The sequence below is a fragment of the Podarcis gaigeae genome (genome assembly GCF_964106915.1).
Source record: "Podarcis gaigeae genome assembly, chromosome: 14".
In the NCBI taxonomy this organism is placed as follows: Eukaryota; Metazoa; Chordata; class Lepidosauria; order Squamata; family Lacertidae; genus Podarcis; species Podarcis gaigeae.
The window spans coordinates 23155914-23300092 of record NC_139690.1 but is presented as its reverse complement, the minus strand read 5'-3'; the positions used below and the strand labels follow the sequence as shown (position 1 = coordinate 23300092).

Below are 144179 nucleotides of genomic sequence, written 5' to 3'. Positions count from 1 at the left end.
ATGGTCCTCATAGACCTGAGCAGGGCAGGGGCTGGGCTGGGGGGCAGGGGCGAAGACCCACCAGCTCCAAGTCAGTAGCCCTCCTGACAGATGACGCGTTCCTGCTCATCTGTGACCGGGACTCAACATGGGGGCTTTAAATGCTATGCTTAGGTCAAGGGCAATGGCAGCAGCAACTGTTAGAGGAGAACTGGGAGCCAATGACGTGGCCAGAATGTTAGGGAAAGGCAGTAAAAGGTTGTGTGTAGCCATGGAAACGTTCTGTGGGTTTTACCGAACCATTTTAGTGGCTCAACCGGATGCTCCCAGTGAATTTGCTGAGGAATGATGCTGGATTTTGCATCTTTACCAGGGAAGAAGTCTAAAGAGGGGGTGCCAAATTCTGCCCAAATTCTAAAATTTGAGCTAAGTTTGCACTTTATTTCATGTGAATCTTGACACTCAGAAATTGGGAGTCAGTTTTGCAGAAGGGGGGGTTGAAATGAAATCTTTTTTTTCCCTTACCAATTCAAGTTGTTTCTTGATTGTTTAAATTGATTAGTGAATGACATTAACATTTGCAAAAACAAAAACAAATCTGCATGTCAATTGTTCAATACTGGATGCTATTGCATGTTGACAGTCAGATAGTCAAGTTGACAGCTGCATGTCAGTTGCTGTCAAAAACTGACTGAATGGCTGCAGAGAATAAAAGTGAATCTCTCTTTAGTGGCCTAGAAACAATTTCAGAGAATGGTTATCCTGAATCAAAAGTATGATTACTTTATCACCTTGCAAGTATCCTAACACCATCTGATTTCATTCCAAATATTTTATGAAAAACAACTCTCCTCCTATTAATAGCTACCTTTAAGAATGGATATAATATCCAGATTTTACACACACATAAATCCAAGTGAGTTGTCCAACCAGAATGTACTCAAATACATGATGAATTTTGATTGCATAATTCTTTCTCTCTCCTAAGATAATTTGGAATTTTTTGACTACTAAATATTTGTGATCTCTGGAAGCTTTGAAGGAAGCTTCAGTCAAGTGCCTAATTACATTAATTACTATTAGTTACTTATTACTAACTAATTACATCAATTACTAGTAGTAATAGCAGCAGCAGCAACATAGTAGCAGTAGCAACATTTATGGTATTTATAGTAATAATAAGAATAATAATTTTCTTATTTATACCTAGCCCATTTGGCTGTAGTAGCAATAGCAGATGTATTTATTATGGTGGTAATAGTAATAATAGTAGCAGCAGCACAGTACTAGCAGTGGTAGGTATTTATTATGTTACTGAAGTACCAGGAATCCAGAGCCGTATTTGGCACAAGGGAAATGGATTTCCACATGGTTATTATCAACCTTATCCAGGATTGAGTTCCAGCCGCTTGAAGGGAAACTTGAGTCTTACATGTATGTCCCTGATTTATGCCTGATCCAGGATAATTCTTGGATTATTGTCCAGCAGAGAAAGAGAAAGAGAAAGAGAAAGAGAAAGAGAAAGAGAGAGACTTTATGGCGATAGAACAGTGCCAAGTTAAAAGGCTATTCTTGCCATTGACTCCCGTTACCCAAGGAATTGTGCTCATGGAGCAAACCACACTATTTGTGTTCAGTTTTAGAGCATGAAAAAAGAGGAGGAGAAACAAAAGACACAATGTGCACATACCATCCCCATGTGCATGACCTACCTCTTGGGTGGGGTAGAGGGAAGTAAGCTGTGGGGCTTTGTAGCAATGAGCAGTGGCCCCCTATAGCTAGACATGCCAGAAAATGACACATGCCATTTTTCAGGAAATATCTGCAGGCTTGCCCTTGTTTGCAGCTGGGCTATTTTATGTTCCTGTGTGACCTTTAATGGCACGAGGGCGCTCATAGGCTTTCTAGCAATGTAAACACACTCAAGGATGGAAAAGTCCCTGGTGTTCTCATGATTGGAGATCAGCAGCACATTGGTTCCCACAAGCCTGTGTAATAATAATAATAATAATAATAATAATAATAATAATAATAATACTTAACGAGTGACTCTGGCTGTTTGTGTTTTGCACAGTCCTCTGCTCCTCTGACCCAGGAAACAGAGAGCGACCCACCACAGCTGATCCCTCCAGGCCACCAGCCTTCAAGTAAAGTAAGAGAAAAAAAGCCATTCCTTTCATTATGCAGCTGACATTTTACAGGTCAGAAGCAAATGTTGCTCTCAGAATCGTGTCTCTTTTGCTTGGGTCTGGGCTGTGGCTCCAGGTTCCCACATGCCTATTGGTTGTTTTGGGCCAAGAGGAGTGTGGGTGATTTGCTTGACAGCTGAGAACAGCTGGAATCAGAGCGGGGGAGCTGCACTAGGCAGAAGTAGGAACGGATGAATCTGTCAATTTCAGTTTCTCTCTCTTTTTTCCCCAGTCTTAAATTCAGCTCTCCATATTTGCACATCAGTTTGTGATTATTTTTATGTCCTCATGAAAATTCATCGCTGTGTTAACATTCATTCAAAATACACATTTTTTGCATGCAACTTTGCCTAATATACAAAATGTTGCAAAGCAATTTTCTGTAATATAATGCATTTTGTACACTATGTTCACTAGTAACTGCAATTTCATATATATATATATATATGGTATATATATATACCATAGTATATGTGATTTTGTACACATAACATGGCTGGACAACTGCATTGTAAAATTCAGAGAACTTCAAATTTTGAAGGGTGGCTCTGTTAAATTTTGCATATTGTTTTGGTGAATTAAATGCAAACGTCTCCCCTGAGGATTTAAGCCCAAACATGAGGGTGTCATTTACTTCCAGGACCAGATGCAGCTACAGTAGAGGCTGCAGCATTTCTGAAATAATGTCAGTTTCAACAAATAGGAATGTGAAAGGATTTCAATCCAGGCCAGATCCCACCCTGTATTCATCCTGACAAACCAGGTCTGAAAATAACGGACTGCAGGTAGGTGAAACTAGCACAGTTCAGTCCCTGTAGCCCATCTTGAGTTGGGTCCAGACTCCTGTGTGCCTTGACCAGTTCAAGACCCACCCCTTTGACCCTCCCTCATGTTCTCCATTTGGTCCATTGACTGACAGCTTTGGGGCCTAATGGGGCAACTTCCTCATTTTCAGGGCATTCTCTTTTTCCTCCATCGCTTTCTCAGTGTCACTCTCTAGGAGAGTTTAATGAAAGTCAATGGGCATGTTCGTCATGGTCCTTTGCTTTGCTATTGATCCCCTTACTCCTGCCCCCGCTGGCTCAGTGGGCAGGAATAGCTGAGTGGTCTTCATTTTATCTCAATTACACTCAGAAAGGAACGAGGCATTTTCTTGTTGACTTGTGGAAACTCTGCATTTAAAAAAAAAAAAAAAGTTTAAAAATTCTCCCGGCTTTGTAAGCAGTACCACTAACCTGCACTCACTTGAAAGCCTCTGCAACTTCCTGATACCTAATGGATGTGTGTAGGAGTGTGTTTGTGTTCCAGTGACACCATTGTGCTTATTTACCGAGTCAATTAACAAAAGATAACCTTCCATTGTGCAATCACCAATAAATCAATTGTGTTAATACTATCTTGAAATGTTCACCATTATTTAGCTGAATATTGTTGACTCTCGCCACTTGAGAGAGGCAGAGTCCTCAGTCATCGAGCTTGATTGAGAGCAAATGGATTTTTGTAGTTGCGGTTAATAAATATCAGTTGCTTTTTGGAGAAAGGTTTAAGCTGAACAGAGCTTAGTCGCCTTTTTTTTTTAATAAAAGAGGGGAATGTGTCCTTGAATTACTCTGCATGAATGTGTGTTACTGCATGAACTTGTTTATATATTCTTGCAATAGCATATAAGGGCCCCAATCCAGAGACAGGAAGCTGCAATTCAGTGTCACTGAAATCAGTGAAACAATTTAGCCAACTTGTTTGGGATCCAATAGTCATAGCTGTCAACTTTTCCCTTTTTTTAAGGGAAATTCCCTTATTCTGAATAGGATTCCTCGCAAGAAAAGGGAAAAGTTGACAGCTATGCCAATAGTGTGGCTTATTTCTGAGTAAACAAACCTCCTCAGGATCCCAACCAGTGAAGTAAAAACTTTCTGAGTTACACTGTAAGATGGATAATCATGTTTAGGTTCCAGGAAAGACAAATTTCTAGAGTGGGGATGGAGAGTCTCAGGCCCAAGGTTGAAATGTGGTCCCTAGACCTCTCTACCTAGCCCTTGAGGTGCTCCTTAGGGCACACCACTGCCCAGGTCATGTTCTGCCCCTGCTTTTCACCCTCAGTGAGTAGTTTTGCCTGATTGGAATGAGTCCTGCAATGCTGATGATGACTCCTGCTTGCCTGGATAGAGGACTGAGCTGGTGTGTAGAATCCAGTCTGGTGTACAAAGGTAAAATTCACATTCACTGTTCCATCCACGTTTGCCTCTAGTCCTGCCATTTGGACCCTGGAAGATTGTCCTGAGCTGAAAAGTTTCCCTGCCTCTGCTTTGCAGAGAAAACCACTAACATCATAATCATTATGAAAAGCGAGGCGGTGTGCCCACAATACATTTAAAGCACAAAAAGGCTGCCCCCCAAAAAAGACTGGGGAACTGTAGTTTGTTAAGGGTGCTGAAAGTTGTTTGAAAGGTCCACTACCTCTCAGAGAGCTGCTCTCCCAGAGTGCTTGAACAAACAATCTCTCTTTACAGGGAACTCCAGGAATAGCAGCTCTGTGAGAGAAATAAAGGTAAAAAGGTAAAGGTACCCCTGCCCGTACGGGCCAATCTTGACAGACTCTGGGGTTGTGCGCCCATCTCACTTAAGAGGCCAGGGGCCAGCGCTGTCCGGAGACACTTCCGGGTCACGTGGCCAGCATGACATCGCTGCTCTGGCGAGCCAGAGCTGCACACGGAAACGCCGTTTACCTTCCCGCTAGTAAGCGGTCCCTATTTATCTACTTGCACCCGGGGGTGCTTTCGAACTGCTAGGTTGGCAGGCGCTGGGACCGAGCAACGGGAGCGCACCCCGCCGCGGGGATTCGAACCGCCGACCTTTCGATCGGCAAGCCCTAGGCGCTGAGGCTTTTACCCACAGCGCCACCCGCGTCCGTGAGAGAAATAGGGTTCTCCTAATAGCTCTCAGCACCCTTAACACATGTCAGCTCCCCAAATTATTTGGGGAAAGACTATTTAAAGTGGCATCACAGCGCCTTAAATGAATGCAGTGAAGGTGGGCTTAGTAGTGTAAGTTGTGTTTGGATTACCTATATTTTTATTTTGAAAAACCACACGCAAAAGTTCCCTTAAAGTCCAGGAATCCTGTGCACCATTTGCTTTTCTACCTCAGGCAACAAAACATCTTTAACTGGCCTTGCTCTTATGATACCATGTGCTTTGGACTTTGGCCTGTGAGGCTTAGGTTGAAATCCATCTTAGGAATGTTTTTGTTGGATCATCACCTTGTGGAAACTGCACACACTCTCTCTATCTGTCTCTCTCTCGGCATCAGTTAACTAAGGGAGACACACTTCAGAGGTCGCCAACATTTTTGAATGCGTTTACAGCCTTTCATGGGCAACATACACACAAATATACTGCAACCAAGCATGCACCACAACCTAGGGGAGGACCCTAGCTCTGGGATAGAACAGTGCCCTTCTTTACTGCCACTCGTTGGTATCATTGCTCATTCCTCTGATCATAAGAATATAAGAAGAGCCTGCTGGATCAGGCCAGTGGCCCATCTAGTCCAACATCTTGTTCTCACAGTGGCCAAACAGATGTGTATGGGAAACCAGCAAGCAGGATTCAAGCCCAAGAACACTCTCCCCTCCTGTGGCTTCCAGAAATGGGTAGAGCAATCTGTTTAAGGAATGAGTAGTGACAGAAGCAAAGAAAAGACGCAGCAGCCTTTGACTTGTGTTGGTGTGAAGTGGGTGCAGAGGGAGGTGGAATAGGCAGTAGCAACAGCAATGTGGAGTGGGGGGGGTTACTCTGGGACTGTATTGTTGATAGTTCCAGGTTTTGGAGAGGCCTTGGTCAAGACATCTTCTGTGGGTTCTCCTCCCTCAGTGAGTCCTCCTCACTGCCGTTGGTTTGTATCCAATTCAAGTCCTGATAACAGTCAACCCGTTGAAATTATTGAACTTGACTAACTTAGGTGCATTAAATTCAGTGTGTCTACTCTGAGTTGTTGGATATATTATCAAGCCAATGAGCAATGAGAGGCAATGAGATGATCAAGGAAGCAGGTTGCAACAGTGAACAGCGGCCTTAGTCTATCTGGCCCAGTAATGCCTACTCTGGGGTAGCCAACCTGGTGCCTTCCCTACATTGTGGACTGCAGTTCCCATCAGCCCCAGGCAGCAAGGCCAAGGGCCTGACATGGTGACCTCTCAGTGTTGTAGACTACAATTCCCAATCGCCTCAGCCAGCAGAGCCAACGGTCAGGGATAATGAGAGTTTGAACCCCAAATATCTGAAGGGCATTATGTTGGATACCACTGCCTTAGAAAACTGAGGGTCCCAAAACTAGCCAATAGGAAGTCTGTATGTTCTTAGGCTCCTTGCAAGTAGCAGTTTGAAGCACATGGAAGTCATGGGCAGGTCCAATGAAGGTGACCCAGATCACCTCCAACCACACATCCATTCGTATCCAAATGAAAGCATATGAAGTGCTTTCAACAACCCTTAAGAATAGAGAGGCAAGCTCCTTGTCAGCGATCCCAGCTTCAGACTCTATCATTCCAAAGCCAAGTTGACTTTGAGGTAGGAAATCAATTCCTGCTCTTATCCTCCTCTTGCTTCCAAAGTCAGCAGCCTTGACCGTAAATTGAATATTACACCGCTGTGGAGAGCTTCTTCCTTGTCAGGCCTGTAGTTGCATTCTTCCATTGATGATGATTGGTGGCTTTAAAACTCACATGACTGCCAGATAATAAATGAGAACTGTCATTGCTCGTGGACTGTTGTTGGCTAGATATTCTTCTTTGTATTTTGCTCTGACCTCAACGTGATGTATGGTTTACTTCAGGGTGTTTTCAAAATAGTGAGGGAAACAGACAAGGACTTTTAAAGAAAAAAAAAAGAGGGAGAAAGAGAGAGGGAGGGAGGGAGAGACCTCTAATTGGATATCTCTCTCAGACTCTCCACTGACCCTGTGAGGATGGACTTTAATGGATGAATTCATCATACAAGATGGTACAAGTCAGGGCCAAATTTCCCCCTTCCACGGGGAATGGAGCAGCTTTCATTCACAGACGTTCTCACGAAGTACGTTTTTCCTCTTGGTCATCATAGTTTTGGTAGTGTCAGAAGTAGAGATTTGGCGGGAGGGTTCCATTCTGTTCGCATTTAAAGATTAACAGACTTAATCATTCCAAAACAATATGAAGACCAAAATGCAGGCATGGTTCAAAATTTGTATTTCTCTGAATTTTGCTATGCCGTTCTCAAACCAAGTACTCTAATGTCTACAAAAATGCATATAGCAACATAAAGTGTGCATAAGAAAAAATATAAACAAAAATCCATTATGTTAGGGGGAAATGCTGTTATACATGTGTGTATTAGGCAAAATTGCATACAAATGTGCCATTTGGAAAAAAATAGAATAAATTCACTGATGAATTTTCGTAAGAACTCCCCCCCCCCCAATTGCATATTGATGTGGCAATATGGAGAGCTGAGCTTAAGTATGGAATAATGGGAAACTGTGAGAAACTGAAATTAATAGATTTGCCCATCCCTAGTCATGAGCCATGGGATCCAAACTTTGAGCCTTTGTGCATCAGCCGCCATTATTTTCTATTCTGCTGGACAGTGGATGGAGCTACAGTCACTGTTAATTATTTGTTTTTGTGGCAGTCACTATTTCTCCCAATCCAACTCCCACTTGTAAACTCCCCTAGTTTGGAGCTAGGGTGGTTGCCAGGCCACTGAGAGGGGAGTCGTGTTGCACAAGAATCATTTTCTTTACCAGTGTTTTCTTTCAGATTTTTAAAGATAAACCATAGGCCTGGGTAATAGGAATGTTTTTGCCTGGTGCCTAAAGACATGTAATGATGATGGTGCCAGACGGCATTTCACAATTGAGGATCCACCACAGAAAAGGCCTGTTCTCTTGTTGCCACCCTCCAGACCTATCTGGGAGAGGAGACATAGAGAAGGGCCTCAGATGACTAGCACAAAGTCTGGATCAGTTCATAAGGGGAGAGGTGATCCTTAAAGAATTTAGGTCCTGAGCTGTGTAAGGCTTTATAGGTCAACCCAGAAACTAATTGGCAGCCAGTGCAGTTTTGCCAGGATTAGTGTTATAATCTCAAACTGTCTTGTTCTGGTGAGCGATCTGGCCATTGCATTTTGCAGCAGCTGAAGCTTCCAAATTGTCTTCAGAGGCAGCCCATCATATAATGCATTGCAGTAATCCAACCTAGAAGTCACCAGAGCATAGGCCACAGAAGTTAGGCTTTCCCTGTCCTGGTAGGGGCATAGCTTGGACTACTGCAATGCACTCTACGTGGGGCTACCTTTGAAGGTGACTCGGAAACTACAACTAATCCAGAATGCGGCAGCTAGACTGGTGACTGGGGGCGGCCGCCGAGACCATATAACAGCGGTCTTGAAAGACCTACATTGGCTCCCAGTACATTTCCGAGCACAATTCAAAGTGTTGGTGCTGACCTTTAAAGCCCTAAACGGCCTCGGTCCAGTATACCTGAAGGAGCGTCTCCACCCCATCATTCTGCCCGGACGCTGAGGTCCAGTGCCAAGGGCCTTCTGGCGGTTCCCTCATTGCGAGAAGCAAAGCTACAGGGAATCAGGCAGAGGGCCTTCTCGGTAGTGGCGCCCGCCCTGTGGAATGCCCTTCCAGCAGATGTCAAAGCGATAAACAACTACCTGACATTCAGAAGACATCTTAAGGCAGCCCTGTTCAGGGAAGTTTTTAACGTGTGATTTTACTGTATTTTTTGTTTTTATGGAAGCCGCCCAGAGTGGCTGGGGAGGCCCAGCCAGATGGGCGGGGTATAAATAATAAATTATTATTATTAGTAGTAGTATTATAGCTGGGCCACCAGCTAAAGCTGGCAGAAGGCACCCCATGCCACCAGGTTAAGGGTGCTGCAAATAATAATGATGATAATAATAATAATAATAATAATAATAATAATAATAATAATAATAATAATAATAATTTATTTATACCCCGCCCATCTGGCTGGGTTTCCCCAGCCACTCTGGACTGCTTCCAACAAAACACTAAAATACAGTAACCTATTAAACATTAAAAGCTTCCCTAAACAGGGCTGCCTTCAGATGTCTTCTAAAAGTTTGGTAGTTATGGATTTTTGTGTGTGGAATAACACAGAAATGACTGCTCAAAATGCACCACATACCATTAGTTTTCCAGAAATGGCTTTTATATTGTGTTAAGGCTAAAATATATTGCAGACAGTTAGGGAATCGTCAGGGTAATAGAATAACCTGCCACGTGAATGCGGCCTAAGCCAAGTTAGGGAACAAGATCAGGAGAGTTCTATTGTTCCTCATGCCTTGTTTATAGGCCTCTCAGAGGCATTGGATTTGATACAGTGGGAAAGAGGATGCTGAACTTGATGGTGAGATCCAACAGGGCTCTTCTGATGTGCAGGTGTCAGAAAACCGTGTCGCCCCACATGAATCGGCACAATTGGGCCCAGGCCTGGGGAAGCCTGCCCCATTACATTCCATTGAAATTAATGGGATAGGTGGTTAGCTTGGATCGTAGTGCATGGGAAATGAATTGAAGGGACCACCAGCATAAGTGGAGTGAGTGGTGTAGTGGAAAATGGAACATGAATTCCAACACCTTAGAGGGCAGTTATTCCAGAAAGTTTGTAAATCCATATTAACCTACTCTAGCCTCTCGCTTCCTCATCTTTCTACTGAAACTCCAGTATACATGCCGCTGAGTACATTTTTTTTAATCTTTCACAGAGCTTTGCCTTGAGGTCAGAGTGTCAGCCGTAGCTTTTGTCGGCTTTTCTCATGTTTCATCATGGCGTTATTTAAACATAGGTCTCTGCATTTAATTTGACAATCTTTATGTAGCGGCTGGCATGGTAATTCAGCTGACTTGTCTTTTCCGGGACACCAGGAGTGTCCCTCTCCTAGTCTAAGAATTCTATTTATTACTTCACTCACTGAGGAAGACAAGTTGAGTTATCATTCAGTACGCAGAACCCGAAAGGCATATATATGCTTGGAGTAGTGTATAACTATCCCGTATAGCAATGCCGCTTATCAGGAAATGTGCTACAGCATGGACAAATTCCTCTGTAGGAATATCAAGCCCAGCTGACTCCTCCATGGGGAGTAGAGATCTGAAAGCAAACTGCCCAATCTGGAGGAAATGTTGTTTCATATGTGGCTGTCTTGTAAAAGGGTAAAAAAGTATTGGGAAATGATCCATAATGAATTGGAAAAAAATGTTTAAAAGTACTCCCCCCCAAAAAAACAAAAAACAAAAACTGGAGTCCTTTCTGTTGGGGAGAATTCAGACTGAAATTCCCAGATGTCAAAAAGGGCTATTTATGTATGCTACAACTGCGGCCCGTGTTTTGTTAGCCCAAAAATGGAAATGAGCAAGGTCCCAACCAAAGAAGAATGGCAACTTAAGTTGACAGAATATGCACAACTTGCAGACTTAACATACAGAATAAGAGAACAAGAAGAACATACGTTTAAAGAAGATTGGAAAACGTTTATTGATATATGGGAAATAATTGTGTACAGCTGAAAACACAGGCAGCATTACTGTATGTTCTGACGACTTTTTAATCCAGGAAAATCTTCTCAAAAGTCGGGGGTCGTCTTATACGCCGGGTATGGTTGTGGTGATGCAGAGCCACCTGTTGGGAAGGAGGAGAGGCAGCCAGTGAGCGCAGCTCGCTGCTTTGCTGGACAGCCAATCGGGGCTCGCTCGCCTCACCTCGGGCTGCTGCTGCTGCTGCGATAGCAGAGGCAGTGGAGGGGTGCGCGCTCTGCCCCTGGTGGCATTCAACAGTGTAAATAAGTTTTGATGGATGCAATAATGGAATACTTTATTCCATCTGGCAGTGCCGGATTTATGTATAGGCTAAGTAGGCTGAAGCCTAGGGCCTCTAAATCTAGGGGGCCTCGCCAGCTCACCCGCTCCCCAGCAGGCAGTCTCCCCTCTCCCAAACTTGCAAACCCAAGACTTCATGAGAGGGCAGGGCAACTCAAGCCTCTAAATCTAGGGGGCCTCAGCAGCCTGCCCTCTCCCCAATGCTGCAATCTCCACTCTCCCAAAATTGCAAACCCAAGACTTCATGCAAGGGCAGGGCAACTCAGGCCCAGCAACTATGAGACTCAGGGCAAAATCTTATAGATATAAATAAAATCCATCTAGATTGCCCTGGTGTGGGGGGGGCCTTAGGAGTGGCACGCGGGGCCCAATTTGGCCAAATTGCTCCAATTGCCTTAAGGTCAGCCCTAATGAGACTGTGCAGGGGTTGGACTGACAAGCCCTGCACCTTCTGGGTCCCTGGTGTCACTATTCAGAGTACAGACTATCATATCTCCTCTCCGTTTCCTCTTTACCAAGTTAAGCATACCCAACGCCCTCAAACATTCCTCATAAGGCTTGGTTTCAAGACCCTTGGTCATCTTGTCCACCCTCCTCTGCACTTGTTCTACCTTGTCAATATCCTTCTTAAATTGTGTTGCTTAGAACCGGACACAGTACTACAGGTGTGGTTCCAAGCACTCTCCCAAGACTGCAATGAAAACTGCTAATCATAGTGAAGTTGCAGCTCAACAAATGAGAAAATGCAATGGGATGTTTAGAATGGCATAAGGCCATAAGAAAAGTCCTGCTGGATCAGCCCATCTAGTCTCACAGTGGCCTACCAGATTTCCATAGGAAGCCTCTAAGCAGGGCCTGAGCAGTCTCCCCAGTTGTGAAACCAAGCAACTGGTATTCAGAAGCTTGCTGCCTCCAACCGCGGAGGCAGAACATGGTTATTGTCACTAGTAGCCATCAATAGCCTCGTCTTCCCTGCATTTGTCTAATCCTCTTTTGAAGCCATCCAAGTTAGTGGTAAATTCCATGGTTGGACTAATGTGTGAAGAAGGCCTGCCCTGATTCTCCAAACACTTAGCTTCATTGGATAACCCAAGGAGTGAAGGAGAAAAATCAGAACACTGGCAGGAAAATAAAAAATGCATCATGTTTGTATTAGTACAGATGACAGGCAATCTCATGGTAGGGAATCTTACCATGTGGTAAGATTATTGCCTGTGTTCATCCACTTCCACCACTAAATAACAAATCATTTCCAGGATTGGCTAAAGTCAGCTTTTTGAAACATCGACAGTCGCAGTGCCTAATATTTAGCCAAGAGAAGCATGGATCCAATAGGCACAGTGGGCATTAGGGCTAATGGAGAATGATTAGCTAATATGAGAGAAATCCTCCAGACTTCTGGAATTGCATGACACTGGCATTTTGAGAAAACGTGTTTTATTCCACAGCCCTCTTCTTATTTTAAAAAGACAAAAAGGGAGCAAGAACTTTAGAGAAAGATTCCTTCAAGTAAATGCCCCCCTCCTGTTTTTAACTGGCTACTTTTGTCTTCCCTGCTTCCCCCTCCCCCGCCCCTCCCCAAAAAAATCAAAATTGTAGTCTTTGGCAAGCAAATGGCACTTTATCTGAGCTTTCTCTTTTCGAGATGGAAATCTTGCAGGGGCTGATTAGACAGTCAGAACGTGCAGGGAGCATTTTAACTATTTAAAAAATGTTTGACATTTACAGGCCAAGAGCCTGGTACTCCATTGCAAAGGTCATCATTGTGTAAACAGATATTAATGGTTAGCTGGGTAATGGGTACATAAACAGGTCACATTAATAATTAACACAAGCGGGAAGCTGGCAATTTGGACGAAGCGTGAGGAAATAATGATAGACGCCCTTTCTGGAAAAGGGCAAGGACTACAATTAAACAGGCACCTTAGGAATCAAACCTACTCTGGGGTGGTTTCGAAGGAGCGATTTCTCGCTCTCCCCCATCTTGCCAACAGAAATGTGGTTCCAAAATGTGGGAAGTGTTTGGGCAAGGGTCATAACTCCGTGGTGCAGCATCTGTTTTGCATGCAGAGGGTCCCAGATTCAATCCCCAGCATCTCCCAGGTAGGGCTGGGAATGTTCCCAGTCTGGAATCCTGGAGACCCACTGCTAGTCACTGTATACAGTGCTGAGCTAGATGGACCAATGTGGAAGCCATGTGGAAAAGATCACTGGATCTTGAAGGAAATGAGATCCACACATGCTGGACTCCATGATATCATCTGGTTTGCCATGTTGGCAAAGGTGGAAGATGAAAAGGAAATATTTTGCCACCTTAGTGGGATTTGTTTTAAATCAACATGCATAGGATTGCATTGGTGGTGTGTACAATATAGGTCTGAGATTAGATTTGCAACTGCTTAAATGCTTCTGTTCAGAAATGGGTATAGTAGTCAGAACTTGATTTTAGTTTCTAGTCCCCAAGATTGTTATTAATTGGCTTGAAAGGATCTGTGCAATGCCTCACGAAATCTATGAAGCCAGGTCTCTGGAACAGGTTTCTCAGTGGAGATGGGGGAGGAGTTCAGCATAACCCCATCTCCCTTCCCATGGTCGAAAGAAACAGAATGATGGAGGGAAAATAATCCCATACATATGGAACTGCATGATGTTTACAGGTAACAGAATCAAGGTGTTGTCTGTGCTGAATTTTGACCCTTTTTAAAAACACAGAATAAGCACTGATTATATTCAATGCATAACACACTGATTTCCAAGGTGTTTAGGAAGGAAAGCAAATTTCAGCAGAGATACACAAATGAATGGGCATATAAAATGGCCAGTAAATCCATGAGCTAAACATGGAAAAAGACATTTAAAAGCTTTTTCCCCCTCTCCTTCCCCTCCCTGCTTCTCAAATAGGTCTGCTATTATGGGATCCTTAATGCACAAGGATAGTGTTCTTGAATAAATCTTTAAGTAATTCAAAAACAAGGCTCTTCAGTAAATAGTTGAAATTAAAGAGGGAGTCGGAGTCATCTGGTTTCCATTAGGATGATAAAATAGTTCACTTGAAACCTTTTACAAGATGCTTTGTTACTGGGAGGTGTCTGCATGGCTCACTCCATCACTAGCTGGTTGACACAACATAAAAAGTCTTCAAAAGGCAGGCGAGGCCTCTTAATCAAAAACTAATTGTAATAGATATTGGGGAGTGTTAACACAGTGACCGCTCGGTTGTATGTCTGGTACGTAAGCAGGAGCGAACATTAAACACAACCCTCGTTTGATAGGGCTTATCGGCATCTGAGAGTTAAGTGCTAAGCACTGTAGGCCAGTATCACCAAGCGATTGCTTTGTACCACTTTTGGAGTTAATTGCACCCTCGGACTTCACCTTCCCCACAAAATTTATGGGGTTGTCAAAGAACATGGAAACATGCTGGAGATACCATCATGGTGCCCAAGTATTCATCAAAACTACAGAGAGTTCAAGACAGGAGAGAAAAGTTTTTTGTTGTTTTTTTAAAAGAGTCTTCGGAATGCACTTCATCCCTAATGAAGTGTTTTTCAAACTTTCTGTCTTGAGGGAGGCTTTTCTGCACATAAGTGGCTGTGCTCCTGAGCCCCTTGTGTGTTGCAGAAGTTCCTGGGCCATATTAAATTCACATGGGGACTGGCTGAGACTGTGGCTGGGCCCTGCAACAGCCTTAGACAAACTAAGGGTGTACCCTAAAGGTAAAGGGACCCCTGACCATTAGGTCCAGTCGTGACCAACTCTGAGGTTGCGGTGCTCATCTCGCTTTATTGGCCGAGGGAGGCGGCGTACAGCTTCCAGGTCATGTGGCCAGCATGACTAAGCTGCTTCTGGCGCCCCAGAGCAGTGCATGGAAATGCTGTTTACCTTCCCACCGGGAGTACCTATTTATCTACTTGCACTTTGATGTGCTTTCAAACTGCTAGGTTGGCAGAAGCAGGGACCGAGCAACGGGAGCTCACCCTGTCGCGGGGAATCGAACCGCCAACCTTCTGATCGGCAAGTCCTAGGGTCTGTGGTTTAACCCACACCGCCACCCGCGTCCCTAGATGACACCAAACAGGCTCCTAGGAGAAGGATAATGGCTAAGCTGTCAGAAAGAAAAGGTTGCTCTCTCGGGGTCCTGTTGGAACATCTTTCCCCACCAAGGACAGGTACTAGTTGGGGAGGCATAATATGTTGCTCTGCACATTATTTCTGCTGGGGTGGCCTCTTGCGACTTTTGTGTGATGACCGTGGGGCCAGATTCCCCTTCTTCAGAGGATGAGATTGAGGACCCACCACACCAAATGTTTTTTACCTGTCCTACAATGTGTCCTTGAACTCTGATAATGCCACTTGCTTGCCTGGATAGGGGACAGAGACAGATGTGTATGTTTTGAAACTATGGTACAAATGTCACATGGACTTTTTTTGCTCCACACACATATATCTCTGGTCCCACCTGCAGCTGGAATGTGAACCATGGAAGGTTGCCCAGAGGGGAATGCAGCCCTTGGATGGAAAGAGCTCCCCACCCCTCAGGGCCTACATGGATAGAAATGCTTCCCCAATACAGAAGTTATCCTTCAACATGTGAGGGACTGGAAGAACTCATGTGACCTTGGGAGGGGGGACCTCAATAAATGGTCCCTGCATTCGTTTCTTTTTTTACATTTCTGCTTTGCAGGAACTAACTCATGAAGAAAGCTGTGGACTTTTGTGGTTTCATGCCCAACCATAATTTTGAATATTTTTGGGTGGGGGAGGTGAAAGTATTGTTACATACCACCCCAATCTTTGAGTGGTGGGGTTTTCCAGGGGTTCTAGCCCTTGCTCACAGTTTGGTTTTCTTGGAATGAAAGATAGTGGAGACCATAGTGCCTTTGGAATATAAGGTTTCGTATACACATACATACCACTTGATCATAGGATAGAGGGGCTCACAGCATTGACACCCCCGGAGATCTTGCTTCTCCATTAGTCACAGCCTTGAATCCAGCACAGAGCAAGCATGTCTCTGTATATCCAGCTTCCAGACAACTTCCAGTTAGCTCACACATACCACTCTATTGTTCTCCTACCAAGCACTAGGTGAGGTGGCGGTGGGAAGAAGGCTCACCCATTTGTTCTATGGCACAGAGCAGCTTCTTTGTTTATGCTAATCCTGGTGCTTAACTAGTCAGTCAAAGTTCCTTAATGAAGGAACTAGTTTGGCAAGCTTGCTCTCATACATTCTACCCCTACAGATACAGGATCCTAAGAATTAGAAAGGATGCAGACTACCCTCCCATAACATTGTGTTTCAGCCCCATCCATATTATTTATTTCAGCCCTCTCCAAATGTAATGAACTATAATTGATTGCATTACTTATAGATCTGATCCACGGTCAAAGCATCCTTCATTCTGCCTGGATAGCTCAGTTGGGTAGAGCATGGTGCCGGTAACACCAAGGTTGCAGGTTCAGTCCCCGTATGGGACAACTGCATATTCCTGCTTTGCAAGGGGTTGGACTGATGATCCTCAGGCTTCCTTACAATTCTATGATTCTGTCTAAACAGCCTGTTAAGAAAAGTCTACTGGATCAGGCCAATGGTCTATCTAGTCTAGCATGCTTTCCTTAAAGTGTCCAGTCAGATGTCCTTGTGAAGCCCAAGTGCAGAACCTGAGCTCAATAACACTCTTCCCACTTGTGATTTTCAGCAACTGGCATTTAGAGGTATACTGCCTCTGACTGTGGAGGTACAACACAGACATTGTAACTAGGGGCCATTCTCCTCCTGACTTCTCATGGGAACCAGCTCCATAGTTTAAGTCTGCTCTGTGTGAAGAAGTGCTTTCTTTTGTCTGTCCTGAATCTTCTTGTTATTCCACCCTAAATGTAGTAGTACAACTTCCAGACAGCTGTTCCTTCCTAGCCCACTTTTGCTCCTGTTTCAAGCAATATAATTAAAAAAGGATTCGTTGTAATGGAGACATGTTCCCCCCCCCCCCATTTACTCTGGAATGCTGGTACTATCAAATGTTAGCTAGTCTGTAAATACCAGATTATGATCTGCAAAGGGGTGTGTGTTGCAGATGGGGGGGGAGCTCTTCTTCTATAAAAGAACATTCAGAAGGGGAGAGTGAGGAAAACTCAACCTTTTCTTGCAGATGAATAAGCTGTATTTGTTAAAAACCCGTAATTATCTTTAATGTTCCAAGAGAGGCTGCGAGAGCGATGCGTTGAGATGGACCGCAAGGCCACATTTTTGCGCACTTAAATGGGGGCTGACGAGAAAGGACGGCCTTTTCTCCTATTAGTTTACTATATAAATGGGAAGACATTACATAGTTTGAAATTTAATTAAAGTAATTGACTGGATTACGTTTTGTAGTCGTTACTGTCATTAGCTGCCCTGACCCTTCTGTCAAAAAGACGTGCATGAGATTATTTCTAAGGGGGTATTTATTAGGAATATTAACCTCTTCGGTAAATGCTATCAACAGATTAAAATTCATTTTAAGCATTATATGGCAGGCAATAATGCCCCACCAATTGCTAAGATACAAGGAACTTGTTCAGGGCCAGATCAGCTGTTGCACTAACCACTCCACAGAGCAGGGTTCCAGCCAAACACATGCTGTCACCTGGATAGTCTGGAATTTCTCAGTGCAGAAACATACCTTTGATGTTTATTTTCCTCCCAGGTATCCACAGCAGCTGCTGATCTATCAAAGACAAGGGAACCGTGGCCATTTTCCAGATGTAAATACAGGTTGTAAAATATTTGACCAGCAGGAAAAGTAAGATGTTTAATTGACCCTACTTTGTGTGTGTATGTCAGTAGAACAGACAATGTGCAGCTGGCTCAAACCCGATTAATGCATTTTACTGGCATGTAGGATACTTATGTATAGAAACAGGCATGGTGTCAGGCTTCTGGTACTGTTCCAGTGCTACATCCGCATCACTGTGCTACTCCCAAATTTGTCAAGTGGAGCTCAGAGGTTTGAAAATGGAAAACCTTGTGTGATCGATAGTTCACGCATAGGGATGGCGAAGAAATTAAATTCAGTTGTCATTTAAAGGTGAATTTAGCTGATCGGTACTTTCCAAAAGAATGTGCAAATTGGAATCCTTCCTTGGAAATTCATCCTTCTCTGACTTTTGCAATGCAGATCTCCAGCCAGGTAATGTGGTGAAGAAAAAGCATATACTAGCGTAAGTTGTGCTTAGAAGTGCCTATATTAGTGAAAATAATATATAGACATGCACTATATTGGAGGAAATTGCTTTGCAAAAATATGCAGATTACGCAAAATCACATACAAAAATATTAAGAGAAATTCACACTCAATGGTGATGAATTTTCACAAGGACTTTTGGCACTAGTTTGATGTTGAATGCCACCCATTGTTTTTAACTAGACAGTGGATTTTAGCTGTGGTCTTCTTCTATTTTATTTGTAAACCATTAGGAGTATTTCCTGATCACGTGGTTTATACATATTCTAAATAATATTAATAAATAAGAATGGTTTCACTATCTATCCCTCTTCCAGGAGAACTCTGGGGATTGTAGCTCTGTGGGGGGAATAGTGGGGTCTCCTAACAACTCTCAATACCCTTAACAGACTACAGTTCCCAGAATTATTTGGGGGAAGCCATGAAGGTGGCATCATATTACTTTAAATGTATGGTGTAAATGTGGTGTAAGTCTCATCAGTACCTGGAAAACTAATGACAGTTACAGACTCAGTTACAGACACCCAAAGATGGTTTCATTTCAGTCCTCCCCACACCAGCCTCTGGCCAAAGCAGTTTCCATATAAATTCATGAAGAGGGGCTGCTAAACAAAGTCATTTGGAGTGCTCCCAAATGAATCCTTACCTCACCTCAAGCCCCACACAAGCTGCCACGAATTATAAAAGTACTATATTTGAATATGTATTACTGGTTCATTAGCTTAAACAAAATAAAAAAATTCCTTCCAGTAGCACCTTAAAGACCAACTAAGTTAGTTCTTGGTATGAGCTTTCATGTGCATGCACACTTCTTCAGATACACATTCATTAGCTTGTAAGGGTCGTTGGGCAATCAACTGCACTGAAGCACAAATTTGGAGAATTTTGCCACGTATCTTCATGAGAAGCTGGAGACTTTTTTCCCTATGCATTCATTGCCTTTTGCAGACTTCTTGGGAAAGAGTGTAATTGTATAACTAGAGTCAGCCACCATCGTGTACAAAGGATCCGGTTTGCAGGTGTTCGTCTCCCTTGTGCTACTTGTATACCCACAACAAACAATCCAGCTCTGGCATCTGATACCCTAAGTTTTATCAGTCACACACCTGTCTGAAGGGGAGCAGGAAAGGAGAGGGAAACACACCTTTTCATTACTTTTTCCAAGGTGCATGAGAACCTGTGTTGAATTACTTCATTCTCTGTGATGTAATGGAAGCTTGTGACATGATTGTGGGTGGTTCCCCCCTCCCTCTTCGGAACAGACATTTTTCTCACTGTGTTAAATAACAACATCAGGATGAAGTATGGAGATGAGAGAGGGTGGGGAGAGTGGAGACAGAGACCTGGGGAAGGAGTGGGGAAGACAAAGAGGGAGACTGGAAGTCTTTCAATCTCTCTACGTTATAATTTGACCCAATATAAGTCTGTTGCTTCTTCCATAAACCTGTAAGATTACTGAAGACATCATAAGAACATAAGAATAATGCTCCTGGGTCAGACCAAAGGCCCACCCAGTCCTGCATATTGTTCTCACAGTGCCCAACCAGATGCCCATGGGAATCCAGTAAACTGAATCTGAGCACAACAGCAACCTCTCTACCTGCAGTTCCCCGTAACTGGCATTCAGAAGCATACTGCCTTTGACAGTCAAGGTAGAACATAGCCATCATGACTAGTAGCCATAGATTGGATAGCCTTATCCTCCATGAATTTGTCTACTCCTATTTCAAAGCCATTCAAGTTGGTGGCCAGCACTGCCTCTTGGGGAGTGAGTTCCACAGTTTAACTATGTGCTGCATGAAGAAGTCCTTTCCTTTGTCCTCGATCTACCAGCATTATGATGTTAGCATGGGAGTAGAATCCCATTGGACGCGGGTGGCGCTGTGGGTTAAACCACAGAGCCTAGGACTTGCCGATCAGAAGGGCGGCAGTTTGAATCCCTGCGATGGGGTGAGCTCCCATTGCTCGGTCCCTGCTCCTGCCAACCTAGCAGTTCGAAAGCACATAAAAGTGAAAGTAGATAAATAGGTACTGCTCTGGTGGGAAGGTAAACAGCATTTCCGTGCACTGCTCTGGTTCGCCAGAAGTGGCTTAGTCATGCTGGCCACATGACCCGGAAGCTGTACGCCGGCTCCCTCGGCCAATAAAGCAAGATGAGCGCCGCAACCCCAGAGTCGGTCATGACTGGACCTAATGGTCAGGGGTCCCTTTACCTTTACTTTTACCTAGAATCCCATTGACGAAGGTTGGGGAACTGCTTTCAACCTGAGGTCCACATTTTCTCATGGGCAAATGGGTGTGGCCAGAGTCTTTTGCAAAGTAGGCCATATCCCAACAACTCAAAGGTCAGATATTTATACACCCCCAGCTGTCCAATCACCAGCTGGATAAGCAAGAAGCATAGTCATGATTCAAAGACACACTCCTGCCAGGCAAAAGCACTTGGCGAGGGTGTGGAGTAGGGCTGGGGAGGGGTGTGGTCTGGGGAGAGTCCTGAGGGCAAGATAGGCCTTTGGTGTGCATGCATGAAGTTCTCTACCCCTGCCAATGACCTTCATCACAGCATACAAATAAAATCCATGGACCAAAACCAGACATGACACAAAACATCCATGATCAGGCCATCTAATGTTTTGGGATACACACACACACACAGTATTATTATGAAGTATTGTTGGCTTGAATCACTTGAATATATTGATAAAATTTCAATAAATATGTATTGCAGGGTTGGAGAACCAGGTGAACTCCAACTCCCATCATTCCTGACCACAGAACATGCTAGTTAGGGCTGGTCGGAGTTGAAGTCCAGAAACATCTGGAAGGCCACAGTTGCCCCACCCTGTGTAATTCTACTATTAACATGGGAGGTAAAATATTGATCATAGATCTGGTCTTTCCATTTTGCCTCATGCACAGTTTCAAATATTCCACTCAAGAAGAGGACTGCCCAACGTCTAATCCACCAAGCCACATGTGGCCCAGTGACCAACTTCCTCAATTTATGCAATCTCAAAAAAACAGCAAGGGATTTTTCAAGCTCTGGTGGATCATCATGCATTCACAGTTCACAAGCAAAATCTGGAAAAAACATTTTCACAGGCAATCCTGTAACATAGTGAATGGACTGGTTCTTTTGCTTCAAAGCGACTAAGTCAGGACACAGAAGATAGCATTATTTCATGCAAGACCAAAACCCACCTCCTTTCAAAAATCCCATTTACAATTCTTAAGAAAACCTCCCCAAATTGTCTGGCAGTTTTGCTGGAGCAGCAAAACGCAGCTGTCATGGGAGGTCATGATAAATGGCTCCACTGTGACCCTTTTAGAACGTATATGTTCATATTACATTCCCAGAACCTTTGTGATCAATAGTCAACTCAAATATTATTTTTAAAGAGAAAGAAAGAGAAGGCCTGGGAATTATTCTGAAAGTGGGTAAAGATGTTTCAATAGCTGTCTGCCTTCTGGAACATAAAGTGGTGGCATCTCCAGAGCCACTGAGGTGGCAGTCAGCAATCCGGTGTGTTGTGTTTGCTTTATAATGAAAAGATTGTTAGTTAAAAAGAAGAAGTACAAACAACCGCTTCTCATTATGGGAGGCAGAAGAGCTTCAAAACAAGTGGCATGTGATACTTGCCATATTGCTCTTTACTTTTTGCTCGGTGCAGGATGCCAGCTTGTTCCCTCAAATTAAGACAATATGCTTATAGGGATGGTCCTTATTGGCTATCCATCTTCCTTTTTTGTAATCTGGCTCCCATCAAGCTGAAATGAAGCCATTTCTTCTGACTGTGGCTGATTAAACACAGAGTAAACCTAGATCTCTAAGGAGGCTGTAATGATTCTCTGCAGACGTAATGTCACTCCTGCACCTGCAGCTTGCAGCTCTCCCCATTTCCATCATAAAAAGAAGCATCTGTTACGGAGAAGTGTTATCTCTCTCTCTTCCCCCCACCTCCCTCTCTCTCTTTTATCATCAATGGTTATCTTTCTGTTTGAATACACCTACTCCATTTGGGATAAATTACAGGTCATTGGGAAGGTAATGAATGGCCACTCCGGAAGCACTCAATTCTGGCAGTGTGTGTGAGAGAGAGGAGGCCAGAACGCCTTCTAGGAGAGTGTTATTTATCTCGGTGAAAGTTGAACACTTGGTGGCCTGTGGAAAACCTTTCCACAGACAACAGATAGGAGTAGAGAGACATCAAAGTTGGGCGCTGGCAAGATACTGACAGAGTTCACTCCCCTCTCTCTCGGCTTCCTGATCAAGTGTTCGGCCGTCACTCATTAGGTTACTTAAAATGGAGAGGAACGAGGAGGCACAGGCATTCCTTCAGTCCAGCCTGAGTTTCTAGACAGTAAATAAAAGCAATGGGTGTCTTGGGAGAGGAACTTTCAAAACTTCCAAAACAATAGAATCCACCATCCAAGCTTGCAACAAGCATGATCTGAGTCCAAGTCCTCATTCCAGCAAACCAAAAGCATTCAAAGCAGGCCCAGTAGGTGGGATGACTGGAGAGTGTGTGTGACATGGGGGGGAGTCCCATGGGTTGGAGAGAGGTGTCTGGAGAACCACAATTGGATGTATATCATAGAAGAAATGGAAGCTTCCATTGGATCAAAGGGTCTTAGCAGGACACCAGGACTTGTATGGTTATTTACTGTATATACCGTATGCTTGAAGCTGGTTATGTCATTTCATCCTTATAAATAGCACTATGAGGTAGGATGAAAGGGGGTGATTGACCCAACATCACCTAGTGAGCTTCAAAGGCTGAGCAGGGGTTTGAAAGCTTGTCTTCCTGCTCCAAGATGGACACTTTGTCCACCATACCATACTTGAATCAACTCAAGTTGGCATCATTGAGTCAAGTAGGGGGTAAAAATGTCCATGTGAATGCAGGATGTCTGCTTATGCAGGATAACTTCCCCTCCTTCTTCTTCCTCTGTATTCTTCCAACACCACCCCCTTATCTGCTTCAAAGGCATGGGGGTTAACTTAGAGCTGATATGAGGAAAATTGGGGGAAGGAGAGAGAAAGGAAGTTCTGTAACATCTGCTGCATGAACTGTTACATTCAATCTTAGTTGGATACACAATATACAAGCTTGTGGATACCATAACCATACTCAATACCTACAATTTGTGGCAGCTGCCTCATTCTGACTAATGGTAGGGCCAGTCCTAACATTGATCTGATCACCCTACTTCCAAGTAGAACCCTATGTTCTCTGCCAACAATAAAGTTGCTGTCTCAATAGGTTATCTTCAAGGATCATAATTCATTGTCTATCTAACACATCACCCTCTGTAAGTTCTACTCTTATTTAATACAGTTTCTGCTTGCCCAAAGTCTTAACACTTTCTAGATTACTTGGAGTATTGCAGTAGTACTGTCTTCTCACATTACCTTTCTTGGATGCATTTCTATGCCAATGGGTTTTGTTCAAGCTCTTTCTATATTTGATACTTTCTTAGACTTTTGAGGCTTCATTCATAGATTAAAGCTGGTTGGGATTGGTCACAGTTTTTTGACGAATCATTGCACATCACTGTGAAGCAGTGCCCAGAAGTGTCTGACAGAGAGAGAGAGAGAATGAGAGAGAGAGAGAGCTGACACCAGCCAGCATCACTGCATCTTACCAAATGTCAATAGCATAAATGTATGAAAAATGTTTTGCTATCACTTGAGAGGCAAGGACTTCACCACAAAAATTGATCTTTCATCATCATATCTGTTTGCCGCATCAACAGAAATGCATTTGCACAATACATCATCAGCGTTATTGATTTTTTCCCATTTAGAGGCCTTTTCACCAAATGACCACATAGTGAACAAAAATTCTTCTGAACTATCACATTGGGAATGGTCGATTACATATATGATGATGCGGAGTGGATAGAAGGTAATAAAAGTCACAAAAGGTGTGAACCGCCAATTGTAAAGTGTTCACTTTGATTCATACATACAATGTATCTTATGTTGTGGCCTTTGTGGTTTTCTGTGAGTTGGAGATGACAAGGAGGGTGTAAACATTTGTGAGACCCTCATCCTGCTCCACCCTGCCCACCAGCGCGCAGTGGCAGGATCCCTTTATGACAGTCCCTGTGACAGCCATGCCCCTTCTAAGATTATACAATAATCTTATATTTATATAATAATAGTAGTAGTAGTAGTAGTAGTAGTAGTAGTAATACAGTGGTACCTCTGGTTACGAACTTAATTTGTTCCGGAGGACCATTCTTAACCTGAAACCGTTCTTAACCTGAGGTACCACTTTAACTAATGGGGCCTCTCACTGCCGCCACGCCACCAGCGCGCAATTTCTGTTCTCATCCTGAGGTAGAGTTCTTAACCCGAGATACTACTTCTGGGTTAGTGGAGTCTGTAACCCGAAGTGTTTGAAACCCAAGGTGTTTGTAACCCAAGGTACCACTGTAATTAGGAATGTATTACAACAATCAATGCAGGTCTCCGTATGTTACCTTTCATCTAGATCTACTCTTCTACTGTACATGGGCAAATGATTCCAAGTGCTCTGATACCATGTTTCAGAATGACTTAATCTGTGTTTTCCATGAAGTTCCACTGTACTTAACAGAACTTGCACACCATTCTCTTGAAACTGAAGCATCTTGTGTTTTCAGTTTTCCTAAACACTTAGCTTTGCCTCATACAGTGACTAAAAAAACTCTGTTTTAATGCTAATTGGGTGGCAATGGGCCTCAGGAGACAGCAACCCTGCTTCAGAAATAGTAATGGGTCTTTGACCCCCTGTGACCCCAAATTGCTAACCATTGTTGCTCCTCAGAGCCAAGACCAAGAGCATGCAGAGGTCTCCATCATCAGCTAGCTCCATGGGCAGCATGGTTGGGAAACTCAGCTCCATAAGCCAAATGCAGCCCTCACAACTTCTTTAACTGGCCCTCATTTCTCCTCCAAGCCCTGAATCTACATGCCCTCATCAAAGGCTTTTATCTGGTTGGAATGTATGTTTGAACTATTGCTTGCCTGGAAGAAGGATGGATATAAACCTCTGATTTGAATATAGCCTATTATAGAAAGATAAGAGTCAGAACCATTGCTCCACCCACTTTTGCCTCTGTTCCAATCCACCTTTTGTCTCTGACCTTGCCTACCCCTGGTTTATGGCCCCCAGAAGGTTAACAATGAAGGAATGTGGCCCTTAGGCTGGGAAAGGTTCCCCATCCCTGATATAAAGTACCAGAGAAACCAGCAGATGTCCAGCCTCTTCTGGGTCCATGCTTCCTCCCCCTGTAAACTCCTGCAGGATAGACCTAGGAGCTTTGCCCAGTAGCCAGTTGCTACCTGCCTTTCCGAACTGTAAAGATGTGAACTGAAAGCCAGGACTTTGGATTACTTTGGCAACAACCTTTCACAAATGATCTTCAAAATGTTGTGAAAACCAAGACAAGGCCCATATGTGGTGACTGCCAAGTAAATAGACATGAGCAGATGTGGACTCATTGTTCTATTTATACAAGATTTGTCTGAGATTACTGGCATTCAGCCACTTTGATGGCTTTAAAGAAGGATTCGACAAATCCATGGAAGATAAAGCTACTAGCCAAAATGGCTAAGTTCTATTCCACTGGCAGCGGTGGCTTGCCTCTGAATACCAGATGATGGGCTTCCCATTGAGGCATGTGGTTGGCCACCATGCAAACAAAATGCAGAACTACATCAGACTTTGACCTGATCAAGCAAGGCTATTCTTACATTTTTATGAGTGTCAACTTTTCAGCTCACTATTGTGGTCTGCTCAACGTAGCTTGCCTCAAATCATCTTGTACATGACCGGTAATATTGGTAAGCTATGCAATGGCTTCCATTGCCATAGTGCTAAGAGCTAGATCTGTGCAGCAGCTATGGCCAAATCCCAGATTCCGAACTGAATTGGATAGATTCTGGTCAAGCTGGGATCTGGGACTCTTAAAAGGGGGGTGGTTGGGCAGTGAGAAGAATGGGGGGGGAGACACAGCTCAGACTACCTGCGTGTGTCATTACTTGCCCTCTCAGTCACCCCAATTAAAGACTATGCAAGGGCCCTGATTCATCTGGGTTGTGTTGTTTCAGATTGTCCCTGGTCAGATTAGGGCCCCACATTGGATGGGTGGGGGAGTGCAAAAATAAGTCCCTATAAATCTGTCTCCCACACAAAGCCACAGCCTTTGACTTCTTTACACTTGACAACTTTACTCATGAGGATTGTCAGCTGAATGTGCAAATTGTGGGACATTCTAAAACTCCTTCATCTTTTTCATCAGATCTGTGATAATGTGATACTGCATTCACACGTGTGTAAATGGAGGGTGATGATAAAAATATTACTGTTTTCCCCCCAAAAAAGTTCCTCCAAACCAACCAGTTCATGATTTTATGGGTGTCTAAGGATGGCATTGCCCCTTGAGCTAACCGTCATCAACTATCAAATCCATATGAGTGAATTCAACTCTAAATTAACTAGTGACCAGCTTTCATTTTAATGGATTTTCCTCCTTCTTTTAGTTGTGGTTGGAGAAAAGCAATGGGTGGGGGACCAACAACCCTGGGTCTAAACTAGACTAAATGCCTCCGTGAAACAAAGTATCGGTTAAGCTTTTCAGCAAAGCACTGAAACGTTCAAAGAGCAAAATTCTTTTGACATCCGTGCAATCCCATTGACTTCAATGAAGCAAGAAACAAACATACACACAGAGAAGAGATTTCAGTCTGTGTTGTTGTCGACGTTCTTTATTTGGTGAATAATGTGCAGAAGCCAATTTTTTAAAATATATACTTTTTTTAGTGTTGTTGTGCTTCATGGATTTAAGAAAACACCGAGTTCCGTGTTCTCTTTAAAGTGTTCTGGCAATGCATAGTGGGGCTTAAATGGGATCAGGCTTTCTCGTGATGGCGCACAGTAGGTTGGCTAATAGTTTAGTTCCACTCCACAATTTCAAAGGCCTCTGTCAACTCTTTTTTTCCAAGAGAAACTTCCTCGCTTTATTTTTAGAAAACATTGATCAAAGTGCTTTTGAAGACAATATTTCTCAATTCATCAAGAGGAAGAAAGAGTCAAAGAGAAAATAAAATGTGGACCGTTAGCAACAGGAACTTAAATAAGACATCACGAAAGGGTTGCCTGGTTGGATCAGTTGGAGGTCTTAATGGGCCAGTGTTGGGCTGGAAGGCAGCTGTGCCTGGTGTCCATTGGGACTGGCAAGGTGGAAGACAAGAAGCCCAAGGTGGTGTCAAGGCCAATGACAGGCAGAGCCAACTGAGACTATCTTTGTCCCCATCCTTCTTCCTGCTGAGTTCTACAAGGAAGACAACATTGAGACTAAGGGGGAAAAGAAAATTGACACTTAGCATCACACTCTGTACTGGTTGTAAATAAGAAGGGAAGAAGATTGGGGTTGGTTGAGGTTTAGAGGGCAGTTTCCCTAATAGTGCTCCCCAAATGGGGGGGGCAGGACATTCTAAGGGGGCCACAGGAGGAAAATGCATTAATGAGAGGCCACAGCAAGAGTCTGGGGACCACAGAGGGAAGTGATAAGTGAAGGGAAAAAATCCTGATTGACTGGCTATCCACTGGGCCAATCACAAGCGGGTAAGGGGGCAGCCCACCAGGGCCTAGCGCTCCTTTTTGCCATGTGCATTTTGTTGGAGCAGTCCTGGTTTGTTTCTGGTGGGAGAGGGTGGTCGTTGAGGCTCCCATTTTGACCAGTAAAGCCTGTGATCCAGAACCCACAGGTCAAGTAAGTGCAGTGGTGAGGTGGCAATGGGGAGGGCTGGGCGAGCTACAGCTGCTTGTTGCTGCCACCAGTGCGGGGCCCATTGGCAACCTCGGCCTGACTCTGCAAGGTGCAGGGTGCGATCCACCCCAGCCTTTGGATGTTGCTGGGCCTGTCAGCAGTGATGGCCCAGCTATTTTGTTTCTTTGCTAGCTACTATAGCTGGTAAAGGGCCAATCTGCTCCCTGGAAATGTACATAATCCTGTTGAAATATACTACAATGATTCATTAATTTCCTGTATCCAAATCCATCACAACTGGAAAGGGATGCAAAATTTGGATTTGTTGCTTTTTTCCTAGCAGAACACTCCCTGCTTCATGTATAGCCTTCTCTCCTTTCACCGCCACTCTTCTCATTCAACGCCTCTTCTATCTTCCCTGTCCACCCAACTTCTTTGCCTCATGCTTATCAAAAGAAATTTCTCTAAAGAGTCCATTTGCTATCTTACTTCCGAATCATGCCATTGTCAGCATTAAACCAGCAAAGCTCAATAGGTTACAATATAATCCATTTATAGTGGGGCATTATCATGCAAATAATTCAAGGTGTCTAACAATCAACTAAAAGGGGGATGGATGGATAACACCCCCCCATTGGAACCACATAGAAAAGAAACCTTGAAATTTACTTTTCAAATCAGTAATGCAGCTTTTCTGCTCTTTTGAGACACAGAGATGGTTGTGGGTTGAGGATCCACAGAAGTAACACACTCTAGCAATGCTATGGTGGCTGAACAGGGATGCGGGGAAGAATTGGATTCCATTTACACTGAAAGGTGAAAATTCATATTTTCCCAAAACAATACACAAACTGAAAAACAGTTATCCTCCGAAATGCACAGTCTTCTAGATTGTGCAATGCAGTTCTCTAGCCATGTTATGCGTACAAAAATCCATCTAGAGAAATGTGTGTGTAAAATGCATATATTAGTGAAAATGGCCTGCAAAAATGAAACATATTAAGTCAAAATTGCTGTGCAAAAATGTATGTATTATGAAACTTTGCATGAAAATATGTATACCTTATGAGAAACTTATACCAATTTATTTTTAAAAAAAAAAACATAAAGTGATGTGGAAGTGTGGACAAATAAGTGTGGAAGACTAGAAAAAATGAGAAACTGAAGACACATTCACACCATACATTTAAAGCACTATAGCACCACTTTAAACAGCAAAGGCTTGCCCCAGAGAATCCTGGGAACTATGGTCTGTTAAAGGTGCTAGGAGTTGTTAGGCGATCCCTATTCCCCTCACAGAGACACAATTCCATTAGTTCCCCTTAAATATGGATTGATTGTTAAGCCACTCTGAGAACTGTTGCTCTGTGAGAGGACTAGGGGTCACCTAACAACTTTCAGCACTCTTAGCAAACTACAGTTCCCAGAATGTGGACTCAGTCATATGCGCTTTTAATTGCAGTCTGATCCAGTGCTATGACAGAAACTAAAATTGACATCTTCACCCAACCTTAAGCCCAAGCATCTTTTAAAGCAAGGAGCTCCTGAGGCAAAGGACAAGATGGTGACCTCCTAATTTCAGATGAAGAAGCTGACTGGACTGGCAGCTGAATCTTACTTCAGTGCAGTTGAGTGCAGCGAGGCAGTTTAGCGAGTATATAACAGGCCTGTGGTGCATATAGCGAGGCAGTTTAGCGAGTTTAGCGAGTATATAACAGGCAGTTTAGCAGTTTAGCGAGTATATAACAGGCCTGTGGTGCATATAGCTTTGGTCTCCAACAGAAAGTGTTTCCTAGGAGGCTCAGGAGGATCAGATGTAATGAACATTGCCACCCGAGGCAATTGCTTCACTATGCCTAATGATAGGCCCGGCCCTGTTAGGACACATTCCCAGCCAACCTGATTAGCTGGACTTTTATATATGGAGTAATCAGAATATGCAGTAATAATGGGATATTAAAAGGAACCAAGGAAGCAGTGGGAAGGGAAGTTGATGTTCAATGTATTGTTTAATTGGCTAATGTATAAATGTGGAAAATGTGTAATAGAAAATTTTAATAAAAAATGATTAGCCAGACTTTTAGTACTCAAGCTTAAACCAGAAAAAGAAAGTGGGGATGTTTTGACCTTTTTTAGATTGGATGAAATTTGATTGTGTTTTGATGGGGGTGGCTGGCTCGACTGCTTTTCTTCCACACACATACGCATACACAGCATCAAACCTACGAGCTGAAGGAAAGCACATCTATAAACAAGAAAAGCTAATTTTACAAGCTAGATGGGTCCGTGTGTATCTCACCTGCCTCCCCCACCCGCCTCTGAATCCCGTCTTCCTTGCTGAGCTGCAACTTGGAGAGAGTTTTTTTTACGGCGGAGTTGTAAAAACCTGGAAAACAGGAGAGTTTATGGTGGAACCACTAGCAGACCTTTAACTATAGCAGTATTCATGGTTACCACTACAAGGAAGGTATTATGTTGGGAGGGTAGTAAAGTTAAACCTGCCCTCGGGGCATTCTGAAATGTTAACGGCTCGTGCATACACTTAGGTTTTCAGAGCACAGGTGTGTGTCGTGGAAGAGGAGGGTGCCCAGAACAAAGCCGCCACCAGATTATTTTTTGTTGTGTTTTTAATGTTTTGCTCTGCGCTGGTGGAAACATTTCTCTACTTGTGAACAACTACATTTGATTAAAAGCTGTCAGATTTATCTACTTAGGAAGAGGGAAGAAATATGTGCTTCCCCCTAGAAAGGAAATCAATGTGTCTCTTTGATAGATGCCGACTTGGAAAGCAGGGTGAGTGTCCCTTTAAATGGCCAAGGAAGCGAGCTGGCCAGACACTACCATTAGCCAGGGACATAATTGTAGTGGAGGAAAGCTGGTCTTTATATCGCATAATCCATGTTTACAGAATTGCTTTCTGAGGGCAAGGCAATGAGACTATTCCAAAGGAAGGAATTGGTGATGGGAGGAGGCAGGATAGAGGGACCAATCGGGGAGGTGCATGTGCAGAATGAACCTTCTGAGGAAAACTTCCAATTGGCTGATCCAGGTTCCATTAGGGCCTTCCCATAGGGGATGGATTGTTCAGCAGCCTGTAATTTACTGATCTAACCAGTAAAACTAGAGTTCTTGTATGTAGCCAGCATCAATGTACCGGCAGCCAGTAAACTCTGCCTTGCTCCATTATTCCATTGATCAGTTTTTAGCAGGAGAGGTTATCAAATCCACAGGCTGCCTTGCATCTCCCATACCCACCCAGCTTCCTCTGTACCAGTATTCCCATGTATGGTGTACTGATCATTTGCACCTTGACCCAATCTAGAAAAGAAATACAAAATCTTTTGAAATAAAGAATGCTGTAATAATGTCAGGGCCTTATTTAATTCGATGGTTTTTGTCTTCTAGGGCACAGTGCTACAACACCCCCTCCCCACCTCCAAAACCCTCTGTTCCATCATGAGGACTTGAAACTTCCTTGAGGAGTGCTATCACTACAAATTTGAACATGGCTGTACCAGTTAATTTAAATGACATGACAGAAAGGCTCAGCAACCTTCCAGAAAGTGAAAAAGTTATCAAGTATCTCCATTTCTATTAATAGCCTGCCCATCTCTTTATGCAGAATGCAGCAGCTAGACTGGTGGCCGCCGAGACCACATAACACTGGTCCTGCAAGGCCTACATTGACTCCCAGTACATTTCTGAGCACAATTCAAAGTGTGGGTGCTGACCTTTAAAGCCCTAAATGGCATCTTCACCCCCATCTTTCAGCCTGGACACTGAGGTCCAGCTCCGAGGGTCTTCTGGCAGTTCCCTCCCTGCAAGAAAGAAGTAAGGTTACAGGGAAGCAGGCAGAGGGCCTTCTCGGTAGTGGCACCAGGAATGCCCTCCCATCAGATGTCAAGGAAATAAACAACTATCTGACTTTTAGAAGACATCTGAAGGCAGCCCTGTTTAGGGAAGTTTTTAATGTTTGATGTTTTATCGTATTTTTAATATTCTGTTGGGAGCCACCCAGAGTGGCTGGGGAAACCCAGCCAGATGGGCGGGAAATAAATAAATTATTATTATTATTATTATTATTATTATTATTATTATTATTATTCAGTGACAGATAGAAATCAAGCACAGCTGTCCTACTGCATTTATGCCCTCATTGCCCATTGCCCCTGATGCCACACATATTACATACTGAAATACTTTTCTTCTTATTTCGCTTGTGCACCATCACAGATAGTGTCGGCTTTTTGATTAGAAGAAGGTACAAGCAATCTTATTTATGAGAATTAATCTCTCCGACATCATAAAAGCCACGAATACACTATATGTATTATAATGAAATTGGGCTTTAAAAAAGAAAAAAGAAAAGAAACTTTCTAGCCCTAGCTCAGGAAGTCAACATTGTGTTAACATTTCTTGCAATACATAAATGGTGCCAAAACCTATTACAGTTGTAGTAAATTTTGATTACTGGAGTTGTTTGTGACTTTATGTCTAGAAGATAAAGATAATATTGAGAATCGCCTCCTTCTTTTTCATATATAAATTACTTCCATAAAATACTATGTTTTGAAAACAGAGAGAGAGAGATGGTTTTATTGCTAGGCTGGAGTAGACTTGACAGTAAAGTTACAATCCTTAGAGTAAGCCAGCTGAACACAGACAGGTTTACTTCTGAGTAAACATGCACAGAATTGCATTTTAATGCTACAGTCCTAAGCACACTTAATGTGAGTAAGCCCTACTAAACCAACAATTCCGAGTAAATCTAGTTTCTCTGTCCTTTCCCCCTTCAGATCATCTAGCTCAGCCTTCACCAACCAGGTGTCTTCCATAAGTTTTTGATTCCATCAGTGCCAACCAGCATGGTGGGAGTTGTAGTCCAAAGCATCTAGAGGGCACTAGGATAGGGAACGCTCATCTAGTACGATTTGCCGCATGCTTTTCACATTTCTCCAACTCTGCTCAAAGCCATTAGCTGGTGGGTGCGGGGTGGGTGGCATGAAAAGGGGCAGAGACAGAGAAATAAGGGTCACTGTGACCAGGATCCATGCATAATAATGAAGTGATCACAATCCTGAGCAGGCTTTTTAAAAGGACTAACCAAATTCAGAAAAGATAAGCTCTCCCAATGGCTCTTCGCTAATCTGAAGCTACATGAGCCTATACTACCAAGGAACACGTTAGGCACAAACATCCAGTGGTCAGCGTGTGGCTCTTCGCATTTGTCAAACATTCTACTATTATGGGAGCCCAGATCTCTGGAGCCATGTGGTAAAAGGTAAAGGTACCCCTGACCATTAAGTCCAGTCACAGACGACTCTGGGGTTGCACGCTCATCTCGCTCTATACGCTGAGGGAGCCAGTGTTTGTCCGCAGACAGCTTCCGGGTCATGTGGCCAGCATGACTAAGCTACTTCTGGCGAACCAGAGCAGTACACGGAAATGCTGTTTACCTTCCCGCTGGAGCTGTACCTATTTATCTACTTGCACTTTGACGTGCTTTCGAACTGCTAGGTTGGCAGGAGCCAGGACTGAGCAATGGGAGCTCACCCCATTGTGGGGATTCGAAGCACCAACCTTCCGATTGGCAAGCCCTAGGCTTAGTTTAGCCACCCATGCGGAAAAGGTTAAATAAAGAATAAAATAAAGAATGAATGAATGAATGGATGGATGAATACATCATAATAAAGAATAAGAGCCATTTTTGCACACGGTGTAAATAACAAATAAATAAGGCCTCTGCTCTTACCAATAGATTACCTCTGAGGGAATGCAGCTCTCAACAGAAATTTCCCCCTCCCTTGCCCTTGATTTAAGTCAGGATCATGGAGCCTGGCGTGGAAACTTTCTGCATGTGAAAAGTATGTTCTGTCTTTGGGATATGGCCCCTTCCTAATTTTGGCACCCTGACAGAGCTACCAAGATCACCTATATATGTTTGAGCCATTGTGGTTACTTTAGGAATTGCTCCTCTGTGCAATGTCAGGAGGTCATTCTAGGCTAGGAGGGTTTAATAAATAACTATGGCGCTGCGCTGCTCTCTGCAAATGTTCAAAATTCTTCCTCCCTGCACCCTCCCTGGAAACTTGTTCACAGTTTCCAAAAACATGGGATTCTTGAAGCTGGCAATGAATGGCAAACTAAGTTGGCCCTCAGAAGTTTCCTGATGCGCTGCAAGAGTCTGCATCCGTCCTCAATTGTTCCAGCTTTTTCGTATATCTGGAAAGCACGACAACAGCATTTCTGCAGGATGGCGGGGTGGGGGAATAAAAGGAAGATTGATAAAGCAAAGCAATTGGAGTTATTTCCTATGCATGAAATTGATTAAATGCTTCACTAAATGGCTTATAAATTTGCCTCTCATATTTCTGTCACCCACTGAAAAAGATTACAGTGAGCCCGTCGATGACCGTGTTGTATACAATACCAAATTACAAAGGGTTGTAAAAACTAATGTTTTGTTTAAAGTTTTGAGCAGGACCATATGCCTTCAGTGACCTTGAGTAAGCTATTCTAATTCAAAACATTTTATCCACAAAAAGTGGATAAAAGGGAGGGGTGAAAAACAGAAGAGTGCAGAATCCATCTGCATAATAAACCCCAAACCCGTGTGGTTTAGTCACCGCATAGAACTTTTCTGAACTTCTACAGAGGAAGGAATGTTGGGCATTTATACATTTATTGCATATCATGGAGACAGAACTTGAGAGCTATGTGGAAGGGCCATAGTTCAGTGGCAGGGCATCTGTTATGCATGAAGGTCTTCACAACTCAGGTAGAGCTGGGAGTGTCCCCATAAAAAGCTTCCTATCTGCCTAAATTTTCTGCAAGGAAGGGCCATCCCTTCCAGCCCATCTTCCAACTCAGTTCAAAGTGAGATTCCCCACCTGGAGCACTGTGTCCAGTTCTGGGCACCACAGTTTAATAAAGGTGGTGGTGGTGATTGACAAGCTGGAACGTGTGCAGAGGAGGGCAACCAAGATGGACAAGGGTCTAGAAACCAAGCCTTATGAGGAGTGGTTGAGGGAATTAGGTATCTTTGATCTAGAGAAGACCTAGAGGTGATACGATAGGCATCTTCTTATATCTGAAGGGCTGTCACAAGGGCTTCTTTCCTGTTACTTAAGAGGATAGGATTATTATTATTATTATTAGTTTATACCCGCCCATCTGTCTGGGTTTCCCCAGGCCAGAACCAATGATAAGAAGGAGACTCTGAGTAAACATTAGGAAGAACTTTTTGGTGGCAAGAGCTGTTCAACAGTGGAATGGACTAACTTGGAAGGTGACAGACACTCCTTCATTGGAGGTTTTTAAACAGAGGTTTAATTGCCATCTGTCAGGGATTCTTTAGCTGTGGTTCCTGCATTGCAAGACGTTTGACTAGATGACCTTGGTGTCTCTTCCCACTCTACAATTCTATTGCTCTACATTAAGGATTGTCTCTTCCTATGTATACTTACCTGGACTAGAGATCATCCTCCAAGGCCCTTATTGGGTGCACCTAGCAAGCAAAATGTGAGGGGTAACTATTGGAGAAAGTCCTTTCAGTGTTGGCTCCCTGGCTGTGAAATATTCTCCCTGTCACCCACTTTGTGGTCTTTTCAGTACCAGGTTGAATACCCGTTGTTTTGTTTATTTCTCAGGGTCTTTTAAACTCTTCATCTTCCAAACATTGTTTAATGCAGGTCTTCGTTTGGCTGAATTAACTCACCATGAGTGCCTAGGCTCCGTATTTGCCTGTTCCTTTAAGGGTGGAGCCTCAAAGTTACTTTATATCAGAGAAGGGGACCCTCAGGCTCTGAGGCCAAATGGGGTCCCTGAAAGCCTTTATGTCTGACCATTGGAACTCCCTACAGCTCCTTTCCATAAGCCACACTCCTCAGCAGGGATGGGGGAGAAAATCAATTCAGTTCACATTTAAAGGAGAAACTACCAAATGCATTGAAACTAAATGCAATACCGAAACAATATCCTGCACTATTCAAAGTTCACTGAATTTTGCGAGGCAGCTCTCCAATCATGTGCATAAGTGGTGGGGGGGAGAGATTGCTTGCAGAAATGTGTCTGTAAGTCAAAAGTGCATACAAAATCTGAAGGTTAGGAAAAATTCTCTCTAAAATGCTGACAAATTTTCATTTTCATGGGGAGAGAGTCTCCCAGAAAATGGCCACCATAGACCCACGGCAACAGGGGCCCATAGAGACTGTTGGAGTGGGAGGCAGGGAGCCCAAAAGTAGGTGGAGCCAGAGCTGATGACAGGCAGAGCCAACTAATTCTAGTTTTGTCCTCATCCTCCTGCCTGCTGAGTTCTACAAGAGACAATACTAAGACAGAGGAGGAACCTGTCTGACAGCACTATCCTCTGTCCTGATTGTAATTAGGAAGGCAGGCAGGTGGGGGCAGGGCTGAGAACAAGCTTAGGTTAGTGGGCAGTGCCCCATTTGCTATACTGGGCCACCCTCCACTGCCAGGAGGGTCTTGTTCCACAAGTTGGGAGTGGTACTGCCTTTTCCCAATCTTGCTTTTAGCTGCTTTTCCTGCATCCAGATCTGTTCTGCAAGCAATCTCTCCCCCCTCCCCCCATTTATGCACATGGTTGGAGATCTGCCTCGCAAAATTCAGTGAACTTTGAATAGTGCAGGATGGCTGTGTGGTAGACCAGGTACATCTATTCTACTGTTCTCCTCTGCATATACTCTCTGTCTGAGAAGGAGGGCAGTGTCCCAGGATGAGGCCAGGTGCTGCTTCTTCAGGGGTCAGTTTCAGACACTTCCACCCACAACAATCTGGCCCTCGGGTATCTAATACAATATCCTTCTAAGTCCCATTTTATATATGCCCTATATGGTGTCAATACAAGAAAATGACTTTTTCCAGTTACCACCCTATGCAGGGTGCAGTGCCAAATCCAACTGATCCCAGTGTTCTTCCCTGGTTTCCCCAGTTGTGGAATGCCCTCCCCAGTGAGGTGTGCCTGTCTCCATCATCATTAACTTTCAGGAGGAATTTGAAAACATTCCTGTTCACACTTGCACTTGGTGACTGTTCTGGCCAGCCCCGTGACCACTGCATGGAATAATGTGGGGTTTTTTTAAATGGAAACTGCTTTTAAGGTAAAGGTAAAGGTACCCCTGTCCATATGGGCCAGTCTTGCCAGACTCTAGGGTTGTGCGCTCATCTCACTCTATAGGCCGGGAGCCAGCGTGACAAGCAGCATGACAAGCTGCATCTGGCGAGCCAGCGCAGCACACGGAACGCCGTTTACCTTCCCGCTGGTAAGCGGTCCCTATTTATCTACTTGCACCCAGAGGTGCTTTCGAACTGCTAGGTTGGCAGGCGCTGGGACCGAACAACGGGAGCGCACCCCGCTGCGGGGATTCGAACCGCCGACCATACAATCAGCAAGTCCTAGGCGCTGAGGTTTTACCCACAGCGCCACCCGTGTCCCTGAAACTGCTTTTAGATGCTTTTAATTGCAATAGTTTTTTGAATGTTTTAAATGTTTTAGAATGTTTTTGCTTTTTTGTTGTTTTTAACTTTTGTTTCTGTTTGCTGCCCTGGGCTCTCTGTGGAGGAAGAGATGGGTATTAAATAAATAAATAAATGAGATCTACACGGGGCAGGAGGTCTTTCAGAGTCCTTTGACATTAAGCAGGCAGCCTCACTAAGTGGTTTTAGATGCAAGCCAACCCAGAACATATAATTCAGTTACCTATTTTGGTTCTAAAAGTTTTACTGATTTTATCTGTGCTTTAATTATAATTGTCTTACTTATATTTGTTTTTTTAATAGTTTTGTGGCTTTTAGCTGTGTCTTATCTGCAGTTTTATTGTGTACACAGCTTAGAGAGCTGTTTGATTAGGGAGTTTATAAATCTTTCTAAATCAGAATAAATAAATAAAGCATAGCCTGTTACATGCACAAACAAAAAAAAATCAGATGCGGTCCAAAGGGGCCCAGATTCTGCATTCAAATAAGCAATGTGTAGATCTAACACAGTACAGAAAATAACCCCCCACTTCAACCAATAACATCCACAAGTCTTAAGAACATGTGCAGCTGAAGGTAACATGATACCCATCACGAATCGCGACTAAATTCTCTCCCCCGCCTCCTTAGAAGAATTCCACATTTGCTGTCCATATTCCAGCAGGCTCTTGGGTTCAGGAACAGAAAGGGGGATTCTCTTCTTCCCTCCCCCGCCCCCAATGACTACTTTTGTTTTCTTTGAGATGGAGCTGTAAGCAGGAGAATTTAAGAGATGCCAGTCATCAGGATGTGACACCGACTCAACGACTTCAAGTGTTTTAACTGACATAATTAATATTTTTAAGGGAGCCACTGACATCATAAGCTCTGTACACAGTCTTTACCTTTTCAACAGGCACAGTTAATGCTCTGTGACAAAGTATATTATTTCTTGCCTGTAATCCATTCATGAAAAGGTCAATCTCTTACCATTATTTTGTCAACGGAGAAGTGTTACCTTTAGGCAACAAGTTAATTTTCAAATTAAAGAAGAAGGAGTTCTTAAACTGTTGGATTTAAAAAAAAAAAAAGCAACCACCCACAACCCTGCTTGTTATTTAATGAACAGTCCTAGGTCGGTGCAGGATTTATGTTTAAGGAAAGCATGTGTTAGGAATATGCAAGAGAAATACACTTTTAAATGCTCAGATGATTTTTAAAAATCTATGGGTGTGGGGAGAAAGCCTTTGAATAAGTCTCTTAGCTCTAAAGCAAACAGCCTTTATTTAAAATTCCTACTGAGCATCCCCCCATCCCACCTCCCACCTCCCACCCCGGGTTCTTTGATTATTCAGACCTTGGCCACACTGATATTATTACTAGTTTTAGTTGTTTTACTTTTATTTATATCAAAGGTGAGGAACATTTTTCAGCCTAGGGGCCACATTCCCTTGCTGACAATCTTTCAGGAGCCACATGCCAGTGGTGTGCAGAATAAAAGGCAAAAATGGGTGGGGCAGAGGAAAAGTGACAATTGTGACTCTTAGCTTTGTATAGTAGGATACACACACACATATTCCCACCTTCATCCAGGTAGAACTGGGATATGTCTGGGGAGGACCCCAAGAGAGAAACAGAGAGACCTGGAGGGCCATATTTGACCCCCTGGGGCTGAGGTTTACCAACTCTGGTTTATACAACTAACACAGCCCTAACCTAACAATGACTCCCTTAAACCAGTAACCTCTATAAGTCTGTAGAACATGTGCAGCAGGAAGTAACATGACACCCAATGTCATGAGTCAACATGCATTGGTTTTGTTCATTTTCAATCAACAGGGGTGTCAGAAACAAAATCCCCTTAGGTTCTCCTTGGCAGAGAGTGAGATCATAGACTTACCTTATAGCCTGGTAATTTCTGGGGGAGTCGCCGTCTCCCCAAGAGCGTTTGCCAACAGTGCATATATGATGGCCGCACCTCATTACAAATCTCTGTGTACAGCCATAAGGGCTATAAGAGTGACCAGGAGGGAGGGAGGCACTAAATTCTGCAGCATCAATCTTCGTGCAGTGATAGAACACAGGAAACAATATTTCAGAATCTACAAACCACGTCTCATGATACGGACATATGTCTGCGTAGCCAATACTGAGCTAAATGGAGCAATGGTCTTGACTTGGTAGAAGGTAACTTCCTAAATTACTAGGTTTATTTTATTTGTTCAAATATTTATCAACTGCATTTTCATAGGAAATACAAGAAGGCAGTGTATTAAAAAAATTCCACAAAACTGCAATAATATCAGTAAGAACTGGTTGGTAAAGAAAAGAAGAAAAACTGGATGGTAAAGAAAAGAAGAAAAACTGGTTGGTAAAGAAAAGATCATGGGTCAAAGGCCAGTCTGAAAAAATACAGATTTTTAAAGAAAGCAGGGATGACTCCTGCTAACTTTCTATTGACAAGGAGTTCCAAAGGCACACTAAAGGATCAGCTCTTGGTAAAGGTCAACTAACCCTCAGGGACATGGGGGACCGCCCAAAGTGCCCCTTCAGAGAGTCTCAGCAATTGAGGTGGAGCATAAAGAATCAGGTGGTCCTTAAGCTAATTTGGTCCCAAGTTGTTCAGGGCTCTGTGAATTAACACAGCAACCTTGAGCCTGTCCTGGTCCCTAATCCCCAAGAGTTGCAGCTATATTCAGACTTGGACACCACAAGTTACACAGTGCTGGATCAACACCCAACACTTCCGGGCAATGCCATGTCCATCATTTCCCCTTGCTGCCACTGTGACCTATAGGGTTAGACATTCATCTAGGTGCTTGAAGAGTTAAGCCCTCCTCTTGTGGTGAGCTGGACCGCCCCAGATCCCACGTTCAAAGTGCCCCAGAAGCCTTGCGCCATCTTCATCCAATAACTTGTCTTGTAATTGCTTTACTGATTGCTCATGTCATCGTGTTTTAGTATATATAGCTCACCCCTCCTCACCCTCCCCTTGCGCTCTCACACAGCCGCCAACAAGCCAGGGGAGCCATTCTTTATTCATTGTAACTCCCCAACTGCCCTGTGTCAGGTTGCGCTCCAGGCCCCTCTGATAAACATCAGCAGATGATTGGACACACACATTCTTAACATGGCTGACCCATGGCATCTTAGGAGGCAACAGGGAACCTGTCATTATGTGTACAATGCTCTTCTTTCTTTCTAGCCTTATCTTTCCGCAGATGAGGCCGAGATTCTTATTAACTCATTAATGACTGAAGATGTCAGTAAAGACAGCGGTGGCAGAGAAGGCAAAGAGGGCTTGCCTTCCTTGCTTATTTTAAGTCGGGTTGTAATTAGCAAAGTGTTAACTTCTCTCAAATTGGACAGCTGAAATCATTTGAATTTATTTTTTTTTAAGAGCAGCTTGCAAGGAGCCAGTGTGGAGCAAACAGGGATATAATTTGCCTGCTCCATCCTGTTTGTTAAAGAAAAGGGGAAAACAAAATATGCCAGGGGAGATTGCAACCTTTTTTAGGGGGTGAGGAAAGAGAGAACACTAGCATATCAAGCTGTGCATAGCTAACTGGCAAGTTTTACCAGAAGGATATTGAGACTAAATTCTTTCTTTATCTTACTGTCCCAGGAATCTAAAATCTAACATTCTATAGCAAATTGTTTGCTCTAAACCTCTTCCGTTTGCTTCCAAGCCTGAAGTTGGAATGTCCCATGGACAGTTTCTTGTTTACTTCCTCTCTCTTCTTCTTCTTATTTATGTGTTTAGTTTTCTTTTCTCTGATCAACACCTTGGAGTTGCCAATGGAGCAACCCTGGAGAAAAGTAGTAGGAAAGCAGCTCCCATCTTAAAGCTGCCATTTCATAAATTATTACTACTTGCCATAGATCCTATTAGGCTGCAATCCTAACCACTGGCCAGCACTGGCAGGGCTTTGATGGCAAATGCCATAATTTCACTGTGCACTATATCAAGAAGTCCTTTTTGTCAGGCCTGAATTTCCCACCATCCAACTTCACTGCTGGATTCTAGTGCTCTCCCCTCAGTGTTCTATCATTCTTCAGAATGACGCTGGGCACCAGTCCTCAGTGGCTGACTCACCTCCTTTCACTCTGATTGGCTCCAATCAGCACAAAGGGTGAGAAGACTTATTCTCAGTCGCTAAAAGCCTCTCCTTTCATGCTGATTGGGCAGCCCTAGCATGCTTGAGACAAGGACCCTGCTGCAGAAATAGTAATGGGTCTTTGACCCACCCTGCCACAACTCCAGACAAGCACACCTCTCTTCCTGACCCAGAGACCACCTGTTCCATGAGTTCTACCATTGTGGAAGCATCTTGCTGACCTTGTATGTATTTTTATATAAGCATTCACTGTTTAAGGAGAACTAGGAGCCCATAATCAAGTCAACGGTACAAGAGCAGAGGGAGAATTCTGATGTCAACGTGAAGAAAGGTACAGAAGCTACTGGAAGATACAGTAAAGAAGCCCATGACAAGTCATGATAAATGGGTCGTTATAAAATTCATGTTTAGGCCGCACCGGTCTGGGGATAATGCCATTCGTCATGGCAACACAAGGGCACTAATGAGCCCTCATTGCATATTCATGGCTGTGGAGTCTGTGTGTGTGTGTGTGACTCTCTGTTCCCCCCTCCCCATCCTAAACCAATGCCTAGTAAATATCCTCTACCTCTAAGCTGAAACTCGGCGTTGACTCTCTCTTATTTGTGATGTTGCAGCAATTATACTGTAAAAGTGCTGCCCAAGATTGATTGCTTGGATCTGTGGTTCAATTGTAAATTAGAAATACACATCCTCCCTGGGGATCCACAGCCCCCTATTTGTGATTAAGAAAAAAGCCCCATAATAGACTAATAGCCAAAGTTCCCTCTCTTTTACTTTCAGGCAATTAGCTTGATGAAATGGCCTCTTTCTGTGCGCGCTAGAAGTGTAAACCGATATCATAATGAAGTATATGATGTTTATTCTATTATTTTCACCTTCTTGTGTATGGGGAACAAGGCGATGTGGGGGGGGACAGGGAGAGAGAATGCATAAGTAATGGGCTGCTTTGTGTGGTGACTTTACTAAGAGTAAAGCAAAGATCTTCCTGAAAGAGGCAGGGAGCCTTGCTGTGGGTCTTTAAATTAAGCCAGTGAGGGTGTAGGTTTCCACTCAGAGACCCTATGCTCTGCTCCAGGAATCCTGTTCTTTTATTTTTGGAGGAAAGGGTTGAAGGGGGACCTGGAAGTTGAAAACACATCCTTCAAAGAACTTTGCATTAGCTAAACTGGCAGTTCTTCCCGCATGAGATGGACCTCCAAGAGAAAACCCTAGAGGGGGGAGAAGGGATCCAGATTTGAGAGGGCCCGGGACAATGCATCATCTGGCAGCGCTCATCATAACAATGTCAAAAGAGTCTGCTGGATCAGGCTAGTAGCTCATCTAGTCCAACATCCTGTTCTCACAGTGGCCAACCAGATGTCTTTAGGAAATCCACAAGCAGGAACTGAGCATGAGAGCACAGCCGCCATCCCTCCTGTAGTTTCCAGAAACTCGGCTGAGGTTGTCAGTGGGTCTGGTTTGGCTTACCTGGCTCAAAGCAGTGCTGAGTGGCCAGCAATAGGCACACAGGTTCAGGAAATTATAAGGGTGGCTAAATCTGGCCACATGGTACATCTTCCTGGTCAGGGGGTGGGGCAATTGAGGAAAAGGCAAGACAAGCCTTGTCAGGGGCCTGACTGCTGGGACCTGGAAATTACCAGAAGATGCTGGTTGCTGGCACCAGCCTTGCTAGGAAGTTCTGAAGAGTGGTGAGATGTAGAGGAGAATCTTCCATTGTCTGCACTGAGCAGACAAGGACAGCAAATTAAAATGCACATGGCAACTGTTTGTTAAGGGTTGTTATGGGTTGTTAGGAGACCCTTATTCCCCACACAAAGCTACAGTTTTCAGAGTGGGTTAAAAATCAACCCTTCTCCCCTGTGAACCCAGAGAATTGTAGTTCTGTGAGGGGAATAGGCATCTCTAAACAACTCTTAACAAACTACAAGTCACAGGATTCTCCATGGTTGTTCAGGTGGTATAATAGTGCTTTAAACGTATGGTGAGGTTCTGACCCTATAAAGGTGTTTTCACATATGAAGTCACCTTTTCTTGAAGTGTTGTTTCACACAGAAGGAAAAGCAAAGAGACTGGCTATTTGTAACACAAATAAACATTTTAACCAATGCCGTCTTCGTTTTTAAGTTTTGCATTGCAAACTCCACAGAAGCAGGAGCCTCACTTGTGAAAACTCTCCTTGCTGCATGCCATATTTTTGTGTGTGCGTGTTTTGTATAAACTTGTACATCATTGTCTTTTTGCCTGACAGTCGCAGCATTTAAAATATGTTGGGGGTGACACCATCCTTTCACCTAGTCCAGACATATATTACACAGAGGATGTTCTCATAAACAAGGCGCTGCAGGCTCTGATCTTATCACTTGCCTCTTCCTTCTTTTCAGCTCCATTCAATGACATGCATTTCTGCTAAACTTTGCTCCAGTTTCTGCTCAGGGGGCAGGAAGGGGGAGGAAATCACGCTAGGAGCAGCAAGCTATGCTGCAAATCAGGACGGGCAAGTCAGGTGCTGGAGGAGGCCAGCAGGGCAGCAGGCTTTGCAATGTAGTTTTCTTGCTGGTCCGAGCTAAATAAATAAATGAGGCCTTTTTGTAGGATGTGTGATCTTAGGAAGCAGACATACTATATCTGCCCATTGTTCCATCTACCTTAAGGACAGGGAACCTTATGACCAGAGACTGAATGTGGCCCTCCAGACCTCTCTCCCTGGCCCCCAAGAATCTCCCCAGGCCACACCCCTTTCTACCCCAACACTCTTCTTGAGCATTTTTGGCTTAGCTGGAATGTGCCACTGAAGTCTAATCAGGCCTCTTGCTTGCATGGACGGAGGGCAGTGTGAGACTGTGTGTGTAGAAATTAATTTGCTGAACAGATATACCAGATACACCTGTTATTCCCCTCGCATTTGTTTCTGGCCCCAACTACCCACCCCCCGGTTAAAAAATAATAATAATAAGTTTGCCTAGAAGTGAAAATGGCCCCCAGGCTGGGAAAGGTTCTGGATGCTTGATCGAGCATTAGTGCAGCACTTCTAAGGCTTCAAAGCACTTCCTATGCATGGTCTTCTTGCAATCCTTGCCTCTTCAGACAGTGATAAGGAACCAGTCACCCTGCAGGAGCATAATTGGGTTAGACTGATGGGAGTTGGAGTCCACTCAATATCTGGAGGCCCAGAGGCACCCAAACACTGTCACATGTAAAGTCTGTATTATCTCCCTCCAGCACACATTACAAATGGTGGGGGGGTGTCAGAGACCAGGGGAGAGGAGCTTCTGAGAGGGTTTGTGCAGAGGCAAGACTTGAATCAGGGTCTTCCTCTTTCATAACCCAGCTTCCAGCTTCTTAGTCACCACACTGTAGTGACTCGATGTTATGCCAGCTCAACATTGTCTTTGCTGACTCCAGGGAATGTTACCTGTGCCATCTGGAAACTTAACCTGGGGTATTTTGAGTGAAAAACATGTGTGCTACCACTGAGCTATGGCCCCTTCTCTGTAGGTTGCAGTTTTGCAGAAATAATCTATTGAAAGTTAGTGGTCCCAGTGCTTAATCAAAGGACACATGCCAAGCTATGACTCTGGATTTAGTTCTTTCACACTGATTGGCTGAAAAGCTGTGATGTCACAGAAGCCATTGGCATGTTTGCAGATCAGCTGCAGTGAGAGAGGAGGTGAGGCTGAATTTTACAGACTGATTTGGTCTAACCAGCTAGTTTTTTTGGTTGGAGTTCAACTATATTTTTAAAAGCGATATATGTGTGAGGGAAGTGGCACATTCTTACTTTTTTATTCAGGCAATTTGCACAATGCTTTTCATTTTCTCCAGCAATATAACAGTTTTTAAAAGCAGATGTTAGCAACCTTTTTTTCCTCCTAGTGGCAGCAACCAAGCTTTGCCAAAAGTTAATTCCTTACAATGAAATTAATCCCAGAGGTGTAAATATCTTCAAGATCTGCCAGGTCTTTTAAGATGTGCCAATGGCAAGATCAGGCAATTAGAACCATTCTCCATAAGTGCTGGAGCCTTACAACATTAATAGATCATTTTAATGGGGGCAATTTTTAAAATTTGTATTTAATTTGCATGATTACGATGCTGAGTGTGCTGCGGACAGCTGAGTCAGAGGGAGAGTTATTGCAGCTATAGTCATTGTGCGTTGGATTCAAGGATCTGGGACTGAAGTCTAAAACTGGGCACTCTTGCATCTTCTTGGCTATATGAACATTTTAAAGAAAGTACTTTCCAAGTAATGTATGACTGAAATCAGGGATGCCAAAAGTTATCCCTTACATGGAACTGTCCTGGTCCATCTCGGCCAATAGTTTGTTGAGCAGCTGCAGCTGTCCAGGATTTCAAGCAGAGAGAGATCTTCCTCAACTCTACCACTTGAGACTCTTTAAAAGTGGGAGAAGCCAGAGATCTAGTCTTGGGACTGTCTGCATGATTTGCCACTGATGTTTGGACCCTCCCCTTGTCTAGAGCCAACAGATCAGATTCCTCACCGGCCATCCTTCAGTGAACACCACTTGATTCCATCTCTTTCTGACCTCTCAGTACCACTGCAATGCCCACTCTAAGTGCTTTCCAGCTCCAATCGAACTGCCAGTGAATATCCACACAATCACTTGCGTGATGGATTTTGTTATCCGATCAGTTAATTGCCAAGTATGTTGTGTGTTTGTAGTACTAAAAGTGTGCTGAATATTCTACGGTTTCTACACAATGATTTTGTATTCTATACAATTATTTTGCAGACGTACTATGATGCCTTTCCCCCCAAAAAAGAAGCCACATTTTTTTATCCTCTTTGTTGTGGCCATTTCCCCTGGCTGTTGTTCTGTGGCTATTTCCCCTCTCATTGCTGCATCTTTCACCTTCTTGGAGTAGTCATATAAGTGATTCCAACCAATCAGGGAACACAGGGTAAAGAGAATGTTACTGTGCCACAAAGCCAATGGGACTTAGCAGTGTGGCAAATGAAGTCATTTGGGGGCAAAAATAAATGTGGGGAATACAGATGAATGTGGGGTGGTGTGTGTGTGTTGCAAAGGATGCCCCAAATAATCATTACGAAAAAGAGCTGTGCATTCTTGAAATGTTCCCTAAAAATGTGACTAGTGCCAAAATACTCAGAATTCAGCCCCCAGCAGCATTAACACATGCCTTTGGGTTTTGTTTTTTTTTCCTTTTTCCCCCTTTTCCTTTTTGCCTGAAAACCTTTCCAAAAATAAGACCAATTGTTCAGAATAATAATCTTTCAACAGTAGCTCATAATCCTGCCCATGTCTCTCCATTTCATTCTTGTTCATGTAAAATGTGGTCTACAGAGAACACGGACTTCAAAACATTCCTGGCTTCCTTATGCAATCCCACGTCCCCCATTTCTTTGCTGCACTAGGTGCAAATATTGGGGTCCTTCTAATACTGAGAAGGAAAATATCACATCTCTTTCCCCCCCTTCCTTCCCCCCTTCCTCATTGAATTTATTTTGCTTACATTTTCACAGCCCAAGGAAACAGAATGCAATTTTTTTTTCTAATCTTCCCAATGTAATGGAATTTGTTAGGATGAAACATGAGAACTTTGAACAACGAATCTGCAGTGTCGCTTCCCCCCAGAGGAAACGCCATTTCTGCTGTCTGTAACCGCTTTCATCTCATACAAGATTGTTTGACTTCTGCCACACTTTCTCAGCTCTCCAGCCAAGGATTCTTTGCCTTCCTCTCCATCTCCTTTCTAGTATTAGCTGCTGTTTTTCATTTCCACCACCCCTCCCCCCCTAAAAAATAAAAACATTCTGAAGAGGATTAGAAATACGAGCTCTTCAGGCCATGCACACCGTATCTTTGAGGAAATTCTCCAAGGAGATGTGTGTGTTTTCAAGTTGCTGGAGTGGGAATCCCATTTGATAATGGAAAAGTGCTCCAAGGTATGAATTGTGCCTCTGATGTTCCTCAACATGCACGTCTGAAGTCCGTAGCCACTGAACTTTCTTAAGGCTGGGGTTTTTGAAATTTGTTTTTCTATCCATCTCGCCAGTCAAAATTTCCAGGTCTGGGGATGCAGACAAGCAGTGATTTGTTTTGGTTTTCCTCCTCTGAGAAGTGGCTTCAGAAGTCATAATGGGACGTGCAAGTTATCGCTTGGGGGGGTGGAATTTAAGTGCAAGGGGCCATTCAAAAATCAGACTCCCGCTCCACTTGCAGTCCAAAGCGATACAGTTCAAGAAGACTTTTGCCACTGCTTCTGCTGTTTCGGTGAACTAACATCATTGTCCTTGCCAGAACCTCAGTGAAGAATGTTGATCTGTTCTCTGTCGAAGAAGCTGCAAAAGAATTGTGCCCTTTAAAGAGAGAAACAAGCCCCAAATGCATGGGGCAACTTTCTAAAAACCAAACCAGTCTTCCTGAGCATGTTAAAATTTCCCCTCTCCCCTTCCTCAGTTTTGTTTCAGATATATGCAGGTCTTTTGCAAAGCTCCAACTCAATGTTACCTTAATACATGAGCTTGCACATTGCCTGCTGTATCAGTCCAAAGGCCCATCTAGTACAGCTTCCTGTTTCCCACAGTGGCCAATCAGATGCCTCTGGGAAACCAACAGGGAAGGAACGAGCACAACAGCCCGCTTCCTAATGTTGATCCCCAGAATTTGGTATTCAAAGGGAGGTGGACTGATGGACTGATTCAACATAAGGCAGTTTCCTATCCCTTGAATCTGCCTCCCCATGGGGGTTTTACTTGAGGGTGGGCAAATCTGCTTCTCTTTGTTTCTCTCAGATTCTCATTTTTCTGGTCTTTAGTTCAGTTCTCCACATTAGTTAGCAATTTTTTAAAAATTATGAAAATTCATGAGCATTTTAATGTGATTTTTTCTCACTATACATTTTTTCATATGACATTTTGCCTAATGGACCCATTTTTATGGAACATGTTTTTCCTAATACTTTTTATTTTCCCCAACAGAATGCATTTTTATATGTTATTTTCACTAATATAGGCACTCCTTACCTTAATACGGTGATGCCTTGGTTCTTGAACTTAATCCGTTCCGAGAGTCCATTTGACTCCCAAAACCATTCGAAAACCAAGGCACAGCTTCCGATTGGCTGCAGGAGCTTCCTGCACTCAAGGGGAAGTCGTGTCAGACATCCAGCTTCCAAAAAAAGTTCGCAAACCGGAACACTTACTTCCAGGTTTGCGGTGCTTTGTTCGGGAGCCAAGCTGTTCGGGTACCAAGGTACCGCTGTATATGCATTATTGTGCCCATGACTTGGCAGGAGAACTGCATTGCAAAATTCAGAGCTGTGCAGATTTCAAAAGATAGCTGTGTTTCAGTTCATACGTGTGAATTGTGTGAATTCAGCTTTAAATACATACTCCATCCCCAGTTGCAGTACATAAGAACAACCTTGCTGCCAGATCAGACTGAAGGCCCATTTAATCAAACATCCTGTTCTCACAAGGGCCAAGCAAGTGCATACTGAAAGACCAGAAGCAGGACCTGAGAGCAACAGGATTCTCCCCTCCTGCAATTTGCAGAAACTGGTGTACAGAGGCATACTGCCTTCATCAATGGAGGTAGAACATAGCCATTGTGCCTAATATCCATGGAAAGCCTTATTCTCCATGAATTTGTCTAATCCTCTTTTAAAGCCTCTCCCTTTTTTCCCCCTTCCTTCTTTCCAATTCCCCTTGCAACTGCCAAAATTTAAGCCTTTTTCTTGTTGCTTAGGTCACTATATATATGGGTTAAACCACAGATCCTAGGGCTTGCTGATCAGAAGGTCGTGGTTCGAATCCCCACGACAGGGTGAGCTCCTGTTGTTCGGTCCCTGCTCCTGCCAACCTAGTAGTTTGAAAGCATGTCAAAGTGCAGGTAGATAAATAGGTACCACTCCGGCGGGAAGGTAAATGGCCTTTCCATGCACTGCTCTGGTTCACCAGAAGTGGCTTAGTCATGCTGGCCACATGACCCGGAAGCTGTCTGCAGACAAACACCGGCTCCCTCAGCCAATAAAGCGAGATGAGCGCTGCAACCCCAGAGTCGGTCACGACTGAACCTAATGGTCAGGGGTCCCTTTACTTTTACCTATGTCGCTATCTAAATCATTACGTGCTGATAGAGCTATATGAACAATGAGCAATTGTGAACTATGAACCAACAGTCTATAAAGTGTGTGCTTTGTATACAGTAAGTTCCAGGTTCAACATCTCCATGTAGGGATGGGAAGACCCCTGTCTAAAACACTGAGGAGCATCTACCCATCAGGGTAGACCAGGGCCAGGGAACTTCCAGATTACAGGCCTAAGCAGCCCACCAAGTCTTCCTCTGTGCCCTTCCAGCCTTTGACTTGATGATCCAGGGGCAGGACAGTCAATGGGATAGAGCAAACATTCAACAACTAGCATACATAGTCAAGCTGGGACAAAGCACTTTTGATGCCTGTTGCACAGGCTGCACTGGCCAGAGAAACCTCTCTGTCTGGCCCAGCACTATGATGGACACCCTCTGCTCAACAGGAAGATGGGTGCCTCTGTGTGTGTGCACCTGTGGCAACTGCATGTGGGCGACGGAGCCAAGATATTCTGATGCAATTGGCCAAAGATTCTGGGCAGATACACCAGGCCTGTACAGCAGCCACTGCAATGACTGGGCTCTCTGCTAGTAAACAGCAGTTCTTGAAACAGGCAGCTTCCAGTGCCCTTCAACTCTTTCCTTGCACCGCCTCTGGGGGTCTGCTTTGTCAACGGACCTGGTGTTACCATGCCGTCACTCTTCCAGGCAGCCATAGACAGAGATTTATCCCTGACTTACCAAGGGTGAATGTCGACTGTGCTGTTTTAAGCTGTAATGGTGATTAAATCATAGAACATTCGCTATTGTGTGTCCCTCTGATTTTTATCTCCATCCTTTTCACATTTCTATTCACTAAGCGAAGGCATGAGGCTTAATGCAGTATTTCTGAAAGGTCCCTGGACAGATTTAGTGCTGGAAAGGAATATATATAGACAGCTGGAATGAGGTACCCTGTTTTTACTACAGCGAATGCCTTGTATTTTAATATGCTCTTCTAGCCAATGCTAAAATGCCTTCCTGGCATGTTCCTCCTAAGGTCATTGGTGTTATTTGGAGGTTTCAGACTTCCTAGATTTTGGCAGCACACTCCCTGGGATTTGGTAGATCAATAATGGAATTACAAATCCCTGTTTGCTGTTGTGCATGCTACCTTTCTACACACGCACAAAGGTGTAAAGGTGTAGAATTATCTGCTTTCCTTCAAAAGCAAAGACAATGATCTAGTCTTCATGGAGAAAAGATGTGGATTGAATCTGCAAGCAGTCACTGTATTTGGGGAGGTGCCACTGGGTCTGGAATAGAACTGAGTTATCATGCCTTATTCTATATGCTTTTCAGTCAGATGGCACACAGAGGAGTATGGGAGTCAGCCCAAGAACAGGAAGACTCCAGTTCAATGCAGTTTAAATAGCTGACCAAATAGTTCTTAATGAGAGAAGAAGAAGCTCTGATTCAATAAAAACACAAAACATTCTTGCTGCAAAGTCAATCCAGAACAGCCTTCTGATTCAGACAATGACCAGTCAGATACTACTTTGTACAAGGGTGACCAAGGGGGCTACCCTCCATATGATGCTGAAAGAAAGCACCCACCCTCCTTGACCACTGGCCAGGCTGGCTGTGTCTGATTGGAGTTGTGGTCCAACGACATCCCTCGTTGCCTTTCTCCAATCCCCAGTATTCAGTAGCATGCAAAGTGGCATGCTTTGATTCAGTGCTTTGAACATCATGCCTAATAGGTGGCTTTTCCTCTATACTATTCTAGATCAGCCAATGGTCTCACACAGTAGAAGGCCGCTTTCTACTGCAACAAGGACCATAGCATACAGAAGGTCCCAGGTTTAATCCCAAGTATCCCCAAGTAGAGCTGGGAGAGTCCCTGTTCCTGAAACCCTGGAGAGCTGCTATCAGTCGGTATTGCTGATGGAACAATGTTCTAACTTATTATAAAGCAATTTTGTGTGATCCTATGTTCCTATCCCATTTTTGTTCATCAGACCTCTACAGTTCTATGATTCTGTGACCTCAAAGTGGTATACACGGGAGAGGTCCTTAGGTAGTCTCCCATCCATGGAGACTTGAGACCCAAAGTAACCTTAGCTTCAGCAAAGTGAAGCCGATATGATGGATGAAGCGTTCTGTGATGTCATCATTAGTGACAAAATAAATAAATAAAATGGACCTTAGTTCAGCCAGCCTGTTTAAGGATTCAGCCTGACCCAAGACCCAGATGAGCACTTTTCCAACTGCTATGAACCCCTGGGGCAAACCAAACCCCAACAGTTGTAAGCTATCACCACACCATATTCTCCAACTTGCGGCAGAGGAAAATTTGGATGTTTATCCTTTGTGGTCATGCTCCCATGCACGTCACAAGACTCATGCAAGCGCACAAGACCACAAAATGTGCATCCACAGGAGTCAAAACAGGACATCCCAGGATCCAGACAGAAGCTGGAATGTCTTCTGTAATTCTAGGATGTCCTAGGATGTCCCATTCAAAGCAGGACAGTTGAAGCGTATGCTACACCTGTTATCTATCCATACAAACTGATCCATGAGATTAGCAGGCTGTATTTTGGATGTCTCCAAGATAAATAACCATTCCCTGCTTCTCAAGGCCTTAGGCAGAATTAGCCAAATAGCACAGCAACCATTCCGACCAAATAGATTCAAGACACTGGTTTAAGAACCAAGGCTTTGCCTGGATTGTCCCTGGGTCTCACTCGGTGCCTTCCTTTTTTACTAAAGGTAGCCCAGGAAATTGATAAGTGTGGTAGGAATGAGGAACTGAATCGTCTTACTTGGACATCTGCTGCTATATGAACAGTACATTACAATGGAAAACTCTGAAGTTGAGGTTTTCTCTATCAAATCAACATTACAGACTTATAATGCATTCTTTAATTAGATGTCGCTATTAACTGGACTGTTGCGTGATTTAAATCTGGATGTTAATCTCCGTCATTCTACGCTGCCATAGTTTTTATGACATCGAGCGAGTGACTCCTTTATGTAGCAATCTATCTGAAAACCACCTTATTCCCCCCTCTTTCTTTTTTTAGAAGAATAAAGGACATGAGATTGAAATGAAAGCTTTTCTGAGTCCGTCCATTAGTAATTTTCTGCTTAGTATTTGAAAAATGGCTCGTTTTAATTGCTTCACAGAGGAGAAAGCTATCAAAGCTAATGCTCTTTCTTTCCAAACTTTTGTAATTATTTCTCTTGGACTCTTATTTGAAATGGCTTGAAAATATTTTCATTAAAATGTAGATTTCCCCCCCCACACCCTTCTCTCTCTCTCTCCTCTCTCTCTCTGTGTGTCTGTATGTCTGTCTGTCTCTCTTTCAAATGGGCTTCGATTCCCCAGTGCTTACCCACCCACCCCACCCCCACTTTTTCTTTGTTTGGCTACTAGCTTTTAACTATGTATAGATGAAATCCAACATTTGAAAATAGGAATGAGGGGACATGTCATTAGCATTGCTAATATTGACTGGGATTTTATCAGGTTTGGATTTCATATCAAACTGCACGGTTTCCAAGGAAAACAATGTTTATGGGAATGTTCTCTCATTCCTGCCACTCCCTGTCCACTCTCCACCCAAAAAAAGAAAAATTCTGAAGATTCACTCAAATAGTTTGACCCTTGTGTTTTCCCTCTTGAACTTTGTGAAGTCAATCTAATCCAGTACAGTGGTACCTCGGGTTACATACCCTTCAGGTTACAGACGCTTCAGGTTATAGACTCCGCTAACCCAGAAATAGTACCTAAAGTTAAGAACTTTGCTTCAGGATGAGAACAGAAATCGTGCACTGGTGGCGCGGCGGCAGCAGGAGGCCCCATTAGCTAAAATGGTGCTTCAGGTTAAGAACAGTTTCAGGTTAAGAACGGACCTCTGGAACGAATTAAGTACTTAACCCGAGGTACCACTGTATCTTCTTTTCCACTGTGGCCAGCCATATACTGCTTCAAATCATTGGAACATAGGAAGCTGCTTTATACAGAATCAGACCATTGATCCATCTAGTTCAGTATTGTCCACACTGACTAGCAAGAGCTCTCCAGGGATTCATTCAGGCAGAGAACCTTTCCCAGGCCTACCTGGGACGTGCAGGAGGTTGAACGTGGGGCCAAATGAGGTGCTCTATCACTGAATCACCTCCTATTGTTGCTCCCTAGCAAAAGGCATTCAGAGGCCTCTGAACCTGAAGGTAGCCTCTCAGTAGCTTATTTTGTAGCCTCTCCTCCATGAATCAAAGGCTGTATCTCAGTGGAAGAGCAGGTGCTTTGCATGCAGAATATTATATACTTATTTTAGATCCCACCTTTCTCACAAGGGCAGGTCCCAAGGCAGCTCACAGCATTGATTAAAACACATGCATCAACGTAATTATTTTTTTAATTAAAAACAAGATTTTAAAGGGGGGGGGAATCAATTTGAATGTTCCTGATATGAGAAGGTCCAAGTTATGGGCATGGTCTCACAGAGACCAAGTTGTCCCCACCACTATTCTCCTGGAAGTCCCCTAGATTCTCCTTCCCTCTCTCCTCTTCCACACACCACTCAAGCCTTGTAGGGCAACTAGAGGGACCACTAAGGGTTGCCATAAGAAGAGGAAATGCAATGCCCCTCCCCCCCAAAAAAGAGAGGACTGAATAAAGCACACATATTTGCATACAATTTACATATGTATAGTAATAGATGCAAAAATAGAAATAATTGCTATCTACTGAAAGCTGCAGCGTATCTCACCCTAGTGGGGAATACTGCAGCAACATGATGGTGCACTTGTTCAGTTTGAGGGCCTGAAGCTTTCTGTTGACGGGGAGCGGTGTCTGCCCTCCCTTCTTATAGCTCTTTGCCTTTAAGCCAAACCCTCCAAGTGTCCCTGTTTTCCAGGGATGTCCCTGATTTAGAGAAGCTGTCCCAGTTTCTGACTGGATCCTAGAATGTCCCGCTTTTCCTTAGGATGTTCCTATTTTCATTGGAGAAATGTTGGAGAGTATGACGTTATCCAACCCCTGAACTGTCTGAAGGCAATCCTGTATAGGGATTTTTTTTTAATATTTAACATTTTATTATGTTTTTATATATGTTGGAAGCTACCCAGAGTGCTGGGGCAGCCCAATGAGATGTGTGGGGTATAAATAGTAAAATTATCATTATGGAATGGGACATCCCTATTTTCATTGGAGAAATGTTGGAGGGTATGCTTTAAGCTAGTTTTAGACCAGACAGCCCTTTAAATAGAGGACTCATTCAAACAGAGGTCTGTCCTCTGTAAAGTAGGAGACAGGGCTATCCTGAACCCAACCCTTCAAGGCTTGAGAGGGCCCTAAACAACATGCCCTCTAGTTGACTCCTTCCAATACCAGTAGGTCACATGTGACAGAGCCACAGTTGGCAAAGGCAAGTCGCCAATTTAAATTTCCCACAATGCTCTGGTGCAGCATCTTTCAACAAGCCTCTCTACCGGGCCCTCAGCACTCTCCTAGACTACACCTCCTACTGGCCCTGTTTCTGGAATGTGTCCTTGAATTGGAGTAAATGCCTTGTGCTTCCTGGATGAAGGATACAGAAGGGATCTACTGTATCCTACTGTTCAAATTTTGCATTAATTGCTCTGCCTCCCTTTGCCTCTAGCCCCGCCAACCACTGGCATGTGTGGCCCCTGGAAGGTTGCTCAGAAAGCAGTATGGCCCTCAGACTGAAAAGCTTCCCCAGCTCTGGCCTCCATCATGTATGAATCTGCATTTCTGTTCCCCACCCCTATCAGTTGGTAAATGGTCAGTGATCCAAGGTATCATTTTCTCTCTCTCTCTCTCTCTCTCTCTCTCTCTCTCTCTCTCTCTCTCTTATGTTCCTTTCAGACCCTCCTACTCCAATTTGACTGGTATGAGAGGTAGTAGCATCACATGTCACAAAGCTCCTATACACAATGTCTCCCCCCCCCCGTCAAGGCAATGAATGAGAAAGAAAGAAAGAAAGAAAGAAAGAAAGAGAAAGAAAGAAAGAAAGAAAGAAAGAAAGAAAGAAAGAAAGAAAGAGAGAGCCCCCAGGCCTGGTCTGCACCACTGCTCCCCTACCCTCTGAAGCCATTATGAGCAAGCCTCACTAATTATAACTCCAGGGCTAGGTGCCCTCCTAAGGCTGTTGTGCTCAGCAGATATGCCTCCTGAAGGAGATATGAGTGAGCTCAGGTAATTCAGAGCAGGGAATGCATTTGGGCAGAGGGGGGAGTATGTTATGTTGCTGCTTTTTTAAAAAAAAAAAATATCAAGAACACATTTTTGGCCCTTAAGTGTCCTACTGCACCGGCGACATCATCCCAGCAGCCATTTTTCTAGTGTTTTCCTTCAGAGACAGCTGTTGCAGATAAGCATCTACAATTATAGATTCCGTTTCCTTTATATATATTTATAAAAAGACGACTGGAAGGAAGAAAGGGAAAGGCTTGGTTTGCTTCTCTATATGGCTGGCAGGTGTTTATTTTACTGCAATGTGTGCTTAGGGGATACCCCAGTAAACTGAGGAACAATCAACATCAACACGCTCTTTGGTCTTATTCCTTCTACTGACTTTGACGTTGTTGCTGTTGAAATGCCTTTACTCATTATTAGGGGGCTCCTTTGTCTAGCTCACAGGTGAGCAGTCTGCAGGCCACACGTGGCCTGCTTAGGCCTTCCCTAAAGCCCAGAAGGGATGTAAGGAGGCAATGATTTCTGTCCCATCCTGTGTTTGTCACAACCAGAGCCTTTTCCATTCTGCTACAGTTCAGCTTATGCTGAAACATATGCTATTCATCTCACTAGTTCCTATGGCTGGATTTTGCCAACAAGAAAAACAACATTGTTTTTAGTGTAAGATGAAATGCAGCAGAATGGAAACACTGCTACATGTGACATATACCAGGTGGAAGGAAAATGATGCCTTATAATATCCCTCTTGTAAGAGGGAGGTAACAACAGGCTGAGGAGAAGAAGAGAAGAAGAGGAGTTTGGATTTGATATCCCGCTTTATCGCTATCCGAAGGAGTCTCAAAGCGGCTAACATTCTCCTTTCCCTTCCTCCCCCACAACAAACACTCTGTGAGGTGAGTGGGGCTGAGAGACTTCAGAGAAGTGTGACTAGCCCAAGGTCACCCAGCAGCTGCATGTGGAGGAGCGGAGACACAAACCCGGTTCCCCAGATTACGAGTCTCGCTCTTAACCACTACACCACACCTCAAAATGTGCAGGTGTGCAAAATGCCTTTAGGGAAGGGGAAGAACCCAAAAGGATGAAGGATGCTTCCAGGCTGCCAATATATTTGGGTGGAATTCAGTCACATAGCAGTAAATTCAGGCTGTGCCATTTACTAGACTTTGAGCCCAGCTCAACAACCTGTTGTCATAGTAGCCAACCAGAAGCCTGTAGGAAACTCACAAGCCAGGAGCTGAGCACAAGAGCAATCTTCTCCCCTCTATGCCTCCAAAGCATTGTTGCCTTTTCCTATTCAGGAACTCCACTAAAAAGTCTATGGGTTTTAGCTGAGAAACTGGTATATTAAAAAGATTGGTGGGTTTAAAAAAACAAAACCAGTCACAATTCATAGTGTTAATGAATAGATGCATCGACTGGCAAACCAACTTTTCCGGGCTGCAAAAACAAAACCATCCCTCCATCTGAATAAAAGAACCATGTTTCCTAGCTAATATTTACACAAGCTCGTTCTTGCCCACAATGGCAAAGTCACTCACTTGGTTTTCTTCAATCTATTCTTCACCGCCCTCCTGGTAACATTTTCATTGTCAGCCCTGAGTTACTGTTTAATCCATGATCGCTTGATAAATGGAGTTCAATTGGAATACCTGTGTTAATTAAACCAAAGATGGAAGAGACAGCTTTCATTTCTTGCTGATAATTTTCTACGGCTTTGCTACAGCAGAGAGAGAGAGAGAGAGAGAAATATGAGGACTTTCTACATCCTTTTACCGAAATGGGGGGGAGAGAGAGAGACCCAGGAGTATTCAATAACACCTTCATATGATAATGCTTGCAATTGTTCAATATTCCTGGCTAATTCCTACACAGTCCCTTCGCCCTTTGCAAGTTAGAATTGCTGTTTCATGTCATGAAAACAATTTCCTGTGAGAATGTAGAGGAATTTCCAAAGATGTAATAGATGGACAAAGGACCCTAGTTCAGTGGCAGAGCATCTCCTTTGCATGCAGAAGGTCCAAGGTTCAATCTCTGGCATCTCCCAGTAGGGCTGCGAGTGTCCCTTGCCTGAAACCCTGGAGAGCCCCTGCCAGTCCGTGTAGACAGTACTGGAGCTAGATGGACCAATTGTCTGACTTGGGGATTATGAGAGTTGCAGTCCAACTACATCTGGGGGATGCCTCATGTAGCTCTATACACATTCATCTGCCTACAGCATGTACACTAATGTGCTTAGTCCAGCCAAAACAGAACCACATCTTGGTCCATTTATTCCAGGTACTCTGATCCTCAGCTTATTTGTTACAAGTAAACGAACTTCCTAAATATAACCGGGCCCTCCTATCTTGATCTTTTGCTAATTTTAGCATAGCATTGCAAGAGCTATGCTAAATTTGTTAGCTTAGATGGTTTTGAAACAATGTATGTGTTTGAGAAGGGGGTGTTATACTTTTAAACACACTCTGTGCAATTTGTGGTGGTCATCTTTAAAAATACTGCTCCATTATCCTTTTTCTCCCCATTTGGAATGAATGAGGCTAATTAATTTCAGGCCATACTTGATGAGGTCAGCACCAAACTAGGGGGTGCGTGCTAGACATTGCTAATCTCTTTCAGCTGAGAGTGATGAATTAAAGATGAAGCATGCCTTCACAGACCTAATTTAGAATGTATATTTTTTTTAAAAAAAAAAAAACCTACAGCAAATAATGCTATAGCATTCACAACAAAGGAAAACTTGTTCTTGTGGCTCCCATGTAGTGTTGATTTTGAAGAAATCTTTTATTCACTTGGGGAGCCTGGCTGTGGATGGGTGGAACAGATCAGAAAACTGCAACATGGGCTTTAGTGTGTGTGTGTGTGTGTGTGTGTGTGTGTGTGTGTGTGTGTAAAACTCACTAGTGTTTGATATCCAGTATGTATTTCTGACATTGTTCATGCTTAATTTAGGGCTTCTTCACTTATTGCACATTTAAGGTGTACACTTAAGATTATTTTAAATGTGGTTCCTTAAAATGTGGCATTCAGATGTGACAAATATAGATATACTTGTCAGAAACCCAGACTTCACTGGTACAGTGCCAATCTGGTTTCATATAGATATACTTGTCAGAAACCCAGACTTCACTGGTACAGTGCCAATCTAGATGATCATGGAGAACCATTATTATATATTCCATCTATTTAAATTCCCTTTAGAAGCAGTTGAGCAAAGAGCAAATTGTATTGGGACTGAATAGGCACTTGCAAAGCAATGGTTAACCCAATGCAAGGGTTAACTCAGTGCAAATCACCCTTTGCTAGCACACCCCACAAACCTGCTACTTTGCACTGTTAGGGAACAAATCTATAAACCCATATGTTTCTCCCCAATAAGACTCATTACAGCCTGAGTCAGGTGAGTCAAGTAATAGAATACACTGGAGAAAATGGAAGGGAGACGGTTTAACCCTTCCTGCAACATGGTGATCCCAATCCAGTTTAGAGATATGAAACCTGATCCCAAATCTCCAAAGCCTGAATCTAGTTTACCCCTCAATAGCAAATGCAGGTTTGCTCCCCATAATTTGCTAAACAGTCCTTAGAACCAATCAATGTGTGATACTCATGACACTCAGTCATGCTGCTTTAGGTTAAAAAAGGCATATTTATATGCCTTTTTTAACCTAAAGCAGCTGCATAAATAGGTTGCAATCTGGAGGAGACGTTCTGTGTAGGGAGAAAGAGACTTCTTCAACCTTTCTGAGTATTTTTCCCCATTCGGAATGTCGCCCACCCAACCTGGTGTGTTCCACCCCAAGGAGGAAAAGACGCCTGCAGTATATGGGCCTAAGTTAAAACTAGGTGAAATATTTATACTAATGCTTCAACTTTTAAATCTTCAGTCAACTGGTCAGAGTCAACTTTAGAGTTGCAAGTAAGAATGCAAGGAAAGGCTACTGGATTAGGCCAATGACCTATCTTGTCCAGCATCCTGCTCTCACAGAGCCAACCAAATGCTTGTACAGTGGTACCTCAGGTTACATACGCTTCAGGTTACATATGCTTCAGGTTACATATGCTTCAGGTTACAGACTCCGCTAACCCAGAAATTGTACCTCGGGTTAAGAACTTTGCTTCAGGATGAGAACAGAAATTGTGCAGCAGCAGCTGCACAGCAGCAGCAGGAGGCCCCATTAGCTAAAGTGGTGCTTCAGGTTAAAAACATTTTCAGGTTAAGAACGGACCTCCAGAACGAATTAAGTACTTAACCAGAGGTACCACTGTACACAACTGGCATGCCAGACCCGAACACAAGAACCCTCTCCACTCCTGTGATTTCCAGCAACTGATATTCAGAAGCATTACTGTCTCTGTCTGTAGAGGCAGAGCATAACCATCTCAGCTAGCAGCCATTGATAACCTCTTCCATAAATTTGTCTAATCCTCTTTTAAAGTCATCTAAGTTGGTGGCTATCACTGCCTTACAGCAAAATCCTATACATGTCTATTCAGAAGAAAGTCTCAATGACTTCAGTGGGCCAGGTGGGGATGTAAAGAGGAACTGTTATCTCTCACATGCAGCACTGTTTCTGATCCACTGCAGTTCATCTTCCACCCAAAACTACACCATTGCTGTCAGCTGTGGCAAAATTATGTAATTCATGTAAATTGTGCAAATCATATTGTCATTAATAAGGTTACCAGATGTCCCCGTTTCCCGAGGACAGTCCCTGGATTCACAAATCAGTCCCCTGACAGAATCCTATCATTCCTACTGAAGTTGAAAAGTGTCCCTGGATTCATTGAAAAAAATCTGGTAACCTTACATTATGTGATTCCACCCCCATTCATTTCAGTGCAATGGAAATGCAATGGGAATGTCATGTATCATTTGTGGACTGAAAGCAAAGACAATATAATATTCACTGGATTTATTTCCATTCTGGATATGGGACAAATAAGCAAACATCAGCCATTTCTGCTCCCGTTTCTGTTTGTTGTCGGAATTCTCTGACATTCCTACTCCCAAGTAAGTGGATATAGGATTGCAGCCTATTAAATATATCTCATGTTTCAGTATCCCATCAGAGTTGTCTAATGATGTATGTTTGTTAATGCAATTTATGACTCCAGTTAAAACCTCTGGGCACTGTGATCTTTCCCAGGTGAGCTGTACCTGTGACATACTTTGTTTTGGGGAGGTTTCTGCTTCTCAAATTCAAACTTTGTCTCCTTTCATATCAAGAGTGTGTGCATGGTGGTAATTGTTTCTTTAAAGTGTTGCTGCATTTTTCCATGTTTTCCTGCTAGGTGGGTGGTGTAGATTATATGATAGCTTTTATCAGGCTGGCTTAATACAATAATAACATGTGCCCAGTTTCTGCCTGACAAAGAGGTGCATTCTTCAAGCACAAGGGAGGACTGTAGACCCTTTTCATGTGAGATACTAATGTGTCTTACAACTTTGCTTGCAGCACTTGTGGGGTGTGTTTGTTTTGCAGGAGGACAGAAGATGCAAATGAAACTGAAGTTGCATTCTAGGGAGGAACCGTCAAATCTGTCAATTTCAGTTTCTTTTAGTTTCTCATTCTTTTCTGTCTCAATTTCACTTCTCCACATTTCTACATCAGTATGCAAAAAAGAATTTTAAGTCCCCAAGAAAATTCATCAGCATTTTAGTGTGGATTTCCCCTAATACACACATTTTTGTATGCCATTTTCCCTAATATAATTTTTATATGTTATTTGTAATAATATAATCATTTTCATGCATACATTAACCAAGTGTGTGCATTTTTGTACATGTTGCCTTGCTGGAGAAGTCCATTGCAACAGCCATAGATTTGCGATTTCTGAAGGCTAGCTCTGTTTCAGCTTGTGCTTAATGTTTTGAAAAGGAAAAATGAGATAAGTTTGCCTTTAAATGAGAACTACTGTAAATCCAACATCTCCCCTATCCCTAAATGCAGACAATGTGGGCCTTGCATCTGTGTGACAAACCAGTCGGTGTATGTACAAGTCAGTTCAAGTCTCACACATGAAACTGTGCTTAGAGACACAAGCTCCAAACTGAGGTACAAACTGAATTAACCAACTATCCTGGCCCCAGTTGCAGAAGGCATTTAGGGGCAACATAAAATGAGCTTGGGACCATTTGTAGCTCCTGAGCCACAGGTTCCCCCACCTGTGTTCTGTGTCATGGTAGAAAGTCTGTAAGACAGTCCCCTGGTTGGACAATCTTAATCAATGGATCATGGAAAATTTAGTCAATGAATCAATTCATTGATCAGCTAATTCAACTAATATGGGCCTGAGTCAAAAGGGCTGTTTGGAAGCATAACGCTCACTTGGTTTGTTTTCACATGACCTCCACCTTGTGTTTTCTAGCATCAGGCATCATTTTAGAAGATGTATCTCCTTCCTGGGTATAAATGAAGGGTGTGCATACTTCTTAGCAGACCATACTGGACATCTACACATTTTTGGAAATACCTGTATAAGAATTAATATTTTTTTCAAATTAAAAAAAAGGAAAAATGGCATCTTGATTTTGGGGAAAGGGTCATAGCTCGGTGATAGATTCATGCAGAAGGTCCTGAGTTCAATCCCTAGCAACTCCAAGTAGGACTGGGAATGTCCCCTGTTTGAAATCCTGGACAACTGCTGCCCGTTAGTGCAGATGATACTGTGAGATGAATCAATGGTCTTGCTTGATGTCATGCAGCTTTCTCCCATTGTTCAGCCCAGACACTGAGGTCCGGCTCCAAGGGCCTTCTGGCGCGAGGTTACAGGGAAGTGAGGTTACAGGGAACCAGGCAGTGGCACCCGCCCTGTGGAACGCCCTCCCATCAGATGTCAAGGAAATAAACAACTATCTGACTTTTAGAAGACATATGAAGGCAGCTCTGTTTAGGGAAGTTTTTGATATTTGATGTTATATCATATTTTTAGTATTCTGTTGGAAGCCGCCCAGATGTTGTTGTTGTTGTTGTTGTCATCTGCACTGATTGCACATTTTTAGATGGTCAATTTAAAAAATGATCAATCTGCGTTTAAATACACAGGTCCTATCTACTTCGCCTTTCAATTGGAAGTCATCAAGTATACAGTGTTCAAGTATTTTAAAAATGAGTAAAATATAGTCCTGTTCAGGTTCACCACTGGAGGAGAGGATGGCTGAGCTGAGCAGCCATGCCCTTGCCACCAAGTGCATTGAGCAGCCCTGCCCCCAGAAATCCATGTATAGCATAAAACCTGAAGTTGCATGTAATTGCTGAAAGCCTTTGTATGGACCCAGCATGGTTGGGGTTCTGGGGAGCACAGAAGCTTTCATATACATTGAGCCCCTGCCTGCAGACATCCCCACTGTGTGTGCAGATGACAACAGAGAGTGTGGCTGCTTTATGCAGTTCCATTCCTGTGTTGCTCTACGTTGGATCTATAACAGCTAAATGTGGTTTAAATGCATGTGTAAATCCACACTACAACTTCTCTGCATCTGCTCTATGTGCATATAAACAATGAATTGTTTTGCTAAAGCAGGGGTGAGGGGGCTTTTTCAACCTGAGTGCCACATGCTAGGGTTGGTTGGGCCAGAGGCAAAAAGGAGGAGAGCAATGAATGCAGATATTACCTGTGTACTGTAAGTTCAGAGACCTACCTTATCAGTAATCTCGGTTCAAGGTCGCCTTATCACATATAGGCCCCCACGTTTGCTACAACTGCGGCAAGGATGCTACTGGCACAAAGATGGGAAAACGATAAAATACCAACCAAAGAAGAATGGCAAGAAAAACCTTATGGAATATGCCAAAATGGCAAAACTAACTGAAAGACTTTGAAATAAGGATAAAAAAAACATTTAAGAAAGAATGGGAACCATTTTTGGCCTACATAAAGAATCAATGCAAAGAATTGGACTCATTAGCAGGTTTTGAATAATCATTTACAATTAGCAAAAATCATATAATCTACAGTAAAAGTACAAAAAAAATGGGTGAAAAATGGAATATGCAGGAAATGATATGATTTTGAAATAAACCAGAGAGGGAGGTTGAGGGAAGTCTGGGGGGGAATGGGGAAATTTCGGAACTGTGAATTATGTTTTTGTTATGCTTTAATATTGGAAAAATGGAAAACTTAATAAAAATTAATTCAAAAAATCCCCACATATATGCCGCCATGATTGCTTCATTCTGTGACACTAGCATTGTTCATAAGTGCAACATAATACACATTCTGTACTTGTAAGAAACTGATATCTTAGTGTAACATCACCCAAACTTTGGACTCCCTGCCTATTCACATCAGGCAAGGCACCTTCTCTATCCAGACATATAGAATGTTGACTTATATTTCAAACCTGATTTTTAGCTTACTGGTGATTTCAATCATTTTTGAATGTTTTAAATAGTTGCACTTAACTGTTCTTTAATGATAATTTTATTGTTTTATTCTTTTTTTAAAAACTGCTTTGAGGTTTTGATACAATCTATACATTTTGTGACATGAAAAAATAGGCTGGTTTCTACACACATTCTATTTTCCATTCAGACAAGTAAGAGGCATCATCAGAGTCTAAGAACACAGCCAAGCAAAAACACCCAAGGAGGGTGCAAGGCAGAAGTGTGGTTGGCAATGGTGTGTGTGATTAGGGAGAGGATGTGGTCTATGAAAAGCCCTAAGGACCAGATGGAGAAGTCTTGAGGACCAAATTTTGCCCCAAAGCCTGAGGTTCTCCACACCCAGGACTCAGCTAAAAAGGTAAAGGTAAAGGGACCCCTGACCATTAGGTCCAGTCGTGACCGACTCTGGGGTTGCGGCGCTCATCTCGCTTTACTGGCCAAGGGAGCCGGTGTACAGCTTCCGGGTTATGTGGTCAGCATGACTAAGCCGCTTCTGGCAAACCAGAGCAGCGCACGGAAACGCCGTTTACCTTCCTGCCAGAGTGGTACCTATTTATCTATTTGCACTCTGACGTGCTTTTGAACTGCTAGGTTGGCAGGAGCTAGGACCAAGCAACGGGAGCTCACTCCGTCATGGGGATTCGAACCTCTGACCTTCTGATCTGCAAGCCCTAGGCTCTGTGGTTTAACCCACAGCGCCACCCGCGTCCCACAGGACTCAGCTACACAGCTGCAAATAAAAATTTTTAAGTGTGTTATAAAGTGCAATATACAAATGTGACACTAGATGGTGATGGTGAGCTATAGCAAATTCAATATATTTTTCAAAACGTTTTTTTAAAAAGCATTTTCACAGCATTTTTATATGTGTGTAGATTCCACCCAGGTCCCCCCGCTGCTAAACAGAGAAACTGATAGCAAGCAAACAACCTACTGCTGAGCAGAATTGCCGTAACTTTTTAAATGGGTGGCTCTGCCTGCCTGCCTTTGCATCCCAGTAGTCCTTATTAGAGGGAACCTGCTTCCCATTATGTCCTGTCTCCATGCTGAATCAATCTTCCAACCCTTTGATTGCTTCTGAAAATATGTTTATTTTTTAATAATGCTCGTTTTTGCTCCCCTGTGATTAAACCCAGACAAGGCAATGCCCAGAAAGTATGTGGAGGGATTCTTTTGGGCAGAAAGGGGAGATAAAGACCACATGTTTTTCTTATTGTGGGACCATTAGAGCATATAAATCTGGCCATTTGTGTTGTAGATGCATCAGAGGGTGGTTGTAATAAATAGAGATTGGCACATCATGCTCGCCAAATGGACTTTATGGATCATGTCCCATGCTTCGTAATTCTCTGGTGCTGTCCCTGAACTAGCTTCTGGAAGACTATTAAAATTCTGAATGGTGCATTATTCCACTTTTTGGGTACACTTCTCGGTCCTAACTGTCAAAGGCCTATTGAAAGAACCTGGCTTTTGAAATAAATCATTTTTCTCTTTTGAGGGAACATACTGTCCTTTCTAAGAATTGAATCCCTTTCCAAAAAAAAAAAAAAAACAGCGATGATCTAGCTGTAGAACCTGGCAGATGTGCATCATAGTTTGGTTGGGCTATTCAGAAATTGAGAATAGCAGACAAGGGAACAGCTGAATACATTTAAGCCAGTAAAATCTAGGGTCAAATGTTAACCTACTTGATGCACCTAACTAGGGGAGAGGAGAAATGTGGTTCTGTTTGCACATAAAAGTAAATATACCTAAGCTGCATGTCCCAAAATAATATGTAAACTGAAACACAGCCCTCCTTTTAAATTCACACCTTTTCAAATGATGTGATGCAGTTCGCTATCTAAATAACGGGGGCAAAAATGCATATACTATGGCAAAGAGTGCATTAAAATGTATATATTACTGGAAATAGCACACACTATGCATTAAAACACAGAAAATCACATTGAAAGATGTATATATTAGAGGGAATTGCATACAAGTCTCTGAATATTAGGAAAAATTCACACTAAAATGCTGGCTGATTTTCATTAGGACTTTTCTTAAAAGAATTGCAAATAGAGAAAAGGAGAAACTGCGATAAACAGAAATTGACAGACTCACCCATCTCAACACCAATGTCTAGGCCAGGAACAGCCAACTCAGAAAGGTACCGGTTGCTTCTCATCCTCCCCCCACCCCCAAATCATTATTCATTTGTTTGCTTGTTTATTGAAAGCATTTGCATCCCATCTTTCTCAGTCAATATGAACCCTTCCACTAGCTAGGATAGCTTTAAAAGAGGCTTAGATAAATCCAGTCCACAAATGTACGAAACTGACATACCAATTCAGATGACTGATCCATCTAGCTTGGCATTTTGTACACCATGAGTAGCCAGTGGGCTGCTGGTGCCCTTCAGATTTGACGGGTCTCCGGTTTTCATTATTCCTGACCACAAGCCACAGTGTCTGGGGCTGATGGGAGTTAGAGTCCAACAACCACATTGGCTGCCAATGTTCTAAACTGACTGGTAGCAGCTTTCTAGACTTCCAGAGAGAGGTCTTTCTGAGCTTGTGTTACCTTTCCCTCCCCTCCATTGTTGTTAAGCCTTATAGATTGTAAGCTCCTCGAGACAAGGACCTGTCTAACTGGATGTGCAGTGCAATCTTCCACATGTTTCATCACAAGTAAGTCCCACTTTGTTCAATGGGGTTTGCTCCCAGGCAACTGAGTACAGAATTGCAGCCTAAATTACTTAATAGGCTGGTATATGAGCACACCCTCTTCAATGTCTAGTTATGTCTGTAGCGCCTTTTCAAACTTGTTTACCTAGCCCAGCTGTGCTGCATTATCAGAAGGGAGGCCATGAAATCTTAGCCATCATGCTGTATTATACTGTCAGCAGTTTAAACCAACTGTGGATTTGTAGAGAGAGATTAATTCATTTGCCCTCTCTCATTACCCTAGAATTTGCGGTCATCTGACAAAATTAACTGGCAGTTGATTCAGGACAGAGAAAAAGAAGGTACTTTTTCACACGACATGCAATTAGCTTGTGGGATTTGATCGTGGCTACTGGCTTAGGCAACTTTAAGAAGGAGCCGACATGAATTCATGACACTGGAGAGGTCTATCAATGCCTATTGGCCTTTTATGCTTCCATGCTCAAGCTTGCGTACACACTATAACTTTAAGGCACTTTTGAAACACATAGTTTCCCTCAGAGAATTCTGAGCATTGTATTTTGTTAAGGGTTGATAGGCATTGTAACTCTGCAAGGGGTAAGGTGCAGGGCCCAGAATTCTTTGAGGGAAAGAATGTGCTTTGAATGTGTTTTCTGGATACAGTGTTCACAAAACCTCAACAATACTGAACCAAATGGATCATTCTTCTGATACAATAAGGCTCTCTTTAGTACATATTATTCTCTGAAATGGGCAGAAACGGCATGTGGCTGTTGATGGAGAATTTGCAAAGACAGTTACTTTTGGAATGAGATGTCATGGCAGATGACCCCTTCAGACTGGAGTCTTTTTGCAGGTGTGTTCTGCAACATGTTCTTGATACAATAGTGAACGGTAGATAAATCAATGCATTCATGGTGGATTTATACCAGACCATCCAGATATCGTACCACTTTCTTACTTGTTCTGCAGTGCTCCCAGTGTTACCACATTATTGCCATCTGGAAGGTCCCTCTTGTGCTATATAGCACCACAACAGCAGGGCAACAACAATAACAGAGAAAGGATGTTTGCAGTAGGGAAAGTTGCAGGATTTCAGCAGGGAGCTATGGGACATGAACCGATTGGAAACAAAGCAGAATGTCCATCCCAAAAAAAATTGCAGGTACAGTGGTACCTCGGGTTAAATACTTAATTCGTTCCGGAGGTCCGTTCTTAACCTGAAACTGTTCTTAACCTGAAGCACCACTTTAGCTAATGGGGCCTCCTGCTGCTGCTGCTGCGCCACCGGAGCACGATTTCTGTTCTCAGCATGAAGCAAAATTCTTAACCTGAAGCACTATTTCTGGATTAGCGGAGTATGTAACCTGAAGTATATGTAACCTGAGGTACCACTGTACAAGCTACAGGGAGAGGGTTGAAATGCTTGACTCAGGGAGAGCCTAACCATTGTAGTTCATATGTTGCTAACCTCGATGTTGGATTAGTGCAATGCCCTCTATGTGAGACTGCACTTGGGTCTGGTTTGGAAGCTCATGCTGGTGCAGAATGTGGACGCGAAATTGCCGATGGGTACGTTTAGTCAACAGCATGTCACACCATCGTTAAAGCATCTGCACTGACTGCCTGTCTTCTACTGAGCCAGATTCCAGGTTCTTGTATGGATTTATAAAGCCCTGAACAACTTAGGTCCAGGGTACCTCAAGGACCACCAGAGCCTTGTCACTGAGTCACTAAGATTCTCTACAGGAGCATCATTGGTCATTTGCCAAGCTGGCAAGGCTCATTTGACAACAAGAAGAAACTAAGCTTTTAGTGTCATCAACTCAGTATTGCGGAATACTCTTCCAAAAGGGATTCAGCAGGAGCCTTCTGTTTCAACTTTTAAATGCCTGCTGAAAAACTTTTGTATTCTGTCAGGGTTATGAGGGCTATTGAGAATACATCTTTCCACGATAATTAACTGATTTATGGTTTTTAATTGTTTGTATAGTTTTTACTGTATGTTTTTTAAGTATATTTTTTGTATACTTTTTATGAATAACATCCAATACATATTTGATAAATAAAATAAAACTCAGCATGAATTCACCATGAAAAGGACATCCAAGGAGGAACTTATACAACAAATGTGGTTTTTGTGGTGGTTTCCACTGTGATTGTGCTATAGCACAATAGTGCCCCTCCAGATGGCAACTAACAACTAATAAAACAGATTGCTGTGCGCACAGACCAGTATGAATTTGCTGCTACTGATCCATTGTTGTGCCAATGGTCACATATATCTGCAATATATATATAGTTAAAGGTAAAGGGACCCCTGACCATTAGGTCCAGTCGTGACCAACTCTGGGGTTGCAGCACTCATCTCGCTTTATTGGTCAAGGGAGCTGGCATACAGCTTCCAGGTCCTGTGGCCAGCATGACTAAGCCGCTTCTGGTGAACCAGAGCAGCGCACGGAAACGCCGTTTACCTTCCCGCCAGAGCAGTACCTATTTATCTACTTGCACTTTGACATGCTTTCACACTGCTAGGTTGGCAGGAGCAGGGACCGAGCAACAGGAGCTCACCCCGTCACAGGGATTCAAACCGCCGACCTTCTGATCAGCAAGTCCTAGGCTTTGTGGTTTAACCCACAGCGTCACCCGCGTCCCTGCAATATAAATATATATATTATATACACACACACACACAAACACTTTTCCCTCAAAGATGCCTGGGAACTGTAGTTTGTTAAGGATGCTGAGTACTGTGTCTCTGTGAGGGGAATCCTGGGAATGGTAGTTGACCCCTCACAGAGATATAGTACCCAGCATCCTTAACAAACTACAGTTCCCAGGCATCTTTAAGGGAAAGTTATGTGCTTTAAAGGTATGCTGCAGATGTGACCAGTTACAGAATGCAGAATGCATCTGCAAAACACATACACACACACATTTCAGTAGAGAGTGGGGGCCTCTCTCTATCTCTCTCTCTCTCTCTTCCCTTTCCTGGGGTATCCATCTCTGAAAGGACCCCTTCTGTATTTTAAAAAAGCTCCCCTTTACTTCATGCACGAGGCAGAGAAAGAATTGTTCTGCCCCATGTGTTTCTATATTTAAAGGGCTTAAGTCGAAAGGTGTGCATTGCCTGTGTGCGTGTGTGTGTGTGTGTGTGTGTGTGTGTGTGTGTGGAGAGGGGGGAATTCTGATTGCAGATAACTGCTCAATTTGATTTAGTGTCGAATGATAGTGATGGGGTTGATAACTCGGCATTCATCGGTAATTCATCTTCTCCTGGTAGAAATTTACCGCAAAGCAGCGCTTTTCCCAACACTGACAAGTCCTATTAATCTTCTTCAGACACATTTCAATAGGTGTCTCCATCTAGACCCTCCATCTAAACACTCTTGGGCATCACCGGAGACTTGGAGACGCCTTCACTGAAGGTTCCACTAGAAGTGAAAATGGGAGACTAGATTGTACTCTTTTTTTAAAAAAAAGAAATAATTAATTCTCTCTGTCCATTTAATTAGCAACTCCTGCCAGCCTTTTCCCCACTCAAGTGTGACGACGTTTTTCCCTAACTTGAACAAGACCTGGGAAACATTAAGTTTCTAAAACTGAAACAATGTGGCCTAATGGGCAGAGGGTTAGACATAGAGTGAAGTGCCCAGGGTTCAAATGAGAGCTGTAAGTCAAGAGGTCCTTATTATTGAGTGTCACACAGGCATTATCTAATTTGCGAGGCCTTAAGTAGCAAACCTTTCTGTCTCATTCTCAATTTCTCCTCTGTAATATGTAGTAGTATGAAGCCATCAGATACTGGGTTGCTGCAAAAGGGTGAATTTACCGCTGAACACATCACCTGCAGTTTTCAACTGCAGTTTTGAAACAGTTGCAGTGTTTTAAATTGCCATCACCCTGCAATTTGCAACACTAGTCTTAGGGTTACCTGCACAGCTATCTGGGAGTAAGCCCAACTGGACACAATGAGACTTGCATGTAAGTAAAAAATGCACAAGATTCTGCTGTACATGATTATTCTTGTTTTTGTTATGAACAGCAACACTGTGAGGTAGGCCAGCACTTCAGGTGATGGATTGCAACCAAGAAGGAGTGAATGCCTATGATGAAATATGAAGCAGGGGAATTAAAATATACTGCTTTCAGGGCATTTAATTTTGACTACATCCAAAGCACCATTTAAATTTGATAAGAACTAAAATGTGAAATTGCACCCTTCATACACTGTGCTGGGAGAAAAATGCTGGTTTTGTGGGGGTGGCTTTTCTTTCTGGTTTCAAACAGGACTAAAATGAAAAGCTGGGAGAAATTAAATTGTGGAATTCAGCCACTAACCTGTACAGTTGCGATCACTGAGACAGCGCACCAAACCCTGCTGTGTCCATTCATCATGACGCTCCATTTTAGTGGGTGGAGGGCGGGAGGAGAAAGATGCAAAATATATTGTAAGGCGATATCTGAAACGAGGCCTCTGGAACACTGTGATTTACTAGTAGCGTAAGGTTAAGATGAGTGTCGAGAATTCAAAACCTTCCCTTCCTAGTTTATCCATTTTTAACACACATCTGTCAAGCGGCACTTGAGTCCTAAGCTCCGACTCCACTACAGGAAGCGACTCGAGGTTAATGTGGCCACGCAGATCCCAACTGTACAACTCCCGGGATTCCCCCTTTTTTGTTTTCCTTACATTAGCTGCCAACGCGCGAACAAATATTGCTCAGTCAAATTAGACCCATAATATTTAAAGATGGATTATGCTCTGGGATCCTCATGGTGGGCAAACAAGATGGGCGCAAAATGGCTGTGTGTGTTTTGCCAAATACCCCTCAGAATTTAAATGGGGTCATTTGGAGTTTGTTAGTTTGTTAGCAGAGGAAACTAGACATGGAAAATTGTCTGGGTGGGTCAAGTACTTTGGAAGAAGACACCCCCCACGTACACCATGACTTCCTTTTTCTTTTCTTCTCTCTTCTTTCCTTTTCTTCCTTCCCTTGATCTGTCTTTTGATATCCTCTCCCACTCAGGCTATCAATGGTTACTAGCCTCCAGGCTATGTTCTACCTACTGTGTTGGAGGCAGTATGCCTCTGAAAACCAGTTGTTGGGAACCATGGGAGGGCTGCCCTCAGTCCTGCTTGTGGACTTTCCCATTGTGGCTTCTGACTGGCCGCTTTGAGAACAGGGTGTTGGACTAAATGGGCTTTGGCCTGATCCAGCAGAGCTCTTCTTCTGGTCTTAGGTAGCCTGATGCACTACATGTTTACATTGAAATAAATCCCTCCGTGCTCAATGGGGATTTTACTTAAGAAACTAGGGACACTCTTGAGCAATGTGTGGGCTCATTGTTGAAGGCTCTTTTCCTTTTATTTGTGAATCACAATTATATGCCACATTTCCTTTAATGAGCTCAAAGCGGTGTACATGGTTCTTCTCTCCCATTTATTTTTCATCTGTGCAACAACCCTATGAGGTAGGGTTAAGCAGAGAGGTAGTGACCAACCCAACGTCACCTAGTCAGGTCCTGCTTGCTGATTTCCCACAGGCCACTGTGAGAACAGGATGCTGGACTAGACTAGTCATTGGCTGGACTAGACTAGTCATTGGCTGGACTAGATTAGTCCAGCAGACTCTTCTTATGTTCTTATGCATGTGAGGTGGATGGGATCACACATCCTGCATCCACATAATGTCCTACTATATGTGCAACTGAGGGCACTGCCTTCTGCAAGGTTCTTGGTTGCTCAGAGAGAGCTTGTGTGCATTTAGTGCAGCAGTCAGGCTTTCGGACAAATACGTGCTCACCAGGAACTTGCACAAAAGGCACAATCCCTTCTCCCCATGCCTTCATTAACATGGATTCTGAACATCTGCATGGCCTCGTGTGTTCTTTGCATATGCCTATATGGTCCACAAATTTGATTCATGCAGTCTTTCTCCTCTACGTACACACATACACAAAGATGTGTAACCTGTGCAAACGTTACCTTCTGCACATGAAGGTGGGGCAGATTTCTATACCATGTGGAGAAAATGCTCCCCTGGGCAAGTCTGTCAACAGTTCTTTGTGCTTGCTTTCTTCCTTTTTTCTAGAAAACATGTGGCCTTTCCATTAGAACCATCCTCAGGAATTCCTAGGATAAATGGGAAAAATAACTTTAACTGGCATCCTTATTTGTTTTATATAAGTAGATTATCTTCATCAACAAGAAGACTTCACATCATGAAGTAGCCAAGACCACAATTCTGAACACACTTACTCAGAAGTAAATCCCCCAGGAAACTGTTAGATCTATTTCCGAAAGTAATTATGCATGAGATTGTACTGCATGGTGATGAGAGGTGAACCAGAAAGTTCCTCCTCCATCTGTTGTCAACTTACTAGGATATCACAAGCAGATTTTATGATAAATCCCAGAAATAATGGTAAGTCCCAGAGTATGGTCTGAAGGCACAGGAGGATGTCACATTACTGGAGGCCTGGATCTGGTCAGAACCTGGATGGGTGACCTTCTGGGAACTAGATGTACACCGTGTAGAAGGTCCCCAGCATCTCCAGAAAGGGCTTGGAAATATTCCCGTCTGGAACCCTGGAGAGCTGCTGCAACCCAGTGTGGGCAATACCAAGCTAGATACCAATACCAATGGTCCAATATGGTATATTGCTTCATATGTTTTGTTGTTAGCATACAATGGCCTCAACAACTTGGGACCAAGACTTCTTGCATGAAACCAGCCTGCCCTCCGGTCATCTTCTCAATCTACAGAGAAGATAGTAGATGGCTCAGTGGTAGAGCATCTGCTTTGCAGGCAGAAGGTCCCAGGTTCAATTCCCTGCATCTCCAGATAGGTTTGGGAGAGAGCCTTGCCTGAAACCCTGAAGACCCTTTGCCAGTCAATGTTGACAACACTGAGCTTGTTTGGCCAATTGTCTGATTTGGCATAAAGCCGTTTCCCGTGATCCTGTGTTCCTATCCCACTTTTCTTCAACAGAACCCAAGGTGCCACACAAGGGAGTTCCTAGGTAATCACTTATCTAAGTACTGATATGACCCAGGCAAACCTTAGCTTCAGCAAGGTAGAATGATCATAATACAAAGCTGACCATTTTACTTCTGTCAGGGCAAACTGTACTTTGATGCTTGTTTTAAATGTGTTTTAGTGTACTGTATTTTAACTATTGCTTTTAACTAGTTTGTTTTTCTAACTTTGTATTTTATTATGCTTTTCTTTAAAAAAAATTGTAAGCTGCCTTGAAGACCAACTTGGGAGAAAGGGGGATATAAATACACTTAATTAAATAATTAATAAAGGTGGCCACATCATACGATGTGAGACATTGTTAACTTGATCAAATAAATAAGCAGAATGGGCTTTAGTTCAGCCACTCTTCCCCAACCTGGTGCCTTCCAGATGTTTTAGAATACCGCTTTCCTCTGCCCCAACAAACACAGCTCTGGGGCTGGTGGGAGTTGTAGTCCAAACATCTGGAGGCCACCAGGTTGGGGGAAGTTGACTGTCACCCTTCCAAATGATATGCTTCTCTCCTCCAATGCATGTCTAAGATCACTTAAGCTAGCTTTCCTGCTTCTGATCTTTTAACCACCTCATCACGCCTATGGAGGTGCCTGAAAATTTTTATACATAAATGCATTGTTACACAAAAGTGTAAAAGCCCACGTTGCACTTATTGGGTTGATTTTGAAGCAGCTTGTCTGGTTGCCATAAGAACCTTCTGGTACATACAATATGTGTCTTGGCAGGCTGGAAGATTCGCCCACTACATTTTATACAGATCAGGCATTTATACAGAGTAGGGTGGAAGCAACATTCAGTGAAGGCCTGTGGCTCGGTGACAGAACAGGAGCTTTGCACCCAAAAGGTCCCAGGTTTGATGTCCAAAATCTCCAGGTAGGAGACTGGAAAAGATTCGTTTGGGGATTCACAGAGAGCTGATTCTGGTGTGTGGGGAGATTAGCCTGCCAAGATGTAGCTGAACTACAACTCTCATCAACCCTGGCCGTTCCCCATGTTGATGGGAATTGTAGTTCAGTGACATCTGGAAGATCAGAGATTCCTCACACCTGGAGTATACAGTACCAAGCTAGTTGGACAAACTGTTGAACCGGCAAATAATACAGCCTCCTCACTTCTTGAGGAAGGGTTATAGCTCAGTGGTAAAGCATGTGCTTTACATGCATAAGGTCCCAAATAGAACCCCAAGGATCTTCAGGAAGACCAGGCAATGTCCCCTGCCTGAAACCCTGGAGAGATGCTGACAGTCAGTGTGGACAGTACTGAACTAGATGGGCCAATGATCTGACTGGGTGTAAGGCAGCCTCCTTATGTTCCTATCATTCCTGCTTTGCAGATGGAAAAGTCAGGTTCAAAAGCAATGAACTCTCCAATGAATTCAGGCTGAGCAGAAATGATGGTCAATGTTTCCACTATAGGACCTTATTTCCCTGGCACTAACTATTGCGTTTCCCTCCCACTGCTGACACATAGAATGCCATCTCAAACTTGGTCCCCTTCTTCCCCTCAAACCCGTTTTTCTGAATCACATTAAAGATCTGAATGACCTTACTGTAGGTGGCAAGTTTAAATGTACCATATTAATAACTTCTTATCTGAGATAAATTAAGTCCTTGTGTGTCAAAAGCACTCTGCTCTGGATTACCTACAAGAGAAGTATTTATTGAATAAATGTTAGATCCAATTTCATTTTAATGTGACTGACAGGAGGCTTCAGCCTTTGCAAATGAGATAAAAACACACACTCAAACCTGTGACTGTATTGCAACTTTACACCTAATTTGTCCATTTCTATTATTGTCCCTTTTTTTAGAACGGGGGGGGGCATTGAAAGGGATTTGGTGGTGGACAGCATTTTTTCTTTCTTATTCTTATTCTGAAGAGCAAAGGGAGAGATAGAAAGCAACAACAAGAAGGGAAAAAAGGCTGGCATTCAGCCTAAAGAGAAATCATTGAAACAAATTAATCCTATGCTGTTTAAATTGACATGGTAATCCATCATCAGCAAAGCAAACTCTGAAAGCAATCTAGAATCGGCAGTCTTCTTTCACTGCCCCTGAAGGCACAAAGGCAGATAGTAGAAAGGAGAGAAAGAGAGAGAGAGAGAGAGAGAGAGAGAGAGAGAGAGAGAGAGAGAGAGAAGAAATATCATAAAAGTTAGCAACGCCTTGAGAAGGGGGGGGGCAGCCGGTGTTTCTCCTGCCCTCCAGTCACAGCTTTGCCTCCCACCCACCCACCCCAAAAAATTAATCCCACAATAAATACGCCACTCAATAAATTCTCTATAATCGCCCATCCTTGCTTCTGAAATTTTTATTTTTCTCTTTTGAGTTGCCTTCAACTGCAGATCACAGAAATCTTTGTGCTTTTTCTAATTTGATGTGTAGGAGCATAACAAGCAAACAAACACAGGGGGGGGGCAGAATGTGATCCTCTTTCTGAAAATGGCTGGGAGAGACCTAGATGTTGTCAAAGTGGTCACCTGGCTTAGCCAGAAGTTTTCGGACAGCCGTTTGGGGAATCCAGAGGTTGCTCTGAATCTTATTAAGGGACCCTACAATAAGCAGCTCAGGGAGCAAAGATTAACAAAGTCAAAGCTTATTTGCTCCTACTAAAGATGCAGGAGGAGACTGTTCTGTTTGCATCACCACTCTGGTCACTTGGGTTGATAAAGAGGTCCAAAACTCCTGGGCTGCACCCTAGAACAGGAAGGGCCTCCTATATTCTCTGGAGACACTCTGTTCAAGTCTATAGGTTATTTTCTATATGCATGGACCACCACAGACTCTGGTAGCAAGGGACTTTCCCAGTGTATTTTTTAAAATGTATTTTTATTAAAGATTTATTGGTTCACAAAAGTATGTGCAATGTCTCTTTTTGCAAGTTACATTTTCTACAGATCAGTTTCATTTGTTGAGACATTAGTGTTACACTAGGAAGAAAAGGGGGAAAGAGGTGGAGGGGGCCATGGTGAGTGGGGGTGGAGTAGGGTGGCAATGTTTCTATTTTAATTAATGTGTGGGGTTTTGTGTCAGTGTCACTTGTGCGGGTTCTCTTTACTATTCGCTTGTGTTCCTTTGGTGGTGAGAGAGGTTGGGGTTGGCCTAGGGTGTGGTTGTTTGTTTGTGATTGGCTGTGGTGAACTTTGTTTTCATGTGTGAGTGAGGTGGGTGTTTTTGAATCAGGTTAGCCATATTGATCTGTATGCTTGGTGGATTCTTGTCATTGTCTTGTTGAGCTGTGTATGTGATAAGGGGGGGGGCATACCAGGGTGAAGACATCCTCTTCCATTTGAGGGACTCTTCCAGTTAAGAGGTCCATGAACTTGGGTGAAATATCAGGTACATAGAATCATAGACTTTCAGAGTTGTAAGATATCCCAAGGTTCATCTAGCTAGTACAACCCTCTGAAAAAACACTACAAACACATACTAACATATCACCTGCATATGCACAAGCCCTAAAAGGCTTTGAATGAAGGTACCCAGAGAGTATTGTACACAGCCATGTGAGTTTTCCAGATCATTAAGAGGTTATTCAGAAAGAATGGAGCAAGATGGATATCAGCAGAGAGAATGGAGTTTTTGGTTGTGGTGCCTAAGCTCTGGAACACCCTTCCCTTGACTTGCCATCAGGGTAAGGGCCATAGTTCAGTGATAAAGTATTGTCCTTACCCCCAGAATGTCCCAATTTCCAAGCCCAGCATTGTCAGGTAGGGCTGTGAATACTCTCTGTTTGAAACCGTGGAGAACCACTGCCAGTCAGTGTTGACACTACTAAGCTAGATGGACCAATAGGATGACTCCGAATAAAGCAGTTTCCTATGGCACCATGACTTTTACAAAGAATCTGAAAACAGCACTCCTTCTGCTCTGCTGCTTTTGGCATGCTTTGATGCTTCTTTTAGTTTTGGGTGTGTTTAGGTTCCGTTGTGATATATATGCTTGTTTGCTGGCTCATGAAGCCCTGTGGTTTACCAATGGGATGTTACTGGTTTAAAATAAATTAATAGGATCTGAAAACACAACGCAAGGACCATAGCATTAAAGTTGAAAGATCTCTCCTTTCTTGCAACTTACAAACCGTCATTGTTGGCATCATAGAATTTTCCTTATGAATGAAATTATAAGAAGACAAGTTTTGCCGATTCAAATTTGGTAGACCCAGCAGAGAATGGATGAAGACTTACTAGACCAGGTAGCCATGAAATGTCATAGACATGAAATAGTGTTTCAGCTTATGAGGGAAAAGTTCTCTCCCATATGGCTTAGGAAACCTCAGTTAACCAGTCAATAAAATGTATGTTGCTGAATACATCAAGTGATAGCCAATATATGTTCGGCTTAGAGTAGACCACTGAAATTGATGGACAAATCTAACTTAGGTTCATTAACTTCAATGGATCTACTCTGATTAGAACTTAAATGGTCTCCATTTTAAGTATGCCAAAGGGTGCTTGTCAACAACTTTGAAAACAAAACTCTCTATTTTGAGGCTGTATACAGAGTTCAGGAAATGTTTGAGACTTTCCCTGCAATGGCAAAGAATTTTGAAGACCATAATATGAACCATACTTAACATATGCCCTGTTTTTTAATTTAGCAGGGGTATAGTTTCTTCTTTTTGTTATTTAGAGGGGGGGTTATGTGTCACAGAAACACATGAGCTCCCTTATCAAAATGACTGCATTGTTGCCCTGAAACTTAAAACTATTAAAAGTATTATAATAATAAAAGTAAAACTCCCTGCCCTTTGACCCCTAGCCTCTATTTCAAAAACAGACGTGCTCTAAGATTCTGTGGCTGTGAGCTTGTCAATTTCCTCTTCTATATGAAAACCCAAAAAGATGAAAATACAGATGCTTGAAGTGGGCCAAAATTAGGATGAATTTTTTTTAAGTGATAAATTCCAGGAGCTTTGGGGGGGGGGGTGTAAACACTACATTATGGCAAAACCATACCCTGATCATCTACAATGTACACCATGACAGAAGCATGTGGCTTTCAAGTAATGTAAAAAATATCCCTCCCCCAGCCCCAAAAATTATGATGTCCTTTAAAATTGGACAAGCTTCATAAGAGGGAGAGGGAGAGGGGGAGAGAGAGAGAGAGACTTTAAAATCACAGAACTGTACTAAACACAAACATGGTTGTAAAATAGCTTGAAATGTGGTTGCCAGAACAAGGTGGATATATTTAAATGTAACCTTTAAACAAAAATAGTTGCAGTGGATGAAAAATGGCAAACTTTGCAAGATCAACTTTCAGAATGCAAGATGCAGGTGTTTAATTACCAAATGTACAAATGTTATTGTGAGTTCTCCTTCTTAGGTCTCAGGGAGACTCAGTGCTGGGCATCAGGCACTCATACAAGTGCAGTAGAGGCGCAAAAGAATGTTGTGTTCTGCTAAATAAATAGATCTCTGGAAATACACCTTCGAATACAGAATCTAAAGCAATGAATGAAACGGTGAAAGAGTGGGATAGAGAGGTGTTATCGATGAGATTATTTTAACCAAGTGTGTATGTGCTTTAACTGGAATATTGGTTTAATTGGTAGATTAATTAACTAAAGTAGAGGCCAGTTTTCATCATTAAGGACACAGGTTAAAGTTAAGTATTTATTTTAGCCTATTTTGATTCTATTCTGTCCCCATAACAGAGAAGGGTGGGTGGGTGGAAGGAAATGATTATAACACTGAAAATTTCTTCACCCTTCTTTCAGTAAGTCAAAATGGGACCCCTTGAGTTTTTTTGCTAACATGCCAATGTATTTCATTGATCAATCAATTAACTGGTGAAAAGACAACTTATTAATTGACTCGATTTTTTAATTGGTTGACAGCCTGTAAATAACACAGTACATATATACAGCTACATTTATCCTATGACACAGAGGAAGTTGATTGTGGTAGTATTATTAGTTGAGGGATGATCATAAGGAAAGATGCCTATGAGAGGTGTTTAAAACTTCATTTTTCACAAAAATGTATTTTGCAACTTTCACAACAAGCTTATCCGACAACCACAGATACCATTTTCATGGTTTCTGGTACTTCACAACTGCTTTTTCCAGTTGCGATTTAACTCTTAAATGTGATTCCATTTACCCCACTTAAACAGGCAAGATTATGAAAATAAATGTTTGCTTATTTTATTTTTAGAACAGCAACACAGAAAATAATATTTGATACCAAACTTAGTGTCATCATTGGGAAGAGGAATGAGACAAGTAAAAGTCAATCTGAGGGCGGGGGGCAGATGGTCAAACAAGTAGAGTTTAAACATTTCCTTTTAGACAAGTATTCAACTGTTGTTTGAGAGCAGTTCGTCTTAACTCATTTTAGGAGACACCATCTTAAAGAGGCACTTAAAATCTTTGCAAGGAAATCCTAGGCTCTTGCAGGCAAGAGGATCAAGGGTGCGCTAATAATTACAAGGCTCGTTAATATGTGGTGGGTTTTGTGGGTTGCTGTTTTTTCTATCTGCTATTTTTCTATCTGCTAAAGTCATATGGGTTCTCGACTAAGAGCTTCTCCTTTATGCTTCAGCCCATAGATCAGTTCAGGTTTATAGTGTGATCCAAATGCCAGTTCTTTGTTTAGATAAACCTTAACATAGGGCCTGGAAACTAATAAAATGTCACATTGAATTAATTTGAGCTCCCATTTGTTTAACATTGGCTTGCAATATAGATACATGCAGAGAAGTCTAAAGTGATTCTGTTTTGTTGTTTTTTAAGGGATGTGATTTTTTTAAAGCCCTTGTTTTGCATGTTTGGGGGCAATTTTGTTCCTTAGTTTGGGAATATGCTTCAAAAAAAAAAAACCATCAGAAATGACTCTACAAAATTTCCTTGTTGTCAGGTTATTGAAAATATTTGTTATGGAAAAGGAAAGGAAAGGAAAGGAAAGGAAAGGAAAGAAGAGGTTTCTGTAATCTGGGTTATTTTAATTTTTTCCCCCCCAAACTGGCATTTTCAGTTGAATGAAAACATTTGGAAACTGTTTCATTGTTACTAGTCCTTGGAATGCCTGTGTTAAAAATAACAGGAAGCTATCAAAATAATTTGACTATGCCTTTAGTATATATGAACCTCACTTTTCAACATATTTATTTATTTGAACATGCATTCATTTCTTTATACGAGAGAAAACCATTAAAATAGGAATATGATGGCTCCTGTACAATGTTTTTTGTGTGTGTGCATTATGGAACCTGCTGGCTTGAAACATGCAAGTTGTTTTTTTAATGAAATGGCAATCAAGGAATCAATTCAGAATATAAGAACAGTTAAAATATTCTAAAATTATGGCTCAGAATAGATAGATGTTTACAGTTTCTCTCTCTCTCTCTCTCTCTCTCTCTCGCACACACACACACACACACCTTCAATGTAGAGGAGGCAGTGATGCTTAAAAGGTTCAAACCAAAAAAAATATTCCAGCAGTTGATTTGTCCCTTTTACATAAAGATACATTTCCCCTTCCTCCTAAGGCTAAATCATTTTTTGGACCAGGGCTTCCGGGGGGGGGGGGGTGCATTCATTGCTGCAGCTATGTTAACTGTAGGGGTCAACTTTCCTGCTTCCTTTAAAATTCACATTTTTGTCTGCTTATTTTGCACGATGAGCCTCTTTATCAATCTTACGAACAGGATTGTGAGGTGTGTATATTTTGTAGTGTGTTCTTAAGTACATCTTGTACTGGAAGTGTCTATCTGCACATTTAGATATTATATGAGTGCACAGTTCACCTGCAAACACATACATGTATATTTGTACGTATTTCATACATATGCATGTTTACCATGCATGCACACATACATTTCTACTGCTTGCTAGTTATATCTGTGCAGACTTCCTGTGTGTGAAAGGCTGCTTGTGACTGTCCTCTTGTAAAAGTACTTGCCATCTTTGGCTACCAACTCATTAAAGGGTTGCTTCTGATTTTACATGATTCATCAACAAATTAACTGATTGCAATACATACCAATGTGCAGCAATAAATGTGAATCACTCCAGATGGATAACATGAAGGTGGCCTGTGAATTAAGATGTATTTTCTCCTTTCTTTCTCAGCTATATAATGCAGAGAGTTCATATTGTGGGGCCCAATTCCACCATCATCACCCCTAACCTCTTAGAAGGAATTTCAGGAAACAAGAGATGTGCTTAGATCGCTTCACAGAACATCTCTCTCTCTCTCTCTTCTTTTTACAGCTCCAATTAAAATCCACATTTTGAAATTTGTGATTAGGGAATGCATCTATAACTGGCAGCAGTTAATTGATGGGGAAGCTACGACCCTGTGCACATTCTCGGGGTGAGGGGAGTCCTTTGGAGCCTAGTGAGACTTACTTTCGAGGAAACGTGCATAGGATTGGGCTGCCCTGTTTTAAATTCTGCTTTAACTTAGTAATAAAAGTTGTTGTTTTCTCTTTCCAGACATTTAAACTAGACTCCAAGAATCAGGTGGGGGACACACACAAATCTGAAGAAGTGTGCATGCACACGAAAGCTCATACCAAGAACTGACTTAGTTGGTCTTTAAGGTGCTACTGGAAGGAATTTTTTTTGTTTTGACTATGGCAGACCAACACGGCTACCTATCAGTAACACACACACACACACACACACACACAAATAAAACCCTGCAGATATTAGACCCACTATCTACCATAGCTTTCCCCCTTTCTATTGTATTTCAAACATTACGCCTACCTCGTAGTCACACCTCCGTCCTCCACCCCGCTTTAAATTTGGGTCTTCAACCTCGGTTCTGTGTTGGGGCCGCAAGAGTTAATGAAACCCAGCTGCTCCCGACCTTTGAGGTCAAACTTTTCCTATCTCTAATCTAACGAATTAGTCAAAGAGGGGAATGGACGGTGCGCACCCCCTTTTTCTTTTTTTTCTTGTGGGTTTTTTAACACACACAAAAATTAATGTTGGACTGTTAAGAACTGTAACTTTAATCTGGGGTTTGGTAGAATTTAAACCAACCAGCATTGTAGACTCTGAAAAAGTACCTATTAAAAAATATCGAGGTAAATTTGACTCCCCACCCCACCCCCTGATGTGGTGATGGAGATCATTGGTATGGGGGGGGGAGTTTAGCTCAAGGTCGTGCAGTTCTACGGAAAGGCTTCTCCCCGCCCCCTTTCGATTTATGTAGCCAGTTAGTTGACCCGCCCCCCCTCCAGCTTCTTAACTCTAACGTCTACCCGAAGGGAAGTGCGGCGGGGGGGTCTCTCTCTTACAAACGCCTCCTCAGCCAAACTGCCCCACTTTGAGAGAACTTTCCTTGGAAAGAAGTTGACTTTCTGAAAGAACTGCCATGTGAAGACTCGGTTCAACCTTTCTATCCCTTCGGAAAACGTGTGTTTGTGCTTGGGGGTTGAGGTTTGGTTTTTTTACAAGATCTCCGCCTGTTCTCCCGCTGTACATTTCAGCTCCTGCTACCTTTCCGTGAGCTGAAATGACGACACCCCAGGAGAGGAAAGAGAAGCAAACATCTCTTTCTTCAAGTTGTCGAGGTGTGCGATTATTAAGATCCTTCTTTTGAAAGGAGCACACACGCACCAACTCCCATCCCACATCCCAGCCATCTTATCAGTTCCACAACCTTCTGTCTCCCGGACACAGCCATTCTCGTGGAAAGGGGAGTGCAAATGTGCTGGGGCAAAATGAGAAAAGTTCAACCAAGGCACAAGCTTTAAACGCCCCTCTTCTCCAAATCGATCTGAATCGCTCCATTTACTGCGCCCGCCTCCCCACCCTAACCAGCGGAATAGTCGGACATCAAATGGACCCCCAAGAGTTGACAATCCCAGCCCCTGGGCTTCTCTGACATGTTTGGGTGACGGTCTCTCTCACAAACACAAACCCCTTATATTTTATCCACACGTAGATACCCTCCAAGTACCATCGTAACGTGCCATAAACACGGTTAATAACTGAGGAGAGGGGGGAATTAAACACATGCAATTGCTTGCTTCGTAGAGGGTTAATTGAGAAATCCTCCAGGTTTTCTTTTGCCTTCCTCGAGCTAAGAGGGACTCTTTCGCGGGTGGAGATGGGGGAGGCGTTGGGGGAATCCGGGTAAGGAAATGTGTGCCAGCATTTTACAGTCCTGGTTCGATTTCATTCTTCTATCCATCCCACCCCGCCCCACCGTGCCTGAAAATCTCCGGCCGTCGCGTCCAGACTCCTCTTTCTTTGAGTTGCGCTCTCCTTCTTTCCCCTTAACCTGGGATTAGCAAATATAAGAAATTCACAGCTCGCTTGCGCTCTCTCGCTCCCCCCACACCCGCGACACTCCGGGAGCTCCTAATCACTCCGTATCGATTTCGCTAACTCTTTTCATCCCGCTGAAGACACATCTTAAAACACTCCTGCTTAGAATGTGTTCTTTGCTTTATACACACTAATAAAATGATTTGCCCCCCTCTCTCCCTTTCCACTCCGCTCTCCGCGCAGTAAAAAAAGGGGGGGAGGAAGAAAGAGAAGGAGGGGAGGGAGGGAAAAATCGTTCGGGTAACCTGACTGTTTGTGTGTGATCGGTAAATATTTAGCCTGGTGATACCTCTAGCGTCTCCTCTGGATCAATAGAGCTAGCCCAGTCTCAAAGGGAGGGGGGCTGTCCAAGAGGTGAGGTCTGCCTCAGACAGACGTCTCCTTCTCTTATAGCGCAGGGACAGCAGGGAGGGAGGGAGAGATTGCCCCCCACCAATCCTACGTGCGGCTCCTTGGAAATAAGTCTGCCGGCTTTATTGCGCCTGAAATGCGCGCGGCGCAGAAGCGCAATCGGGAAAAGAGCGCAGCGAGGGGCTCGGACCCTGATACTTTCCGCCTCTCTCTTTCTTCCACTCCATTTCCTGCTCTCGACACGAAAATTGTTCTCCTCTCTCTCTCCGTCGATTCTCCCCCTCCGGCCTCCTTTTTAAAAAAACAAACAAAACAAACCTAAACTTTCGGCAAAAGAGCGCGCAAGTTACGCTCCCGCAGTGGGAACAAAACTCTCTGAAATCGCCGCGCTTGCCGAATTGAAGGCGCAGCGGCCAAGGGGGGGGGGGTTCTATCTGAACAATTTCTCTCTCACACAGAGAGAGGGATATTTTATATATAATTCTGAGCACGCCAAGTTAAATTTATAGGAGGCGTTTTCGAAACTTCCACTTAAGTTCACTGGTAGGAGTCCACCTACAATGGGCCAGGAATCGCGGGTATCAAAAATACCATTCATGCTGGGATAGACAGATAGGCAGTCCCTATCTATCTATCTATCTATCTATCTATCTATCTATCTATCTATCTATTCCCCTTATAGGAGTCAGGAACCTGGGCGTGTTTCAATCGAAGTCACCCCCTCATTCCCGCTGGATTCCTTGGGAATAATCCCCCCAGATCACCTTCCCGGATCTGCAGCCTCACAGTGACTTTCATGCCCAGTGAAGTAAATAATGGACGGGATGGGGGGGTGGCTCAGCACTGGAGTGCGAGTGGGGTCGCATCGCGGTTTTTCCGCATAAATGATTTCCCGTTGTGATCCAGGTGCGGGCCGAGGAAGCATTTCCTCGAGTTAAATATGACCCCTGGCTCCACAGAGCTCTAAAGCGTTTACCCCTGAAATGCAGACGTGCAATAAATGTACACGTGTCCTTCAGATGCGTGCAGTATGGATCCGTGTCCATGCAGTATGCACACGTGTCCTTCAGATGCGTGCAGTATGGATCCATCTCTTTAGTCGCATCTGTCGCTCGTTCCCCACATCCGTCCATCAGTCATGCTCCCTCTCTCTTTCACGCACCGATAAATGTGCCCACCTTTTCTTTGACCTCATCTAGGGAGACCGATTCAACTATTGCCTTCCCAAGAAGGAAGAAGAAATCGCCTTAAAACGGTTGCCCCGCCGCCGCCTGTTTAGGATAAGAATGAATAAGACGCTCCAGTAAAGCAGGAAAATTGTTAGGCCAGTTTGTTCACACGACAGGACAGGCACATGGTGTGGCCAGGGAGGATCTTAGGGTAAAAGGCTCGTTCTATGTCTGAACAGGCCTTTCCCTGCCCTTCCAAGCATAGGGAAACACCTGGGAGAGCTTTGGTGTTGCTGGGAATGGGACCCAAAGGGTTCGTGTGAACGCGGCGAAATTAATCTAGAGTGTATCTCTAAAAACAGACAGGCGATCTAGTCAACGCTAAGACACTTTCGCGTCCTGTTAGAGAAAAGCACAATGAAAGAAAGGCATCTCGAAGCTGCAGTCCTTTACCCGCTTACCTGGGAGTAAATCCCATTTAATTCAGCGAGCTTGACTAGGCAAGTATAAGATTGCTCTCACGATTTCTATTAAGGCGCCTGCAGCGCATTCCCTTGAATGGGGTTCATTCCTACATAAGAAGTGTGCATGGGACTGCAACATGAACATGCTGTTAAATTTGTTTGGATCATGCCCACTCGGTGTATCTTTCACTACGGGGGAGGGGGAGCGTAGTATTTCTGTGTTGTTGGGTTGATAATATATATCATAGTCATCTGTGTCTCTCTCCGGTAAGGATAGGCACGGAGTCTCCCAGCTGACAGATGTTTGTCTGGAATAACATAAGGACGTGAGCGTCTAAAACAAACATAAATAAACGTATAGGTGCCTGCAGTTCTTAGAGCCATCGTATAATTATAGAGACGATGCTTTCCACGCAGTTAGGTTTTCTTCCACCGCCACCCCAGAACATGGTCGTGAGAATGCGTAACTTCCAGTGCCTTTAAGGGTAGGAGGGGTAGGGAACCCAATTATTCCCCGAGAAAAAAAATGAACAAGCAAACACTCATCCTCAAATGTCTCCTTCGGAAGGCCTTTTTGGGCTGCGAAACCGACACCTTCCTTTCTCACCGAGAGACCTGCAGCCCGATCCTATGCGCGGTAACTCTGAAGTAAGCCCCCAGGGTGTTCAAATAGGCTAGAAATACAAAGGGCGTGTTTCTTAAGAACTTGAGTACGTGCCGAGATTCTGCGGATTCCCTCTTTAAAAATAAATAAATAAATATCCTGCTCCATCCAGGTAGAATAGGAATTGGGGGGGGAGTGAAGTGAACTAAGGTACCCACTTCTGTCAATGTCTGGATGTTTAAAAGGAGCCCTTTCCTCCCTCCCCCCCCAAAAAACCCTTTTGCTAATAAGGAAAAGTAGAAAAACGCTTCCTCGCAGAATATATCTTTATACTAATGCATATTAAATTGCCCTGTCTTGACTGGGCATATCAAACAATTTAATTAGAGGGCTTTCTACCCAAAGGAAGAAGAAAAGAGGGTGTGGAAGAGGTGTATGTGCGTGTGTTTGTGCATTTGTGTGAGTGCGAGTGTGGAATCTGCCCAGCATTTTATTGTATTTAGCAGGAATACAGGCAGAAAATGTAGCACAAGTTTGTGTCTGAAAGAGCACCTCCATGCCCATTGAAAGGCACTGATCCGAAAAGACAGAGAGGACAAGAAAAATCGATTGCCCGGGACCTTCTTCGTCCCTTTCATACCATTCAAACACCCCCTCCCACTATTCCCCCTAAGACAAAAAAAAAACCCTCAGCCAGTTCCTTGGAAAAACTGGAGTGTGGGGTGGGAGAGAGAGAGAGAGAGAGAAGGACAGAGAGGAAGGAAGGATCTTAAACGCAATACTTTGGTGCTTCCATCGTATTACTCTTATGTGACTGGGATTTTAAAGTGTGGTGTGTGTGTGTGTGTGTGTGTGAGAGAGAGAGAGAGAGAGAGAGAGAGAGAGAGAGAGAGAAATCTGATTCATGCTTTGTTCTGCTTTTTTGGGTAAGGGGGGGCAGGAGCATTCACTCTGGGTGTAGGGAGACCGGCATGCTTTTTTAGGGTTAAAATAGTCTTCACCTCTGACCTCTCCATAGCAAAGCCTCAGATATCCTCATAACTTCAGTCAAACTTTGGAAAGGCTGATCTGCAAGGAGGCAGGAGGGGGGTGGATAATGCTGAGGCTGGAGACTGAATCCATTTGTAGCTGGTGGAATTCTCTTCTTTAAACGCCCCCCCACCCGCCCCAAATCTTTCCTCTCCGCTTTCCCTTCTTCTCACAACACAGAAGGGGAGACGTGTGTCTGAAGGATTTCTGAAAGGGACATCCTTTGAAAGGTATTGATAATTATATCAGCAGCGAAAACAAGAGGACCTGTAATTCTATTACATACAAGCAAAGAGAGAGAGAGAGACTCTAAGAAGAATTAAATATAGTTTTGGGGGGTTCGTCTTTTGGGAAGATTGGCCTGGGTCGAAGGATTTAGGGGTGCGTTTTGATAGAAGGTGCCCCCACCAGAACCATCATCAAAATCCATCCGACTGGGATGAGTCTCAATCATTCGAAGGCATTCCCAGGAAAGGTGTTTTGTTTTTTTTACAGGCCTATAATCTAAGGTCATTAATGACCTGTAGAAAATGAGTCACCTTCCCCCCGTCCCCCCCCCTCTGATCAATACCCTGTCTTTCCTCTCCCCCCACCCTCGCCAAGCAAACCTCCTCGGTGGACGTAATTAAACTTGCTTCTCTAGTTTTTCATCATTGTTTGAGGTGGGCCAAACCCATTTGTAAATTTCATTAGCCCTGTAAACATGCAATTAACGCTGAAGGAGGTGGTGGAGTTAATTGCAGAAGCATCTTTTAAAGGCCGGGAGTGGGGAATCTAAGAAATTAGCAGAAGGGAAGGGAAGGTATGATCCTTTTGTCACCTGTGACATTTATTCACAGTACGGTTTTTTCCCAGGTACCTTCGGTGATATTCCACGCACACACGCACATTCCCCTCTCTTTATTAAATTAAGTGCATCCCCCATATATTTTTTCTTCTTCTTCTTCTTCTTTTTGTAAAAGCTCAGATAAGTAAACGAAATTTGTGGCCGCTTGTAATTTTTAAACAACAACAATCTGTACAGACTGAATCCCTCCCACCCACACTTTGTGCAAAATTAAGAACAATTCTATGGGCAACTCCAGAAGCAGTTTTCGGGGGAGACTTCAAAAGGTGCTTTCCTTCCCATTGTGGTGGTGGGGGTGTCTGTATTAACACAAGGCGAGGTTATCTTTGTTGGTATTTTTGTTTTATTTAAATTAGCACCAAGTCTGACAAGCACATAAAGGACCTCAGATATCTGTGGGTCGCTTTAAACGCTCCAGATCGAGGGGATCCCATGATAGAGAGTGAAGGAGAAAAGTGGCGGGGGGGGGGAGGAAGTTCCGAATTTATAACTCTTCGAACTTTTTGCCCCAGCTCATTCTGTTTCGCCCAAGACCCCACCCCCAATCCATTTGGTGTGTTTTTTTTAATATACCTCTCTTTTCCTTCATTGCCTGAAAACCTAATATTCTCTGAAGTCCTACTAACCCCGATTTCTGATGACTTTCCGCTTTGGAAGTCCATCTCTACCTATACGTGCATTAATTTGGAAAGCGCATTCCTCTCTCTCTCTCTCTCTCTCTCTCTCTCTCTCTCTCTCCTCTTTTCCAATCGGGGGAGGTGTGTGTGTGTGTGTGTGTGTGTGTGTGTGTGTGTGTGTGTGTGTGTGTGTTCCAAAGTGTCGTCTTTCCAGCCCCAAACAAGGTGCAACGAGGCGTTCTTCCTTCTAAGGAATGAGAAGATAGATATCTGCTACCTTAACGTTTGGGTGGGGGCTCTTTCCTCCCCCCCTTTTTTTTTCTTAAAGGAGAGGCGCGCATTCTTCAACCGCTGTGAAGCAAACTCCCCCTCGGACCCGCTCTGTTTAAACTTAAGAGAGTGCATATATAGGATATTATTATTATTGTCATTTCTCCTCCCTGCCGCCTGTTCCAAGGCTCCACGCTCAAAATACACAGGGGGGCAAAACACATTCCTTTATAGATTGAGAAAGATCTTATCCTTTCGTCGCTCTTTTTCTTTTTTTTTCTTTTTCGTTCACTGATCCCTTCAGGTTCTCCCCCACCCCCACCCCAATAGTAACCACCCCTCGCTCTCCTTTCCAAAATCAGTTTGTACAATCGCTAAGATAAATACCAGGGCGATACGTTTTCATTGCCTAAGGGGGGGTTTTCTCCTGCCCATTTTTTCTCCTTAAAAAATAGTAATTTAAAAGCCATCAGCTGCCAAACAACAGGAAGAAGATGCAAGCGATCTGGGATTTTGAACAAGGCAAATATGTTTTGGGTATGTTCCATTCTCTTTTTTAAATTTCTCTCTCTCTCTCTCTCTTTCCCCTTCTCCTTGCGACCTGGTTTGTGGCCGTGCGGGTCTCTCTCCCCCTCTCTCATTCCTTACTTATTTCATTTTAAAGGCTGAAATCCGAAGCGCAAAAGTAATGCCCTCCGTTGAAATTCAGAGAACTTCCCCCGCACCCCCGAAGTCAATGGTTTGAGGGTCGGGGACGAAAACTCTGCTTTCAAAGGTTACGTGGGGAGGGCGGGATTTGTGCCGGGAGCGGGGTGGGGGGGGCGATGTGTGTGTGTGGACTTTACATCAACTACTAATTGAGAGAAAGGTCCTTATGTGTGTGTGGGTGTATGCCGTGAAAAATATGCTTCTCTATAAAGCCCCTTTTCCAGCTATCCAAAGGGTGCCCCCCCTTCCAAATCCGGTTCGGATTCGATGATGATGATGCCTCTCTGAGTCAGAACCAGTCTAAAATCTCAAGGTCGTATTGCTGTAGGTATAAGCAGTGATTGAAAAGGGGGGAGGAAAAGGGACCTCTCTAAGGCAGGGAATAGGAAATGAAACTGCAAGAATTTGTAGCCACGTGCGTTTTTGCTTGGGTTTCTCTCCCCCCCCCACACACACTTCTTCCAGGAGCAAAATTGAGTTTCACGACTAGCCTTCTTTGCAGTCCCCGTTCCGCAGCTCCGCTTTATCCTTACCCCCTTAAAATCTCTGATGGATGATAAAGTAGAGGTACTTACCATTGCCAGAGGGGATATCTGTTGCCAAATCCAGGTTTCCAGGCGCAAAGTTTTGTTTGTTCCTTTTAATTGTTGGAAGTTGGGGAGTGGGGGGGGGTAATAATCTTCAGGCTGATGTGACTTAAAAAAAAAAGCCGCGTGGAAGAGCTCTAGACTTTCCCTAGCGCGAGAAATACGCACGCACGCACATTCACTCGCTCACACTCGCTTCTCCCTATTAGACCGGCGGGGGGATTCCTTATCCATCCTATGTCGCCTCCTCCCTTAAAAAAAATCACAATTTTCCCGGAAGTTTGCAAGTCCGGAGCACAAAAAGATGCTATTTTATTTTATTTTTAAAATGACATAACTCCTTAACTGGCAATCCGGAGGAATTAATCATATTATAAACGTACAGAAGTTTAGGAGTTGCTTGGCTCCCCCCCGTCTCGCTTTGCCTACGTCCTCCCCCCACGTCCCTTTCCCTTTAAAAGCAGCGTTTCTTTGAAAGTTGGATTTTTTTCAGGCCGATGAAAGACTTACGCTAGGGGGCAGACGCATACTGTACTTCTGGAGTCTTCCAGCCGGTCCTCTTCCTCCTCCTCCCCCCCCCCCCGCCTCACACACACCAATACACACACTTCTGTCCTCTCTTCCTCTCTCCATCTCTCGCTCTCCTAGCATATGTTCTAATTTAGCACTGTAAATTTTTCAGAGGGCCCGACTCTGACAGCCCCTGGTGATTTTCAAAGTACCACAAGCCAGTGGTTAAAAATTACATTCACTTGAAAGTTCAGTGTCGCACAATGGAGGGCCACTTTCCCCCATTCATAGCTCTTCGGATGGAGCTGGGAGGGGGACGCGAGGGGGGGGGAGGCAAACAACACAGTGAGCATTCATTGAGTCTTCCCCCCACGTAACCCAGCGGTTTCCCCCCACTGATTTCACTTCAGAGGGTCCAAACTTCGTTGCAAAGAAGCCAGGAAGGGAGGGTTTCTTGTTGTCATTGTTGTTATTTTACCAAACTCTCCCCATCCCCGCACCTTTCGCCAGGGAAAAATAAAGAGGGGATGTTCCTGCTTCCCCACCTCGCTTAGCCTAACGTTTCCCTTAAAATATTCCACACTTTTTTCTATTTAACATCCCGGATCTCCTGATGATTGTACACCTGTTTTAAAAAATGGGAACGTGGATAGGTATTATTAATACGTACCACTATTGCTTCTCCCCAGAAATTGCAAAATGGATCCTTACTTGCAAGGCAATAAATAAGGTCTGGGATTATAACTGAGCTCTGTAAATTGACAGTTATGGATGATGAATTGGTTTGAGAATCGTTCTCTTTAAGCGATCCTATGTTGCTGTGTAATGTGGGGAGGGGGGGAGAGAGAAAGAGAGAATGAACAACCAGTCAGCCATGAACTTGCCAACTCCCCACCTCTGCTATTTTTAATAGTTCCATCCTTTGGATGAACAGACGTACACTATCAAAGCATTTGATGTTAGGGCTTGAGTGAGCTCCGTCTATTTTAGTTCTCAGTGATTAGTTGCTTTCTCTTTTTGCGATCCTGCAGGAAAACGATTAATACAGAAGGGTCGTTATTTCCCCTTTCGGATTTTTTAATTTTTATTTTGGTAGTCTTTGCATTCAGCAGAATCATAAGATTTCTTCTGATAAAATAAGATATGGTGGTGATATATGGGGAGAATTTTCCTTATATAGGCTGCGATCACCTATATATCCAGGATATATCCAGGATATATATTTCCATACTCTGAAACACACACACACACACACACACACACACACACACACACATATATATATATATATATATATATATGAGAGAGAGAGAGAGAGAGAGAGAGAGAGAGAGAGAGAGATGGAGGGGGGGTGTATCAAGGCGCTAGTTCTCTGCAATCCTAGAGGCCGATTATTTCCATCTCTTCTGGATCATAGAGGGCATCTTCCACTGTTTACAGGCGGCCAAGTCCTTCTAATCAATAGAACATTCCACCGCTTTGAAACTGACCGTATGAAACGGACAATATAGCCAGGGCCAGTAACAAGCAGAGTTCATGTTACAACTTTCCTGCCTTCGTCCGTAGCACCTGCAAGCTTAGCAACAGACATTTATTTCTTCAACAGAAAGGGGTGGGTGGTACGAACGTGGCAACGTGATAGCGTTGAGCTGATGGAAAGGGTTACAGCTCCAGATATTTGTATCTGGGATCCCCATTGTCTCATTTAATATGTGTCTTGGACATACCTCGTGTGTATTTGTGTGTGTTTATATACACACACACACTCCAAGAAGTCTGTGTGTGCAAGTGCGTGTGGGGGTATATATGAGTTATATAAATATATATACTCTCAGTTTTGAGTCTGTTTCTAGCCTGCCATTTATCATTTTTCTCTTGTCCTTCTCAGCAAATGTATTTCGCTGGAACACTTACTTCTCTGCCTGGAGGTCAGTTTGCCTCTAGATTGCAGCGCGAGAGATCCCACAGCTAGGCGATGACTTAAATTTGTAACCTCGTCTAAGGCTATAAAATTAAATCAAGTTGCAGAGGTTCAAATGTACTTCGCCATGCTTGGGTGTTTTGTTTTGTTCTGAAATTCTCCCCCTTTCCTTCCTGTTAACATAAAAGAGGAAATATGCTTTCTTAAGGGGTGGTGAGAGAGGGGGGAACTTTGGGTCTTTCCAATCCAATGCGAAAAGGCTGTAAATGTGTTTTCTGGGTTTGATTAACTCCATCCTTTTCCTCTCTGATTTTTCCCCCTTCCTCGCTATCATCGCCTTCCTCCTGAGAAGGCATCTGGGTTAGATGTCTCCCCATTTGGGAGTATATACAGGCGGCCAGGCGTTCTGCGCGTATGTATGCATGTGTGTATTTGTATGCTAATTTTTCCCCATTTCTGTTTGGATTTTGGAGCAAAGGGAATGGGTTCTTGGAATGCTAGAGGCTTCAGGGAACAATGAAGTGTGTGGTTAAGTATTCTGAGGTCTGTTACCCTAGCCTCTGATGTATGCGCCCCTATACATTGATAGATGTCTATCTAATGTATGTGTCGAGCAAGCAGCTTTCAAAAGATTCCTACGCAGTTCCAGCAAATCAGTTTATCTGCATCTTTTCCCCCTACGGGCCAGCCGCCTCTGGAGTGTTAGGAAGGCTGAGACTTCCTAAACTAGGAATGGGAATTATCTACATGCTCGAAATCCAGTTTTAACGGCCTCCCTCGCTGCACATCCATGTCAGAAAGTGAGAGCAAGTTAGCGTTTGTGTCCCTAGATCTCTCTACAAGACCATCGTGCCAAGGTTAGAGTGTATTCTCTTTCCTTCCTTTTTCTTTTTCTAAAAGAAGGGGTGTTTCTTTTTAAGAAAAACAAAAAAACAATTCTCTGACTTGCGTGTCATCAAGCAATTAAAAGTTCAACCCACCTACCTGTAAAACTTTAATCCGAAATGGGCAGCGTTTGTGTCAATCTGTGTCAGCACCGCTGCGACCCAAGCTGTCTACAGTGCTGTATTTGTCTAATTTCTTTAACCCAGGCACATACAGCTCCCCTAACGCCACTGCTCAGCTGAAATGACCCTTCCCTATAAGAACGAAATTGTTTTTCCCCACCTAAGCTCAGCAACAGTGGCAGGAAGAGGATAGAGCTGTCTCTCTTCCTCAAGCCTCAGCCTTTCACAGGGGGGTGGACCGTACTGTTGGTCTCCCAGCAAAAGAGTTCAGAAAGTCCGTCGTCTCACAAAGACCTGTCTAGCATCCTTTAAAAACAAGTGGTGTCCCGACCTCAACCCACCCTCTCGCATATGTGTGTGTGTCTGTGTGTGCGCGCAAAATCAAGACTCTTTTAAAAAACAATATCATTGCTAGATCCCTCATTCCCATAATAAATAAAATATGTATAATGCTTCTTCTTTTTAAAAGAAAAATTCCCCCTTCAAATCTTACTTTTGTTGCTCTGAGTTTCAAAGCTGGGTGAAAGAAATTGGGGGGGGGGGTTACGGAGTGAGAGAAAGAGAAAAGAAGGGGGAAAGGGAAAGGGCGCGCGGGGGGGTGTTGACGAGATAGAAAGGAGCAGCAGCAGCAGAAGAAGAAGAAGCAAAGAACCGAGCTCCCTTTAGGACCTGGCGGACTTCCCGGGGCTCCAGCCATCCCAGCCGTGCACAAGGCTGAACTGCCCAATGAGGGGCGAGGGGAGGTCCGGGAGCTTTTGACCAGTCAAAGGCAGCCTCTTGCCTTATAAGGCGAGCGGTCGCCATGGCAACGTGTGCTAAGTTGCAGCCGTCGTGTCAAAGTTCACTATATAGAGAGCTGGGTGAGCTGATCGCGGAGAAAGCGTTCGCCACTCTCCCCAGCCCCGCTCCTATAAATCGCATTCACTCCTTTAACCCCCCCCCCCACTCCACCTACCCACCCACTCTCCTTAGCATATTTGATCACTGGGATTCTCGGTCTCTCTCTTTTTTTTCCTTGCCTCTCTCTCTCTCTCTTTTCTCCCTCCCCTCCCTTTTCTTTTTCTTACCCCCGTTTCTCTCTCTCTCTCTTCTCGCCTTCTCTCTTTCTTCCTTTCGCTGCCCCCTCCCCCTTTACCTTTTTGTGCGCGTGCAAAACCCTCTCTCGCTTGCCCCCATCTCTTCTGCTTGCAAGGAGAGCTCTCTTCCTCTCCCCCCCTCCAACCCCCAGCGCCAAAGGACCGCTCCAAAATCTCCACTTTTTGCATGCATGCAAAAAGAAAAGGGGGGAAATCTGGTGCATTTTCCTTCCCCCCTCTCTCTTTGCTTCTGATATTTATTATTAATTCTTATTAATTTCCACCCCTTGCTTTCCCCCACCCACCCAACGACACCCACTCGGGCCCCCGCCTCCCCCTCCCCCCTCCTGCACTCCTTTTATCCTTCTCCCTAGCTGAGGGGGGCGGGTGGGTCGGGGGGCTCCTGAGCTTGGGGAGAGTTCACTCTTCTCTCGTCTCCCCCCACCGCGCTCTCGCTCTCTTCCTCGCTCGCTCCCTCCCCCCAGCCCTCTCTACCCACCCACCCACCTCCTCCAGTGCCGCCGCCTCCCTCCCTAACCCCCTCCCTCCCTCCCTCTCTCTCTCCCTTCCCTCGCCTCCTCCCCTTATCGCCCCATGTGTTGTGCGAGGAAGCAGCTTTGCTAAAGAGACCCACTTGCGAAAGAAACGGGAGCAGCATAAGGCAGCGGCAAGCGGCGGCGGCAGCAGCAGCAGGAGCAGGAGGCGGCGGCTGCGAGCGAGCGAGCGAGCGAGCCGGAGTAGCCTCGGCAGCAAAGGAGGAGGGGAGGAAAAAAACAACGAACAAACGAACGAAAGAAAGAAAGAAACGGGGGAAGAAAGAAGCGAGGAAGGAAAGAAAGAAAGAGCTGGGCGAAAGAAGAAGAGCGAGGCACGCCGAGAGAGAGAGGGACGCACCACCGAGGAACCAGGGGGGAACCCGAACCCCCCAAAGGCTCCCTTAGCCTATTTCGCGTGTGTGCGTGTCTCGTGTGTGCGCGCGCGTCCCGTGTGTGCTTTTTTTGTTTGTTTTCTTTGGCCAGGGCTTTTTCTTTTCTTTTTCTTTTCCCTCCCCCCCTCCCTCCTTCCCTCCCTCCCGTCCTCCTCCTCTCTTCTCCCTCCCTGCCTCCCTGGTTGATGTTTCTACAGCTTCGCCAAACTCCGAGCGGGGCATCCGATCCCAGCACTCCCACCGGCGGCAGCAGCGGGAGGAGGCGGCGGCGGCGCAGCAAGGACGGGGCTCCGGAGCGCCGCGCCGAGCGTGGGATCTTCTGCCGCGGCGCCTTTCGCTCTTCTCCTCCAGCGGCTGCGCGCCGGAGTTGCTGCTGCTGCTGCCGCCGCCGCCGCCGCTGCTGCGAGCTTTCCCCCCTCTCTGGCTTTCGATGGCTTTCCTGAATGGCTGACTTCGGGCTTCTCTGGATCTGGCCCCCAGACACCAGCCTCTCCTCCTGCAACTCTGCTCGGCTCCCCGAGAGAGAGGGAGGGGGGCACCTCTGAAGAGAATCGCGCCTCTCTCTCTCTCTCTCTCTCTCTCTCTCTCTCTCTCTCCCTCCCTCCCTCCTCTCTTCCTCTTTTGTATTTTTGTTATACTTTTCTCCTTTATTCATTTGCTACCAGACAATCGCCTCCAACCTCTTTGCTCTGTTTTCCCCTTCTTCGTCCCCTCTCTTCTTTCTTCCTCTATCTCTCTCTTTCCTCGTTCTTGCTCTACTTTTCTTCCCCTCCCCACCCCACTTTGGTGACCCGCATTGCTGACTTTATTTTGGGGGACTGCCCAGCAAGGAAAAAGTGGGGCGCAAGCAAGCAAAGGAAAAAAAGGACATTAAATTAATTTAAAAAGAAAGGACCAGAGGAGGGTAGAAGAGAAGAAAAAGAAGGGAAACCGCACACAAGCCGAACAACTTCCACAAAAAAGGGAAAAAAAGAAGGGGGGAACAAAAACTCGCCAACGCGAACTGGGGAGGACAGCAAAAGAAAGAGAAAACAAATAAAAACAAAGGTGGACTAAATTATATATTTATATCTATCTATATCTAGACAGAGAGATAAATAGGTCTCTCTCGCAAGGACGCTTCCTAGCTGAAGAGCTGCGGGCTCAGCCCTCGGAAGAAGCGGATCCGCTGGCAACCGAAAGCTACGGGGGGCGAGCAATTTGGCCAAGGTGTCCCATAGATATGGCAATGGTAGTTGGCACGTGGCGAGACCCGCAGGACGATGTGGCCGGCCCGCAAGGAACGCAGCCTTCGCAAGCGCCCCCTGTGCCGGGACCCCCGACGGGCGCCCCGCACACCCCGCAGACGCCGGGCCAAGGGGGCCCTCCCAGCACGCCCGCGCAGACCAACCAAGGCAGCCAGCAGAGCCAGGGCGAGAAGCAGCAGCAGCAGCAGCACATCGAGTGCGTGGTGTGCGGGGACAAGTCCAGCGGCAAGCACTACGGGCAATTCACGTGTGAAGGCTGCAAGAGTTTCTTCAAGCGCAGCGTCCGCAGGAACCTCAGCTACACGTGCCGCGCCAACCGGAACTGTCCCATTGACCAACATCACCGCAACCAGTGCCAATATTGTCGCCTCAAAAAATGCCTCAAGGTTGGAATGAGACGGGAAGGTATTGGAATTTCATTTGTTTTCCACTTCTCAACCCACCCCGGTGGGGAGGGGAAAGAGGGCGGGAGGTCTCTGGATTTGCGTGCGCATGTAAACAGAGACCAGCGTGGGATGAGGAGGACTAGGGCCGTGGATTTTAGAGATGGGTTGCTTTCTGGGATTGCATAGCTTGTGTACATTTCCTATTCTTTTGCAATGGCCTGGAATGGGGAGTGTGGTGCTGTCCTTGGGAAAGCAGGGTTAGGTGAGTTTAACAGGCAAGGAAACGTGGTGTGGAGTGTGAGAGCTGGGGTGGGGGTGGGGGAATGCGTTTCCCTGACAAACATTGGCCCGCTTGTTGATTCCAAAAAAAGCTAGATTCCATTTTTATTTTATTTTATTTTTCCTCTCAACCCACCAGCCCCAAACACAATGGCTACCCCACGAAAATGCTGTGCGTTATACCTTAGAATGGATTCGATGGGCACCAGGGGGGTAGGTTCTGTCCAACGGCGGGGGTCAGAGACTGGCTGGGATCTTTCTGCTCCTGGCCACCCTTCCACCGCCCGCAGCGATCTGTAGGCACCACCACTCCCCAAACAACGTGCAAGATAACCTCAGACGTAGCTCTGTAACTTCTCTGCCTTCCCCGCGTTGCTAATCCCAATAATCAATCAGTCAGTCAATTGCCAGAGAGGTTCCCTTCGGTTAGAAATTCTGCGAGGCTTCTTCCAAGAATTCCCGGGGCTTTCTCTCCTCCCCAGTCCGGGCGAGAAAGCTCACCCTCGCGCTCTCAAAACACGCGCGCGCGGGGTCCTGTTTGGCCTATGCCCCTGATAATAATCAAGATTTCATTTATGTATTATTCCAGTTCTTTTTTCCCGGGGGTTGGGAGGGTGGAGGAGAGCAAGCCGGGTTGCGGGGGGGTGGGCGGGGAGTGGGAGAGAGCGATCGGGGATCTTAAGCACCGGAAGGAAACACACAAATAAATAGAGAGTTTAAACCAGGGAGGTTTCTGTGAGCAAGATGGAGCTCGGTGGTGGAAGATTCCGAGAGGGCAAGGAAAGGCGAGCCTGTAGCTTCCTTAATGGCGTTGCGCTCGCCTCCTCCTCCTCCTCCTCTCCCCTCCTCCCAACCTCCGGTGTCTGGCTTATGTTTGGGGGTTAAAGGGTGCCCTCCTTCGCTCTCTGAAACGCTCAATCTCCACCTTGGGCCACGTTGGAGCCAGATCCAGCCCCTGCAAAATAAAATAAAAAACATTCTCTCGTCCACATTCTCGTCTTCCTTCTCCACCCCCCTCCCTCGGCGCTTTTGTGGGTCTTTCTCTCTTTCATTTTCTCTCTTCTTGTCACCATGTAAATTTATGAACCAAATGAGAGGCCCACTTTCCATAAAAACAGCCGATCCCGGGGTTTTCCAAAGCTTCGCTCCCACCCCCACCTCTGAATGAATGGCGAGGAAATGTAACAATAGGCCGTGCTGTTTGATATTATTTTATTTTATGGACGCGTGTGGCTGCAGTTCTAATCTGATCTCTCTCCTCCTTTGATATAGATTGTGTTGTAGTTTTAAAAAGGAAGCAGCAGCAACTCTCCTTCTTCGGGGAAAGCGGCGTTTGGAAAATATGGGGAGGGGGCCCTTGCCTGCCAGTTTCTCCCTTAAAAAAAATAAAATAGCGATGTGGAGAGAAGATAATTCGAGTATTTTATTTTAATTGTGTTTTGATACGTCTGGCGATTGAATGCAGGGGGCGGAAGAGCCGCTTGTGGTTGTGTTTTGCCCGCTGGCTGTTCGTTTGGCCAAAGAAGGGGCATTACTTTTTTGCCTTCTGCATCCCCCCCCCAAGCTTTTGATCCCTCACCCATCTTTTCTCCCCGACCCACAAAAAAAGTACATTTGGATTGACACCCGCTGACATATTTGCCAAAGTGCTAGTTGCTGTCTTCTCAGCAATTTGGGGAGCGAGAGACCCAGCTTCTCTGCACCTCCTTGACCCTCCTGAGTTTCTTTAATTCACCCTTGAATCTGAGCAAACTCCCCCCCCCAAAAAAAAATAAAAATAAAAAAATAAAGTAGCTTTAGATGTGTGCTAGCTCCAGAAGGGGCTTCCTTAGCAATTCAGATATTAATTGCTGTAGTTTCTTCCTTATTTACTGCAGCCGTCCAGAGGGGCAGAATGCCACCTACTCAGCCGACCCACGGCCAGTTCGCCTTAACCAACGGAGACCCCCTGAACTGCCACTCGTACCTCTCCGGATATATCTCCCTGTTGCTGAGGGCAGAGCCTTACCCGACCTCGCGCTTCGGCAGCCAGTGCATGCAACCCAACAACATTATGGGCATCGAGAACATTTGCGAGCTGGCGGCTCGGATGCTTTTCAGCGCCGTCGAGTGGGCCCGGAATATCCCCTTTTTCCCCGACCTCCAGATCACCGACCAGGTGGCCTTGCTGAGGTTAACCTGGAGTGAGTTGTTTGTCCTCAACGCGGCCCAGTGCTCCATGCCCCTCCACGTCGCCCCGCTCCTGGCTGCCGCCGGCCTGCACGCCTCGCCCATGTCCGCCGACCGAGTTGTAGCCTTTATGGACCACATACGAATCTTCCAAGAACAGGTCGAGAAACTTAAGGCCTTACACGTGGATTCGGCGGAATACAGCTGCTTGAAGGCCATCGTCCTTTTCACCTCAGGTAAGCCACAGGGTGGGGGCTCTGAGGAGAGGGAGGGAGCGAGGAAATCTGAAAGTCTCCCCTGCCCCAACCCAGCTTCCTTGGCTTTTCCGTGAGAAAATTCGGAATTGAACTTGTAACACCGCAACTGGGGTTTTTTTTTTGGGGGGGGGAGGGAGTAGCAATGAGCAGATTACATCTCTCATCCTATTTATTGCATGTTTACTCGGAAGTAAGGCTCGCTGCGTCCAGTGTTAGTTCAAGGGTGCCTAGCACTGAAGCAGAGAGAGAGAGAGAGAGAGAGACGATTTATTTCGAGGAGGAAAACCCTCCAAATATTCTGCCTCCAATTTTAATGTAATATGGACAGAATAACTTTTTTTACTGAGCCATGTGCAGTCGCTGTTGGCGAAGGGGGAATAAAGACTTTTGCTAAATGTTCAAATAAAATAACCTCTGGGTTGATATAGTTAAAGCATAGCAAGTTGATAAATAACCAGAGTATGCTGGAATCTGATCTTTTTAGATATATATAATAACCAGTGGAATTCTTAACCAAGCAGAAAGCCTACTTCGAAGGAGATAGAAGAATCCTAAAATTAAAGGGATATTGGAGGGTGATATGTGCTGGAGCTCTAACTAGAGTATCCAATAAACAAATCAATCACATTCTGGAAAGGACTGAGGGTGAATAAACTCTCATGGACCTGGCGGCCTTGGAGCAGATTGCCAAGGGGGAGAAAGTGGGTCTAAACCATGGTCAGAGGGGCTAGGTGTATTTTAAATAATAATGATAATAATAATAAGTTGAAGCAAGAATGTGTGTTTGGAATTCAAGTTGCTGCCCCCTATACAAAAACCTAGCGGTAGTGGTAACGCTCATGCATAACAGCAGCGGGGATAAGGAATGTGAAGAAGTGTTGCAACTGTAGTCCCTGAATTGCAACATTATGGGTTTCTGTTTTAACTCCTCTTTAAATAAAGACAAAAAAGAAATGCATGTTGAAAAAGTGTCACTTAGGCTGCAGTCCTTTATCAGAGTTGGCTGGAAGCAATCCCCATGAAACTCTGTGGAGCTTACTCCTGAGTAGATGTGTAGAGTTGCACTGTTAAACAATCAAAAGTGCCAAAAAAGAAGGGGGGGGGACTGGAGAGAGAGAGAGAGAGAGAGAGAGAGAGAGAGAGAGATTTCAGTGCCAACTTTCTGCTGCATATAAATAGCGCTACAGTTATAAAACAATAATGGAATGCATGATGAAATCTAATTAGCTGTGGTTCAACCTGGGTGAGTAATATATCTGATATTAACTCTGGAGGCAACATTATTTCAAGACATACTTTCTTTTTAAAAAATTATATTTCATCGGATCAGGCCTCTAACAGTATGCTAGATTCTCAGAATATAAATAGTGATGTGTGTGTGTGTGTGTGTGTGTGTGTGTTTATCTTGTAAGTAATGATGCAGCTTTGGGTAGTGGTCATGTGATGACCATATGAATGGAGGCAGGATCTGTAAAGTAATCACTCATTGGTATATATATATACCAATATATTATATTTGCTTTCGTATATTTTTATATTTTAAAATATTTTCTTTCATTTTAAAAATACCTTTGATATGAGGAAATAGGCCGAGGCATCAGTAGTTTATGTGGGAAAATTAGGATTTACAATCCAGTCCTTGTTATGTTAAGGGAGGTCTGAGGAAACCAAGTGCCTTTCTGGACATTGTCCAAAATTTAGGTCGTGACCTGAACTTCCTTTTATATATTATTGCTTTCCACAGTTACACCTCTGCCTGCCCCCACCCCCTGGCCAAAAATATTTGTTGCCCACCTAAATTAGTTGGACTCAGAGGTGATCAATTATCAGAGGCAGCATTAGAAAGGAACAGTGTGCTTGTGCTTGTGTGTGTCCTCTATTAAAAGGACACATTATTTCCTTCTTGAAGATCTTCTCTGAGCCTCTTAAGGCCTACACATGAACCCCAAACATTTGATTTCAAATCTGGTGTTGTAGTGGGTTGCAGTAGTGTGATTAATATTGTTACCTTTGTGGGGGAAACCTCTCAGCTGTTGTCTAAAGTGCGAAATTTATGACTGTTTGCAAAATGTGGATCTGTATGTAAATTGCCTTCCCAGCTTAGATAAAGCTTCTGTTATCTGATTTTGTGGGGTTATAAAACATGGGGGGAACGGATGCAGGGATTTGTCAGCTAAGACGCCCCAATAGCACTGGGGCTGATGTGTTATTTAGATGTAGAGAATTTTCGTATAATATTTACTGGTGCTTTCTATAGAATCTATATCTAGATTCTAATGGCTTTGAAAAATATGCATGTGTTAGTGCTTTGCCCAGCCAGCTAAGGTCACAACCTGAGCAAAGGCAGCTTCTGATTAAAAGGGACCTCATTGTATTTTAGCCTGTCAAAAGTGGGGCAATATATATATCTATATATTAGTGCAAAGCGTGGCAAGAATTCTAAATTGTTTTTAAACAGGTTTTTTTTCTTTTTTAAAAATCGTATCTTACAGATGCATTTTTTAAAAAATAAAAAGTATATATTCGTATGATTGGAAAGAAAGGCGAGGAAAGAAAGGGGAGTGGGAGAGACAGAGAATGAGAAGGGGAGAGAGAGAAACAGCTCTAATGAAGAGAGCGATCAGAGTTTGCTTGGTTGCCTTTGAATAGGCTAAACTGACAAGATCAGTTTTAAAGGACCACTTAAATCACTTTCAAAGACTGAGGGAAACGGCGGTGTCTCCTTTAGGGGGGAATCGCTTTTTGGGTGCGGGGCTCCATTATCCTGAGTTGAGCCAGTTTCTTAACGTGTGTGGGTTTCTGCTGCCTTCTTCTTTTTTTATGAAACTCTCTTTTCTGGCCTTTGAGATTAGACTCAGCACAGTTATTTCCCCAATGCGAGCATGTGTGTTGTGAGGAAAGACCATGTCTTATCTTTCTCCTTCTCCATACACCCCCGCCGCCAAAAGACTCCCCCCCCCCACTCCCGCATCCCAATGCAGTGAAAATCTGGTGAGATCACTGAAAGGTTTGGGGCTAATTTTAAAATCAAGACCTCAGGCCAAAATCCTGGCCCCGAGGGGAGACTTTTGGAATATTGTTTTTAAAAAAAGAAAAAAGAGCACGTGCTCCTGTTGAAACCGAAAGAAAGAACAGGAAGATCCAAACGCGTGTTTACTCAGAGGAAAAATCTTGCTGGACTGGCTCCCTAGGAAGCGTGCAGACAGGACTGCAACATGACTCTCCTCTGTGCTTGGGATTGTAGCTTGAGCAGGGCTTAACTTGGACTGAATCATGTCCTCGCGGCTTATTCGGAAGTCCAAGACTTGAACTCAGCGAGCCTGACTTTCAAAAGGGAAAATAAATGCCTGTAGGGTTGGAGGGAGAGATCCGCAGATTTGGGCGCGCACAAGCAGATCGACCCAAAGCACGTTGACCCCCCAAGTTCCGCAGGACTTAAATCGCTAGGAAGCAAGTCTCAAAAGATTTCAAGAGCAGCGTCTATCTTGCAATGCTCACGACTTCATCCTTACAGTGATTTTATTTACATTATTAGTATTGTTTTGATTGCGGTGGGGGGAGGGATTGGTTTTTAAACCATTCCAAGGGTGAACTATAACTTGTTTGATACTGACGACACTTTCCCCCTCCCTTCCCCTCTCTCTTTGAAACCAACTTTCTTCCAGATGCGTGTGGTCTCTCCGACGTAGCCCACGTTGAAAGTTTACAAGAGAAGTCCCAGTGTGCGTTGGAAGAGTACGTAAGGAGTCAATATCCGAACCAGCCTACGCGATTTGGGAAACTGTTGTTACGCCTCCCATCTCTCCGCACCGTCTCTTCCTCAGTCATAGAGCAATTGTTTTTCGTCCGTTTGGTAGGTAAAACCCCCATAGAAACCCTTATCAGGGATATGTTACTGTCTGGAAGCAGTTTTAACTGGCCTTATATGGCCATTCAATAAGGGGAAAAAAATGTTGGAGAGAGGAAAAAACAAACCCACAGATGAGAGAATTTGAAAAAAAAAATTGGAAATTTTGGAACGGAAGATTTTTGCGAGTGACTTTGGGGTCTGGCGGTTGTTTAAACGTCCTTCAGCTAAGCAAGGATGTTGCATCTTGGCTAAAAATGAAGAGAGAATAATTGGAATGGACTGAATACTAATTAAAAAAAAAAGACTTGTGATATGAACTTTTTACAGACTGAATTAAGAATTCCCCTGTTGTCCAGAAGTTGCTACTTCTCTCTCTCTCTCTCTCTCTCTCTCTCTCTCTCTCTCTCTCTCGTTGTTTTTTAAAAGAAAAGGGGAAAGGAATTTTTTTCTTTTTTTCTTTTCTCTGGGGTGTTTAACTTGAAACACAATCTCTTGCTAAAAGTGCATTTAAAAGAAATCTGGAGAAAATTAATGGAATGGAAACAAGTCTCTCTCTCTCTCTCTCTCTCTCTCTCTCTCTCTCTCTCTCTCTCTTCCAAATTATTAATTTGTCCTATGTTGTCTGTGTACCTATAGGATTTTGTTTGGGGTTTTTTTTTGTATTTTTTCTGGTTCCAAACCAGTTTATTCTGTGGTTCTATAATAATTTTGATATAATCTTGCCTTCATTTAAAAAAAAAACAACTACAACTGTGTATCCTTTTTAAAAAAAAGTTCTGAAAGAATTAAAACTGTCTCAGAAAGGTTTATGAGAAGAACATAAAGAGAAAAAAAAAATTCCCCACAATAGTAGGAAAGATGGAAGCGCACTTACAACTAGTCAGCCAAAATTTAGCTCCAAGCTACGACAGCTATAATTATTGAGATCGAATAAAAGAGAACCACAACTATTTCCCCACCCGCAAGCCCACCTTCCCTTGACTAGGTTTTTATATATATATATCTATTTTAAAGACAAAACATGAATTTTGGAAGGGAATGCGTATTTCTTGGAGGGAGAAGGAATTGTGTCTAAGACACAACACAGTTTTGATGAAAACACACATACACACACGCACACAAAACCACACATAGGGTTTCATCACAAAGTGAACTTTTTTGTAATTTGAATGAAAATTGGGTTCCGCCTAGTTGTCCTAAATTGTTACCAAGTTCCTCTATCTGTTTGTATATTTGCAAGCTCTTTGTATTATAATACTTGTTGATATTTTCCCTTTTTTTAAAGAAAAAAGAAAAAAAACCATTGAATTCAGCATGACAAAAAAAATAACACTACTGTTGGCACTTATAGATAATGTGGTTGATTCAGTATCTTAGAGTTTACAGTTTTTGTGTTTTAAAGAAAAAAAAGCTGAAGGGTTTTTTTTTTAAGTGCAACATTTCTGTATACTGTAAAAGTTATAATAACTGAAAACTGTTTGGTCCAGTCTTTGTGTGTTATATTCCAAGGAAAAATTGAAAGTATTCAGAAATTAAAATATTATTTGATATCTGACACCTTGTATGGCTCTCCTAAATGTCTTGGGGTAAAATATTCCTATTTATTCTTCTGTTGAAGAGGTTTTGGTCCTTGGATAGATAGATAGACTCTGCTTCAAAATCGGCTTGCAACACAATAGGTGTTGTTTGTGTGTGTTTCCTGTAAAATAGATTGTGGTGGTTTGGTGGTGATGGTGAGATGTTCCAGCTTCAGCTCCTGGTTTAATTGTGGCTTCATGAGGTCGCCAACCTAATCCTCAATGTTTGCCCCAAAATAATTTTCACAACCTGTGCGTAGAGTACATAGGATTGCAACCTAAGATGGCAACATTTCCTTTCCTCTTATCCTCTTGATAATTATAAAAAATAATACTAGTAATAATAACTGCTGAGGGGATGGTTAAAAGAGCAATGACCTGTTAATTCTGTCACACTTAAGTGCCTACATAGGAACTGATATACACACACGTACACAGAAACACACACATGTATGTATGTATGTATTGTGAGTATATAATCTGGTTCAAGCAAAGTGGCATTATTGAAAATGTAGGTCAGTTGTTTGCTCTGAATCCCAATGTCTGTGACATAGAGAAGAACTCTGGAATTGTTGTGTGCTGGTTGTCACTGAGAGATCTTTTCAACTCAGAAGTGGATTTGCATAGTTTCCTCACCATTTATTTTCTTTTAGAGAGCCAAAGATTCTCAGACCATAAGACAGAATGTACAAGTTGTGTGTGTGTGTGTGTGTGTGTGTGTGTGTGTGTGTGTGTGTAGGCACCTAGCGTTATAAAAGAAGGACTTATAATAATGCATTCTGAGTCTAACTATAATTAGGAATAAGTATGATTGATTCCAAAAGACGCTGCACTTCAGGCTGCAGTCCTATGTTAGGAGCAAGCCCCGCTGAATACAATGGGATTTATCCCGAAGGAAGCACACAGGAGATTGTGCTGTAAATAGTAGTGTATTTATTTCAACCCAACATATTGAGTAAAGGCCAGATTCCCACTGAAATTATTGGCTCCACTATCTGTTGCCCTCAAATTACTCAAAAACGCTTCCTCTGTCCCCTCCTACAGTCAACTTTTCTTACTCTCCCTGCGCTTCAGCTCTCCAAAGCAGGTTGACAAAAACTCTGAAGTCTTGTGAATTTGAGTGGGAGGAGGGCAGTATAGAGGGTGTACTCAAAACAGCCCCTTGTCCCCTCTTCTAAGGCTTTCTGCCCCCACCCCCAGCCACACATTCTGACCTATACATACATACATACATACGGAAAGAGCCCACCAGTTTGTGAACTACACTCCATCTCTGGCTTGCTTCAGTTCCAGGCATATGGACCAGACATTGTTTTTATTTATTTATTTTCGAGGAATGGGTGTACTCTTTGCGAATGGCTGCAAATGATTCTTTTTCTTATGAACCCAAGGCACTTTTGATATGCGTAGATAAATATGCTTGCTGGTTTAGAGATGAGAGTGATCCCCCTGTTTTAGTGGTGCTTTTCGTGCTGGTTACTGTCTGCTACTCTAAAGGATGTCTGTGTCTGTGAATGAACTTAACAGGGGGAACGTAACCCTTCTCTAACTTCACCTCGAAGGATCTCACCCCCTTTGGCCTGCTTGCTTTCCGTGTGTGGTGGTGTTTGTTCTTAAACAATCGTTTATTGCAAATGTGTTTCCTAGCATATTGCAACTTAATGATGTTCAGCTCCTCAGAAAAGCCATTCCTTGATTTTTCTTCTTCTCTCCCCCCCCCCCAACCTTCAGACATCTGGGCTGTTGCTCAGTTGTTCTTCCTCTATATACCTGTCTCTCTTGGCGTTGCTTTCCCTCCGCTCCCTCGCTTCCCCACGTTAACTTCCTAATCGAGCTTGGACTGGAGAGATGGCGGCAGAAAAGAGCTGAATGTAAAAGGGGTTCAACAAAAACCCAGTTCCAGCCACCACCACCACCCCGCCATTCCACTTTGCTCCTTCTCCCTCGGTAAATTTTCCATTCCATTCCCCTTCCCTCTCTCTCTGTCTGCATATATGCATCCATATATTTGGAAAGGCTTCGAGGTGGAGTTGTTTAAAGGCTTTCAGATAGGTGTGAGTTTATGGCATTTAAGGAAAGTTTTTCTTTGCCTGCTGACTTAGAACAAAGGAGCTCCCCCCGAGCAATTGAGCCGGACAAAGGAAGTGGGCCCGGACTCAGAATGAGTCCTATGTGAAATTGACTAGCTCTTATAAAAAGCTGCTAAATACGAGCAACTCTTTCTCTTGAAGTGTCCGGAGATTTGCCTCAAGCCTCCCTCTCTAGGTTGGTTGGATTTCTTTTAAAAATAAAAATAAATCTGAGTTCTTCACCTTCCTAGCACCAGTGTTGGAATTATAAGTAAAATTATTAAAGTGACTCTCCACTTAAAGAACAGAAGGGGAAAGAACCTTTGAAATACGATTGTTATTAATAATGTTATTAAAAGCGCATATGGGAGAAGCTCTCTTTCCGCCCACTTCTCTCTCTCTCTCTCTCTCTCTCTCTCTCTCTCTCTCTCTCTCACACACACACACACACACACACACACCCCTTCTAATTTTCTCTCTCCTTCGTCCTGCCCTCTAGCAATTAACTTCACTATACTGGACCGGATGAAGGGAGAGGGGGAATCTTATTCCGAAAGTTAAAGCATAAAGGTTTGGGGGATCGAGCTTGCCTTAGGACAGGACAGGGCGAGGATCGCGCGGAGAATAATCGAGGCTTTGAAACGCACGCCAGCGAGCGGTAGCATACACGCAACTCGCGCGCAGGCCGGTTTAAAAGGTTACTCGCTGCGGATTGCATTCACTCCGCTTGTCTGACTCTAGATCTCACGCTCTTTCTCGGTTCCCCACCCCCAACCCCGTAGCAATTACTGGAGAGACAGCAGATCGTTCCTCTTAAAGAGTGGATTCGTCCTCCTCCGTGGCGTTTTTTTGCGGGGAGGGGAGGAAATATGTTTGCGGTGTGTGTTTGGGGAGGGGGAGTAGATAAAGCGTGTGAAACTATTGCCTTGAAGCTGGGTTGTCCTATTAACTCAGCCAACATGGCGTCTCCCAGAAGTGTACTGCAGAGAGAGAGAGAGAGAGAGAGAGAGAGAGAGAGAGAGAGAGAGAGAGAGAGAGAGAGAGAGAGAGTCCTGCTAAGCAAAAGGAATCGCGTTGTGATGAGGAGAGAGATCTTTCCCTTCATCCTCGTAATAAGTCAGGAGGAGGCTGGTATTTAAACGCATACACAAGGCTGCAGGCAGCGGGGCACCTCTCTGCAAAAACTCCCAAGCCAGCAATCGAGTCAAGGCAAGTCCAGTGGTTAGCTGTGGATTTAAAGAAGCAAGGATGTGTACGTTGAAGGGGGGCGATATTACAAACCCTCCACAGCTACACTGTCCAGTTCTCCATCACAGGATTGCAAATGCCTAAACTTGTGATGCTCTCTCTCTCGCTCTCGCTCTAGCAGATCTCGAAATAGATAGATTGGGCTTCAAGGTGCTTTTCAGATAGGGTGGCTCACACGTGCATCTATCCCTTGATGTCATGCTCCTAATCCGTGGGTAGAGGAATTCAGTGTGAATAGAAGCCGTCCACAACCTCTTGAAATCCATTCTTGGTCACAGGATCACTCACTTCAAATGTGGAATTACTTTGCTTAGTACATTTATACACTTAGGTGGGGAAGTCTGTGGACAGGGCTTGAGCGGGTATCTAGGAGATATTTGGAGGAAAATGCCCGCCTTCTCGCCTCTCTTCAACCTAGCATAGGGGTTGGGGGTTGGTTTCTAGGATAAGGTTTATTTTCCTATCGTCTTCCGTTTGGGGAAGGGACTTAAAAGAGATTTGCTGAGGTGGTCTGGCATTAGGTATCCGCAGAGGGGCGGACAGACGTGACTGAAGACATCCGTATTGCAAAGGCGAGGGGGTGGGCGGAGAGGGGCTCTCTTTCAGCTTAGGGTACACGTCCGAATCTAAATTACCTGGGAACTCAGCTTGTTTTAAAAGCATCCCTTTCTTAAGCTCCACGACCATTGGAGAAAAGGGGGGGGGGGAATCCTTCTGCAGAGCGTTATTTAATTTTTTTAAAAGAAGTGATGAAGCGTTTTTGTGCTTGTGTGTGTTGTCAATCTCATAACAAAAGGTGCTCTTTAAAGGAATGGCGTTGGGAGCTTGATCTGCAGCGAGAAACCCAAAAATCAATGAATTATTATTAATATTTTAGGGGAAAGGGGGAGAGAGCGTGTCTTGTCTACATAGAAGAGAGACGGTTCTTGACGAAGATGGAGGCCTTCTTAGAGTCTATTGAATAGGGAGGCTAGGAGTTTACAAGAGGGGAAAAGTGCTTCTGATCATCCCCTCCCTCCGTCCGCATTTTCTCCTCTATCTGTTAAGCTTCCCGCAGCGCGGCTGTCTACTTAATGGCAAATTTTTACCTCGTTGCGGTCATTTTAAAAAACGCTTAGTCCTAGTTGTTTGTTTGTCACAGGAACTTCTAGGTGCCCCCCCACCCCGTCGCCCCAGTTTAGGAATGAATGTTTTGGTATTTATTTGGAAAAAAGGTTGCGATCCTTCCTGCTTGTCCCTTAGAGTAAACACCACGAAAGAGAACAGTTGCTGAATTTGCGTAAACATGCGTTAAGAGTGTTGTGTTTTATATTTTTTTAAAAAAATAACAGACTGAGAAAATACGAGCCTGGTATTTAATAAAAGGTGTGGATTTAGAAAAGGCTGCAGAAATTATCTGGGTTGTTTGTTTTTTCAGGGTAGCTTTTTGTTTTGTTTTGTTTTCCTTTGGTTTTTTTGCACACCTAAGGAAGCAAATGGGGGATATTTCTCTCTCTCTCTCTCTCTCTCTCTCTCTCTCTCACACACACACACACACACTTTGCCCCCATCCTTCCCCAACGGAGTGTGTGAAACCTCATCCTGGGGGAAGGGGCCCTTTAACTCGAATGTTGGGATGGGGCGAAGCGAGGCCTCTTGAATAAACAGCCCCGCATCAAGAGTGTAAATAACTCTCTGCTTAAGAAGGTGACAGGCTCGGGAGAGAGAGAGGGAGACCCCTGCGTGAGTCTCTTGGAAGGGGTTTGGGAGCGAGGGGGGTGGGAAGAAAGAAAGAAAACGGAGAAGTCGGTTCCTTTTGCACGGAACGGTTATACAGCCCATGAAACGCGGCGCAAGCCCATCGCTTAGCCCTTAGATCTTCCGCTCTTCCCTAATACAAACCAGATCTCCGCTATTGTTTATCATCCGGGCTCGTGCCCGACAAGTTATAAATCGTATTGCCCTTTTGATAACGCAGTTGTAATCAGTTAGCATCGCAGCCGGGCCCAATTGTAAAACTGCCTAATTTAATATGTCAGATGTGCCATTAAAACTTTATATATTTATATACATATGTGCATTCCCTCCCCTTCCATCTCCCTTGCCCATCTCTTCCCTAGGAGTGAAATGTCAACAGTGTTGTTGTTGTTGCAGTTGCTATTATTATTATTATTATTATTATTATTATTATTATTACTATTATTTGAAATAATGTCTTGGGTTGGAGATGCAGGGCTTTGCTAAGACATCTCTACTGTATATTACTATATTACTATTACTATTACTATTACTATTATTACTATTACTATCCATGAGAGATAAGCCCTCCCACTAATGCTTCGGTCTTCGGCACATATGCTTGGGAGTGTCTTCCACGGCTTTGAACTTCGTGAGATTTACTTCGGAATAAGCGTTTTTAGAATGCGGGAAGAGGACATATATGTTTGGCCAAGGAAAGGGACTCTTGTCAGCCCGGGTTTCTTTGAGGAGGGGGAATCACATTTATTGCAAAGGTGCCTTGTGATTACCGGTAATTGAGCAAACGCCGGGAGAGGGGGGGGATATTATTTTATTCGGAAAATTCTCTTGCGTTTGCTTGGAAAGTAGAGTTGTGGAAGAAGGCGCTTGGGTTTCCATGGATCTTCTTGTTTGGAGGCAGTTCTCATCCCCCAAATCCATTGTCTCCCCCCACTTTCTGAACCCCCATTAATATAGTGTGGCAGCGGCAAGAGAAATGAAAGGGTGAATCATAAGGCCTGGTGACTTTTTCGAATGTGTAAAAACACACAGCTTTTTAAATCCCTGTCTTTTCTCTCTCTCCCCCCACCTCCTTCTAAAACGTGATGGTGTTTGGGAGATTCGTCTCTGAGGAAGCCTGGAGCCCGGACAACAATCGCGGTCCAAGTTAGCCCCAATTTGGATCAAACTTACAGAGGGTTGATTTTGGTTGACAGAGCGTGTGTGGAGGCTGAACTCCCATAATATGCACTTCTGTTCCTTTATTAGGCTTGGACAACGAACTAATGAGCTTTCCCTCAGAAGATTGTCACTCCTATTTATTTTATTTTCTCCACCCCTCTTCCGAAGAAAACTTGGAGACCGAGGGAATAGACGTTTTTAAAGGTGTGGGAGCTGGAGATAGCTACTGATGCGCGCACACACCAACATCAGGGGGTGGCATTATTAGTAGTAGTAGCATTACTACACAGCGGGCAAGATCCATCGAAAGTTCAGTCCTCGGAAAGTCCCATTGATTTGGCTTATGCAGCGCTTCCAAGCATGTTGACACAGGAGTAAGGCTCCTGGAGTTGACCGTGATTCTTACCTTAGGGCGGCAGCGATCCTATATACACTGGGTTTGGTATATTACACATAGCCTTGTTGTCCGGCTCGTCCTTAACGTCCCTTGAAATCTCTCTGCTTTTCTTTGTCTGGATGGTCTTAAAAGCCACCGAGAACAAGTGTCCCGAAGGTCAGAACATCTCTCTTTTTGCGCCCTCTTGTTGGCTTTCACTAGGATTCCTTAGGTCGATTTCAAGGTAGCTGGCGAAGAAAAACTACCCCAGCGGACTGGGAAGTTTGGGCAGTTTCTGAGCCGGAAGGACGCCTCGCGGCCCCAAGTTTAAAGAATCTGATAGGAAGATGAGAAACGGGAGGACAGAATGAGAGGAGTGCTGGCTGGTTGGAGGGGGGTGGGACGGGACGTTGATCCCATCTCTCTGCGAGAAATAGGTGCCCACGGGACTCCATTAGCCTACCTGGAAGGCGATTAAAAAGAAAAAGAAAAAACTAACCTGAGGCAAAGCGGAAATGAAATAAAAATTATATCAAGAGATATAATCGAATTGTTTACAGAACAGAGGCAGTAATACGTGTTACCCTCCCCCTCCCTGCGGCTCTTTATTTTCTTTGGATCTCGATTTTTTTTTTAATCCTTCCTTTACAAATTTCTGAATATTGTCTTTTGAACTGAGCCCTTTACCTTATTAAGGTGAGCGCGCGCGGGGTGCTTGTGTGTACAGAGGGAAAGAGAGAAAGGGGGGTGTCGATTGCTGCAATCCTCTTTGAAACACGCTTCGTTTAACTATTTTACACAAGTTTGCTTAGATCCCTGGGGGATTCTTCACTTAGAGAAGGCTGATACTAGAGTTAAAAGCCTGCGAAGTGAGGGAGGGGAGAAAAAAACAGAGGTTGTGGTGGATCATATCTAAGGGGGGGGGGGCTTATCACACGTGGGTGGCAATAATAATAATAATAATAATAATAATAATAATAATAATAATAATGCTCCATCTGAAATTGAAACAGTGGCCACTCAACTAAGGAGAAATATACCAAATTGAAAAGAGCAAAGGTATAAATAATATCCTGCAGTCATTTAAGTTACACCCTAACTTTTCCTCTCTTTAGGTCTGATTCTCGGTCTTAGTTTCCCCGCTCGTTTTCTCCTCCAGCAAATTGATGTTAACGTGTGTCTTAGACTTTGCCTGTAATCAGACGCCCCCCTTCCCTCCCTCCTGTATTCTCTCTCCCTCTCTCTCTGAAGCATTTAATAAATGTCTATTAACGCGCTCCAAACCTAAGGTGAATTTACTGTCTCCCGGTTTCCAAACGGTACTAATGATAGATTTATCAACAGGGACTCGCCTCCAAGCGCTGTAAGGGAGACCCGCTCAGCGAATAAGTATGACGAAACACCCAACACCAATATCATTATTTCTACATGGGGGAAAGTACTGGAGGGTGGCGGCGGAGATGTGTCAGGGTATCATCTGAATTAATTAATCGGAATTAAAATCGGGTTGGGGGCTATCCTTTCTGTTTTGGTACCGCGCCTTGGATGAAATCTTATTTCTTTCTTGTTTTGGAACTGTTGTTTCGGAGCTGAAATTAAGACACACGATCCTGGTTTGTATGGTTTTCTATTTCTTCCGGGTGCCTTATTCTTGTCCGCCGCCCCCCTCCCCGCCCCTGCTTCCCAGGTTGCGGATTAAGTAACAGCCCTCTTCACGTTTCAGACCTGCGGAGAACTCAGTCTTAAATTTCCATGTTGTGTTTTGAGAATATATTTATTGTCTCCCCCCCCCCCCAAAAAAAAAACACCCGCGAATAAAATCCATTCAAGACTGGAGTGACCTCGCCTTGATGCGCTTCCGTTTTCTAACTTCTTCCATTCCTGGAAACATTTAAGGAAAAGGGGGGTTCGTAAAGATGGAAATAGGGGAAAGAAAAACAAATCACTGGGAAAGGAGGATGAGCCAGTCCAGAGAAAGCCAAATTTGAGACGAAGGGCCGTTGCAGTCTACGGAGCTAAGGCCATGCGCCGGCGATCCGCTATGCACATTTACCTGGAAGAAAGTCTCTCTGAAATAATGAGGAGAATCACGAGTAAACGTGCGTGAACCTGACTTTGGAAGGGCCTTAGCGCAGCGGTAGAGAGTCTGCCTTGCACCCAGGAGTTCCCAGGTTCGTATCCCCGGCATCTCCAGGTAGGGCTAGGAGAGCCATTTATCTGAATCCCTGGAGAGCCGCTGCCAGTCAGTGTAGGCAGCTTTGTATGTGCCTCTGTTTCACCAGGCTGGAGGCATATTTACTGAGAAGTAAGCACCTGTCAGCTCAATGACTTTTGTTTCTGAGGAGGCCACCTTCACAAAAAACCCCACCACAGTTGGAATCGATGCATATTTCCTCGGAAGTGAGGTCCACTGAGTTTAATGGGCCTTACTCGGAAGGAGGTCTGCATAGGTTCGCAGCCTCAAGTCAAAACCACCTTCAGCTGGATTGCGCCCGTTGTGTAGGTATCCTATATATATGGGCGAAGTGTGGATAAAATGAAACAGAACCCAGCTCTCTGGATCCATTGTTACTTTAGGCTGCGATCCTATACACTCTTACTTGGGAATGTGTCCCATTGCACTTGGTGACTTGCTTCTGTGTAAACACGCTGTTAACTACACACCTCTCCCCTCAACGGCATTATCTACAGTTTCCGCCCTTATTCTGGGGAATATTTCATAGGACCCTCTAGGATCTGTGCTGTTGGGTTTCTTAAGCGACAGGTATTCCTAGCTCTTCACAACCGCTGTAAGTCTATGAACCTCGTTTCCCTCCAGGAACGATCCCTTCCCAATATTTCATTTCTCTCCACTATCCCTATTTCAGTGTACAACTCTCTCATTCCAATGCTGGGTATTTATTTATTATTTATTTATATATATTTAAAAAGAGGTAGCTGTGAACGCATTTTGCGCTGTAAATTTCTTATAAAAAGTAAAACCTTGTGAAATCACACCAAGCTCCATTGCAGTATTTTTTTTTTTTAATTCTCCTCTAGAAATTTCATTGAGATGTCTCCTGTACTGTGCTTGTCAAGTGATCTTTGTTCCTCTTCAAATAAAGGGCTTTTAAATGGACTTCTGGCTCCCGTTTTGTTGTTGTTGTTGGGGTTTTTTTTCTTTTTTGTCTCCTCTCTTTCTAAACGTTAGAAAATTGTGCCATCTACCAGCTAATCCAAGTACTGTCGCTCTCGGAGACCTCCAAAGACCTCCAAACCCTCACCCTCAATGCAGCCGTGTCAAGGGGGTGGGCCAAGAAGGGGGCCTAGTGATGGGAAAAAATACAAGGCTGCTCAGGATGCAGAATTTGTTCTGCTTTTAAAGACATATTTCTTTTCTTTTTAGCGTGGGAGCAGGGGAGAGAGAAACGGGGAGTGCAAAGACGTATAGTCAAGAAGGGAAGAAAATATATTTGATTTCGTTTCTGGAACGAGCCACGGTTGGTGTCCACGGCTACCCCATCTAACCCAGCCCTTTTTAACCAATTTAGCCGGATTTTTAAGACGGACTTGGAAGGTGTAGGGAGAAAGATCGAGAAACACATGCAGCTGTTTTTAGGTCCGTTGCACACCTCGTTTGGTGCTTGCACCCACATGGAAATAGATTTCTGAGGACCCAGAGAAAGGGTAGCCTATTCTTCATAGATATTTGTTAGTAACACCGCTCCCCCTCCAATCCCCCCCCCCCAAATTATTTAACTTCGAAATAAAGCTGGCGAAATGATCGTGTGCAGGAAGATGCAGGTAGCCGGAAGCCTTGCAATCTAACGGTTGCGTTCTAGGACATTGGCTCAGGAGCTGGAGTTTTATGGAAATAGCCATCAAGTCCCCATAAACCGGGGACCTCCTTACAAAAGGGGGCGGGGAGGTGTCTCCCCTGAACCGGACTAGGATTGCATTTTCGTTCGCTTGCTAGTTCGGTGGGGTGGTTCCCCTCCCTCCAGGGACAAAAGGAGAACCGAACCCCACACACATACCCCTTTCCTCTTGCCGAAATAAATTTGGATTTTTGTTGTTGTTGTTGCTGCTGCTGCTGCTGCTGTTTCACCTGACTGGGTGGAAAGTGAGCATCCTTTCACCCTTCCAACATGAGGCGGATGAGGAGCTGGCCTCCTGCGTTGCACACATTAAATTGGAATCTACTTCAAGGAAGGCTGTGCTGCGGGATGCAGTCTCGGAAGGAAATGATCTGTAAAAGCTCGGAGTGAATAAACTGTAACGCAGGCCTCGAAACACCTCCACGTTTGATAAATGTTATTTTATTTTATTGCGGGGGGGGGGGAGGGAGAGAAACACTAAGGGAACTATCCAAACGCATTGATTTCAGTGCGCTTACGTTCTCCGGATCGGAATAAATCGAATGTCCCTTGACCCCGGTCCGCTGTCCTCTTACTTAAGAAGCAAGCCGCCCTTATTTAACTTTTACAGAGTAAACAAGTACTGGACCGTAACAAGGAAGTGTCTACAAGGTATTCTCTTAAAAAACACACACACACAAAAACAAAAAAAAACTTTTAACGGATCAGCAGATACCAGTTGGTATTGCTTCGCAATAATTTTCCCCACACACTTTTGGGTACAGACTAGGGCTTTTAACATTTATTATCGCGGTGTGTGTTTTATGGGAGAGGGGGGACCAGGAACAGATAAATATTTTCTAGGATGCTTCGCACTCTTCCGAATATTGTTCTGTAGAGAACTCCAGCCTCGACCAGAAGATGTTGGCCTTGGAATCCTAGCATAAATTTCGTCGCTATACGACAACCGAAAGAGAGCATGGAGTGAGAACCTAACTACTTCTCAGAGGTTAGTCTCGTTGAGCTTAATGAGGCTTACTCTCAGGTAAGTGAGTTTAGGATTGCATTCTTAGTTGTGGTGTGCAGAAAATCCTGGCTTTGTATATACGATGTCGTTAACCATAACCACTGGTGAACTTTGAGTGGACCTTCTCGGATTCTGCAGACTGGCTCTATAAAATCGCCTCTCTCTGTGCCCCCCGCCCCCTTTCACCCCCCACCCGTTTTTCTTTACTGCTTTCCTTTCCCAGTAACATCAGATGACCATCCACTACCTACCTCCAGATGCTTGATAGAGCGAAAACTTTTCGAAATCCTACATGAATTGAGAGAGAGTTTTAACCTTTCCACAACTAGGACTGAATTTCTAACAGAAGATGGGAAATGTCCCTCTTCAGCTATAAAACAATTAATTTGTATTTCTGATGGCCTATTGATTAATACCTAATACCCCCGCCCCTTCCTTCTAGGACTGAAAGCACTGAATTTACTCTTTATCGTCAGAAATGGTGTGGCCGGAGGGGGGGGGACTGTTAATGACATTTTACACATTTCCGAATAATGGGCAAGTAGCCCCTCATATTGGTCTGTGAATCCTTCCAAGAAATTCCAGAACCAGTCTGGAAAGGCTCTCTAATGGTTGCTACTAAATAAAATTTAAAAACCCTCAGTGGGTAATTTCCCTGTTGGGACAGGACTTTCCCCACAGACGTGTGAACGTGTGTGTCCCTCCATAGGTAATGGATCTTAAAAGTTTTCTTTTCGGAAGAATGGAGTCCTTGTATTTTATTGTATTAATTCCACTTAACTAACAGCTAAGAGCCTACCAGCTCTTCCCAAATTCATTGCAGCTGTCAGAAGCTACACATTTTTATCTGAACCTGATTCCACCCGCCGCCCCCCCTTTCCCCCTTTTTGGTTGCCAGGAGATCACACACACCCGGGCGCTTTCGAGGAAAAACTCTCCCTTCTTCTCTGTCTTCAAGCCAGCGAGAAACCGAAAGAGCTTGAGACCATCCTGTGAGGGAGGCTGTCCATTCGGAAACTGGCAACGTTGGATGCGAAACCGACGTGAAATTGACTAGGTTAGCTCTTCCCCACAGTCTCCTGCGCCTCGGACATCACTGCTATCAGAGGCAAAGCTCCACAGCAGGAGGCTGGAAGGGCATTGCCCTTACACTGTTATTGATTCTTGAAATTACTTTTTTTTTTTACTACTTTTGCTCTTTCTCTCATTACGATCTGCGACTGGTAAATACTCTTCCGCCCCTCAGTACATACACGCACTTCTCCACCCGCTTCTGTTATTTCCCACATCGCCACCCACGCTTGTTAACCCTCATTCATTTTATTATTTGGTATTGCCACTCTTCCTAGTCGTGTGGTTAGGGCCCGGACGCGCGCGCGCGCACACACACACACACTCTTTCTGACGTCTTAGTTAAAAACAAGAACAGTCCCACATTCACAAGCACCCGCCAGTCCCCATGGAAGTGATAGCCTAGACATCTCAGTTGATTGTGAAGACACAATTCCTGCCCTTTGGTTAGATTTGCCTAACCGAGATTATTTGTTTCGAGGTTTCGGAGGTGTTGTGAAAATCGTGCTCAATCCTTCTGTCCCTATATTCGACACACACCCTTACCCAAAAATCCATATTCGAGATGATGGTGGTGGTGGTGATGATGAAGATCACACCCCAACATTCCCCACGTCAGTTCTCTCTTATGAAAAGGGTCCACGTCTCCCTGCTGTTTTCATCTAACTACAAGGGCGATACTCTTTAGATAAAGGTTCGCAACAATGTGTGCATGTGTTTGACAGAGAAAGGAGGGGGAAACCAGGAGGAGAAAGAGATTTCAGATACTCCGGTCTGAAGACTCGGGACCCAGAGAAAAGAAAGTAGACATTGTTCATTTCAAAAGCTTGCTTCTTTCTCTTCAACACCCCCCACCCCAGTGAAAAAAGGGGGTGGGTAGGATTGTGGGTGGAGTGGCGCGGGGAAGGAAGAGGATCGTTCACAGAACATGGAGACAGCCAGGGGCTCTTTAATCCTCAGACTCTCGTTTACCCCAGGCCTTCTTTAGAAAACAGAGCAGCCACTAAAATACCTCATATTTCCATCTCTCTCTCTCTCTCCACTGCAGCACTTGTCTCGCCTATCTTGCCTAGAAGTAAGATGTCCCCATCGCCTCTGGGTCAGGCAGTGATCTCTCTCTCTCCAACGTAACAAACAGCCGGGTTAATTTTATCTCATTAGCATTTCCATAGCAGACTTCACACGCAGGATTCTCTCCCTCTCCCTCTCCCTCCCCCCCCTCTCTCTCTCTCACACACACACACACGGCCAACAACCTTCTCCTTTCGCAGGTCTGGATTCTCTAGTAACCTCCCAACAAGACCTTTGTTCGTCATTCTCCATCTCTTCCATCCCCATTTATACCTTTGGCTCATTCCAACTCTTCCTCTTTACCTCCTTCTAACCCTCTTCTAACACTCCCAATCTCTCTCTTTCTGCATTTCAAATTCTACCAGTTATCTCTTCTTCTGTCTCCAGTAATTTCTCTCTCTTCTTCTTTTTTTTTTTATAAAAAAAACACTGATTAATCTTTTCATGCTTTCCATTCACTGATGGTTTAAAACTCTCTCTCTCTCACACACACACAGAAGCAGAAATGAGGGGGGAGGGGATTTGGTCAACACCAAAATGGCAAAGTTCAGCTTGTGGGGGGGAGACCCCTCCAGCTACCTACAAAGAGGCTGGGGGGGCTTTGTAATAGCAGAAAGAAACAAAAGTGAAAAGAAAATTGCAGTTGAGTCTCAAGTGTGAGAGTGTGTTTGTGTGTATGTAGATGTGTGCGTGTGTGTGTTTTAAAGGCTCCTTTGAACTGCCTTTGTGCTGAGTAGGCAAAAAACCTCTTTGGCGATGCCAGTCACGGTTTAAGGAACTTTGAGTTAACCTCTTATATCAAATGAATCTTTTCATTTGGAAACCAATAAATCTCAATCTAAGGGGGCTACCTTTTGTAAAGCCAAGCCTGGGCTTTAGCGGAGGCAAAGGCTGGCAGCTTATAAAAAACAGAAGAGATAAAGTTTGCCTCTGTACCTCCTACGACCCCCCCCCCCAATATCACCCGGCTATATATATATATATATATATCACCCACTTGTTGTTTTTTTTTAAAAAGTGGGAAGTTTGTTTGTTTGTTTGATGATGGTGATGATGATGTTTGTGGAGTTGCAACCAGTGGCACAAGGAATCCGGAAGACTTGGATCTTTACTCACAGTAAGCCGATTTACTTCACTATAGTCTTGAACCATCAGGGGTGATTTATGTGTCCGTAAGAAAAACAAGACATGTTTTGGACTGGAATTAGAGGGGTGGAGCTTGAAGGTGCCGGTGTGTGTGTGTGTGTGTGTGTGTGTGAAGAAAGGAATGAGAAAGATGGGTGTCTGGAGAATTAACCATGCAATCCTATGCATACCTACTCAGAAGTAAGACTCATTGCGTTCAATGGGGCTCACTCCTCAGTTACTTGCGCGTAGGATTGCAGCCGAACTGTGCTCGCTTTGAGGAGAGAGCAATCAGCTTCTTATTATGAATTGAGTTTGGAGGACCAGTCGTTTTAAAAGAACATTTGAAAAGAAAAGGTGGAAAGATGCATTAGGAAAAGAATGGGTCCAGTTCTGCGAATTGATTGCCCCTTTTCCTGAAATTGTATACCCCTTGTAATGTGATTGTAAGAATGAGGGGAGGTAATATAGACATACAGACGGATGGATGGATGCGTTTCCTCCTGTCTGTCTGTCTATCTATTTGGTTTTAAACAAACTAGCGTGTATTTATATTTGCATGTGCATTGTGTGTGCGTGTGTGCGTGTGTGTGTTATTAATTCTGAAATATATACAAGCATACATAAAAGGAAATCTATAATGCACATGTAGGAAATGCTAATTCACACGACCATTAATCTCTCTTATAAAAAACAACCAGTACTTCTATGCTTTCTTTCGCTGACATGTAACTCACTTCTCCTCCTGTCCTTCTCTTTTCTTTCAAGGGGCTGCCCTACCTCTTTCCCTTTTCTCTTTTCTCTTTTTGCCTTCAGCTTGTCTCTATCCAAGAGAGTTATTAATTACTCTTACAAGGCGGGCGATTCTTAACTAATAACAAAGTTGTAAATTGCCACCTTCTCGCCAATATTTCTCATTTGTCAGTCTTGATTGATTTGATTAATATTCCGCGAGTGGTGGCAGGGGTCGCTTGGAAGCCGGGCTTACGTAATTCGGCAGACTCAGGACCGCTACGACGAAATCGTCCTCAGTGGACGATGGGGTCCCTATCCACCAACATGCAAGTGTGGATTACATTGGCAAGGGAGGAGGAAGCATATTTGGGGTGGGAGGAGGGAAGTGACGCTATAACCAGATGGACGTGGAAGAACATCAGAAGCTGTGTTGGGGCAGGGGTGTGGAACAAAAATTAAAATGACCTCTGTTCGCCTGTTGATATGAAAGCTGACCAAGGAAGACGCAAGAATGACACAACCCAAAGAGAAAACAAGGGCTACCCAGCTTTGTGATGCAATATTTATAATCAACCCATTGTGGATTCCAGCCCGAGGAAGGGCAGGAAGATGAGAAAAGGCCGCCCCATGCATAATTTTACTTCTCATTTCTCTCTCTCTCTCCCCCCCACCCCCGATTCACAATCTCAACACATCCTAAAAAGTATTTTCCTTTAAACCCATCGAAGCCCCTTGAACGCCCGGTGGGTGTAAATCGCTTGGAGACGCAGGGCCGTTGGGTTGGGCTGGCTTTTGGGCCTGGAAACCAAATTCTGGCTGAAAGTGAGGGTGTGTCAGCTTGGATAATTAAAGAGGGAGTGCCCCCCTTCTCCACACAAACACGACCCTCCCTGCCTGGACGCTCAAACAGTGACACCCTCAAAGCGCTCAATCAAACAGGATGCCCATTTCTTGGCGTATAGATGTCCGGAGACACGCCTCTCCGCCTCTGGGGGTCACCTCGGCCAAGTGGATCTCTCTAATGCACCCAGGCGCATCTGAGCTGCCGATATGCGCGCTGGGGGGTGCCTGGCATTTCAGCTAGCACCCAAGGACTCCGCCTGGGTCTCTATCTTCACGCGCAGTCTCAAGGCGCGCCACCGCCGCTCCATCAGGATCTCTCCCCGCAAATGCTCTCCCTTGCAATCCATTAATATCTGTTTCCTTCCAAGGCCACTTGAGTTATCCCATCTTAATTATATTAAGTGGAGCAGCAGGACTTGCTAGTACTGAACATGACGTATGAGAAGGGCCGCCTCTTCCATCTTCGATTGTTAATATCTCTCCCATGGCCTCTATCAATATTCGCAAGATAATATGCCTGAAAAAGGGGGGTGTATTTTATTTCCTCCAAGCGTCACTCTTAAATCTTTTATACATATATTACAACTCCTTCCTTCTGCTCTATTAAATATTTTACAATTCCTTCCTTCCTTCTCTAGCTTCCTTTTTAAAACCTCTATTAGAGTTTTTCTTTCTTTCTTTCTTTCTTTCTTTCTTTCTTTCTTTCTTTCTTTCTTTCTTTCTTCTCTATTAAATATGGTTTCTCAATTCCTTCCTTCCAAGAGGTAGCACAGGAACACAATTCACTCTCCTGTGACAATATTTGCACCCAACTGTATATATCTATCTACATATATGCGTGTGCGTAATGCTACTCTCAATTATGACCTGAGACTATTTTTAACTCTGAAATGACAAACTCTTGCGAGAGAAAGGCTAGATTTGAAGAAGTAAGTAAGTACGAAAATATCATGTGTGTATAAACACACACACAACTGTAGGTATAAAACATTACACACATACCAGCCGGCCAGGGATAGGTACTTTGAAGTCCCATAGTTTTCAAAAAGGCAGTTAAACAGGTGTTTTGGTTGTTGTTTCTGAAGTAACCCCTCATTGAAATCCACGAGGTTTTAAAGTGCTTTACTGTCACGGAATTATGCTTTATCATCATACATAAGAAAGGCGATCCCTGCGAGGGATCAAAAAAGCAAACAAAAAACAACCACCACCCACTCATCGCATTTTCTTACCGCCTTCCTTTCTCTCGCGAGAGCATATCATGCCAAAAAAGGAACAGTCTCGGGTCATATATATATGGTGTGTGTGTATATATATATATATATATAATCACACATACAGTGGGTGCAAAAGTTGGCAAAGGATAAGACCTCTCGGAAGGACGGAAGAAAGGAAGGATTAAGAAATTATATTTAATACAGGGGAAGGAAGGAAGGCGACAGAACTGATTATACTGCCATTGCTCCACTTCCTAAACAAAAAGCGTCAAAGGTGTATCTGAATGGTGGACAAAGTGAGGAAGAAGTCGAGGGGTTCTAATAAAGCGTCCCCAATTCCATTTTTTGTGCATGTTTACTTGGAAGTAAATCCCATTGTTTTCAATGGAATTTGCTGTCATGTACAGAGGGAATGTCCAGGGAAACTAAACTCAAAGTAGTGGAACGGGATGGGTAGGATGCAAGGGGTGGAATCCTGACACGTTGCCTTTATGCAACATTTCTCATTCTTACGCTTCTGTAGGAGATCAGTAAAATGTTCAATATGTGTGTGTATGAGAGAGAGAGAGAGAGAGAGAGAGAGAGAGAATGAATGGGCCCTTGTGGTACATTTTCTCTCTTTCCCTGACTTTATAGCTCTTGCAAAAGGGGGAGTGGGGACCAAATTAACCTAGATTAAGGCCACCAGACTGCCAACTCTTTATTCCTTAATCTCGATTCTCCCACCCACCCAGCCCAGCCCAAGACATGCAACCCTCCCTACCCCCCCCCCCATGCACTTAGCTGACAACACCTGTTTCTTCTTTCCCTAGAAACCCAGAGCGGACCTCGTCAATTTCGCGTCTGAAATTGATGACGTCAAGACGGAGCGGTCTAGGCCGGGGAACCTGCTGTGTGTGTGGGCGGGGGAATCAGCTGCTGCGAGCGCTTTCTTCTGCGCGTTCAAGGCTCTGAGCAGGCGCTGTCTAACGAGGAAGGGAGAAGTCAGGCGAGGAGCTCCGCATCTCGCCCCTTCCCCTCTCCTCCCACAAGACTTCGCTTTCCAGCTCTGACACTCCCGCGCGCAATTTTTCCTCGCGCAATTTGGGGTGTTGTTTTACGCCGCTAAACATGCCTGAAGTTTAGCCACAGAAGCAGCAGCAGCAGCAGCAGCAAAACGCCACAGCTGAATGACAAAGGCTAGGGGGCGAATCATCCACCTCCCTTCTTCCCCATTGATGTCCAACAGGGCGCCTCCTTTGCTCTGTATCTTGCAGCAAGCAAAGCCAATTGATACTCCTGGGATTTACAAAGGGAACATTTCTTTCTCGAGATCTTGTACAAGAACTCTCTCATTCTCTCTCATACACACATCTAATATCCACCCCCCACCCCGCTTCCCCTCTCCTTACTGTGCTTCGCACACATGGTACTCAAAGCAGACATTCCCAGGCAGGATGAAAGAAACGCTCCAACACAACCACGGTTACAAGCCCCACACCACCCCTGTTTCATGCCTCTCCCTCACCGCCAACTCTCAGTTATAGGGGGATGGCAGTTGCAAAGGTTCGCGAGCTATCACAATCCTGCGACAAGATGCTGATGGTCATATTTGGCGGACGGGAGTCCAGGGGCAAGGACTCGCCCGTTATCTGTGGGATGGTGCGGGCATATTTATCTTTACATTTAAAATTTAAATGTATTCAAAATCACCACCACCATCAAGTCAGGGCCACTGAATCCAGTAGTCTTTGTCATCCATCCATCCATTATTATTCTAGTTTCAGTTTCGAAAACTAAGCTAAGGCTCCGGTTCTAGGAATTTAGCCCGGGAGCAAATCCCATTGAACTCAATGGGCCCGATTTGAAAGTAAGTATGCATCGATTTGCGCTGTAAAATTATTGAGGGGAGGTAAACGAGTAGGGTGAAAGAGTCCTGTACAGTACATGGGTGTTTATGTGGGTTGTGGGGCGGACACGCCCATTTTTCTTGGTCTCGCCCACAGTTGCCCCAGAGAATTTTTGGCGGAGAGACTGAACCCGGCTGGGCCCAAGGTATCTCATCCTTTTACAGTAATGGATGTTAAGTTATGGATCAGATTGGACTGAGGGCAGAAGAGTTCGTCTTTATTTAATCGGTTTAATGACTCGCTACCATAAGGTATGTGCTGATGATAGAGTTGACCCCGGATTAAGCCCATCTTCCCTATGTGCTTTGAACTATATCGCCCATCAGCCCTAGTGGTAGCTGAGGCTGATGGAAGTTGTAGTCCAAAAGCATAAGGAGGGCAGACACCCAGGAAAGGCTGGAGAAAATCAAGACAGGTATGGTGGATACGTCAATGCTTATTATTTATGAAAGCTAAAGCAATCTTCCATATTCAGGAATAGTATACCTCTGAATCCATGGACAACAGAAGGCCAATACTTTCATAGCGGTCTAGTTTTATCAACCAGGACATTCTGTTCTTACGCTAATCAAAGGCAGGGGGAGATTGGATTAATCGGAGTGAAGGACAGGTCCAAGCTATCTCAATAACAATAACAATTGAAATTTCAGCTGAAGCGCTCTCTCTGTCTCCTATCTTATGGAACTCCAAAGAGAAGGATGATTTGGATGCCGGTGGACGCCTCTTCTATTCAGTCCTCTTCCTCTTTGATAGACTTACCTCGAGAGGAACCCTAGCATCCCAACCATATACCTATGGATGCTGGAGTGAGAGAGGCAGGCTGCGCAGAAGCTATGAAACAGTCCAAACTACATATTCTAAATCTAATTCTTGAAATCGGAGTGATGCCAGTTTCTCAGTGCTGCGAGCTCCTCGTTTTAAGGCACTGCGGTTCATTTATAGTAATACGCAACTAGGTGAATAAATAACTCTGTTTGGACCAAGAACTTGGCCTTGTGCGCATTTCCTTTAAACCGCCTGTTTTATTCTCAAGTGATACACCGCGGATGAAGTACCCCTGAAGTGATGTATGAGGAGTGAGGAAGAGATTGGGGCTACTTTGAGGATTGTTGGGGGAAAGTCTTTGAGACAAACAAGCTGGGAAATAGAGCAGGACATCGCAAGTTGAGGGAGGAGTTAATCACACACACACTGCTTCAAAGAAGCACCAACCGCCCTGCTGTAAACAACTCAACGCGTTTCAGGGAGTCCCGGAGTCGTGGCTATTGCTCTTGCCTTATTGCCACCAGGACTTGCTCCTGGGCGTCAGTCAGTCGATCAATTCCTCTCTTCGCCACCGATTATCCCCCGGGTTTTCCAGATTCCAGAAGCAAAAGGAACAGAGAACCTCGTAGCTCTCTAAAGCCTAACACATTTGGCTTTTCGTGGACTCTCAGTCCACTTCCTTGGCTGCCATGAGACTCTTTCTTCGATCTTCTCCTGCAGCTCTGCTCGTAGTTTCCTCCTTTCCAGTTTCCAGGATAGAACTTTATCCTTTTCCACGTGGGTTGCGGAGGGGAGGGGGAGACTACTATGTGGTGTGAACTAGGAAGGCCCTGACTCTGGGGCGCGTGGTGCTCTGCGAAAGCCTGGAGGAAATCTCGCTCCCTCCAGCGACATATATCTTGCAAAAGGGGGAAAAATCGCACGACACAACCACGCGTCTGCTATCCAACCCGGAGTCCCCCCTCACAACATAAACCTCTCCTCTCCTCGGCCTTGAGGAGGGTGCCTTCTCTCCCTACCCACCCCTGACCCATAAATGCAAACCTCCCCTTTCATTGCAGTTCCCGTTGACCTGCCATGGGGAATGGGTCAGCTCCCCCTCCCCTTGCATAGCCCCCACCCGGGGAAAAAGTTTGCAGTGTTTCTCCCCCACCCAGTTTAAACAGCCCTCACCTCCACCCTCGGCGACCCTGAGCACCACAGCCTCAAATCTCCAAGGAACAGGCCGTGAGCAGGCTTAAGGGAGAAAAGTATAGAAATCCTGGCGTGTGCATCAAGCTAATGATAGATTTCCCCTCCCCACCCCTCCCTCCCCCTTCTGCGGTGTGTGGGATGGTTTGATATATTCCGGTGCCTGGGATTAATGGTTAAATTTCAGACTGCTTTTTTTTATGAAAGCAGTTTCCTCCCCCCACCCTCCTTTCCCTCTCTCTCTAATCCAGGAATCATTAGCAACACCCTCTGGCTACATGTTTTCCACCGCTGAAACATTATGATCGGGTTGTAATACAAATTCCACAGCCTTACTTTGCATCTTTGTGGTAGGAGACGTAAGGGCAATAAAATTATTTTTTGGGGGAAATATATATATTTTTTCGGTTCTCCCCCGCCCCCCAACTTTCCCCTCTCTCGCCTACTCTCTCCTTTCTTTCTTTTTATTTTTTAATTTTATTTTAAGGTCAAACACCCACAGACATTTCTCCCAAGGATTTGGGAGGTGCGCTTGTCTAAAACGATAACAACACAAAGCTTCACACTATCCCCAAATTTCGTGACTGTCTGTCTTCTTGTCTATCTCTCTATCTCTATATAGCCCTTTTATATGTACGTGATCAAAGCGTGGCTCTTCAATTCCAACCCCCTCCCGCCTTTTGAATCCTTTGTTATTAAGGAAAGTGGACTCCGCGTATTATGTCCTCTCTAATATTCAAAATTGTAAGACAGAAGTCTTCCTCACTTATCACGGGGGTCCACCTGTCGCAGCTGTTTGGATCTATTGTTCTCAGGGTAGAATCTGTTTAGACTCATTTTTACTCTCCCTCCCTCCCCTGCCTCCTCCCCCCCCCCTTTTATTTTCTTTACCCTGGAAAACACTCTACACGAATTAATGATGGGTGGGAAATATCAAGAAGCCAGGGAAACAACAATATTTTTTAAAACGCATCACAGATGCACAAATGTTTGTACCTTCTTCTGTTCCTCTGCTCAGCATCTTTGAGTTGCTTCACAGATTGTGGAAACGAGGCGTGAGCCTGGAATCAGAAACCTTAGAAACATGCTCTGTTCGAAGCCGCCTCTGCGCCGGGAGACGTAACTTTTCCGTTCGGTTCGATAAGTGTGATATAAACAGATAGATGGACTCTAAGAATTTGCTTATAATAAATTGAACCCCGGCCTATGTCTAAAATAAATGTGTCTCGAGGAAAACGTTTCCCCGCAAACGTCTGCGGTAACATATGAACGCCTTTGGAATGCTACATATAATTCGCGCTTTTCATAGGATCGCCTTTTTTCATCATCTCCCCCTGCATGTTTCATTTTATGAATATTTATATTTGTTATTTTGAAAAATAAACAACAACCACAACCAGAAGTGATGATCATAAATATATTTTCTCCCAAGTTTGTACTGGCCCTCAGACACTGTTTTAAAAATACTGTTATTTATCTCAAATAGATTGTTTTTAAAATATCCCAGTTTATTCGCTAAAGTCTGATTCTTTAAAAGGGAGAGATTGCGATCGACAGGCAGATAGAGAATAATCACTGATTTAGAACTTGTCCTTGATTTGACTAGGCAAACGTTTTGGTTTCTGCCTGTGTGTGTGTGAAAAACTGAAATGTCCGCCATTGTGGCCAAGAATTAAAATATGAACATAATCCCCTCGCCAATGGCGGTTGAGTCTCTGCCTTGGTTTGATTTTCCTCTGAGCATTTTTTCCCCCTTGGCGTTACTCGATAGCTTTCCTTTCCATTGACTCATAAGGGTGCGTTTGGGTTACCTCCAAACTTAAAAAAATAAATAAATGAATGAATACCGGGGTTTTAAATTATAGGCGAGGTGTGAAAATCTATCCGTTATTGTATAGCTTAAATTCAAACATTGCCGGTTAGGTTACAACTTGTAAGTCTTTGAGAAACCGTACACCCAAGCTTGGTTTTGCGTTTCTTCTCTCCCCCCCCCATCTCTCCCCCCCCCCCAGCTTCTTCACACATACACCCACACATTCTGATACTACAGGAGATAGCCAGGAAAGATACAATGTCTCTTCAACTCCGAGCGAAAGGGGCACTTTCAAGTGTCCGATTCTATTAGGTCTCTTTGATTATGAGAGAGAGAGAGAGAGAGAGAGAGAGAGAGAGAGAGAGAGAGAGAGAGAGAGAGAGAGAGAGAGAGAGAGAGTTGCAAATAGCACCAGCATCAAGATCTTCTGGACTTGCAGTTTGCCTTTCAGCGGCAAGGTGGCGCTCCAAGGTGACAGGTTTGGGCGAGAGAGCCCCTTATTAGCATGGTTTCTGCCGCGGAGATTAGGAGAGGGTTACAATTCCATTGGGCAGCTCTGCAAAAAAGACAAGATAGAGCAAACAAACCTTCAAACAGTCTGATTTCTTAAATAAGAAAGAGGCAAAAAAGGGGGTAGGGAACTGGCAGGTAGAAATGAGACTTATTCAGGAAAAGTGCAAAGCATGTGTTTTCTCGATACATCTTAGATGCACACACACACATAATCCAGGCGCATTTTTAAAAATGGGGGGAGGGCTTACAAGAGATAAACGTAATTATTAAAAAGTGAGCTCGAAAACACGACGGAAGTTTTGTTACTGATTTTAACCTAGGCAGCGTCCAGAGCGAGTACAAGAAGAAAGACTGGAGAAGCAAGGCATTAACTCAGGAGACAAGATTCTCTCTTCGTAAGTTTTCGGGGTTCAGAGAGAGATTCAGTTCTCTTCGCTTTTGTGCTACGAAACAGAGGTGATGAGGCAGAGGGGGGATTTGTAGAAAACATGCCAATCGCTGCCATGCACCTGCTTCTCCCACTTTCCCTTCCTTTCCTCTCCTAAATTTATTTATTTTTCACTCTCTCTTTCTCCTGGAAACAGAGGCGAAAATGTCTGGGATTTGAAGATCAGACGAGCTCTTTTTGAAAAAAAGGGGGGATGATCAGGCCGTGTTACTGCTTTCTTTCAAATAAAACAAACAAAGCAGCCAATATCTGGACCTGCAACTTCCTCCAAACACATATGATCCAGTTCTTAGATTCCTATGCTAAGGTCTTTAATTTAGCTCTCCGTCGACTTAGATTTTCTTTTAAAAACAGAGAGAGTGAAAGAAAGCGCTGAGGTTTAGGAACTGTTTCCAAACTGACTAGTTTTAACAACTTTTTTCTTTTGTTCCTTTTCTCTCTCTCTCCCCCCCCCCCGCCCCCCTTAGAATTTTTTTATGGTGGGGAGTAGAAGTGGAGAAGATGCGCTCTTTATCCCTCCCATCTTTCCTTCAAGGACTTTTCCTATTAAAAATCAAGACAAAAATGATTCCTAATTAACCTCCGGTTCTGTATCTCCTCTGTGAATAGGCGTGAGACGCGGCCTAATGGAGCCATCGGTTTCTATGATATTAAAATAGATTTGAAAGGCAGTTCAGAACTATCTTTGCTGTGTTTTGTATCCCCCTTCACTGTGGTCTTCTCAGTTGTGACACCCCACCCGGCAACTTGTGCATTTGGAGCACAAACGATAGATTGAGTTTGGAGATGTTTGTTTTGTTTTAAATATATCTGAACGCAGAGAGCAAAGGAAGATGCTCCAAAGCGCGGCTGAGGCCTTGGAGGATGCGATACGTCCAAAGGGAAACAGCCGCGATGTTCCTCTCTGGCCTTCCTTCACCATTCATTTCTCCAAGAATTTTATTTGCCCAGCGTGATGAAAAGTGACACTCGCCAAATAGACAGCTTCTGAAAGTAATGAAGTCAGATGTGGCTTTAACCCGACGGTTGGTACAAATAAATGTGAAAACGAGCGGGGAACATTATCTGCTCGCTTAACTAGCAGCTAAAATACAGAGTCCGCGCCTGCCCGCCCCCCTGCATACCATTGTCCCGCCAGGGAAGGATCCGTAGATTTCATTTCAGCGTCTCCCACCCTAAGTAATGACAATGTCCATCGCAGATATTAAGACTCGCTTCTTTCAGTTTCCACAATTTCTAGGGAAGAAGTCGCAAAAGAGAAGTTGGTGTGAATTGCTTTAAAAAAAAGAAAGAAAAACATTTCTTTATTCTTCCCCTTCCCCTTCCCGTTCTTTCCTAGTGGAGAGTTCCATCGATCCATTTCTCCTTTAATAAAAACACAAAAACCAAACGTCCACGCCCTTCTCACCAAATTGCTGTGAGAAATACTTCCCGATCTAGAAAGAAACCAGCAGCATTATTCCTTCCTCATCGCTCCCAAATGTATCATAACAATCTGGGTGCATTTTATTATTATGCCAATTGCTTGTTGTCATACTTTGGGCAGGAGGTGGAGAAGCCCCCTTCTCCTCCTCCGAAATATTATATATATTATATACATATTATATAGTCCCTTCCTTCCCACAGATGCAACCAGACAATCATATTTACTGGGGAAACATTTTGCAAAGTACTTTCTTCCCATTCTCTCCCAGACACTCGCTTACTGTCACCTGCAAGTGTATTTCTGGGAGAAATCATATTGTGAAGGAAAACGGGAAAGTTTGTGGGTTTTAGCTCTGGAGCTGCCATCCCAAGGATACATAGACGCCTTCTCTAATTTAGAAGGCTAGTTAGGAAGCGCATTGGGTACAAGATTAACAACAACAACAACACGAAGAGGAACGACCTTTAGGATACAGGCGCGCTCACAAGTGTTTGTAAACACTGGCCCACTCCCCCCTTAACGCTGTTCATAATTCAAACTTTTCCTCTGCTTAAAATAAAACGAATAGGAGAGATCAAAGTACGTTTGCATCTATAGAAAGGGAGGCGGGTTGGGTGACGGGAAACATATGCTTATTGAGAAATTGTCAATCGCTTGTGCAAAAAGGAGCATGATTTCAACATTAGTCCAAAAATACTCACAGCCTAAATCGCAGGAGGTAAAATAGTATCTAGGATTCCGCCCCCCCCCTTTGGTTTTCTCTCTCTCTCCTTGTCTAGATTGCATGTTAATCAAGCGGTGTTTTCTTATCATGTGACGGTAACAAGTCGAAAGCTCTTGGCATTATAAGAAACGTGCTTTCCTCGTTCTCGATAAGATCAGATCTACATGACAAATATAACCTGGTTTGAAACCTGTTTAGCTGTCATGGAAGCCGTTTAGCTGTTCTTGGGGGAAAAAGCAGCAATTCACTCGGTTGGGGATTGTAGTTTGAACGGTACCCTTGCCCCGAGATTTCTTCCGCGTGGCAGCCGTAAATCTTAAAAGAAGGAAGCGGGTTGAGAATACAAGGGTAGATATGGTGCCCCGTTTGTCACTAGGGGCTGGATTAGGAAGAGTCGCGTTTTACTTGCTGTAAAGTATCTCGGACGAGGGGAGCAGCAACCACCACGCTATTAAAAGTCCCCGAGACGACACTTAGGCCTTCTCCAAACAATTGCCCGGTTATTTTAAGCTCGAAAAAAAATGGGGACATGTTATTTTGGGAGGCGGACGAGTCCCTTTAGCACTTTATGGGATTCTTATAAGTTTTCCAGCATATGGGACAAGGGACGACTTCCTACTAGGTCGTTCCCAGTGTCTTTAACAAAATATTCTTGAGGCACCGAGAAACGGGCAAAGGAGAAAACTGAACTGCTCATCCCGTTTTGGCTCCCCTGTCCTGAGAATTTGCTTCCTGTACTCGCGTCCACCCGGCCCATTTCTACCCTTCTACAAATACAAATATTTCCATGGCTGCCAGTCGATTAGAGGCTTTTCAGTGGGCGAGTGGCCTACTTTTTAACCGAATAATCGATGGCTACCTAAGTTGTCATGAGATCATTTGCCCTGTTATGAAAGTAAAGGAAGGTGCCTTTGGGGAGATGCTGAACCAAAATCAGTTGCAATGGAAGCTACGGCTCTTTGTAGACCGCCAGACCCTCTGGAATATTTTCTATATTTTATGACCATAACAATCAAAGGGCTGGGGATATTACAAGCATTGCGGATGACCGATTAATCAAGGGCATACGTAGCTGATTAATCTGCCGTTCCAAGCTTGCACAAGTACATGAAATTTAAGGTTGTAGGTTCTTCTACGACGCTACCACTTCCCACTTGGGAAGAGTCTAACCATTGATCTCCCCTCTATTTTGTCACCAGACTTTGAGTGAACAGAAATATTTTGGCTTGACTTGGCTCTGGGTGGAGAGCTATGGGACATGCGGGGAAGGGACGGGACGGAGAGAAACCCAACTATTGTTGGAACCCCTGAGCACTGTACTGTACTCTGGTTCATCAGCGACAAGGATGGAGGATCTTGAATTTAGGTATGCTGAGATGTCATTTAAGGTGAATGTGTTTGCGTAGAAGCAAAAGGAAGCACAGAACGTGAGAACTGAAGGGCAGTAGGTTCAGGGCAGTAGAAACATGCTCTTCATCCAGTGCTAGAGTCTGGAATTCATGTTGGAGTTTGGAATTAAGAGCCTTACAAGCTCCTCCCCTGCTCCGATTAATTTGTAGTCCCTCATTCTGCCGAGTGAGCCCTCGACTTACAGAATTGAGCACCACAAGAGGGGGGGGCAGGTCAGCGCCTATTGACTGGAGCAGCGATAGGACCACGGACATCTGAGGACCTGTTGTTGGGATCACTGAGCAACCCTCAGTTTTGATACCCTACTTCTGATCTCCCGGCTAAGGCCTGGATTAGATGGACAGCTGAGTCTTATTTGGCAAACCATACGGGGAAAGCCAAAGGTTGGTGGAAGAGCACGTGCAGAAGGTCGTAGGTTCAATCCCTGGTATTTCCAGGTGGGTCTGGCTAGATCTCTGTTTGAAACCGTGGACAGATGCTGCCAACAAGGGTTGGCAATATTGGACTGATGGTTAGAATTGGTATAAGGCAACTGCCTGTATTCCCGTGACCGTTCATAGGTTATAAGGGGCGCAATCTAGTCGGAGTCTGCACCACCTCACCCAGCATGGCGCTGGATTTATTCCGAATTCTTATTTATATGGGGAATATACACGCAGGGATTGCAAAACTTTTCAGAAGTAGGAGATCGATTTTCTATTCTTACTTTCTTTCCTTACCCCAACAACCCCCCTCCCCCAATTCGCCGAGTTGTTTGAAAAAAAGCTGTCAAACCCCATTAGAACATCGTCCTTTGAGTGGCAGACCCCAAATGCTTTGAAACGCTTAAAGGGTTAGGGAGAGAGAGAAGGGGGGAGGGGGTGCCTCGTTCTATTTAAAACGAAAAGTGATATCCTCCCCCTTTAAAGATGCTGTGGATAATCTAGAACAGGTTGTGTCTGTGATCCAGGGATGAAGGGCCGAAGAAGCCGCGCGTTTTCATCTCCAAAGCGAGGCAACTCCACTATCCTGGAAGTCTGGTTTTTTTTTAAAAAAATGTGTTATTGTCTACGACGACTAAATCATCGCATACATACGTTCACAAGTAAAATGACATTTAGGTTTACGAGATACACACAGAGAGAACACAGTTGACCAGGGAACTAACTATATCGTAAACAATCAAAATTCGCTTAATGAACCTCATTAATTGTTGACCATTAGATATTTCCAGAAAACGGAGGAAGGAACTGAAACACTTAAAGGATTGCTGATCCCTCTTGCAGCATCACAACGTAAAATGAAATATCTAGTTATTTACCACCATCCAAAAAACAAACATTCCCAACTTTACCCCAAGCAACCAGCTAAGTTATTGTCCCACTGCTTCAAAAGAGGTTCACTCTGGCACTGAAATCATTGGAAGCTAAAAAAATTGCTTAACTCTAGGTTGGATGGTGAGCAACAAAAAAGAGGAAGCATATTTAAGCTTCGGTTCAACAAGCCAGAGCTAAGTGCAGTGTTGTACCCACTTCCCTAGGAGCTAACTCTACTGAACTCAATTGGGATTACTTCTGAGTAGACACAGAGTCGCACCACCCAAGGCTTCTCTGAAATCTCTGGGACCTTTAAAGGGAATTACCGGTAACTGGATCCAAAAACAACGGATCCCATTGCAACCACCACCACAACAACCATCACAGTTGAGCCAGCATTAAGCACCCTTAAAGGCTGTTGGTTTCTTGAATTCGAAATCTTTCCCGTTGGAATCCATAAGTCCTTTGAAGGACTGTGCCTGTTTACTCATAAGTATACCTCGCTGGACCAACAGGGCCCACTCCCAGGAAAGTGTGCACAGGACAGGATTGAAGTCTGACTTGGTCCTGACCACGATGATGAGCACCTGTCAAAATATCCCACTGGATAGGTGTAACGTGACTTGGATGTATATATATCTGACCATGTTGTGTTAGCTTTAACAGAGAAGGAGGTGTGACACCCAGGTGAACTTTTCCTCATGGCCTTAGGGTGCTGCCTACCCCTTGGCCGAGAGGCCTCGGCAAACCCTGAGTCCTGGGAGGAGACCTGGAGTGGGACTGTTAAGAAGACCGACTAGCCAACCCCATAGAGCGCATTTGCGGACATAAACAACTTTGTTTTTCTATGTTGGGTGGTGGTGGGGAAAGCATTTCTCTTCATCTGGAGCTGCTGATTATGTAGTCGTCACTGGGAAAAGGAAGTCGTCAAACTCGCCAACCATTAGCTCTGTAGAGGTGACTTGAAGAACACTCACTCCTTTCCAAGTGAGACAGACAGAGATGTTGCGGTGGTTGGTTGAAAAGTAAGTTCTTTTCTTTCTTCCCCAAGAGTGGAAATATTTGAAGTTTTGAGATCTGAAAGATGGCATGCATTGCCAATATGCCACCCACCCACCCACACCTTGATAGAACTTCCGGGCCATGGTGCCCAGAAGGCAGAAGTGTGATCTGTTGAACTTTTTTGGGGGGGGGGGTGTTTTGGCATAGACATGATGACGCATTAGGAAAAGCTTCATCTGCGGAGCCCGAAAACACAAACAGGGCTCTCAACAAATAAACGAATAAGGTCCCCCGACGAACTAGCTGAGCCAGGCATACAGGATTTGAAACGCTACCCCTGCTACTGACGAGGGTAGGAGTATTTTAAGTAGGAACATGCTCAGTTCTTAAGGTGGACTCTCACCCAGCCAAAGTTAGCCTCGAGTAAGTACCGGTAAGTCTTGATAGGACTTACTCAGAGTGAAGACAGATGCATTGTTAATTAGAAGTTCCCCCCATTGAATTTCAGAATAAGTTTACAGGGCGCTTCAGATGATATGTGGTGGTGATAATAAGTATGTAGTAATAACGAATACAATAATAAGAGATAATAGCTAATAAGATAATAAGTAGTAGCTAAATAATATTGCCTGAGGTTTCTTTTATCCTTCTCCCTCCCAATCACCATTCCTCTTGTGACATGATTTTTATAATGTTAGAGGGGAAAATACTTTTTATTTGTCGTTAAGGAGTTCAATAAAAGTGAATTAAGTAGTGTTTATTTTATAATATATACACACTGCTTGATTGTAAAAGAGTAATCTCAAGACGGTTTACATAAAGAATTACTACTACGATACTACTACTACTACATACAGAAGTACTACTGCTGCTACTACTACTTTAGTAGTAATGTATAGAGCAATGCTTCAGATGTCACTTCATAGAATGAGGCAAAAACAGAGAGGTCCCAGCCCCGCACAGCTTGCAAAGTAGCAAGGAAGGAACACCTAACTCTAGGCCTGGCGGCAGAGTCCTCCCTCCTAGTTCTCTGGCTAATTTATTGCTCAAGCCCAACTCGTCGAGTGGCTTCTACAGGCATCCCACGGGAAGCCCCCTTTAGCAAGGATTTTTCTTTTCCCCCCCTCCCTCCAGCCAAACACCCCTCGCCTCTCTACAGCTTTTCTCTCGCTTGGAGCCACAGAGATTTTCTCCAACTCCGGAGCAGATGCCTCCACAGAGACTTTTTAGGAGATAATTAGATTATAAAGAACATTAAAGTTGTTTTATTGATTCCCAAGGAATTCTCCGAGAGGGTGGGAACGGAAAGCGGCGGGGGAGTCGGCTTTCATCTAGGTAATTTCTTCGGATCTCGCGATGAAAGGAGGAAGCGCCGAGAGTCCGCTCGACCGCCCAGTCTCCTGCAGCCAGAAATAAATGCGCGCGCGCGCACCCGGTTCCTTTCTCGTGTGATGGCAGAAACACGTCTTTTCTCCCAAAGGTACCCTTTCTTGAGGTTAACAGTGGGAAGGATGAAAGGTCTTTTCCCTTCCTTAACATGATATTATTCCCTGCATTCTTTCTGCAAGTCGGGTGGGAGGTGGCGAAGAATCAACACGCCCCACCCCAGAATACGCATCTATATCTATTTGTCCTCTTATCCCAATCTCAAACTCTGGGACTGTTATAGTTTCTACCTACCCATCTCGCTTTGGCTGGATATCAAATCCAGATGGTCTCCAAACGTAAGTTCTGGGAACTTCCAAGACTTGGTATACAATATAGACCCTCCCTCCCCACTGTTGGTTCTCAATGGACCTCAGGAGCAGAATCTGTTTCGATGAGGTCAGCTGTTACTTAGAAATGATCCCAGCTCTCCTTTTGCCAATGACGCCAGGACAAAGCTGTCATTTGGATTCACATGATCAGTTGGGCCCCTGGTTGTTATAAGTGGGAAGAAAAATCTTGTCTTCCCTGTAGTGGTGCAGACAGAGAGGGGCTTTGAGGACAGAAGTCCAGGGCTTCTTGTTCAGCAGAAGGAGTAGGAGGACCTCTAAAGGCAGCCGGACTGATTTAATTGTGGGATATCTAAAATAAGGCAGTCAAAACCAACTACTTCTGATTGCTAGAAAGGCACTCACACAGAGGAAGTTGGAACTCACAGGGTCTACAGGAAATCCTCCCTATGAGAGCCACTCCCACTGTGTCCAGCCAGGTAAAGGTGCACAACCCTATATAAGATGGTCAGGTCCTGGCCTACTCTCTGGCTGATCCCTTCTATCTGATCTCATCTCTTCCATGTTTCATCAATAACTAGGGATATAGGACATATGTAGAGTAACAGCTTAGACTCCAATTCTAATCTAAACTGTAATATATGTCTGTCACTGCCTCAAGACTGCTACTATGAAACTGAGTGAGTAAATCTATCTTTACTTACAAGAAGACTGTTTTGTGTGTTTATTGTCTGAAGGGGAGAAAAGAGGGGAAATACCAGGAAATCCAGCCTGCCGTAAAGCATCCTGGATTACTTAAATTAAATGGCTAAAGCTAGCTTATCAACAGCTTCCTCATTTTAGCTGACAAAGGGATGTACTCTGCTGAACTCACAAACATAAAGTAGGTTTATGTCTAAGAAACATAGCCCCTCCTAGTTTCAATACACATCCCTACATTAGTGCATTATGAAGTAATTCACGTTATCATCTAATGAGGGTGGGTGATAAGGCCAGCAGGTTTAGAATTACAGTCGTACCTCTGCTTACGTATCCCTCTGGATATGTAAACTTTGGGATGTGAACAAGGCAAACCTGGAAGTATTTTTCCGGGTTTCACCACGCATGCATGCGCAGAAGCACTAAACCACGCTGTGCACATGCACAGAAGTGGTCCTCCGGTTGCAAATTCTTTGGGATGCAGTCGGACCTCTGGAACGGATTCTGTTTACAACCGGAGGTACCACTGAACTTTATTGCATCCCTCAGTTAAGAAAAACCTGGTCCCCCAGATGTTGTTGAACTCCACCTCCCATCATCCCTGTCTCTGACCATTGCCTAAGCTGCCTGGGACTGATGAGAACTATCGTTCAGCCACATCTGAGGACTCAAGAACTCTGGTCTATATCTGGAGTAACCAGCATGGTGTCCTCCAGATGTGGTGTCCTCCAGCCAGCTTGTCAGGGGTGATGGGTAGAGGAGTCCAACAACATCTGGCTATACCTGGTCTACACTGGCTGGCAGCTGCTTTCTCAGCCGGACTTGGAAATGCTGGGGATTGAACATGAGACCTTCTGCACTCAAGGCCGATGTTCTGCCACTGAGCTAGAAAGCATATTTCCTAGCTATTCCTAGAACAATTAAAGTGCCACCTGGTGGTGGTGCAAACACCTTTCACCTGTTACCCCCTGCTTTCCACGCAAACCTTTTAGCTGGTCTTGGATTCATGTCAGCTAGATGGATCCATGATCTGATTCAGGGCAAGGCAGCTTCCTACACTGACTGCTACTTCTTCTACCCTGTTAACTTCTTGGTAAAAACAAAAAAAATTCCTTCCAGTAGCACCTTAAAGACCAACTAAGTCAGTTCTTGGTATGAGCTTTCGTGTGCATGCACACTTCTTCAGATACAGTGTGCATGCACACAAAAGCTCATACCAAGAACTGACTTAGTTGGTCTTTAAGGTGCTACTGGAAGGAATTTTTTTTGTTTTGACTATGGCAGACCAACACGGCTACCTATCTGTAACTGGAACTTCTTGGTAGATTAACTTCTCCATATTGTTATCTTGTGAATTAATTTTTTGTATTTATTGACATTCTTATTTCTGGTTGTTCTTAATATTGTTCATTTGCTGCTTTGTGAGCCGCTTTGAACACCAAGTTAATTAATTAATTTTATAATGAATGATTTTAGAGTGTTGTTTGTGCTGTACATTTGTACTGTTTTATTGTTGTTAGTCGCCCTGAGCCCGGCTTTGGCTGGGGAGGGCGGGATATAAATAAAATTTATTATTATTATTATTACCACTGTGGAAAAGTGGCATACAAATAGGCTGATGGTGATGATGATTCTGTAGCTGGATCAATGGGCCAATTGAATGTAGATTGTCTTCAGAAGAACAGGGAGGCTTATAGCTGGCACCCTCAGTCTCTAACCTATACTGGGGTTTTTTTAAAAATGAAAAAGGAAGAATTATCTTTCCTTCCCCCCCTTTGAATTTCAGTTTTGAGAGCCGGTGTGGTGTGATGGTTAGAGTGTTGGACTATGACCTGGGAGACTAAGGTTCAAATCCCCACTCAGTCAATGAAGCTCACTTGATGACCTTGGGCTAGACACCATCCTTCAGCCTAGCCCACCTCATTGGGTTGTTGCAAGGATGAACCATGGGAGCTCCTTTGGAGAAAAGGTGGTACAGTGGTACCTCTGGTTACGAACTTAATTTGTTCCGGAGGTCCTTTCTTAAGTCAAAACAGTTCTTAACATGAGGCATGCTTTTGCTAATGGGGCCTCCTGCTGCTGCCACGCCAATGGCACGTGACTTCCGCTCACATCCTGGGGCAAAGTTTGCAACAAGGGGCATCTACTTCTGGGTTAGTGGAGCATGTTACCAAAAGCATTCATAAGGAGGACGGTACATAACCCGAGGTTCCACTGTATATAAATGAAATAAACCCAGGCACATGTACTTGAAGAGCTCAGTTGGTTAGAGCATGGTGCCGGTAACACCAAAGTTGCAGATTTGATCCCCATATGGCACACTTGCGTATTCCTGCATTGCAGGGGGTTGGACTTGATGATCCTCGGGATCCCTTCCAGCTCTGCAATTCTATGATTCTACAAAATAATCTAAGCCTACTATTGCTGCTACTATAAGAAGCCTAATGCTCTCAGTGCTATTTTGTTGTATAGTTGGACCCATGTGTCTGTTAAGGTTCCAACTTTGACGCAGACAGTTGGTACTCATTATGCCAAGGTTTGATCCCTGTATGGGACAGCTGCATATTCTTGCATTGCAGAGGGTTGGACTAGATGATCCTCAGGGTCCCTTCCAACGCTACAATTCTATGATTGTATTACTCCTTTTCTTGCCTTGGGGAAGTCATTTAATTTCTCGGCTTCAGTTCTTCCTTTGTGAGAAAGAAAAAAAAGAAAAAGGAAGAGGCTGTGACAGTCCTTGCAGGGCTGTTGTGAGGGCAAAGCATTTTCTCCGCAATCTGGTTTGCAATCACACTCAACCACCAGTAAGCCCAGCCCAGTGCAGTGAGACTTATTTCTGAGCAAATACGCCTGAAGTGAGGCTGCCGAGGTGCTAGGAGCTGCTGGATGAACAGGCCTCTACAGGTAGACTTGTCTTCCCCCACTCTGGGTGAGCCAAACCAACGCTCTTGTCATTACCAAAGCCAAGTTCAGGCAGCTCAGAATGAAATCCAAGGAGTTAGAGTGGTTAAGGGAATTTGTGACATACTTTCAAATGATGAGCAGGCCCTTTCCAGACTATGAGAAGCCTGGGGGCTGAATGCTCACCTGAGCCCTCCACCCTGCTTCTTTTCTCAATGGGAGTGAGTTCCCACTTTGTATAGGGGAATCTAGGGCAGGCACCCCCAAACTCGGCCCTCCAGCTGTTTTTGGACTACAATTCCCATCATCCCTGACCGCTGCTCCTATTAGCTAGGGATGATAGGAGGTGTAGTCCCAAAGAAGCTGGAAGGCCGAGTTTGGGATTGCCTAATCTAGGGAAATCCCCCTTCCCACTTATTTAAAAAGAGCCCCAGGATGGGCCAAGGAAATAGAGGGGTGGGGTGGGGGGGAAAACCAAGCCAACCTCTCACCTTCAGTTCAAGACCGAGGAATAACAGCAGCAAGGGGTGGCAAGTCTCTGTCTCTAGGATATTGCAATCTACACAGCGGCGGAGGTAAAAGACAGGAGAGAGAGAGAGAGAGAGAGAGAGAGAGAAGAGGAACGAGGGCGGGTAGGGACACGGAAGCAAATGCAGCCAGAGACACAGAGTGCAGCTTCATTTCAGTAGGGGGCGAGCCGAGGATTAATGGGGGGTGTCGTTAAATTAATTTCTAAATTCTCACCTTCTCACCTCGGGTGGTGCTGGGCTGTTGAAGCGCCGGCCCTTGTGGCGGGCGACTGAAGTTATTAACTTCCTTCAAAGGGATCCCCCACCCTCACCTATTCTGTAAAAGAAATAAAGTGTGCGTCTCCGAGCGCGCGCGCGCGTGTGTGTAAGGAAGGGGGCAGCTGATGGAGGGTGGCGGAAGGAGGCTGGACTGCATGCATTGACTAACTAAGGCTTAGTGTGACAACTGTCGAAAGTTTGACATCAAAGGTAACTCATATGATTCAGTTACCAGAGGACCTGTCGGACCTTAGAGGGAATATCTTAATTACTGAGTGGCAATGCTAGAGTGGGAAAGGGGGTGGGGGTGGGCAGAGCTGGAGGAAAGTGGGGAGCGTGAGTGCGGCTGGCTGGAAGAGTTGTGTGTGTGTGTGTGTGTGTGTGTGTGTGTGTGTGTGTATTGATGGGGGGCTCACAAAAGGGAGGGGTTGTGCTTTCAGCCTTTTTTCTTTTTGACGAGGAATCCACATCAGGCCTCTATGAGCGTCTTAATCATGTTTTAGCGATGGCAGCTTTTCACTCTGCCGCAGCGCCCCCCCCCCCGCCCGCCCTCTCCACACCACACCAGTCCTCTGAACTTTATAACTATATGTAAACACGGTGTCAGCTGGCCAGTAATCTCTTCTGGGGTTTCTTATTAGAAAAAAATTTCATTCTCCTTGAGTTCTAGATTAAGCAGAATAGTTTTCTCTATTGCTGAATGGACTGAGGTTTCTTGGAATATAATGTGTCAATTGTTGATGGTTTGTGACCCATAAAATGTGAGGGTGACTATGCTGGCTTTGGTATGTAATTATGCAAAACACTCTCTATAAAGCCTTGCCATCCGATCTAATGACAATCCCTGAGGTCTATTCCCTTAAAAAAAAAAGGAGGGAGTGGGGGAAGTCTTATGTATATATAGGCTTCAAGGAGAAAGGAAAGGGGGAGGGCGCGGGGGCGGAGAGGGAAGAGTAACATTTTGTTTTTATACACATTTTTATGGAAGTAAAAAAAAAACCCCTGCAAATCAGATGCAGAGGGTAAAGAAATCTAGAGAAAATGATTAAACTTATGTCGGGCTGTGTTTCATAAGTTAATTGAAGGGAAAATACATGGGGCTGGGAGAAAGAAAGACAGAGAAAGAATATTAAATTAACTGTACAAGAGAAGTGGGAAGGGGGGGGGGAGAGAATCACCAGAAAGTTACAAATTTTCTCCCCATTAAGACACTTCTGCAAAAATAAAATAAGTTTAAAAATGGCGCAGTCGCTATTGAAATGGATCCAAAAGAGAAAGATTTGAAGTGGGTGGGCGTACGACAAAAGTTAGAATATCACAGGCATGTTTGTAATGTATTGACAAACACGTGACCACCACGTCTTTCTTTGATGTAGGTCTGTTTCATTAGGCAACACATCTTATTCATCGTGGCCATTCAGTTCCTACAGTTTTAATTGAGAGTTTAGCTCTGGACTCTCAATAAATGTGACAGCTGTCGAGAGATGATACCCAGTATTTTAAAAACCCATCTATCTGGGGGCGACGGAAATCGGGGGAAAGGAGGGATGGCGTGTAGAAGACCTAGCTGAGTGGAAAATCTTAGCGGATCACGAAGCAGGTAGAGGAATCAGTTTGGTCGCTGAACTCGGAAGAAAGCTTTGGGTGGTGGTGGGGGGGGTAGTAAGAAAAAGAGAGGGCTGAACTTTTTAGAGGGAGGGGATTATGACCAACGGGGATCTGTTGCGTCAGGAAATCGAATGTAAACATTGCAGCCTATAGACACACAGCAGACAGACTCCCCCCTCCCCCCCCAAGTCAGTCCAAAGCAAACAGCTTTAATGAGAAATGAAAAATAGCAGCCCTCGTCGGTTGCAAGGAGAGAAGCTACTTAGGTTGATTAGAACTTTTCACGTGCTAGCAACAGAGGACTCTGCAAATAGCATGTGATC

The 144179-nt window shown here is 44.1% G+C and overlaps 1 protein-coding gene and 2 long non-coding RNA genes across 9 annotated transcripts; 1 reads left to right on the top strand and 2 right to left on the bottom strand.

Moving 5' to 3' along the window:
* Window positions 1-33787: 33787 nt before the first annotated feature.
* Window positions 33788-94828, bottom strand: LOC310831958. Of its 4 annotated transcripts, none has more exons than XR_014558058.1 (4): window positions 90935-91482; window positions 71312-73106; window positions 57453-57563; window positions 33788-34285 (listed from the first exon to the last, which is right to left on the bottom strand). It is a non-coding gene; the product is annotated as an uncharacterized lncRNA (long non-coding RNA). The 4 variants fall into 4 exon arrangements; XR_014558057.1 differs by lacking the exons at window positions 33788-34285; window positions 57453-57563 and adding exons at window positions 44756-47956; window positions 94362-94828 and having other exon boundaries at window positions 90935-91054; XR_014558059.1 differs by lacking the exon at window positions 33788-34285 and adding an exon at window positions 44756-47956.
* On the top strand, window positions 89583-106131 carry NR2F2 (nuclear receptor subfamily 2 group F member 2). Of its 4 annotated transcripts, none has more exons than XM_083713222.1 (3): window positions 89583-90188; window positions 100178-100705; window positions 104392-106131. In XM_083713222.1, the coding sequence occupies exons 1-3, from the start codon at window positions 90146-90148 to the stop codon at window positions 104664-104666; spliced, it is 846 nt and encodes a 281-aa protein (XP_083569348.1). In that variant the 5' UTR covers window positions 89583-90145; the 3' UTR covers window positions 104667-106131. The 4 variants fall into 4 exon arrangements, with proteins under 4 accessions (XP_083569348.1, XP_083569346.1, XP_083569345.1 ...); XM_083713220.1 differs by lacking the exon at window positions 89583-90188 and adding an exon at window positions 96052-98040; XM_083713219.1 differs by lacking the exon at window positions 89583-90188 and adding an exon at window positions 96091-98040 and having other exon boundaries at window positions 100157-100705.
* A 22828-nt stretch (window positions 106132-128959) lies between these two features.
* LOC310831976 lies at window positions 128960-142046 on the bottom strand. Its single transcript, XR_014558080.1, has 3 exons — window positions 141952-142046; window positions 131413-131524; window positions 128960-129883 (listed from the first exon to the last, which is right to left on the bottom strand). It is a non-coding gene; the product is annotated as an uncharacterized lncRNA (long non-coding RNA).
* Between the last annotated feature and the right edge of the window lie 2133 nt (window positions 142047-144179).

Excerpts from the sequence above, each read along its gene's own strand:
- NR2F2 (XM_083713219.1), top strand. The coding sequence starts at position 97,611 with ATGGCAATGGTAGTTGGCACGTGGCGAGACCCGCAGGACGATGTGGCC. Across the intron at positions 98,041-100,156 it reads GGTTGGAATGAGACGGGAAG|TTTCTTCCTTATTTACTGCA; the intron begins GTATTGGAATTT and ends TAATTGCTGTAG. Across the intron at positions 100,706-104,391 it reads CATCGTCCTTTTCACCTCAG|ATGCGTGTGGTCTCTCCGAC; the intron begins GTAAGCCACAGG and ends ACTTTCTTCCAG.